Source organism: Rhinolophus sinicus, linkage group LG07 (genome assembly GCF_036562045.2).
Source record: "Rhinolophus sinicus isolate RSC01 linkage group LG07, ASM3656204v1, whole genome shotgun sequence".
NCBI lineage: Eukaryota > Metazoa > Chordata > Mammalia > Chiroptera > Rhinolophidae > Rhinolophus > Rhinolophus sinicus.
Window position 1 is genome coordinate 86,033,944 of NC_133757.1, and position 121,896 is coordinate 86,155,839.

A 121,896-nucleotide genomic window follows, 5' to 3' on the forward strand; every position below is an offset into this window, starting at 1 on the left:
ACACCATTCGTAATCCAGTGATACAGATGAGAAATGAAATCAAGTAACTTGCCCCAAGGTCACACTGCTGGAAAGCAAGGGTGCCAGGATTCAAACCCAGGGCCCGTCACCCTGTGCCAGACACGTTAATCAACATAGGTCAATCATGGGATCTTTCCCAGGCACTGTGGTCCCACAGCATAATAAGGACTGTCTTCATACTCCTTACACGTTGCTATCACTATCTCAATTGTGTTAGAGAGAGTCAGTTCTGTCCACATGGTAACACAATCCTGTGACAGATTGCATTTGAAATCAGATCTGTGTGACCTCCAACTCCATATTCTAATGCCAAAGTTCTCGACCTGGAGACTTTTCTGGAGATGAGAAGTAAAGGGGAATGTGAGACATTTTCAAAACCCTGCTCCAGGTCTTGATTGTTTAGGATCAACAGGGGAGGGAACGTGATCAAGTCACTTGTGAGTTCTGTTTAAAATCCTTGTCAAATTCTGTTTCATTGTGTCCTTATGTTCTAGTGCAACTGCAATTTTAGGAATGCCAAACGGCTTCAAAAACCAGGATCTGGACCAAGCTTATGAGGGATAAGCGGTTACTCAGCGATAAATGCAACCTGTTTGTGTAAGTTAGCAAGCAGTACCTCGCCCGGGTCACACAGCTAGTGGTGGCACAGTGCAGCCTAGGCAGTCTCCTGCCAACTAGAAATCTCTGTTGGGATGGGGCAACTGTGAGGTTCAGATTGAGTAGGTGAAGTGGCTGTGAACGTTTCTTTAGAGAAAAGAAAGTCACAAGGGAGGCCGACAGCTGACAGATAAATTCACTTGTTTTCCTTCCCCTCAGCTCCCCCCAACCCCCATCCCACACTCCCCTCCCTTGCTCCCTTTCTTCTCCCTCCTTCCTCAGCCACCCTGGGGTGGGAGGGGCGAGCCAGCAGGGCGGGTGGTGGGAAATCACTGGATAGGTGGGCTGGCTTCTAGCCTCTGCTCTGACACTCACTGGCTTTGTAACTCTAGACAAGTCACTTAACCTATGTCTTTCGACCTCAATTGCTTCATTTTTTTTCAGCAGATTTGTATTAAATGCCAAATGAAGTGTTCATATTTCATCGGTGACACGAGGAGTTAGGCCAAATGGACTGTACAGTCCTTTCTAGGTTTAAAATGCTGTGTCTCTCTCTCTCTTTTCTCTGATGCTCCCTTCCCCTTCTTTCTCATTTCTTCCTTCCTTCTCTACTTTCTTCCTCTGTAACCTGTGTTCCAGCCCACCTCTAAGTCTCTACATGGAAGCAGAGAAGTAAAGATGGAGAGGAGAGAAATTCATAGGTTTGTGGGATCTTTCTTTCTTAAAGTCAAATCAACCTTCTTTACTTCCTCCCTACTTCCTTCCCTCCCTCCCTTCCTCCCCTCTCCCTTCTTTTTTCTCTTTCCTTTGCTCCCTCCCTCCCTACTTCCCTCCTTCCCTCTCTCCTTTCCTTCCTTCCTTCCTTCCTTCCTTCCTTCCTTCCTTCCTTCCTTCCTTCCTTCCTTTGCCTATGGTAATTTTCTTTGGCTTTTCAAGAGAGATTTTCAGGGACTAAAGAGACCTCTCTTAATTCATCTCATTCAGGCAAACATTTTGATTGTCTGCAAGTACCAACATTTTGTCAGGCATAGTAACTACAGTGGCCACCAGTGGGATCTGGGAGATATTTGCTCACATGGGTTTGCAAATGGTGGTTCCTCTGGGGAACAAAGGAGCTGACGCACACTGTAATCCCTTGCCTCTACAAGAAGTGCCTAAACCAAACACCTGAACTACCTTCAAAGTGAAAGCCTTGGGAGTCCACGGCAATAAAGACTTCCAGACAGACTTGACTCCAATGGCTTTCAAGGACAGTCAGCAAATGCCACCTCTGTGTGTGTTGACTGCATCCAGCCTTTCTGCTTGAGAAGAACTTCAAAGGAAGAACTTGAAGACTAGCTAGACCAGCGTTGCCCAAAAGAACTTTTCTGGTTATGGAAACGTGACTGATACGAAAGCTACAGCTACTGAGCCCTGGAAATGATGCTAGTATAACTGAGGAGTTCTATTTTAAATTCTCTTCTATTTTAATTATTTAAATTTAAATAGCCACATGTGGCTAGTGATTACCACATAAGGCAGTGCAGATACAGAGAACTAGAAACTCACATGAACAAACAGAACTCCTAGATAGGATAGAGCAGATTATGTAAAATGGAAGACAGGGAAGGACCTTACTTCCTCTTAGACAGTTTCAGATGTCCCTGGCACGTAGTGTGGCTCTCTGAAATTTCGTTGAATGGATGAATGGTTGCTACAGGTCTGGCTAGACTTCTTTGGTCATTATGAAGAACAGAGACCACATTAGCTTAAGCAAATGTTGGTAGTAGTCGTAGAAAAGCTGTACTTATTATAGACAGGGGGTAGGATCTTTTGAACGTCCACAATCAGGAGCAAAATAGAGCTAAACTCATGGTGATTAGATGGTTCTGGAATAAATTTCAACAATAATTTTAAAAAAATAACATGATGTCAGACCCCAGTAAAAACTATATAAACACTTTTCTGGGTTTTAGTCCTAAAATGATTTTTTTTTAAGGCTTTTAAAGGGTGTGTCAAAGGCAAGAAGAATAAGGAAGTCTTCATGCTTGGGGGAGACATTGATATTAATTGATCATGGATAGAAATCAAAGTATTTGGCTCCAGTTTATTTTTTTCTTCCTATTTTATCTCAAGGAGAAAAATTTCATACGAGAAGAGAAAAAGCAAACATTGTAAGAGAGAAGCCAAAGCTGGTTATAACACATCTTACTGCTCTCAGTGGGTTCAAGTCTCCAGGTCTACACAAATTATACCACCAACCAGTGTCTTGCAGCAATAATGAAAGTTGAAATGCTATGGATACATTCTGAACAGTCATGGAGAACGAGAGAAGTCTCAGTGGGCTGCAGAGGACTGAACATTTTCCCAATTTTCAAGAGAGGGTAGAGAAAAGAGCCTATAAACTAAAGGCTGATAGGCTTGATGATAATCTCTAGAACAATTAAAGTAAGTTTTAAATAAAGGAAAAAAATTGTGGACATACTGTGAAAGGAAAGCAGTGATCACCGAGAGTCAGGATGGGTTCACTAAAAATAAATCATGCCAGTCTAACCTCTGCTTTTGGTACACAGAATTGCAAGACATACAATAAATTACACTTCAGCAAGGCATCTGACACAGGGTCTCTCATTAGATCCCTATGGACAAAATTTAGAAATCTGAGCAAACTGCGGGTACCATTAGATAGATCAGTAAGCACTTGGATGGCTTTCCTCAAAGAGTTGTGATTAATAGATGGCTGTCAACCTGAGGGGAGGTTTTCATATCAGGCCACAGAACTCTTTGTCCTTGGCCTGCTCTGCTAAACGTTTGCACGACCTCCATGAGGACAGTGATGGTATGTTCATTAAATCAGCAGATGACAGGAAACTAGGAGGGAGACATAACAGATTTCAGGCCCCAGATCTTCTCAGTCTGAGACAATGCGCCAACTTTAATAAATTTTCAGTGCAAGGATCTGCCCTAGTACATAACGATGAACACCCCTTTAGCACCAGATGGGGTGAGGCCAGGAAGACCTGGCCTGCGTGATTAAAACCCAGCTTCTACCATTTTCCGTGATCAGACCAGCAGAAACAACCTGCCTTCCAGTCTCTTGTGCTCTGTGGTCAGTATAACATGCTCAACATCTCTTATTTCACCCCTTGGCCCTTGTCAGGACTGACCCACAGGCTGACACCTCAGCCCCTTGTCTAGGCGCCCTGCTCCCCAGGAAGGAGTTTCCATGTTTCAACCTACAGTTACAGTGCCCGGTGCTTCCTTCCCTTCCTGGGAGGAAGTCGCAAAGCCAATTCTTGCAGTTTGCCTTGGGATGGGGCTGAAGAAGGCTTCTGCCCTCGGTGACCAGGCTGGGCTCATGAAGTTGCACCATCCTCTGTCCAGCAGGCTCTGCTGGTGATCTCTGATGTCATCTAAAAACCTCAGCCAAGTCTGCTTCGCCCCTTAACACTTTGGGAGGAAGGTTTCTGGGACATATGATAGACAACGGTACGTTCAAGAACCAGTAATGCAAGCACTGGGGCAGTGGTAGCTTGTTATCAGGTGATTATAAACCCAAAAGCCAATGTGATCCTGAGCTCTTCTCTCAGAGATAATGAATCCATCATAAGGGAAGTGGTTATCTTGTTCCTCCACATGTTGATTAGACCATGCTGGGTACCACATGGAGCAATGTTAACTAATTGAAACTTCCTTGGAGAAGAATGGCTAGAAAAGTTAAGAGACTTGAAGCCAACTAAATAAAACAAAAGTTGAAAACTTTGGATGTTTCACCCTGAAGAGATCGTAATAGCTGTCCACAGATTTTTATATCTTTCATGTGAAGAAGGATTGGAGTTATGTTACTAGATAAAGCAAGCATCAATAAGTGAAAACTACGGAAAATCAGGTTTCTTACAATAATCTCTAACAAGTAGAACTGTCCAAGACGGGCCCTGGTTCCCTTAGGACCTTCTGAATTTCTGTTGCTAAAAGTGCTCAAAAAGAGATAATGTGTTATCTGTAATGTCACCGTTAGAATGCAGCCGCCAACATGTAGTTAACTGGACCATCTTCAAGGCTCTTTACGCCCCAGGTTTATAATGTTACAACTGTATATCTGATTTAACTTGGGCTAGTTTTTTCCTAATTCTCCTTGCCTACTATTCCAAGAATATATTCTAGAGAAGACACATGGCCTCTTTTTTTAAGTTTGCAAGCGCAGGCAGAGAAAAATTGGGGAGGACCAAGAGTAAGCCTTCTTTGAGGATACAGCTGGTACGTATCTGTTGGGGTCTCCAAAATTCTCCTCATCATGTGTAACAATTCTTGCCCTCACCCTAGCTCCCTCGGGTCCTTTGAAATATGACTTCAGTCCTGTCCTGTTATCAGACTCTGGACAACAGGTCAGTGTCCCTCCCAAGCCTTTCTCTTCACAGACGGGAAGCACTGTGGCCAAGCTGTGTGGAGGGGGCCTCGCTTACAGTCACTGAAACCCAGACCTTAACCTGACTGGCTTCTTCTTATCCCAGGATGAGAAGGGGACTGGAGAAAGGAGGGAATGATGAGGAAGATGCCAACTAGGCTCATCCGCCTTCTTGCATTAGCCTGTGGCCGTTCTATTCTGGGCCCACTTCCATCCCTGGGCCTGTCTCTCTGGCTACACAGCCTCAAGGTGACTCCCTGCCTCTCTCCCATGCCTCTAGGCCACCCTTCCCAGATGAGCATCCTGCTGCATAACTAGCAACCTCTGCCCAAAATCACACATGTTTCACCTGGAAGAGGAAGATCTGGTTCAGACAATTGCCTTCAGAAAGGGAAGGTAGGATTATTTTAATTGTTATTGCCATCATCCCTATTTCCTGAAAATGTACAGTGTCAATGATGGAAGGTACTTCCTTGAACACATAAGAAGCCAAGATAAAGAATAGTGAATAATTGACTAGTCTCAGAGCATGCACTAGAGCAGGAGGAGAAGAAGAAGAAAGTAGAATGGTGGTTGACAGGGGCTGGGGGAAGAGAGTCATAGGAATTTACTGTTTAATGGGGACAGAGTTTCAGATTGAGAAGATGAGACAAGTTCTGAAGATGAATCGTGGTGATGTCTGCACAGCAACGTGAATGCACTTAATGCCACTGAACTGTACACTGAAAAATAGTTAAGACAGTAAATTTTTTGTTATGTGTGTTTTAGCACAATACAAAATTGAACAAAAGAGATCTTTTCAAATCTAGATTTGTACTCTGATTTTCAATGAGAACGTCTAAGAATCAGCACAAAGGTAATGTGGTACAGGCCACAGGCCTCTGAGACATGATGAGAAAGTAGGTGAGGAAGTAAGGAAGAAATGCATCGAAGCTGGAAAGTCATACTTCTCATGGACAAGAGAATTTCCTCACTCAGGAATTACCGACACTCGACAGCCCCCTCACCCAACCCTTGTTTTCTGGGTTCTCAGCCAACAATAACTCAGAGTAGCACATCTGAAGACAGGAGGATACACAGGGAAGAGACGTTAGAGGAAGGCACAGAGTCTAGAAAATATATTGGGTGACGATGAAAAGCATATACAAAACTAATAATAGTCATTAGACTGAGGCCTGTTAGTGCTGGAGCAAACAAGTTCTTCCCAGCCTCATAGGCCCTGATGGTCTAGAAGAACAGATAAATAACAGATAATAAAGACACCCAGGTATCATTTAAAAATTTCAATAACGGTCAGTGTTCTTAGTTAAGGAAAGAAGGACACTACCAAATACTTTTCATAAATAGTCTCATACAACACTTTCATTTTTTCCCAAGTTTTGCACTTAACATGGAAAGCAGTTGTCTGGAAGAGTCACAGATACAAAGCCCTTCATTTTCTCATAATACCTGATACATAAGTGTTCCAGAGAGTTCCAGAATGCTCAGAGTTCTGCCACTTCTACTGCCTCCTTTTCAGGGGAAGGAAGGAAGTTCCGAGGGTGTTTTTCTCCCTACATACTTGGCCTTACCCTTTCATGTGTGTTCTCAGTTAAGTAAACCCACATGTGCTACATGGGACCAGAGACCCATACAAACAACAGGCCACACATCCTCTCAGCTTGAGGATGGCCAACCACCTCTGAGGAATACTGGTAGGTAAACACTGATAACTGGAAGTGCTCTCAGTTGAATGGAAACAACTTGAACCAACCAAAGACTGTCTTTTGGGAAGAATAAAGGCTATGAAATCAATAGAAGGTAGGCTAAGGGAGCTCATGTTGCCATTCCAAATCTGCTGTGTAGAAAGGATATGTCACTTTAGAATGCTTTAAGAAGCCCACCGGCCATTTTAAAAGAGACTTCAGCACTTGTAGTCCTCAAAGGATGGAGGATGTTGTTTGAACAAGGGACAGTCTTTAACTGAACCATAAATGGGAACCTGATCTAAGGCTGGCCAATAGATAGGCTGCTCCCCAATCAGTGAGAGGGTCTAGCATAAAACAACCTACCCAATAGATAATTAGTTAGGCCAACCTTTTTGTCCCATCAGAATTTGAAAAGGAAAATCTGGAGCAATTCAGCCGGTGTATTTGGGATACATAGCAAGTAAGAAATATTAGGTTGGTGCAATAGTAATTGCGGTTTTTGCATTGTTGAAATTTGCCGTTTGACATTGGAATACATTCTTAATAAAGGTGGTTATGTTGTACATCATTTTAATGCGCATTTCTTGCTTTATGGTTTTTTTGCTAATGACTTATTACTTGTTGTTTATTTTATATTTATTTTAGACTATGGAAGTGATGTTAAACAGAAAGCAAATTCGAGCAATTTTCTTATTTGAGTTCAAAATGGGTTGTAAAGCAGCGGAGACAACTCACAACATCAACAACACATTTGGCCCAGGAACTGCTAAAGAATGTACAGCGCAGTGGTGGTTCAAGAAGTTTTGCAAAGGAGACGAGAGGCTTGAAGATGAGGAACATAGTGGCCGGCGATCGGAAGTCGACAATGACCAACTGAGAGCCATCATCGAAGCTGATCCTCTTAAAACTACACAGGAAGTTGCCAAAGAATTCAATGTTGACCCTTCTATGGTCGTTTGGCATTTGAATCAAATAGGAAAGGTGAAAAAGCTCGGTAAGTGGGAGCCTCATGAGCTGACCGAAAATAAAAAAAAATTGTTGTTTTGAAGTGTCGTCTTCTCTTACTCTATGCAACAACGAACCATTTCTCGATCAGATTGTGACGTGTGATGAAAAGTGGATTTCATAAGACAACTGGCGACGACCAGCTCAGTGGCTGGACCAAGAAGAAGCTCCAAAGCACTTCCCCAAACCAAACTTACACCAAAAAGAGGTCATGGTCACTGTGTGGTGGTCTGCTGCCACTACAGCTCATCCACTACAGCTTTCTGAGTCCTGGCGAAACCATTACATCTGAGAAGTGTGCTCAGCAAATCGATGAGAGGCACGGAAAACTGCAATACCTGCAGCCGGCATTGATCAACAGAAAGGGCCCAATTCTTCTCCACGACAACACCCGACTGCACGTCGCACAACCAACGCTTCGAAAGTTGAAGGAATTGGGCTACGAAGTTTTGCCTCATCCGCCGTATTCACCTGACTTATTGCCAATAGACTATCACTTCTTCAAGCATTTAAACAGCTTTTTGCAGGGAAAATACTTCCACAACCAGCAGGATGCAGAAAATGCTTTCCAAGAGTTTGTTGAATCCCAAAGCATGAATTTTTACGCTACAGGAATAAACTTATTTCTCACATGCAAAAATGTGTTGATTGTAGTGGTTCCTATTTTGATTAATAAAGATGTGTTTGAGACTAGTTATAATGTTTTAAAATTCACAGTCCAAAACCGCAATTTACTTTTGCACCAGTGTGTATCGATGAGCCACAAAATTAAAGGGAGAGGTTATGAGGGAAACCTGGGATAGAAAGACCTTCATTATATAATAAGCAGAAACCAAGCATACTGAAAATAACAGAAGAAGGCTACTTACTTACCTGCAGGTTAGGAAGATTCAAGTGTGAGCCTGGATTACCCTACAAACCTCATGGATAGATGGGCAAGTGGGTGGGAAACTCATTTTATTCTGCTTATCCAATACTAGTCGCTAACAATATGTGCTTATTTAAATGTAATTAATTAAAATTAAAATTTAAAATGCAGTCTTCAGTGACACTAGCCACATGACAAGTGCTCAGTGGTTTAAGACAACAGTTTAAGCTCCAAAACTTGAGACCATAGTAAGACAACGTGGCTATAGAAGATTTCCATCATTGCAGGAAGACCTCTTGGACTACACCGCTGTGCATTCTCATACATCCGAAGAGCCCTCCATTACAAAACATACACCAGGTATTAGTAGCACTAATCTATTTTTGGCCATTAATACAGGTAAAATTTTCAGATGACATTAGAACAGCAGGCACCACATGACAACGAATTCTTAATGCCAACACAGATATTTCACTTGGGAAACAAAAATTTGTGATAAATCTCTGTTTTCATAATTGTTATTTCCCCTAAAATAAAATGAAACCAAATATCTGTTTTAGATGTATAGTATCTTCAACTAGAAATAAATATCTCTGCTATCATTTAAATAAAATTAATATTATGGTAACAGACTCAAAAATCAAGAGTAAAAATAGTTTATCTAGGCATATTTATTCAATACTTCTATACATAATAACAAAGAGTAAATAACAGAAAAAGGAAGAGAGATATTGCATTCACATTATCAGCAAAAAAGGCCACATAGAAATAAAAATCCTCAGACACATCACAGCACAGCTTTTGGCAAATGAACTACTGGAATTCACATACTAAAGCAATTGAATCATTGTTTTCCTGGAGCGTTACAGTTCCAAGTCAAAGAGGCTTTATTAATATGGCCCAAGCAAATACGATTTAAGAAAGCTTACTTTAGATGATACAATTATGCTTCACATGACAATATACAAAATAAATTAAATTATTATTCAGAAACCAAATCATCAGGAAGTTCAAATGATCAAATTTCAATGTTACTATGCACAGACCTACAAGTACTACAAATATAGCAGACTGGAATCTACCTGCTACTAGTTCTGAATCTGCTTCTCCCCACTTACACCACCAGGCAGGTCACATTTTTTTTTCTGGGTATAAATTTTCTTATCTATAAATAGTGAAGAAACCAAGCAAAAATTCTGAATAGTTCATATAAATGGCTAATAATTCAATTAAAAAATATTTAACTGCATGTAATAAAAAAGACAGTGCGAAAATAAATTATATACCAGACTCTAACCAAACTACTATGATACTGTGATAATAGATACTCATAACTATGGTATCACAGAAATGCAAGATGCTAAGGATACTTCTGAAATATCCATGAAAGAGCAATATTGTCTGTGTTATAAGAATATTATTATATTCTCATTCTCAAACATCTGTATAACCTACAGTGTTGCTCAGTTAAGCAAAATATTCAAACAAGCAGCAGCACGAAACAAAAATCCACCCTAATAAAAATTAAATTGTAGACACACCCATCAAACACTGGGTGTCTAAGAATTCCAGCACAAAAATTGAAGGAGCTAATGGGTCAAAAATGGCGTTCTCAGAAGATGACATTCATATTTTACAATGGCCTTGACCTCCCTAGCTCTTAAAGGCTTATTATAGGGCAAGGGGAAAAAAATCAGCAACCTGATCATCTTCTGAGGCAAAATTATCTAAAGAACCTTGATTTGGGTTTTCACTCACAAATATAGAAAAAGAGCAGCAGAGGTTGGTGGGGAAGAAATCAAACATTCCGAATGGCAACTAATCCTTTTTGGTGCTAGTTTGGGGAGAATTTTTAAAAGTAAGGAAAGTGGAATGAAAGTATCATCTGACCACTTATCTCATATTACCTAAGAGGACATACATGTGGCAGCCAATTATCTGTGAGATTCATTTTTCAGATATGGTTGACAAGTAAGGTCCAATCCCTGTAGTACTGAGAGCCATAACTGGAAACCTTTTTTTTTTTTTCCCTATAGCTGATAAAACATACATATTAGAAAAAAGAATGGATTAGGGCCATACACTGTGTGTCAACTATAACCACACATAACATTTAGTCTAATTCATCAACTTCTCCAGGAAAAGGACTGTTACAAAGCTCATGGAACTCAGCCATTTCTTTAGCTATCACCAATAAATATCATTTGCCCTCATTAATTACCTCATTGTACATGACACCAAACTTAAATTCAGACTAGTTGATTAAATATTTTCACCTAAAAAATGAAGTATCTTTATCTTTTTTAATAAAAGCAATGTTCTCATGCTGTTTTTCTCTAACAAAGTTCATAAGAACACCTTCAAAAGTTGACTACATAAATATAAAAGTAAAATACAATTATAACGCATCTCAGTAAGGAAAACCTTCAGTGATGAACCCTACCATAATCTTTTATGTTAACCGAGACCATATTTCATGAAATCTAAGACACTGATTTTATATATCACAACGATAAAAGCACTTCCAAATAACTGTAAAATGCCATCAATTATTAGTCCCAACTTTTCAGAAATGTTAAAAGGTGAAAAAAGTGTCCACTTTAGCATTGACCTTAGCTGTATGCACGATAAATGAAAGAACAAACAAACATTCCCTGAGCCCCTACTATATAACCAACACTGGAAATAGCTGTCATGCAACAGACTTGGTCTCTTCATTGGGAAAGTTCATATTCTCTTTACCTGTAACTTTGCACATATATCCTATCCACCTTTTCAATCTAAGTTCAAGCCATAATGCTTTCCTTGACCACTGCAGTGCAAGCTATCTCCCCTTCCGCTCAATCCTATGGCTTCTTTTGTCTGGTAGCATTCATCTGACACTCAAACATTCTCTCTCTGGTGTTACTTTGCTTTCAGCCTCAGTGTGTATACTCTCTCTCTAGTGAAATTCCTCTTTAACAGACATTTCTCTTTATCCTCTAAAGCAATCGGAACTCACTTATTAAAATCTACTGGGGAATAGGGGACTCTAATAAATAGAATGTTTCTGGGTAATGATCACATATATGCATATATGTAGGACATATATGGATATGCCACTCAATAAAACAGTATTTATTTGAAGGCAACAGATCATTCATGCTTGATGTAAGCTTTACTGAAATCAGTTTATACAATGAAGCACAAAATATTAATTTCTTAAAAAATGTTTTTAAAGAATACCAAATATTAATGAAAAGTGATCTTCTTTCAAGTATAGAAGCCATTTCTTAAAACTCAGACTTTTTGAGAAGAATGTTGTAAGTGCCATCAGTATTTTAAGATACAATGTAATAAATCCAAATATATCAAGAGTCATAAAAAGCTAAAGTTGAAAGAGGCCTGCATTTTAGGACAAAACTTATCAACTAAGTTCGGCCTTAAAAACAACATACGCGTATTCAGTCAACAATTCTTAAGCGTAGGCCAAGGTACAATATAATTTCATACCTATATAGTGGGAGATCAAAAGGTATGAAATAATCCACTGTAACTTCTGGCCACTTGAGGTGGCCCAGATATATCCATATCCTCATGTTAGAATATTTTAGGATATGTGTCTAATTTGCCACAATCAGAACGAGAATATAACTAACTACAAAGTACATTTGTTTTACAATGTAATACAAGCAGTCTCCAAATCATGAAGGTAAATTTACCAAGAATCGCCTACAAACATTAAATTTGTTTCTTGGTCATGCTATATTGTATGTATAAATACGCACTATTATCCTTATCGCAGCATTATCCTTTTTCTTTTAATCCCCAAAAGCAAGGTAATCATAATTTTGAAACGTTATGTAAAATGTTTCATGTTTTCAGAAGAGAAAACAATAGGCATTAATTGATAAAATTCATTTCTGATTCAGACTTTGAAATGTCACAATCCCATACATGTTTTGATGATTCTGAAATTTTTAATTACATCTGATTTATCTGAATGAAGAGTTCAGGGCACAAATTGCTGAAAACATTTTTCAAAAAGAATTTAATTTTCCAATTCATTAAAATACCAAATAAACCCTGTGTGGGTTAATGTAGTTCCCAGGCTGTAATATGCATGCTGCTTTATGTTTACTGTGCAGGTCATATATAAATTTTCTCAGCATTAAAGAAGGGTTTATGTTTAAAAGAGTAACTCCACTTGGTTTTATATGACATCATACATCACAGAATTATGACACTATGAAAAGAGCCAATTAAGACTCTCCTTTTCAATGCCTCCATAGCTGACCAATCCTGCTTTTTTTTTTTTTTTTTTTATTCCTCAATCAAGTTATATCCAAATCTTGTTTTGGTGGCAACTCTCTAAGATTTAATTCGAAAAGAACAACCTCAAGGTTACTTCACCCATGTACTCCCATATACTTTCAACGAAAGATCTGCCCTCATGCAACATACAGAGGAGAGGTTTTATAGGCAGGAACATGCTATTCCTGTGACTGCTGAGAAACTGTGTGATACGTACTGAGATAAACGCAGAGAAGCTACCAGGCTGTGTTTGAGTTTGGCAAAGGTGTTCAAGGGGACAATATCTAAGCTGAAACCTATGACTAGGAATTGCATGATGAGAAAAGAGGAGAGAAGGCAGAACACATCATGAAGGTAGGACCAACGTCAAGAAAGAGGGCTGGTGAGTCAAATAATGGAACATTAGAAGAGTGGGGTATCAAACGTGCAGATAAAATTAGGAAAAATGAGGCTAGAGGGATGCGAAAGGGGCTTAACACTGCTAAGCAACCTAGTCGTTATGCTGAGGGGAAAAGGAACCGTGGAAGAAGAGTTTGAAGCAGAGAGGGGGTGCAATTTATTTTTAGAAAGACCATTTAAGTTGCAGAATGGAGAACAGCAAAGAGAGAAACAAACGTGTTCCGGAAGGACAATGTGTATGGCCATATGGAAGAAAGATGGTGGTGACTTGAAGAGATGACAGTGGGCCTAGAAGCATGGAAGGCCAGGTGGCCTGAATTAAGACCTGGATTCAAAAGAACTTAATTATTGACTGGACTTATGAAGCCAGCGAGACATCATCAAGGATCGGATTTCTAGTTTTAACAATTAGGTGGATGGTGCTGCCACGGATGCGATAAAGAAGGGCAGCGTACATGAAAAGGTGCCCCACGTCACTAATCATGGGGAAATGCAAATCATGTATCTCATAAGGGGTTACTATCCAGAATAGATAAAGAATCCATACAACTCAACAGCAAAAACAAACAATCCGATTAAAAAAAAAATGGGCAGAAGATCTGAATGGGCAGGTATTTTTCCAAAGAGACATGGACGGCCAACAGGTACACGAAAAGGCACTCAACAGCACTGATCATCATGGAAATGGAAATCAAACCACAGGGAGTTATCACCTCCCCACCTGTTAGAATGGCTGTTATCAAAAAAACAAGAAATAACAAGTGTTGATGAGGATGGAGACAAAAGGGAACCCTTGTGCCCTGTTGCTGGGAATGTAAACTGGTGCAGCACCATGCAAAATAGTATGGAGACTCCTCCAAAAATTAAAAATAGAACTACCATATATATAATCCAGCAATTCTACTTCTGGGTATTTATCCAAAGAAAGTGAAAACACTAACTCGAAAAGACATATGCACCCCCATGCTCGTGAGCATTATTTGCAATAGGCAAGATATGGAAGCAACCTAAGTATCTATAAATAGATGAATGGACAAAGAAAATGGGAGATATAGATATAGATATAGACATAGACATAGACATAGACATAGACATAGACATAGACATAGATAGATATAGAGATAGAGATAGAGATAAAGATATAGATAGAGATAGAGATAGATATATAGATAGATATATAGATAGATATCTATCTATATAAAATTCAGCCACAAAGAAGAAGGAAGTTCTACCATTTGTGACAACATGGATGGACCTTGAGGGTATTATGCTAGGTGAAATAAGTCAGAGAAAGACAAATACCATATGATCTCACTTATACGGTTGGAATCTTAAACAAATAAAGCAAAACAAAAAGCTGAACTCATAGATACAGAGAAGAGATTGGTGGTTGCAAGAGGCAATGGGGTGGTGGGGTGGCGATTTGGTAAAATGGGTGAAGGTAGTCAAAAGGTACAAACTTCCAGACATAAGATAAAAAGTCATAGGATTTAGTGTATAGTATGGTGACTATAGTTAACCATACTGTGCTGTATAGTTGAAAGCTGCTAAGTACGTAAATCTTAAAAGTTCTCATCACAACAAAAAAACAGTTTGTAACTATGTGTGGTAATGGATGTTAACTAGTCTTAACTGTGGTGAACATTCTCAATATATACATATATGGGATTATTATGTGTACAGCTGAAACTAACATATTATATGTCAATTATATCTCAATTAAAAAAAATTAGAACACTCTCCTGCTTAAAACCTTTCTATGACTCCCTCATGCAACTAGAAAAACTAGTCACACTTCTTCCTAAAGGGCCCAAGATCTGGTCCTTGCCTGTCTCTGAGCTTATCTCGCACATCTTTTCCTACACTTCCATCCTGGTCTCCTGTCAGTTCCTCTAGTATAACTTCTGTCTTCAGGGCCATTACAGGGTGTTCCCTCTGTCCAGACGCTCTTCCAAATAATAACTATGTGGCTGGCTTCTTGTATTCAAGTTTCAGTGCCAGTGCTATACAAAACCATACAGGAACCTGGAGGAAGAGGAAAAATATGCTCCCCTATATATGTTTTCATGTGGTTTTTAAATGGTTAATATTTTTTCCAGAATATGGAAAAAGTGAGAACTCTCTGTGTACCTTGCGCTTCATGTTGCGGTGAACCTAAAACTGCTTTAAAAAGGTAAAGCCTATTGAAAAGAACCAGCTAACTGGTAAAATACAGAGAAGCAGAAAGAAAGTCAGAAAAGCCATTCTTGCAAAAAGCTAAAGAGGAGACTATTTCAAGAGGGAGGGTGTGGCGATCATTGCCTAATGCTGCCAAGAGCTCATCTAAGATAAGGACTAAAGAGTGTCTCATGAATTTAGCACCAGATGTCAGCCTCGACTTTTAGCATGAGCAGACTCAGTGAAGAATTGTGGGTGGAAGCCAGATGGCAGGGGATTGAGGAATGAATGGGTAATATGGAGGCAGAGATAACAATAACGGCAACTCAAGATGTTTGGCAGTGAAGAAGAAGCAATATAAGTGTCTAGAGAGGGAAAAGATTCAGGAGAATATTGTTTTTCAGATTGGGAGAGACAGGAACGTGCTTAAATACCGATGGGGAGAAGCCAAGAAAAAGATAACGAATGATAGTGTGAAAAGGGGGATAATTTATGTTTGATATTTCTGAATAGGTGGGAATGGGTGAAAACCAGAACCCTGGTGGAGGGAATTACCTTGAATAGGCAGAGAAAATCCTATCTATTGTAAATGGTAGGAAGGGGAAAAGACAGTAAATATGAGTATCTGTGATGGCAGAAAATTGATGGTGCCCTCTCTGATGGTTTTTATTTTCTTCTGTGAAATTGGAGGTGAGGTCATCTGTGGAAGATGAGCAGTGAAGTTATCGGGTAGAACATTTTATTTATTCATTCAATAAATGTTTATTGGGCACCTACTATGTGCCAGGCTCTGTCTTGGGTGCTAGAAATGCATTAACAAACAAAACAAAGATCCCTGCCGTTGTGGAGCTTATACTCCAGTGTGGGGAGACAGATGATAAACAGTGAACATAATAAGTAAGTTATACAGTGTACTAGAAGGTTGTAAGTACTATGAGAAAACAGAATAGGGTAAGGGAGATGGAGAGCGCTGAGTAGGGGAGGTAGAGAGCAGTGTGCAATGTCAGATAGAGAGGTAGACGTAGGTTTCACTGAGAATAGAACATGTGAGCAAATATTTGAATTCGATGAGGGAGTCAGTCAGATGGATATCTGGGCAAACAGTATTTGAGGAGGAAGGAACAGCCCGTGCAAAATTATAAGGCGGGAGCATGCTGAACCCTGTATACGTTTCCTACTCTTGTTATAACAAATAACCATAAACTTTGTGACTTAAAACAACACAAATTTATTCTCTTAAATTCTGGAAGCAAAAGTTCAACATCAGTTTCACAGGGTCAAGGTGTCAACAGGGCTGATTTCCACCCGAGGATGTAGGGGGAATGTATTTTCTTGCCTTTTCTAACTCCTAGCGGCCTTGTGCATTTCTTTACTTATGACCTCCTTCCTGCCGTCTCTCCAATCTCATTTACTCACCTCTCCTACTTCCCCTTCCATAGTCAAATCTCCCTCCGCATCCCTCTTAGAAGGAATCTTGTAATTACATTTGGTGCCCATCAGGATAGTCCAGAATAATCTCCGTACCTTAAGATCAAGATTTGATCAAATGACAGATGCAAATCCCTTTTGCCACGTATGGGGATATTCAAATGTTGCCAGGACTAGGACCTGGACATACTTGAGGTCCATTCCTCAGCCCCCCTCTGGCCCCCAAAGATTCACATCCATCCAATATGCAAAATACATCTACCCCCATCCCAACATACCTAAAAGTCTTAATCCATTACAGCATCATATGAAAGCCACCCGAGTATCTAGGATCATCTCCCTTAGGCTTTCAGCACGTCTACAAAAGACTTCACCGCAACACCTAGGTTAGAGTTTGATTGACTTAGCTTTGTCACATTGACACATAAACTGACCATCATAGAGATGTTAGAGATTCAGCAAGGAGGCCACGTGGCTGGACAGATGTAAGCAGGAAAGTAGTAGGAGGTGAAGTCAGAGCAATCCTGGATGGCCTGAAATGCAGGGTATTATAGGCCACGGAGAAGAATAGAATGGTTTTGAAATCATTACTTCAAAGAATCCGAGGACCCAATTAAGGCTGAAAACACAGAATGCACCAATCTCTATGATGATGCTATTTTCTCTAGCAACACAGCTGTCCAGGTTTAGGCAAGGTGAAGTCAGACCCTTGAACTGATCCAGGGGTTTTTTTAGAGTAGACACAATAGAAAAAAAGAAATGGGGCTGAGGAAGTTCATTGACAAGAAAAATGTGGAAACAGTAAACCGTGGAGTCTAAGCTGGGTAGGAGAGAAAGTGAACGCTGGATAGGAAAAGAGCTGGGTTTCAAGACATTAAGGAGGAACCAGAATAACAACAGATCAAGGAACATGTGAAATAGAAGTAACTGCCGAGAGAGTTTAAACTTGAGAGGTGCTGGCTGGCAGTGTCCACACTTACCCTTTCAGGGATGCAACAGTTATGGGTTATGATAGGGTGTTGTGTTTGTGAAAAGGGTGGCTGATGAGGAATAGAATAAAGGTCCTGAAGATGAGCAGGCCCCAGACTACAAATCTGGAGCATGAACCCCATGGAAGTGTCTTCACTGAATAAAGGGTATTTGTCAAGAGCACAGATAGTGAATGACACAACCTATGGCAAAAGCTGGAAGAAAGCAGGGCTTTTCTTCCACCTTGAGGCATGTGTGGAATCAGAAAATGAGAATTATCCACTGGAGCTAGCTATCAAGGGAAGCCGTATCCTTAGGAGACAGCCTGGTTTCACTTCAGGCATAGAAATAGAGGGAATCTTTAGTAAAAAGTTTGAGGATGCAGAGAATTTGCTTACTATGGGACCGTGGAAGGCTGGAAAGGAGAGCAGTGGGAAGGTGGACAGGGAGAGGGAGCAGAGAACTATAAAATGAGAGTCAGAGGATCCTGAATGGTGACCAAGAATAATAGGGGGCATGATAGATTTCCTGGTGGTGAGTTTTCTAAAAGAGTAAGTCACAGCGGTCTCCTGGCAGGTGAGGACAGTGACACTCAGGCCCTGAGTCGTCTAAGTCCTGGATGGATTCCACTCGCAAGGGAGGCCTAGTCTGCTGGATGAGTAGAGTCTGGCCTCACAAAAGTCAAGACTGACCACATAGGCTCTTGGTGGGTAGCATTCTACTGTGCTGCAGTGGTGGAATTTAAGGAGATGGGGAACCCTATATATGACCTCATGTGGCTGACTACAAATGATGCTGTGAGTCCTTTATAGGTTAAGTTCAATGGAAAGAAAAGTCCAACAGTTAAATAATGGGGCAAAGAACCATAGTTAGAGATACACACATACATATTTATATTTCTCTTTGAGTGCTGTCAATATTGGCATGTAAATGCAAGTTGAAGCTATGGATACAGAGGAGGAAAAGTGCCATCCAGGGATATCATTAATAATGATGAGCGGCTGGTGGGCCCAGTGGTTAAGAGCGCAGTGCTCATAACAATAAGGTTGCGGATTCGATTCCCACATGGGCCAGTGAGCTGTGCCCTCCACAACTAGATTGAAAATAATGACTTGACATGGAGCTGATGGGCCCTGGAAAAACACACTGTTCCCCAATATTCCCCAATAATAAATAAATAAATAAATACACAAGGTAATACATAGTCTTAAAAAAAATAATAATGAGGGTGGTAGCACCTGACATGTATTAACTCAATCAATCATCTAAACAACACTCTGAGTGGGTATTAATATTTTTTCCCATTCTATAGATGATGTCGCAAAACTTATGATGATGGCACCAGGATTCAAACCCAGAGCTCACACTTTTAACCCCAATTTTGTACTATCAAAAGGAAAGAAAAGAGAACTGAAGACATAACCCAGGAAAACATCAATAATTAAAAATGCACTGCAGAGAAAATATAGAAAGTATACATGGTTGAGCTACATATGTAACGGATCCTAAATATGGTATTGAAAGGTGATTTTAGGATAAGTTCCTGACGGCATCTTGTTGTGCTTTTTTTCTTTTTTTTTTTTTGCCTTTGACTTTTTTTCTTGAAAGTGGTATGTAGAAAGGAGAAAAAATGCATTTAATTTAGTTGGGTTTCAATTAATGGAAGTTTTGTGGTATCTGCTTAGTGGTTTAATAAAAGCAACTTTCGTACTGGGAAAATTTCTTCTGGTCTTCCTGCATTCCCACAAGAAATTTTTACTTAAAAAATAATAATCACCATAATAATAATAATAATTTTTCTTGTTTTCTTCTTAAGTGAACGCCTTGGACTCCACTGGCTAGAGCAGTTACTGAGGAAGGATCGGGGTTAATTTTAGTTCTCCTGGGTTATGAACATTGACATGGGACTTAAGAAAAACCTTCATCCAATTTTTTTCCAAATTAAATCAAGAGCATTGATAATTAGTTTCTATCAAAGACATCTAGGGGGAAATGAAAGAAGGGAAAAAGCCATAAGTTGCCTTTACTTCTTCATTAATATTTGCTCCCAAATGCAGGTCAAATAAACCACACTTGCAGTTTTAAATGAGTTGCTTTAAAGTTGATGAATTATTTTTCTCTTTGGATTTATACCACCCATTGCGGCTAATTATTCCCACTACATTCCCTTCTGTTACGTGAGGTTTTAGTCGAACAAAGAAAACAAAGTGAGGCTCCTTACAAAAGGAACTCCGTTTTGCTTTAAAAATGTCTTTCACGGCACATGCGATCCCACTTCGAATACTGAGGGAATGGTGCTCACAGAACTCCTGGCTCTCAGTGACCGTTCGTGAGATCAGCTGATTTTTACGGCTTTGAGGGTCCCAAGAACAGAAACATGATGTAGGAGAGGAAGCCTATAGGAGCTGCAAGTGCAAAGCCCACCATGACCACCACGCTGCTCCTTTTCCCTGGCTCAAGCTTTCTTTCACTCTCCTGTGCCTCAGTTTGCTCATCTGTACGGTAAGGACAAGAACCGCGTGGCAGAGAAAGCTAGCTGGCCACCAACACTTGCACTTCCGCTCTCCCAGGGCGAGTCCTTGCTGGCAAGTAGTCATTCAGCCGGAATCCACATTTCCCCACCCCCAATGCAGCCACGTGGAGCCACATGACTAGCTGTCACCAGTGGGAAGTCAATGGAGTTGCGTGGGCACACGCGCTCGGCTTCTGGCTGAGCGAGAGTAACGGACTGCGTTTATCCTCACGCCTGAAATCACTAAAACACCAGACGATATATGTGAAGCAATGGTTTTCAAGACATAGGACATCAGTAAACAAAGGGCAGTGTCCTTGAGTGATGGGGACACCTGATGTGGGCCTAAATGATGACCCAAACGCATTGCCTGAAGAAAGTTTCCCGCCCTCAGCCCCGGGGTGGGGGGGGTTGGGGGGGGTTGGGGGGCTGGGGGGTGATGGGGGGGTGTGGAGCAGCACAGCGCCCTGCAGTGTCCCTGAATTGGGGACATGGAACTGGAAGTCTGGGGAAGTGGAGGCAGCTAGAGCTCACAGGCCAGGGTACTGGAGAGGGGAGAGAGAGAGAGAGAGAGAGAGAGAGAGCTGCACACAGAGAGAAAGAACTCTGGAGCTCTGAGTATTTAGTTGCATCTTACTCAGCGCATGCGTGTGAGTAAACTACCTGAGGTCAGGAAAAGAACCACATGAAAGAATGAGAAAGAGCCATGTCCAGAGCACTCTGGGCCAGGAAAAGTGCTTGCTCCAAATAGCCAGAGTGGGAAATCTCACCGTGTGAGAGGCATCAGAATACTATACGGATCGTGCCTCCCTACTGGAGAACGACTAATCTTAAACAGTGCTCTTGTCTCCAAAAGGTTGAAGAGCAAGATCCTAAAGGATCAAACCCTTGTAAAGCAACTTAACTACATCCCGGAACAAAGCTCCTGGTCATTTGTTGGAATACAAACATATCTAGCACCAAATAATGTAAAATTCACAATGGCTGGCATCCAACAAAAATTGCCAGGCATACAAAGAAGACATATATAGCCCATCATGAGAAAAAAATATCAATTGAAACTGACCCAGAAATGACACAAATGTTAACATCAGTAGAATACGACATTAAAAGTTTTTATAACTATTCCACAAATTCAAGATGCTAGAGGAAAGACAGCACAAGCTGAATACAGACATAAAAGATACTTGAAAAGAACCAAAGTGAGAAAGTTACTAGAACAAATACAAAACTAGAATTAGTAAGTGATTTTTGGCAAGGTTTCAGGATAAAATATTAATATACAAAAATGAATTATACGTCTATATAGTAACATGGAACAATCGGAAAATGAGATTTAAAATACCGTTTATAATAGCAATAGAAATATGAAATACTGAGGGATAAATCTAACAAAAAGATATGCAAGACTTCTACAATGAAAATAACTCTCAGACCATACCCTGTGATCAACAGAAAGCATCTCCTCTAGACAAACGCTCTCTCTCTTTCAACTACCCTATTGCCTCCTACGGGTACCATTCCCCATCCCCCTACCGGAGAGCAGAGCGTTCCTATGAAATCTTCAGCACTGCTGAAATGGGGTAAAGGGAAAAACAATTACCATTAATTTATATGAAAAAATTTTTGAGCGTTCCCAGACCCCAAATTCAACACACACACACAAAATGTCTTTATTTCGTTCACCACCATCGAAATGCTTAATTATGTCCAGTTTGATACGAATTGTAACACCCTTTCCAGCTCTCTTAGGCTTTCCTGAGATGTTAGGACGCATCTTGCTCATGGGGATGAGCAAAATCAATCTAGATAAAGCACCGATGCTCACAGACACAGTTCAGAGAGCTGGGGCTTGACGCCGAGACGCTGAGTGTGGTTCCTGGGGAAGGAGCCGGGAGGAGCCCCTCTTGTTGCTCAGGGTGTGTGCTGCCTCTGTAATGGCTCACTGCAAAGCAATCACTGAACGCTATTTTCCCCTTTTTGCCTTTTCCCCCCTGGAAAAGTGAAAATTCTTTTTGGATTTCTTTCCATTAGTGAAAACAGGTTCTAACGTAGGTCTTTCATAAAAGCGAAGTGGTGTAATGTGAATTTTCTAAAAGCAGGGAATACCTGTAATCTAATTAGGTCTTTGCTGTCTCCCACCCCCACCTCCTGTCCCCCAGCCTGAAGCCTGCCCCAAGGTGCCACCTCCGTTTGAGTCCTCTCCCACCACTGGAGCTAGAGGGGCCGCCAGCATCCCTCCTTTCCATGAAAACTTATGTCTTCAATACTCCTTCTCCTGTGAACCCCAACACCACCCCATCTTCCTTTTCCAGCCCTGGAACTGTCCTGTCCCCTTGCTGGGTGACTGATGACAGGGGTTTTCACTCTTAGAGAAAACTTAGCCTCCTGGCTACCCCAATCTCTCCAGTACACGGGTGCCTACTAATCCACCATCCACACGCTGCGTGGGGCTGGCTAACAGCTTGGAAGGACATTCTCATGGGCCTTCACATGTGGAGTTTTAAGCACCCAGTCTGGCCTCATCTCGGGGTCCCTCCATTAGTGTTATCTGGGGCTTGTCCCTGATTTTCTGTCTGAGGAGCGGCTTTATCAAGAACTAACAACCATTTTAGCACGAGGGCTATCTAAATCCATACACAGGGGACAAAACTTCCCTAAAAAAAAAAAAAAATTTGTGGAGACACAACTTTGCCCACAAAGACAGCCTTTTACACTATTCTGCAGAACAGCTTTTTCTTCTTAGAGACTCTAATTTATCTGAAAACTATGCTTTCCCAGAAGGAAAGGATCTTCAAATTTGCAAAACCAAGGTCCCACTGAGCTGGTCTTCCCGCAACCAAGAAATATCTTTCCTAACGTTCTTCGAGAACCCCGTCTTTTCCATGTATTTTATTCCCAAGTTTCCACATTCCCAGGACTAATTCTTTGGCAGGGCCCAAGGTCACAGTATCGGTCCTTGTCCTGTCCCAACTGACACCCCAGCAGTTCGTGTAAGAAGGGAAGATCTCTAAACCAGCAGTCGAAGGTTGGAGGCTGGCCACGCACAGCAAACTCCAGGGATCTCAGCCTGTGTCTTCTTCTAGGACACAATAACATGACACGATATACATATAGTATTACAGATAATATATAACATCCCCTACGTGTTGTGTTCACTGACCTAACAGCCCCTGCGTGTGAATGGTGCAGCCTCAAGTCTTACTTTGGGAGCCTTTGTTCCTGACAGTGAGACCAGGGTCCCTCTACCAGCGGATACAATTGCCATGTAACAGAGAAAGAGAAGAGTGAACCTATACCATTTGAATGAAAGCATCTATACATCTATACACGAATAGCATCTACACATGAACATGAAAGGAAGGCAGTGATTATCTGTATCCCACATTGCAAAATAGTTTCTGGAGGAAAATTCACTTTGTGTTCCAAACAAGTAGCTTTGAACACAACGCTTTGTTCCTCTATACATGCTTATAATATACTATACCCTGTAACAACCTCCAAAACGTGTTTTCTCTATTTTCCTGCGAGATAAACAGCAGGCAAATTGCCAGCTCCATTTTTATCGGTGAAAAACAATTGGAGGCTACAGAGCAGGTAAGACAAATTCACCTGAAGTCCAGAGTAGATTTTCCTTCTAAGCAAGAGTGCTTGCCAGCCCAAACCAAGCTCCCAGATATACAAGTGAAGAACGAGAAAAAGAGAGAAAGAAGAAGGGTGAACCTTGCCTAAAAGAGAGCGTTTTATCATCATAGTTCTGTGCTGCAGGCGTAGGAGTCTAAATGTTTAGAAGTCTTCTGCTTTGGCCAGTTGCAAACATAAAGTCATTGCATTATGGCAGAGGAATAAAAGAAATGCAGAACTCAGAGGGATGTTTTGATGGTGCTGCTCTTCTATCCATCAAGCAAGAACTTCCTAGGTGGAAATGACGCATCCACAACCCTACATTTTCCTGCCTGGTTCCCAACCCTGCCAGCTCCAGTGAGAGGCCACCATGTTCTCCTGATGTGTACCCTCAAATGCTCTCTCACTGGCCAACGCACAGTTAGAAGTTCAAAAGAAACTGTTATTTCCACTCTGTTCCAGGCCATTCTTTCATGATAATGCAACCCAGGCGTTGCGTTTTGGGCTAGTATTTTACGTGGCTATGCGGGCTATTTCCAGGCCCAGCTATTACCAGTGAATGCGGTGACATTAATATGAGTAAATGCAGGAAAAGGGATGAAATAAAACATATCCTATTGAAGGAAATGAGAGCTCCTTAAGAAAGGAAAACACACATAGGAAAAGACGTGGGCATATCAGGATACAAATAGGGCACTTGGGAACAGTGGATTCCACAGGCATGATGTTATTGAAGTATTTGATACTAGAGTAAGCACCTGCACATATGAATTACATCCTTGTTCAGACCACTAACATTAGAGTACTGACATCTCAGGAAGCGCTTATGTTTCAAATCCCCCTGCCCACTGCACAAATATCCAATAAATCAATCAATGATAAAGGACACTAGCTAAAAGGCTTAAAATGCTGAACAAGCCACCTCTCCCTCCTCAGAGAGGCTGCCACCCTTAATTTATTGGGGGCTTCCCTAGTCACTCACACCTCGGCCTTGGGACACAGGGAGGGTGAGATGTGCGATTAACACCTTCAGTGCTGGACTGAGGGGAAAGCAATAGGCTGGACATCTGGGGACGTTTCCCCAAGGTGGGTATCCACTTGGAGAGGGCAGATGGAATTCCCTGGTGTCTCTCAGGAATTGCTAACTCTGCCCCCTACCCCACCCCCTTAACTTAGTTGTCACTTTTCTCGTTGGGGTGAGACATGGGGTTGTGGGCCATGCTCATTTTATTTAGTTGTAATAACTGCCATATATATATATATATATATATATATATATATATATATATATATATTCGAGGCAGGTTTTCTAATAATAATTGTTTTATAAATGCAAAATCATAGCATAATGGAAGTTTTAGATACTTTCCTAAGTAAGCAGAGACAACATAAAATCTCTAGTCAAAGAGAACAAGTGATTAAAAAATTGACTTGTGATACATTGAACAAAAAGATTGAAAAGAAACTTGTCAAAACTTTCATTATGGTTATCTTTGGGTGGCAGAATTTGGGGAGGTTTTTTTTTTTCTCCTTCTTTCCTGTATTTCCCAACTATTCTATAATACTAGTGTGATGGCTAATTGTATGTATCAATGTGACTGGGCCACAGGGTAGCCAGATATTTGGTCAAATATTATTCTGGGTGTGTCTGTGAGGGTGTTTGTGGACGGGACTGATATTTGAATCAGGAGACTGAGTAGAGCAGACTGCCCTCCCTAATGTGGTGGGCCTTGTCCAATCAGTTGAAGACCTGAACAGCATAACAAGGCTGGGTAAGAGACAACCTCTCTGGATAACTGTCTCCAAGATGGGACATCAGTTTTCTCCTGCCTTCAGACACAGACTTGGATTGAACTACACCATCGGCTCTCCTGGGTCTCCAGCTTGCCAATACCACATCTTGGGACTTCTCAGACTCCAGAATTGCTTGAGCCAATTCCTTAATATATCCAATTAGTTCTGTTTCTCTGGAGAACTCTAACTAATACAACTAGTCTTGCATTCATACTTTTACTGTCTTCTACAGTATTATTTCTAATTAGAAAGTGATTTTTAAATTTTATCTATGCAAATTTAAGAAGGACTATGTACTTATGCAAAGACAGCCTAACAGAACTAACCCCACTGAGAGCATTAGCATTTCATTTCAGGTTTAATTCTGATATTTATTCTTACCACATAAATCTTAAAGCACCTAGAAAGTATTAACATCAATATTATTTACGTAACTTTCTCAAAGCCTTTACTGGTTTTGAAAGCATAGTGTTTTTTGGTTTAAAATTTTGCATTGGAAATGGCATCAGTGTTAATTATATACCAGCAGCACTCTTCTTCAGTGATTTTTTAAAAAATTAATAATAGCAAAAGTCTTGTTATCTTTGTTCTTAAAACAGAAGGCATTCAACAAAAGTTTATTTAACCCTACCCACTCATAGACTCTGTGGGCAATACAATTAGCAATAATAAAAATCTTTAAAAAATTTACCAAGTGCTGTAGTAATTGTTACCTTATTTAGTCCTCTCAATAACCCTGTGTTTTAGGTACATCAGCCCCATTTTATCGCGGAGGAAAGCATAGGTGGAGTTCAGGGACTACCAAAGGTCACATGGGCTAGCAGGTCGCAGCGCTGGGGCTTGAATCCAGGGCCTCTACTTCTAAAGAGTATGTTCTTTCCTATGAAGTGTGACACTGTCCTCTGCTTGAAGAGCTGGCTGTCAAGATGAGATGGATACACAGGAAATGACATAAGAAAATACGATTAAGCATTAAATCTGAGTGGTATTTTCATCGACTTTCATCAATTATAGCAGGTCTCGCCTGACTTGTTCCATTTTCAAAACTGAAGTTCAAAGTTGGAAAAGAATTTACTCCCATAGTTAGTGGCAGCTCCAGAAAGAGAAGCCTGGAATGATGGCCTGTGTTCCAAATGAGGCATAAACAGAGACCTAGCTATAGCCCAAGAAGCAGTGTTTGGAGGAGGCCCGAGTGAAGGAGTCTTCCCCTCTGCCCAGATGTTCAGAAACAACAGCGTGTAATGATTCAGAGGGGAAAAAGCTTTTGATTGTTGACTTTTTATTAAGTCTTTACAGAATCAGTGATTCTCTTCAGGGTCCTCAAAATCATTGATTTCTTCTACACAGAATGCCAAGAGCCGGATGTTCTTGAATAATGAATGTCTTCCTTCAGATCATCCAGAATAAAGCTGGCGGGGAGGATAAGGAGGGTGTGGGAAGAATAAGGAAAAAACAGGAAGGGAGAAAGAAGGAGCAGAGACGAAAAAGGAAAGTATTACAGAAAAAAATTAGATTTTGCCCCACTCGTTTATTGTTATTATAAGTAGCCCCTGTATTTGAGAATTTTCTAAGGGCCATGGTCTATAGAAGGTGTTTTGCTTACATTATGCCTCACGAAAACACTTGAAAGGTACACACTGCCATCCTTTTAGACAATGAATTTGAGATTAACCTGCTCAGGGTCACACAGCTAAACAGAGGAGTTGGGATCCGAATCCAGGTCAATCTGACTCTGGCGTCTGAGTTGTCAACCTCCAGAGAGAACTGTTTCCCCATTTCCAAGCTCTATAGGCAGGGCCCCCAAGTATTCCCAGATGTTTTCTCTCTCAATTTGGCCAGACAATGGCTAACCATTGTTCCCAAGCTACTTGGAGTTCTTTATTTATGAAAGTGCCTGGTCTGTGAATTAAGATTTTTCCTATTGAATTTTTAATGCAACTGAGGGCCAGGACTACTGATCAAAACATGGTATTTTATTTGAAGTAGACTTAATGCTGGTACCAAAAGCGTCCCACCAGAATTCCTCAGGGATTGTCACCCCAACGAATGTTGATTTTCTCCATGTTTAGGCACAAAAAGACTGAGCCAGACCAAGCAGCTACCTTTAGCTGGGAAATGACAGAACAAATGGACAGCTTGTGACTGCTCCTGGAATCTCTGACCAGTGCCTAAGGCATGCCGGTAGATGACATCTCCAGTTTCTCAAGTTCTAACCACTCAAAATGTTCACAATATCATCAGCACTCCTGGGAAAATAAACCTTCATTTCAAAAATAAACCTGACTAAAGGTATTCTGAACATAAAAGAGTTGGTTTCCAGCCAGCAACCAAACTGTGCAAGAGGGTTAGCATTATTTTGCAATGAAGTTCTGGAGAGTTCATCAGAATTAGAAATAACTGTGAAAACAAAACCCCTATAGCTCAGGCCACAGAAGTATGTGACAGTTTAGAGGAGATTCGCACACACGGACCAAGGGGGTCCCAATGGAGTTCCTTCTTATTTTTATAATATAATGTGATCAGCAATCAAGAATAAAGAATTTTTAAGTGTTGTGTAAGAAGGAACACAGGGCTTAAGAGTCCTAAGAACTGGATTCCAACACCAGTTCTACCACTGACTAAGATCCTGTGGACAATTTGTTAACCATCATGAGTCTTAGTTACTAACTGGGCAATTTGTTAACTCCTTGAGTCTCCTTCGTTGCTATGATCTACAAAATGTCGTTAAGGATATCTGCTTCATGATGCTGTTGAGAGAATTCAATGGAATCTTTTCAAAGCATCCAGCACTATGTCTGGCACATAATATGTGCTCAATAAAAGTTGGTTGGATCATGATGTGAATGTGAGTCAGAGACACTGTGGAACTGCATCTTGTCTGAACCTTGCCATGGGAAGATGTGTGACCTCGGGCAAGTTACTCCAACTCCCTGGCTGTCAGTTGACTCATCTGTAATGTGAGAAAGTAGGAAAAAACTGTCCCTGAATTTTTCATCTCTGTCATCTGTGATTTTTAGAAAATTTTTTTATACAATTGTGTTATATATCACCAGTCTTCCAAACTACAAGTACAAAGTAATACATCCTGAAGTTTTATAATTGACATTTGCGGGTGTCAATGTCCACAGCACAGGAACATGTTGCATGTAAAATGGAGTCATCATGAAGTATAAGGTAAATTTTTTAAAAGATGGATTTCCAACGCCCTTGGCAGAAGCTATTAGGGAAGGTGGGTTAGCTGTCCCCAAATTATGTTAGAAGGGTGCTTCTATTCTCACCCGTAAATTTCTGGGTACCAGTCTGAGCTTGAGCAAGGAGCTGGAGGAACCCTTCTCAATTTAAAGCTATCATGACAACTAAATTTATGCTCAACTCATTCTCTGGTAATTAATTATCATTTAGTACACATTTCTTTTGGCACTTGCTACCCCAAGCCTTCAATACAGGACCCATGCCAGTTCTACCTCCTGGACCTCCAGAAAGAAATGGCAACAGCTGCCCACCGCTCAGGCAGATTTCTTCCTGGAGTTGAGGTGCCCAGCAGGATGGAGGGGTGTCTGTGTAACTTGAATTACCCCAGGACTAATTTAGGATGGGTGAGACCCCCTGATGGAAACTCTGTTCTTTTGTCAGACTGTAGTGAAAACGTGTGGCGAACTTCTTCGGTCCTTGACTAAAATGCACACTGGATCCCATGCTGTGAAACCAGAAGTGGTTATGTGTTGGGTGGTGAAAATATTCATGTATTTGATTTCCAAGGCTAGGAAAACACTAGGGTAAGGCTAAGAGTTTTGAATAAGAGGATATAAAATTTTAGCAAATGCTAGTGCGTTCAGTAAAGGATTACACAACCAACCAACCACCTTGCTGGTTCCACATAAACACCTCCCCCCCACCACACACACACACAATTTGATGCAGAAACATCTAAACTAGGAGTGAAATTTATGTACTACTGGGACTGATTTCCTTTCGAAGCTCTGGGCCAAGGACATGAGAGCAAGACTGGAAGTTGAAGACGCTCCTTAAATGGAGCAAAGGGGCCATTATGTCTGAAATCAGGAGGTAGAGGGCAGCAGTTTTCCATCAAAGGCATTTCTGATAACAGAGTGAGTCTAGCATAGAGGAAATTCTCATCTTCTCTGCATAACTGTTCTCTTTCACAACTCCCAAATCTTTGCCGCTCCAATTACAGCATTTTCATCAGAAAATGGACTTGAAATTAAAACACACTCCTGAATTCCCATCAAGATGGCATGGTAGGTAAACGCTGTGCTTACCTTCTCTCAAGACCACATCAAGATTACAACTAAACTACAAAACAACCGTCATTGAGAATCACCGGAGATCCTGCCGAATCGAAGCCTTACAATTAAGGACATACAGACGAAGCCACCTCAAGACTGGTAGGAGGGGCAGAGACGAGGAACAGGCTGGTCGCACACCTGTGTGACCATTAAAAATCGGGAGGGATGTCTCGGCTACAGAGGTCCCCCCCAAAGGAGCTAGGGGTCCCAGCGTGATACCAGGCTCCCCAACCCAGGACTCCAACGCCAGGCAGAGAAGTCCCCATAATTTCTGGTTGTGAAAACCAGTGGAGACTGTGGCAGAGTAAGACGCAGGGCGGCTATACTCCCAGGCGCGCCTCTTAAAGGGACCGTGCAACGACTTACCACTGGAGTCACTGGCTCTGAGCACCAGCACTGGGGCACCAGCTGGAGAGGCAACAGAGACATATGGGGGGGAACTGGCTTCGGGACGAGGGATGGAGGAGCTGGTGGAAGCCATTGCTTCTTTGTTGAGCTCTGCCCCTTCCCAGTGCGCAGACGCAGGTGGGAGCTACATCTGAGTCTCCATTAAGTGGGCTGACACCATTCATTCGCCACGCCCTAGTGATTCTGAGACCCCACCCTACCCAACTTTCAGGCACACCCAAACCGCTTCCAGGGGCTTTTTCCTACAAACTGTCTGCTTTGGCTCATACTACAGACTTTCCTAGGGTCTGTCAAAGGTTCGCAGAACCCAGACAAGCAGTATCTGGCTTCTGCGTGTCCTATACCTCTGGCTGACCAACAGTAGCACTTTGTTTCCCCGAAAATAAAACCTCGCCGGATAATCAGCTCTAATGTGTCTTTTGGAGCAAAAATTAATATAAGACCAGGTATTATATTATTATTATATTATACCGGGTCTTATAGTAAAATAAGACTGGGCCTTACATTAATTTTGCCCCCAAAGATGCATTAGAGCTGATTGTATGGCTACGTCGTTTTCAGGGAAATAGGGTAGCAGCTGGCCTTGTTCCGGGGCGTGGCATCGCGAGGCCCTTCTAAGCATGGCGCGGGAGCGGCTATCTGAGGATTGCTTTGTGGCTCCTGCTGGGTGTTCCCGGGTAGGACACGGGCTGTGACTGAACTTGACCTGCAGCAGGTCCCTTCCCAGGTGGCCCTGGGGCTGGTGCACTGTGGGGACAGAGTCCCAGAGAGCAGTTTCCAGGCTCTCAACCTCACGTGGAAAGGTGCTGGCTCGGGTAGTAGAGGGTCATCAGCTGTGACTAGTTGGCCATCAGCTGCAACCAGTTAGCCATTAGCCATTAATACAACTGCCGTGGCTAAGCTAGCTCTGCGGATGCAGCTAGCAAGTGTGGTCAGTTGGTGGAGAGCCGGACGGTGGATTGTGGATCATGTGGCTCCTGCTTCCTGTGTCTCCAACCCAACCGCCACCGAGACTATAGTGGTATGACTCCCCTATCCATGGCTCCGTGGGTGGTGTTCCTTTTTGGCCTCACCATGTCCTGCATTCTTATGTGGGGAGCGGGACCAGAGACCCCGCATGACATGCACCCAGTGGCCAGCTTCGAAACGAGCTGGAGCATCAGCCAGCTGCCTCCAATAACGACACACCCAAAGGGCCGGCACCAGAGCCCTGCTGAGGCAGATCCTGGTCTGTAGGGTCAGCTCCTGCACCACAATTCCTCTACTCTAGTCATGGCCAGTCCTCACAATAAATGAATCTAAATGGATGAATGGATAAAGAAGAGGTGGTACGCATGCACAATGGAATATTACTCAGCTATAAGAAAGAATGAAATCTTGCCATCTTCATCAACATGGGTGGAAATAGAGGGTATTGTGCTGAGTGTAGTTGTCAGACAGATATCATATGATTTCATTTATAAGTAGAATCTAAAGAACAAAATAAATGAAACAGAAACAAACTCAGATACAGAGAACATTTTAATGGTTGCCACATGGGAGGGGGTTAGGGGTGGGTGAAAAAGGGGAAGGTATTAAGAAGTACAAATTGGTTGCTACAAATTAGTCATGGGAATGTGGGGTATAGCATAAGGAATATAGTCAATATTATAATAACTATGTATGGTGTCAGATGGGTACTAGATCTATCGGGGTGATAGATGAGGGCGGGGCTTGGGGGCAGGGCGAAAAAGGTAGAGAGATTAAGAAGTACAAATTGGTAGTTATAAACATGGGGATGTAAAGCATAGGGAATATAATCAATAGTAAGGTAATAACTACATATAGTGCCAGGTGGGTACTAGTTGGGGGATCACTTTGTAAAACTATATATAAATGTCTAACCACTGTGCTGTACACCTGAAATTAATATAAAATATTGAATGTCAACTGTAATTCAAAAATGTAAACAGAGGGGAATGATAAAGGAGAATAAGATGTTCAAAGTTCCAGGCATAAAACAAATCTCTTGGGGACGTAGTGTACAGCATGACACATACAGTCAATAACTATGTATAGTGCCAGGTGGGTACTGTTGAAGAGCTATGCTGTACACCTGAAACTAATATAATGTTGTATGTTAGCTATACTTGAACAAAAATCTTTAAAAATAAAATAAAACACAGTCCTAATTCCGGCTCAGTCACTTGCTCTGTGATCTTGACCAAGTCACATTAACCTATTAAAGTCTCAGCTCGTTATCTGTACTATGGGCATAAGAATGAGATCACGTAAAATGAGGGCACATGGGAAAACATCTACAGTGAGTCCACGGTAGATACACACTTTAACACATGGGAGTGCTTTCCTTCCCTTCGTTACCCTTTGTCCAAGGAAATGGGCTTCTGTAACAGGAAACTGTAGAAGGTGCTGGGCTGATGAAAGCAAGAGGCAACACATCTATATCATCTGATTTTCACAGCAGCCACATAAAGTGGGTATCACTAATATTCCCATTTTACAGACCAGTTAACTGAGACTAACCGACTTTTGTTGTTTCTTAAGCACTTTACTTTTTAAAATTTTATTTTGAATTAATTATGGAATCATAGGAAGTTGCAAAAATAGTAGAGAGGTCCCGGGGACCCTTCTCCCAACTTTCGCCATGCCTGTATCTTACCTAACCAAGGACCCACCCAGGCTGTTGACATTTCCTCAGGTGCACACCTCAGAAGTGGAGCTGAACCCCCTAAGCTGAGAGTTGGGGGGCATGGCTGGGACCACTGCAGGGCTTTTGTTGGGATAACAAAATAAAGGAATCGATTTCAGCCCTCTGGGGGAGCCTGTTCTCATGTTCTGATTGGAGACTTAGGAGACGAGACAGTAACAGATTCACTGACAAGGTTAGAATGCTTCTGCCTCAGGAAAGGGATCTGGTCCCACACCCACTTGTCAATGATCCCGCCAACTAATTCCGGTTCCTCTAATGTGTTAACTGGGCTCTGGACACTGCCCGGCTTCCAGGCATCGGCTGGGCATTTGGTGATGAAAGGCTGTTTTATTACCAGTCCCTCCGGTTCCTCAGTTCTTCCCTCTCTCGTGCTTCCCATTCCCAGTTAGCCCGCCCCATCTGAAGCCCGTGGATGTACACGGCCAATTCGACCCGCCCCTTCCCTACTCCAACTTGTGAACTTGGAGAAGAAAATCGCTCCCACATTTCTTACCGCACTCGTTATTGGGTGGGAGTTATTCCATCAATCATTAACATCCTTCTCAGAGACCAGGTTCCCAGGAAAGAGGAAACCCGATCTTTTCCTTCAGCCCGGATATTGCTCGCAGGGCCACACTATCCTCACGTCCGTGGTGATGCCTCCCACATGCTCGACAAGTGTGGCCTTCTTTTCTGTTGGCCGTGACGCTCCAGAGGCCAGAAAAACCCTTCAGGGAAATGAAATGCATCGAGCAGCTCCCCCATCCCAGCTGTCCCCCTTCTTCTCACCGTCCACAGGGAGACAACGGTTATATAATGCATTGAAACGACACCCTTTTGTGGCTGCGGCCGCCGAACCTGGTCCAGGGTCTGGTGGCACACTGTGCCTCATGAAATGGAGTTACGTTTGGGTAATGGCAAAAACAAAGAATACTTAAATATCTTTAAAAAAATAGAGGAGAAATGTTCTCTCTGACCCCCACTAAAACAAAAACCTTTCTAGAAAAAAAGCACCCTGCTCAGCTGCAATAAGGTGAAAGGTTAAATGTGGACAGAGTAGTAATATATAAGCAGTTTCTCAGTTTTCTGGTGGGAATAGTTAACAACTTAAGTATGTTTCCCCAGGAGGTAATCTATTATATTTTGTCCAATTTCTTCCTCCAAGAGCTGAATCAATTTATGATGTAATGCCCAGGGGAGAACAATCTTCTGGAAACAGAGTATCTTTCTGGGGACAAGGTTGAGGAAAACATCTTAATATTGTTACAGCTTTGGCCTGGTGGTAACAGCTCTTTGCTTGTGGAGATGGCCGAGCATGAGCTGGGAAGGCAGCGAGATGTCAAAAGGACACATTGCCTCTGAAGTGCTCTGGATATGCCCGGAACGGTTTTCCTCTCTTGGAGAAATAGAGGACATAAATCCATTCGGACGTTTACAGGACAGCGGCAGGACACTGGGCACGTCCTTTAGGGACTGAGTTGACACTGCTGCTTGTCCAGTGCCGGCATCTAAGTGCTGATGCAGTCCCGGTTTCTAGTGTCTACAGTATTTCTTCTGGCTTCTTGCCTGCTCCCAATCCCCTTTCCTTCCAAAAAATATGAGAGAAGAAAAGGTAAATCAATACTCAACATTCACTTAGTTTTAAGAAAATAGAGGCAACTTCTGATTGGTTCAAGATTCGGGATGGCTTCAAAACGCCATTGTACCGATTGATTTCAAGGGCTCCTCCTACTAATCTAACAACAGCCAGCAAGTGCCCAGACGGCCTGAGCTCCTTCAGCACCTGGTGAGGGAGAATGCAGGCGCTGCGGAAGCAAGGGGCATAAACTGCAGGCAGACTAGGAGAAGGCCAACAGTCTCTCCCCAGGCTTCCTCATTGCTTGTTACCCTACAGAGAAAATCACTCCCCTCTTGCCCATCTTGTTCACACAACGGGAACAACGGTACGTCTTACTATGTATGTCCAGAGATAGGAGGATACATGACAATACCTTAGAAGGGTGTTTTGTAGGTTTTTACCATACAAAACATGTATGTGTGGGTTGCAAAAAAAAAAAAAAGATGGAGGGTCAAAGCCTAGGTTAAGGCTCGTGAGATAAGTAGGAGGCCCAGGTTACCTATTTAAATGAAAGCTGTGTTGTTTCTCTGAGGGTAATGGAAACCATGGTGGGAATTGTTTAAGAGGCTCAAATTTGATTGGGAAAGGTACATTAGTTTTAAATCTAAAAATATACGTTTATTTAGGCAAGAAAGGAATGCTTCAGCTGTCACAGGGTTAAAAAAAAAAGGTAGAACTTAGAGTATCCAATTATTCCAACTGCTAGATAACAAAAGAACCCCATGCACCTACCACATTTAAATTTGAAGTGGGAACTTAAAGCAACATTCAAAATAGAAAAATAAGAGCCAGTTTTTTACCTAGAAGTTGCTATTCTGCCCCCTGCCTTCCCCTCTTGCATCTCACTTACACTCACATTTAACTCTGGACAATGAGAGCCATGGACCTCAGCAAGACCCCTTACCTACACAGGGAGGTCTAGTTGCCGCCATTCAGACATGATGCAAAGAACTAAACACCCTCTCCTAAAAATGACTTACGTACAGAATATGCCACTCAGGCCGGTGGATAGGAATACAGTTGAACTTGGCAGTGCTAAATTAGGAAGTAAAAATCTTTGGTCAGTGTGCAATGCTTCCAACTGAAAAGCAAGATGCAGGCAGAGCTCAATCTGCAGTGTTTATTATATGGAAAGCTAACAGCCAATGAAATTATCCAATGGCTTATTTCCATTCACACAACAAACCATTCGATGAAAGTTAGTATTTTTTTTATTTCAAAGGGAGGACCTAAAAGGTGGATGGAAGTCTGTGCTACCATTTTGAGGCAGACTGCCTGTCTTAAATGTGTATGTTTCTAGTATTTCTTGCTGAAGGCACAAACCAAGAGCCTGTTGGTCGTAGGTGACCATAAATTTCAAGTTATGATTGTGACCAATAAAAATATATATTTTGCAAGGGTCACGAAGCACAAAGGCATGCTACTAAATGAATTATCTTGATTGTGCAGAGCACCCCCACGGCGCCAAAGGGTGGGGAACACTTAACAACCTAAGTGGGGGTGCTTGGAGTCGGTAAGTAACACTGGCGTCATCATCATAAAGGACTCATTGATACTCACTGGAGTGGATTCTTTGGGGGCCACAGAAGGCTGCCATCAAGGGGGTTTTAATGCATATCTGCGGGGTCTGATATTCCTAGAATTCTCAGAGTCTTAGTGGTCTTTCTAAATGTTTAAATACTTAAATTCAAGCATTTATCACTCTTCTGGGACCTCTCTAGAATTTATTTACATTTGGAGCTACTATTACGGGACAGAAGTTCATTTTAAAAATATCAGCAAAAGAAAAAAAGAAAAGTAGTCTATTTAAAAGTATTACCACAAATTCAATTCCTGAAGACAAATATCTAATGTTTTGTTTGTTTTTTAAATGCCACCTGCAAGCTGTAAATATGTGTATTAATTTTTCCCCACAGTATTTGCTTTGGCTGTGACCTGTCCTAATATTCAGTTGAACAAGGGCTAAAAATTGTCAAACCAAATTCTTGTTTGAGAGCTGAGCCCTAACTACTGCCAGTTTGAGAGAAACACACATCCAGGTTTAGGGAATATGTTTTGTTTGTTTTGGCTATGACATAGGGCAGAACAGTTTCCATCCCATTCGAATGCATTCAAGAGAGTTTGAAATATTGCACAATAAAAGTCATTCATTATATCTGTCTTCTTTCCCTTCCAAAAACAAAAATGGCTGCCTAGTTCCAAATCTACACAGGGGGCAGGAAGAAGGGAGTCACGGGGTCACTGGAAATCACCCAAGACTAACACCAGGTTTTTCAGGTTTGAGTTAGAGAATACTTCTGAAATCTTCATTCCCAACGTATACTGAAAACAAGAAAAGACTGGTCGAGTTGGATTATTGCTCTGTTATGAACAATTAGAAAATGAACCCACTGTACGTGTTCATGTTAGGCACAAAAATCACACACTTTACACTCCAGTGCCTGGCATCTGAACTGAAGTTACTTGAACCGAAAAATCCTTTTACTAACTTCCTCTGTGAAGTTTCAACTGGTTGACATCAATTTTAGACTGAAAAATAATTATTTTGCTGTTTAGAACATACATTTGGAAGAACCTATTTTTGCAGGCGCCTGGTGCTATTTAGCAGTTAGTTGATGGGCCTTCATGGAGGAAAAAAATGGAGTTTACCTTGTATTTACCCATAGTACCCAGAATATCAGAAGACTGGCAAAGCAGGTTGTGTTTCAATAGTAAAAATATAAATGCCACTAACAAATCACAACATTTAACATTATAAAACACTGCCAAAGTAGAAGAAATTTTTTTTAAAAAGCAAATGTTAAATGGGTGAATAAATCCATGAGAATTTAAAAAAAACCCATTATTAGATATAGTAAATAGATACAATAGCTTTACATTGCGGAGCTTTAACATTCACACACAAATACACTTAAGAATTTGGAACTTTAAAAAAATTATTTAATTTGAATTTTCTTGTATTATATCTAAATCCAAAAAAGCCAGCTGTTGCACCCCTGCAGGACACGTTTATCATAGAGAATAGAAATTAAACCATTTAAACAGCCAGCGTGTGTGCTGTGGACAAATGAGAAAAAGGAAGATTTAAGTAAGCTGCTCTTCACTGGTCATTAGAAATTCTGGAAATCCCAATTTACCCCTAAGAAAATGCAGGCTTGTATTTTTCTTTAATGTGCATGCTCATTTTCCCTTTTCATGTAAGTGATATAGAAGCAGTTCCAGAAAATCTTGCTTCCTAAAATTCTCTAAAATCTTTCTAATAAATCTTAAAATTAACGTCACATCAGACTAAGCATTATGTTGGTTGAAGATGTGGGACAAAAGTATGTATCAGGAGAATGGCAGTAATCATTCACCTTCTCACTAAAGCTGTATTACTTGTAGTCTGTGTCACGATCTCACAAAAAGCAGAAAGGCATCAAAGAATGTACAAAAATGAACACAGCAGTACAATATTAGACAAACTTGAAATTGTTAGGCCCCGGTACATTAGTAATTAGTCCATTCTGGAGCCAAGTCAAGACTACAAAACAATCCTCAAATAAAGAACCCCACCCCCCTTTTTTGTACGTGCAATTATTTATTGTAATTGAATTTCATCCTAGTTCTGCTCCCTTGACCTAGGATTCTAAGCCCAGAGTATAAAAAATATAAATTCATCAGCATTCAAAAGGAGAGATTTCTTTAAAACTTTGTTATGTATAATTCACAATCTCTACTCTCGTTTTGAATCCATGCTTCATCCAGATGCATTCATACGTTAGGATATAATGGGAAGTTGGGGGAAATACTTAAAACAAAAACGTGCATGAGATGAAGCCAACTTATGTTTCTTAGTCTCACTAACTAAGAATGAAAGGCTGTTTGGAACAGAATGTGCCTTTTGGATCCCCATTCCTCTAGAACTCCTATTAGTGAATTTTGTTCAAGCATCACTCCTTCCAGAAAACAAAACAAAACAAACTTACCTGATCTGCAGTTGGCGTCACCCTGAGGGTTGAGAGGTCCAGGGCGTTCCTTTACAATCATACCCTGAGTGGCAATTCTGCCCCCTTTCAGAGAACTGAGCATCGTGAAGGCAGTAATCACATTCAGAAACTAATGCGTGGCACACATATTAATGAACCTACCACCTGCCTACCTGGGATGACCTGGTACAGGGAAATTTCCCCATGTTAAGAAATAATTCTCAAATGCTGAGGCTACTTTGTGACAATTTGTGAGTGACAACTTTTCTACTAAGCCAAGCTATAATAAAAACCTCAATTTATGAGAATGATTTATTAATTTAATTTTTAAACAAACAATTTTGAATCTTATTTTAATTCAACTCGCTTCATTTTCTTATTGATAAATATTGTACAGTGTTCAAAAAGAGAATTATTTCTCAATGACTAAATCTTACAAGTGACTCAGGGTGATAATTTAAAACCATGAACTGTAGCAAACCAGTTTATAAGATTGGGCTGAATGTATCGGTACCCTAACGAAGTTGGTTTTCTTACCATGTTTCTGATAGCTTATTATTACAGACTTTTTGCCCTAAATGGTAATGCAGGTCTGGGTATAATTGTAGGCTCCAGAAAGAACTGGTTAGTCAATCTTTTGCTTCTACTGGCCTCTTCTCACACACAAAAAAAGAACTTTAAACATAAATTCAACATTTAAATGTAAACATAAAGATTCAAAGCAAATTTTTAAAAAATTTCTTATAGTAATCAAGATGGTTTCCAGACATATAGATCAATGAACTAGAATAAAGTCCAGAAATGTAACTACACATATAAGTTCAACTGATTTCAACAAAGGTGCCTTGTAATTCAATGAGAAATGCATAATCTTTTCAACAAATGATGATTTCCATTAAAAGAAAAAAAACGCTCGCCTTACACAATATACAAAAATTAGCTCAAAGTAGATCTGACACCTGAGAGCTAAAACTATACAACCTGTAGAAGAAAACGCAGGAGAAAATCTTTGTGCCCTTGAGTTACGTAAAGACTTCTTGGATAGGACACAAAAGCATGAACCATTAAAGAATAAAACTGATACATTAGATTACATCAAAATTCAAATCTGCTCTTCAAAGACACTGCTAAGAAAATAAAGACAAGTCATAAACTGGGAAAAAATATTTGCAAGACACACACATCCAATAAAGGTCTTGCATCCAAATACACCCAGAACTTTTTCAACTCAATAATGAGACAACAGTAATAACAAAAGAAAACATAGGCAAGGAAGTTGAATAGATACTTCAATGAAGAGGATATGAGCGGCACATACAGTGATTCCAAATAAACACAGGAAAAGATGCTCATTTGGGAAATATGTATCAAAACCACAATGAGATACTACTGCACCACACACCTACTAGAATGCCTAAAATGAAAAACTGACAATACCAGGTGCTGGTGAAAATGTGGAGACACTGAAACAATTGTGCCGCAGATGAGAACGCAAGATGGTGTAGCCCCTTGGAAAAGCTTGGCAGTTTCCTAAACATAGTGCAACGGTATGTCCCAGGAATCCCACTCTTAGGTATTTACCCAAGATAAATGAAAATATGTGTCTATAAAAAAGATCCATGTGACTGTTTATAGCAGGTTTATTTTGTAACAGCCAAAAAATAGACACAATCTAAATATCCATCAATTGGTGAATGGATAAACAAACTATACATCTGTAAAATGGAATATACTACTTAGCAATAAACAGGAATCAACTATTTATATAACATGAGACATGGATGAATCTCAAAAACATTATGCTGAATTTAAAAAGGTAGCTACAAAAGGATATATACTATACAATCCCATTTAAATGACATTCTGGAAAAGGCAAAACTATAAGGATAAGAATCAGGTGAGGGTTTGTGAGAGGCCGGGCTTGGGGGAGAGAAGATTGACTGCAAAGAGATCAGAGAAAATTTCTTTTGGGGTGATGAAAATGTTCTGTTTTTTACTTGACTGTGGTAGCGGTTACATGAATTTGCCAAAATTCAAACTGTGCGTTCAAAAAGGGTGAACTGTACTGTAGGTTAATTATACCTCAACAAACCTCCCATTAAAAGAAAAAGCTCTTTCAATCTAAAGCATAATCAGGCATTATTAATCATTTTTTCTTGTTATGCAAGATCTAAAGCTGACCCTTAATTCTACAGCTTAAGTGCCAGTGGGGCAGTAGGAGAAAATGGAAGCCAAGTGGCATTAAGTGGCAGAAGAAGGAGAGACAGAAAGACATGCGGCATGGATGCCAACATCTTTATAAAAAGACTTTGCCAGGTAAGATCTATAGAAGACAACTTAATAACCATGTTAATGTCAAGGAATTTATCTTATATTTTCACACAAGCGGAGTGTGGCATAATTTTCAATTAACAAAAAACTGGAGACAACTAGCATGCATTAGCAAGGAGACGCCTAAATTATACTTGTAGATATCAAAATCATGTAATTCTACGCAAGGGTTGAAGACCGAGGAACACTACGCTCTCCATATTACGGCGGAAGGACATGCATGATAACTTGTTGAATTAAAAAATCAACTTGCAGAACGGCACATATAGTGATTCCAACAGCAAACAACGAAATCCATACCCGTGTTCATCCAGGCAAAGGTCTGGAAGACGTACACCACTGTTAAGTGTGTACATTTAAGAAAGCTGAGGAGAGGAAGAAGGCGTGGCTGTAGGATGCTTGCACGGGGTGGGAGAAGGCAGTTTTTAATTTTGTACAGTTCTCTACCTTTTTCAATAGCCACACATGACTTTTATAATAAAAATGAGTAAAAATAAAAGTTAAGGGGAAGGACCCACAGCAACAAGAGCTGCCCTGACATGAAGGTAATGTGTGTAGAACGAACTTCAGATGTCATGCTGCCATCTTCTGGAGCAGGCAAGAATCTACAGGAGCAGCAGGAACAGATGAGAAGACTTTCTAACACGATATTATCAAGGGTTACTTACAGCAGTAAAAAAGATGAGGCTGGAAAAAACTATTTTGAAGCCAAGTTTTTGATTTAACCACTAGTGAAAAGAAATCGTAAAAACAAGCAAGCAGGTCAAATACAGAAATCATTAACTTTCCTTAAATTTTATGATGCAAATGAGACTTAAAGAATATAACTATGCCAAAGTTGCTTTGATTTCTCAGATTTGATATTGTTTAAGGAAAAAACATGCCCATTTGTTATTTACAAATAACAACAACATATTCATATTGAAACATTTTGAAACCAACACGACTTGTAAAGGGTGTTTATATTTTTAACTGTAGATACTAGAAAATGAGAACAATTTTACATTTGAAAAAATCAAGCCAAAAAAAAAAAAAAAAAATCAGAACAAAATGTCGCCCTCACCCTCACTGGCACTTTTTGAGAAATAAAACAAAGCCAAGTGAAATTTAAAAAATTCAAATACAATTAAGATTATAGATCATACAATTAAAAGGGGAGAACATAAGTGTTTTAAGCCTTCATGTTAAACAAAGGAAAAATACAAAAATTTAACAAAAAAACAAAAACCCTTTAACATTTTCCATTTATGAAAATTTTTTTTTCCTTTTTAAATTACTAAGAACAAAAGATTCATAAGAAGTTCGCTCATTAGTTATTTTTTCTTTTGGTTTGTTTTCAGTGGTATAGATTTGCCAACCACACTAAAACTAGAAAGGGGGGGAGCCCATAAATAATTTACGTGTAAAGATAAAAGAATTTTTAAACAATCCACCCTTTAGCAGAAGAAATTGGGGATCACTTTGAGTGTTAATGTAAAATACATTAGTCTTTAGCAGCAGGAGTTCCAGACCTATTGGTGCCAAGAAGGTAACAAATAGTCTCTATCTGAGGAGGGGAAATGGGCGCTCAGCAGGAGCTTTCTTCCCTGTTGTGTTATTTATAGAGAGCTCTATTTGTTAACATGTTCCTGCTATCATGCAGAGGCAGAGTTTAATGATTTAAAAGATTCCAAAGACAATTGTTTAATGATACAATGATTTATACACATTTCAGATATATAACAATTTAGATTTTCAAACTGCTATCACCAAAATGGCAATAGGATCTATCACAATATCGCTGAGGTTTACTAGAAAATCTGAGACAAGTGATAGTACTTGATACAGTGAAATAAACGTTAAAACGGCTGGAAAAGTCATGTGAAAGAAATCAGCAGCCTTACCACTATGTATGATTCATGTTAGCAAACTCATTCTCTAGGGCCGTTTCTGGATTAAAAAATTTTTTTATGAAGAACATGAATTTAAATCCATAATTACCTGTGACTAATTTGAATAATCTGGGAAATTAATCTTCAACTAAACTGCTATATTTTCACTAAAAACGAATCCCCCACCTCCCCTATCACAAAGCATGCAAGAATCTTGTTTGAAGAACAAAATGTTTTCACATTAGTTATTTATAAATTACATTTTCATTTTATAATGATAGACTTATCACATTCTGGTTTACTGAAAGACTTCTCTAAAATTACATGTTTAAGATCTGATTTTAATCTAAGTATGAAAATAAAAAGTTTCATTTGAGACAGATAAAGCAAGTCATTTAAGCTTCTCGTAACTTTAACCCCCCCAAAAGAACAAGTTTTATAATTTCCATCTTTCCTAATTGTTAAAACTTTCAACCAGTTTTTTTGCAGTATTTTAAAAAACACATCTCACCCCACTTTTTTTAAAACAGCTTTCAACCTTATATTAACCTTCAATTTTGATAGTTAAATTAATTCTATCAATTTTTTTTTTAAACCTCTCCTCATCCAGATATGACAAGTCAATTCTAAAAGATGCTTTTTTACAACAGAGACTCTAAATCTTTGGCAGTGAATATGTACTAATGTGAAATAAAACTTAACATATTGTTGGGGCTAAAAACAATCCTTTTTAGCACCAAATACTACTAAAGCATTTAACATTTGGAGGAGGACATATTTAATGATAAAGAAATTCACTTATTTCTACTTAAAAGTAGGTTCAACTCAAATGATTTTATTTGAAACTTTTAAAACACTGAAATTGAACAAAGAATGGGAACTAGAATGAAAGAATCTTTTAAGCATGGATGGTTACCTTCTCTCTTGCCAAATGTTCTGCAGGAAATGTCAGTTATTGCTGTAGTTCCCGAAATGTTTAATTCTCTTGACAGTCATTTTTGAGAGCTTTCTCCCTTCTGATTGAGAAGGTTCTTCTTTTGTAGCATTTTGACTTAGCATTTTCAGTGTTTGCAAGTGCAGATGTACAAAAGCTCTTCCTTCTCTTTTCAGGTAAACTGGAAGAAATGGCTGCAAAGCCCTCACTGTTCTCTTGACCTGATGTGGAGGGCGGTATACAAGGTTTTTGGCTGGAGGACACAACTTTTTTTCTGGGGGACATACTTTCAAATTCTCTGCTGTCAAATGTATATATTGTTCTCCTTTTGGTTCTTTGGGAAGTGAAGGAAGTGGAAGGAACTGGAAGTGAAATCCAGACAAGCCCTTCATTTTCCAAATCATTTTGTAGCCTCATGCTACGTCTGACTTTCGTTTCACTATTTGTTCTCTGAAAGGTTTGCTCTATGGAGTCAGATAAATCTTTATATAGTTCAGATTTTTCTAAACTAATTGCTTCAAAGCTGCCCACACTATAGGAAGGTTTGTGATTTCTATTTTTTTCCAAATGTAAACTTTGACCATCAGAATAACACATAGAGCGTCTTCTGTGTTTCCTTTTACAACTCACACCACTACTACTTTCTGCCACGTTTTTCTCCAAATCCTCACTTTGACTTTTATTTTCTTTCATACTGTCAATTAAGACATCTTCTGAAGAATCACATTTTTTTTGTGAGTCAGACATTAAAGGCTTGGTTAGCAGTCTCCCTTCAGAAGCTAGTAAGAGGTCATCCTGTTTTTCACGCTTTATATCTTCTGAAATTTTAAAGCTTTGAAAAAAGTTTTCCGCATTTTGACCAGCAGCAGAAAATGCTTGGGACTGCTGAATAAAATCAGATTTTGGATGATCTGATACAATGGGTTTTTTGGTCACAGAAGCACAAGAAATATGACTGTTTTCATTCTCGGTCTCAGTTTTTAGTTCATTTTCACTTTCCAACTTAATTTCTGCTTTTGGATTATTTTTACTTTCATGAATTTCTATAGTACTTATATTTGAATCTTGATCAAAATTAGCGTTAATAAGCGACAAGGAGCTTTTTATGTAAGAGCTGCAGAATTCAGACACATCGGATTTAGTCAAGTCTTGCTTCATCTGAAAATCCGAGTTCTGAGGCAAAAGATTCTTTCTTTCTGGAAGCATCACTTCTTCAAGTTCACCATCTGAGTTGGAACCATCTATGGGCATGTAAATAAGTTTGAATCTAATTAAAAAGTCACAGTGAAAATAAACTTTAACAAATCATACAGGTGCCACATGGTAGTCTGTGTTTCAAGCTTCCAAAAATCACAAGACCTACAAAATGTCACTCTGTACATGCCCCTATCCGTCACCTTCCTTTCCCTTTTAGTTCTTCCCCAACCCCACAGCTTAAGAAAATATGTATTTAATGCATGAAATAGCAAAGCACATAGTCTCAGACCAGAAAAATGAGAACTATATCTTAATTTGCCTCCCCTATTCTAATGTACTTCCCACACTACAAGGTCAATTAGCATGAGGCAGCCACATTTTCCATTTCCCTAAAAAATGAATTACTGAAAACAGGCAACATATGCTTCTGAAACTTTTCTATCAATGTTTCTTCTGAAATAGAGGGGGAAAAAGTTGGAATTCGGGGGGGCTTGAGAACTTCACTAAAAGGTTACTCCCTGAACACTCAGGTCTCACGCCCTGTGTTACAAAATTAATATAAACTGCAACTGTACTCTCAAATAGAGCCACGTTTGTTTCAATATTCTAAAAATCTCCCCACTTCTGCCCTAATCTATGACTGAAAATTCATCCTTCAGGAACTTCTTGCCATGTGGCGCCTGTCATGTGTTTTTGACACACTGTGTCACATCACAGGTAAAGAAAACATCAAGGTTTTCAAGTTACATAACGCAGCCTAAATGAATCAGGCATCATGGGTCCTAACTCTTGGTGCTATTAGATGCCATCTCTTTTGTTATCTCAGGTAATACAGTTTTTACTTAGCCAAATAGTGTAAGAAATGTCCTAAATAAAATCAAGACTGGAAGATACATAAAACATAAGCTGAAACAAAAAATCTGAAAAACGATGTTTCAATTTGAAAGGTATATATCCATGATTGGGATACTTAAAATCACGACATGTAAAGCTAGAGATTAACATAGGGTAGGATCCACTCAGGGCCAACCAACTAATGTGTCAGATGGGATCTTTATACAACTTTATACAAAAGTGGATATTTTTGTACTGCTCATGAAATTCACATACTAGAGAAGGAAGGTAGGGGAGAGGGATAGAGGCAGGAAAAGAGGAAGAGAGCAGAAGACGAAAAGAGGGAAGGAACAAAGGAAGGGAGGGAAGAAGGGAATTGCTTTAAACCCTTGTAAGCAGATGATATATACCATTGCTTATAGATAAAATATGCTTCAGGTATTTTAACAAAGAAATTCTCTAATAAGACACAAGGTGGAAAACATATCCTAACAGTCATTGCTTAAACATTTTGGGGAAAACTCCTCTTAGTTTTTATACTGGGGATATAATGAAACTAAGACTCCAAAGGGACGCAATTTACACGGAATGGAGGTGTACAGATGACTATAAACCAGGTGGTAAAGGTATGAAGCCAACACAGAAATTTCCGGAAAAGGCAGCCAGCATTGCTACATCTTAAAGGGTAAGCAGCATCAGGCCAGAATAAAAGAGGTGGGGTGGCCAACTCCTGTCCCAAAGGTACCAAATGGAAAGGCTGGGGTAGGACATTACTGCCCCTGCTGGTTCCAGGGGCTGCCGGGGCCTGTGTATGACTCTGGGGTGGCTGTGTGCTTAATGTTTAAACTTTCGTGCTTTCCTGAAATGAACAAGTAGGCAGAAGCCAAGAGTTTTCAGTGGCATGTGCCATATCCATCCTCGAATCTGTTATAAATCCTCTCTGGAATGTTGCAAATGGAATGTAGGCTATCAATGTTTGATTGACAAAGGCAGCTCTGTTTTAAAAGTGATTCTACAGAAAATTAACACACTAAATGAACACATACTCTACTTATCTGCAGCATGATTTAGTCAATTTAAAAATCAGATGCAACTCCAAACCAACTTTCATCTAACCAGCGTATCAACCAACTTAATCTTTGCTTTTAAATAACAACGTTCAAGGTCATCAAGTTCAATTGACCAATGTCACTTCTAGAAGATGCTTGGTAGTGCCAACTGTACTGAAACACAGGGCAAGCATTTGTGTGTTTTTTTGTGTGTTTTTAAATTTTTGTCCTTAATTGATATATCTATTATTGGGCCATCGTCTCCTTCACTTTTAATGATGGACTACACCACCAAAGAGAATTCATTTTACTTTAACAAAATGCTTTAAGAGGCAAAACAAATAGGATGAAAGAAAATTATTTCCCCTGAAATTACATGCAGTATCTTGTGTCTGAGTTTCTCTGGGGAGAGGACCCAGAGCTTCCATCAGATGTGAAAACGGTCCAGGTGACACTGCTGCTTCCCTAATAGCCTCACGGTCATATGAAAAGCTGATATTTTTTATTTAGGTACTCTTTACACATTGAAGGGGGGAAAGAGGAGGAAAAAGAGTGAAACAGCAACAAAGTGGTGAAAAGATAAACAACAGGAACAGGCCAAAATACCTGAATACAGCCTTTGGACTCTAGGCAGAGCAGGCGACACTGAGACCTCAGGCAGCTCTGGAATAGGACTTAGGAGCGGCTTCTTAGAAGCGATGTCTCTTTCCCCATATAAAGACTTCTCAACACCTTTCTTTCTCTTTGCTTTCTTCTTTCTGCCACTTCTTAAAACCTGAGAAAATGTATTAAAACACTGTAATTGAGAAAAGATGTAGCACCATATACAATTTTGACCCTTTAAACTTATAACCAGCTCTTCCATTTAAAATTTTAGAAATTTGAGTCAGGAATTGGGGGCTAAGTACCTTACACAAAGTCAAAAAATACAGTATATAAATAAAGCAGAACTCAATTGACAAATTATAGAGTATCGTTCTCTGTTTCCACAAAGCATTTGCCAAGATAAGCTCTGGATAAGTCAGAAATGGATTAGAAATGCTGTAGAGTAGGGCAGACTTAAGACGTGAGATATTTGTAAAGTAGGATGCAGTTAGAATGACTCAGGATTGACCTAGAAAGAGTCATCTTCTGGAAGCTGTGGGAGGCCGTTTTCTGTCCATAGATCTGGATGAAGAAACAATAGGTGTGTACATAAAATCTGGAGGACACAAAGCTAGCTGAGCCGATTCAAACAACAGAAGATTTAATCAAGATTAAAATGAATGGGTCAAAATAAGATGGATTTTAACAAATAGAAGATGAAGGACAAAGGTCTGGTAATAACTGATGGAAAACATGTGGGTTTCTGTAAAAACTAAAAACTACTTTAATAATAGCTAGACTGCAGTATTAAATTTAATTCTGACTGCCATATCGGTAACTGAGAACTAATGTTTAAAAAAAGTTTCATAAGGAAAAGACTTAAGAGAAACTCAAATACTGTATTAAAATCATAGATTGTTACCAAAAAGAAAAAATACATTCAGTGGGATGATATTGGAGAGAACCAGACTCTAGGTCAACATAAAGAACACATTTTTAACAATTAATGCTTCGAGAAAATGGAATTCAAACATTTGTGGACAAAGTGCTCTGTGCAGGTAATAACTTGCTAGGTATGAGACATAAAAGCGTACCAGGTGTGGTCTTCAGGGAGCTCACGGTCTAATGGCAAGTAATTATAATACGTAACAGACCATGACAGAGCCTATGTGGACAGAGGAGATGGGTACCTGGCCTACGGGAGGTCAGGACAGGCTCCGCAGGAAATGGAATGTCTAAATGAAATCTTAAACAAGCGAGAAGTGTATGGGCCGATTATTGGAGTGGTGCCGAAAGGCTTTTCAAAGAGCAGAGAAGGGCACACACAGAGCTCTAGACGGGGCCCGGCCCAGCTAGGGGAAGAGCTGCAAGCAGCAGTGAGTGGTCACTGGGCTCACACAGAGGTGGCAGAAGCAGCTGACAAAGCAAGCAGGGCCCTTGTGCACACTGTGTAGCAGCCTGAGAGCAGTGAGGGTTCGCCACGCGGTGGTTCAGGGAGAAACAACCTTTGATGTCACATTGAGGAAAGACCATTTGGGGATAGCATCGAAATGAATGGTGTGAAAAAGTAGATGATATGTAAGACTATGGAAGTGGCACAGAACTGAAGGTTTGTTCCTTGAGACACCTATAGATATCCTATAAAAACGAAACAAAACATTCCATGGAAAAATAATTGTAGAACGGTACAAAATACATGTTCCTCTTGGTAATGCACAATATATATTTAACATCAGATTCCCTGAGAAGTCCTCAGTATAAACCATCTCTATGTACATTAGGAAAATGCGGGGTTAAATATTTTTCCATTAAAGATTTTTTCATGGAACTTCTGTTGCCCTCCATGGACAGTCGGGGAAATGATAGATTGGTTGATGGTTGTGGAAGCCAAGAGAAAAATCGCAACTCGAGCCCCAGAGATAAGTTGCAAAAAAAACATTTGGCCATTGGTGCCAGAAGCCTTCAGTTCAAATCCTGACTGCCATTTAACTGTTTTACAGCCGTTAGCAAGTTACCTCAACCTCTGTACCTCCTTCTCATCTGCAAAATGGGAATCCCAAGAGCTGTGGTGGTAAATAACCTCCGAGGAACAGTTCACATAGGGCTTGACTCACAGGAACAGCTTTGTGTTAGCTAGTCTGATTCTTTTAAATTCCTTCCTACTACTTTGCGTATTGATGTGGGAGAAAGTTATGCTGGTGGTATTACTGTGTGACGTAGGCCCTACATACACGGTCAGCTAACATGCTATGGTCAATGTCATCAGGTTGTAACTTCCGGAATCATTTCTGGTTCGCAGGTAGGGAAAATCCCCTTGTAGCAGGATTCTGAAAATCTTTGTTTATATAAAGTTTCTTCAGCACCTGCCAATAGTGCCTGGTGCATAGTAGCTTCTCAACAAACATGAATGAATGTATGAATGAATGTAAAAGAAAAAGTACAGTTAATTAAACTTCAGAAAATTGGCTAAACATGACAAAGGAATAATACGTTTTTTTCATGGTCATGGGCCAATAGAAGTATACCACCCAAAAAAAAAGATTAAAGATTAAAGCACCTGAGAGGTCTGCCATGGAAATACATCTAGCAGTGATTATATTAGGTTGGTGCAAAAGTAATTGCGGTTTTGTAATTATTTTTAACCTCTCAAACCATAATTACTTTTGCACCAAACTGATATTATCCATAAGCTTTCATCTGCAAAGGCTAGAAACTTAATAAAATTGAAGTCAAAACAAAAGCCTTGCTTATAACTGTAGTAAACAAAAGAAGCCATATGTGACTGGATTCTTAGAAAAGCCATGTGACCTAGAAACGGTTAGGTTGGTTTATGACTTGGAGCGGACAAAGGACAACTAAAGGTATTGCTCTGAAAGTGATTCCATTTACTCCAGAATCACCAATATTTCGTCTCATACAGTGAAGGAGTTCATGCAACAGAAGTGAATGCTTATCTTTTGTTTTATCTGCAATTAAGACTTAAATTCTTTCTGAGTAGCTTTAAAATGATTTAAAAATAATTCATGTACATGGGAACACATCAAATTGCATAGGAAAGCTTAGATGAAATGCATACACTTCCTTACCCTGCTGTTTACTTATTGATTGGTTCCAGTATTAGATATGTAGGTAGCTCCATCTCTACAGGAGGGTAAGGGTAATATTGCTAAATTTTTAACTTTTTATGAAAGAAAATGTCAAACACACCCAAAGTAGAGAGAACAGAATATTGAACCCCATGTACCTATCAACTAGCTTCAACAATTACCAACATATAGAAATCAAGATTCATGTATAACCAACCCCCCAGATTATTTTAAAGCAAACCCCAGATATTACATCATTTCATCTGCAAATCCTATAGTATCTCTAAGACAGAAGGGTTCGTTTTTTCCACAACAAAATGAAATATGTTATTACCTGACATTGTATTTTATTGTTGATTTCTTTTACAATGGAGTTTTATTTTTTCCAACTTTATTGAGATATGACATAACATTATGTAAGTTTAAGGCATACAATGTAATTATTGGATATATGTATATACTGCAAAATGATTACTTCTTTTTCTTTTATAACAACCAATACTACTCAGAAATAAAAGGAACTATTGATAAACACAAAAACCTGACCAAAGCGCCAATGAATTATGATGAGTGAAAAATGCCAGTCTCAACAGGTTACATACCATTCTTAAAAATGAGAAAATTAAAGAAGCGGATAACAGATTAGTGATTGCTGGGTTAAGCCGGGGGTAGGCATGGGAAATGAACGCAGCCACAAAAGGGCAACAGGAGAGATCTCTGTGTTGACAAAATGTCCTGTATCATGACAGCATTTTGATATTGTACTATTATGATATTATATAATAGTTTTGCAAGATGTCACCACTGGAAAAAGTTAGGTACAAGGTACTTGGGATCTCTCTATTTCTTCTTACAATAGCATGTATTTCTAAAATTATCCCAAAATAAAACATTTAAATACAAAATACCATAATGACAACAATATTCCCTAATACCTCCTCAGAGTTCAAATTTCTCCAATTGGTCCATAAATGGCTTTTTACAACTTTTCAAATAAGGATTCCAATAAGTTCTCCACACATTCCATTTGGTTCAGAGATCTCTTATAAAAATCTATGGTTCCTTTATTATTTTCCTCTTGCCATTTATTTGCTGAATAAACTGAGTCATCTATCCTGTAGAATTAGCCAAACTGAGTTTGGCTCACTGCAACCATGATGTGTCTTTATGTTTCTCCATCCTTGTATTTATAACTGGTCATTAAATCTAGGTTTGATCAGAATCAGCTTTGAGCATTTCACGGATGGTTGTATACTTTATACTTCTTTACAGCATCAGGAGACCCACCCTCCTTCTGTGGCATTATGAATGCAGTGGGCTCAGGCATTCAGTCTGATTAATCCATTATGCTCCCCCATCAGACTTCTATCTATTAGGTTGGTGCAAAAGTAATTGCCGTTTAAAAGGTTAAAAATAATTGCAAGAACCACAATTACTTTTGCACCACTCTAATACTGTAACACTCAACAGCTTTCACGAACACGTCTTTTTTACTTACTAGTGGAAATTCCTCATCAATTATTTACTTGAAATAAGAGTTCAAACTTTATTTTCTGGTTTTTGGAGTTGATGTACTAGACAGCTTCAAGGTGGTCTTTAAGATTTGTTATTAATCATTCTGAACTGATGTGTTTTTTTCATATTTGATATTTATTTCAATCTGTTGCAATCATTATTTCTGATGGTCACACTGTCCCACTTTGGGTCAGTGGTAGCCCCTTCTAGATAGTTCCGTGTCTTCTAACAGGACCCCAGCAGTGTTTTACACTTCCTTGCTTGCACAGCGGACCTTGGCTCATTTTCTACATTTGCTGTTGTAAATCTGAAAGCAGCCATTTCACTAAGGAACCCTGATCCCTTTTAGTAGGAAATGGTATTTAGAGAGGGCAATCTACGTACTGGAGATGCTCACTGCTTCTAAACCTTATTGACAGAGCTAGAAAATTAAAGGAAAAAACATAATTTCATACTGATATTTCCCATTCAAATTTTGTCTAGCAAGGCTTTGAATTTGATTTTAAATGGTTTTTCATCTCATAAAAAAAGTCTTGATTCCTAATGACAGTTTAAAAAAACTGCTTATTTTCTTTATTCTAGATTGAATTTATCAATGTGAGTGCTTCACACTGTTTAAGCTTCTTTTGCAGTTATTTTTGTCCTTAGCATATAGCCCACTGGGATTTTTCAAATTTTTAAGTATGAAAAAATTATTTGTCAGGTTAACCCACCAACTTGATAGTTAGATAATTTGTTTCATTTCGTTTTCAATTTTCAGGGATTGCTCTTTTTCCTAAATTTGATTTAATTTTTATAGTCATGTAAAAAGCATTTACATGGTTCAATATCAAAAGGAAGACATTCGTCTAGCTTTCATTCCTTCCTATTCCCTCCTATCGCCTCTCCCTATTATGTAACCAGTTTTTATTTGTCTTTGCTTTATTCTCCCACTCTTTTTAATGGAGAGATGTTATGTGCGTGTATATACACATACATTTATTGTTATTTTTAAATGTTCCCTACTTTCTTAGATTAAAAGGTAGTTCTCCATATTAGCTGCCATAACAAAATACCACAGACCAACTGGCTTAAACAATATTATGTCCTCACAATTCTAGAGGCTGGAAGTCCAAGATCAAGGTGGGGTTGGTTTCCTGAGGCCTCTCCTTGGTGTACAGATGGCTGCCCTCCTACCGCCTCTTCACATGGTCTTCTTCCAGTGTGGGTGCACCTGGTGTCTGCTTTGGTGTCCAAATTTCTTCTTAAAAGGACACCTGTCAGATTGGATTAGGGACCCTTCTAAGGGACTCATTTGAACGTAACCACCATTCAAGAATGGCCCCATCTCCAAATACAGTCACATTCTGAGGTACCAGGGGTTAGGGCTTCAACATACAAATTCTGGGGAAACATAGTTCACCTCATAACAGGTAGCTTACTATACACATCATTTTCCAGTGTTGTTTTTTTTTCCCCCCACTTAATAGTAAATGCATCCTGGCATCATTCCATAGCAGTACTTGGAATTTTTCTTCTGTTACAAAAGTTTCTACAGCTACAATATTCACTTTGTGAACACATCATTGTTTATTCAACCAGTGTCATATTGATGGACATTTGGTTTGCTTTTAGTCTTTGGCATTACAAAGAGTGCTACAATAAATTTGTACATATGCCTTTCTGAATTTTTGTCATTAGATCTTTGCGATGGATTCCTAGAAATGGGACTGCTAGGTCAAAAGATAAATGAATATTTAATTTGACTTAATATTGCCCAACTGCCCTCCACGGGGATTTGCACTAACAGAAAACTATGAACATGCCTGTTTACCCCCAGCCTCACCGAGAGTATATTGTCAAACTTAGAATTTTCCTAATCTAAAATGGTAAGAAATGGCATCTCAATGCATGCGACAGTTATAGTTCTCTTATTATGACGGGCAAGTCTAAACATTTTTTTTATGTTTAAGGGCCATTTTCATTTTAATTTTGTGACTTTTTAAAAACATCTCTTGGAGATTTTTCTCTAGTTGGTCACTTTTACTGTTTAGAAGCTCTTTAAATATCAGTGATAGCAATCCTTTGAGTTTGATATGAATTGCAAATATCTTTTCCCAAGTTTGTCCTTTGTCTTTGTTTTTTTCCCCATGCGCACTCCATGTTGTTTGGGTCACATGGAAGTGAAATTTACTGATCTTTGACCTCATTGATTCTGGGTTTTGAGCCAAATTTTGGAAACTTTCTCCATTTCTAGGTGATAAAGGAATTTACTCTTATGAATTCTAAAGCTACTCCCAAGTGAGCAATTTTATTTATTTTCAAAATATTTCCAGTTCTGCTGAGGTATGATAGAGAAATAAATATTGTATATATTTAGGTTGTACGTGATTTTTTTTTAATGGTGTAAAACATGATGGTTTAACATACATTATAAAATGATTATCACAATGAAGTCAGTGAACCCATCCGTCACCCCAGTTACCGTGTGTGTGTGCGCGCGCACGCGCAGGGAGAACACCTCAGATGTGCTCTCTTAGAACGTTTCAAGCACACAGTACAGTGCAGATCTCCACTGATTCCTGCCACAAAAGATGAGGCTGCTCCTCGCTTAAACTAAACCTGCCTCTTCCCTGTGTTAGTTTTGGTTTTTCCACTGGTTACCTGTGAATTTATACTTCTATTTCTTTGCACCAACTTAAAAAATATATTTTGAACCTCTAATTTGTAAGATGATAATTGTAATTAACAGCCATAGTGTTTGTTATGGCCAGGCGTTGCTAATACACTTAGTATTCACAATAAGCTTATAAAATAAGTAACATTACTACCTCCACTTTAAAACCAATAGAGAAATCAAGACTCTTGCCTACCATGCCCGTGCTGGGAAGGGGGTCGGCCAGGATTTAGAACCCAGGTTATCCGGCTCTAGAGCCTGTACTCTTAACCACTATACCTTTAGTGTTAACACCCTCGCCTCCATCTTTTCTACCCACTTTTCACCTTCTGCCATTAGCTACATTTAGATCATCTTACACAACAACCAAGTTGTTAAAGCTTTGCCCTTAGTTGAAAATAGCATTTACATCATCATGACTGTGTAAGCATTTTTCATTGTCAATGAGACCTCACACTGCTTTCCTTTCCTCTGGCGCCCCCTTGTGGATGATTCCTAGCACTATAAAAGACACTTTTCCTTAGACTCCATTATTGCTTGAAATCACACTCAGGTTTGGTCCAAAACCTTTGTATATAGACTTTTATTTGAAATGATATATAATGACCTTTCTTTTTCTTCTTATATGGCACACCTTCCATTTTCCTAATCATCGATCTTTCTGTTTTTCCCACCAGAAAGGAACACCCTTCCCTTTTGCTCACATTTGGACTGGTTGATCTTCCAGGCTGGCTGAACAGCTATAATCAGAGATTTCCCTTTGAGTCCTGAATTCTCAAGCTTCCTTCCTCATTTTGAGTATCTCCTCCAGTAATAACCAAAGAAAAACTTCTCAGAGTCCTTGAAATGTCTGAATATCCTTATTTTCTTCTTTCACACTTAATTAAATTTGACTGGATGTAGAATATTGGGCTGAAATAGTTTCTTTCAAAGCATTAAATGTCCTGTTGAATTACCTTTCGGCATTCAGACTGCTGTTAAACTTGATGCCACTGGTAATTGTTTCCTGGTCGTTGAAGTCCACTCTGCTCCTTATCCGTAGTGTTCCATTTCACACGGACATGTCCAAGTCCTGACCTTTTTTCATTGCACTAGGCATTCAGTAGACTCTTTTAACTTGAAGCCTCCTTTCTTCAGTTCTAAGAAATCCTCTTATTTTTACAATTTCTTCCATTCTGTTTTCTTGTTCTGAGGTTCCTATGAAATCTCCTAGATTGGTCTTCCAAGTCTCTTGTAACTAGTCTGTCGCTGTTTTGCTCTACTCTCCAGAAGACTTTCCTTAATTTCATTTTCTAGTCCAACTACTAAATTTTGTATTTTTGCAAATATTTTTATCTCTGCTTCTTTTTAATAGCATCCCTTTCTTAGTTTTATGCATACTTTCTTAAATCTGACTATATCAGAATATTTTTTTATAAAGTTTCCTTCTATTCCCTGAATAACATTTCCCTCTGGGATCAGTTTTTCAACCTTTTAATATTGGTCTTTTATGCTCTTGGTTCTACTCAGTTGTCTGATTCTTACTTAAGATTGGAAATTGGTATGAGTGTCCTCTGCTTTCCAGCTCAGTCTCTTTCCTGTGTGACAATTCCACTAGGAACTCTGTGTGGGACAGGGAGAATGGGGAGCATCAATTGTAGGCTCTGCTTCAGGGCAAGAGCTGGCAGTTAAGATTGTGGGACTTTCCAAACACCAGAATGAAGGCTTTAACCTAGATGATAACATCTATTCTGGGCATTAGGGTGGGAGAGGGGGCTGGGGTGCCAACAGGTGCCAACTGTTCCATATACAGGACTTCCATTAATCCGTTTCCCATTACCACTTCTCACTCTCAACATCCATGTACTTATCGGTCCTGGGCCCAGTCTCTGGGAGGCCCCATCAGCAGGCTGGCTCCCAGAGCCTCTCGCTCCCTCCTGGCACATTCTGAGCTGCAAATCTTTCCATCTCTTTTATCTGTCAACACGCACCCATCTACTTTGTCTTCCAGAAATTCACTGAAGGCTGTCATCTGTTGCTTCATACTCTTCATTCCCTTCTTCACACTGCTGTTCTAAGCTTCCTATTACATCAATTATTTTGATTTAGTGGGGTCCTGGGACTGATTGGAGAAAGACATAATGCTCAACCCATCTTGAACTTTCTGACTATTGATTTTATGTGAAGAAGTAGGTATAGGTATGAGGGTAACCAATTTCTAATGCAATTAAATAAATGTATGCATATTTTTGAACTTACATGTATTTTTTTTAAGCAAAGGAGTACATGATCTAAAAAGAGGGACTGAACCAGAAAACATCCAGTTTCTTCTGGCTTTGCTGACTTAGGGGTGGTTTGTGCCATGTTTAAAACAGTTTTTGTTTTAAGAAGCAGAAAAGTTTACTGACTGTTCTGGGTGGGTGTGTGTTGGGGTGAGATTGAAGAATTCCATTTTGGAAATGGTGACTTTTTTACTAGGTGTTTGTAGGATGGTTTAAGAAGAGCTCTCTAGAAGGCAGCTGTACACAGGTTTATAGATCAGAAGGATTTGGGAGTCATCAAGCATGCTGCATATGAAACCACCCAGAAAATATACCATTTGGAAGGGCAAAGAGAACTCTGGGTAATACAAGCATGTAAGGATGGGTCGAAGAAAATAAACCTTTGACAGAGACGACAAAGAAGTGTTGCCAGTGATGTCAAGTGTTGCTGAGATGGTAAGAACAAGACCTCATAGGATGCACTGGATTTTGGTCACTAAGTTACTAAATACCTTGGAAGAATAAGGTAAAGTGGCAAAGTGGTGGAGAATGAGACCATATGTCAGATAATATGTGGAACAATGGACCTGTAGAAGCACCTGTTTGAGTCTCTCCAATAATGATGTTAGATGGGAGAGGGGATCATGGTTAGGTAAGTCCAGTGTTGGAGTGGAATAAAAGGGATGAAGAACTGAGATTACGGACAAGAGTGGCTGAAAACAGCTCACGCGACTTACTAGGATGAACGAGGAAACACAGGAAGTTAGGGATATCTGAAAGCTTGAAGGTAAGCAGAGGGCCAGAAGATTATTAGTACAGCAGAGACACCTGGGTGAGGGAGTGAAAGTACTGGATGGATAGGAGGCTGGGTCACAGAATGGGACATATAAATGTGTTATTAAAAGTGGGATGGGCTTAGGTAGTACCAACAAGCTGTGGGTATGGCAGAGGAAGGTCCAGATAATTGAAGGGAAATGGACCAGTAAGTGGGTCACGGTGCTAGATCGGCTATTCATTAAGAGACCTGTGAAATCATCTGAGCCGGGATAGGCCTTAGTGCACTGAGGAAGACTGAGAGCTAGTTTCTAAATTCTTCTGTAAATATGGGGAAGTGATCCAGCAACTGGCAGAAGCAAGGTCACACAAGTGGAAGATGGTGCCCTCATCCCTAGGAAATTAGAGGAGTCCCCACACAGGGTGACGTTAGATTAGATTAAAGGATAAGAATCAGTTTAATATTTGAGTGCAGATTTATTGTGCTGGATCTACTGAACACAATAAAGGAAATGCAAAAATGGCCCTCGGGTAATTAAGAGAGTGGAATATATAGCCTCTTATGGCTCTTTCTATTGCATGATAAGAAGACTTTAATATTCTTGGTCCAATGTTAACTGGAAAAAACTTTGTTTCCACGTTTTCCTAACCACACAACAAATTCACCACTTCTACTCTTTATCTTTACACACACACTTACCTGATTCTTTTTAGCAAGTACTTTGTCTGTGTGCTTGCTTTCTTGAGATTTCCTCCTAATTTTCTTTTCTTTACAAGGCTGAGCTTCTGTATTATGTAAGCTGCAAACACTCTCTTCTGCAAAACCGATCGATTGCTATATAGAAAATTTTAAATGGGAATACCATAAAACAGTTACATTTTAATGTGTGTTTTCTCACATTTATTCCTTCCCATGCTGCTTCTACCATTCTTATATCCCATTTCCTCTTAAGTCACAAATACCATTAGGAGTATTTTACCCAACTTAACCTCAAACGGAGGAAACAGTAACAACTAATTTTGGATTTATCAAACGTAGACCCAAAAGCATATGCATTGTGCCCAATTATTTTAAGGAAGAATTAAAAAACCTTAAGAATAGCTGATTTATTCATCAAAACATTTAATGAGCATCTACAAGTTAGCACCTAACTGCTGTTGAGCTATGGAGAAAAAAAAATAATGAAAGATTACCTAAGTTTAAATTCTGGGTTTATCATACAACATCAGCTAAAAATCCTATAACAGTATAGTACATGTTTCTACACTATGATGCCATAGGCAAAACTCCTATTTTATCTAATTTAATAAAATAGCAAAAGACATGCATTCAATGAAAATTATGCTTACACCAAAAACAGTAGAAACATTGTTAAAGTATAATTTTTAAAAAGATTATCTTTATGCCATTTTCTAGCTCTGCTAATTACATACTACTCTTTTCCCCTTTGTATCTCAATAAAAAAACATAAAACCAAACAGATCTCAAGAAGCTTTTTAAACAAATTACTTTCCACACGGACACAAACTCTGAAAGCATTTTTGTTTTACTGACTTTTTCTTCTAAAAGAATTAGTTAAAACCAAATCAGGAAGACATCATGACCCTGAGTTACATACATAAGTGATGGGATAAGGTATTAGCTCTTAATGACATTGATCAAGCCACGATTTTACCCATAGTCATTTGGTCATGAAAAAAGAAAAAAAAATCGATTGCAAGATTTAAAAATACATTGTGCCAAGTACAAACACTTACACGTCTTCTGCTGGAGGTCCGTGTTATTCGACCACCTTTACAGGTTATTTTCTCATGGCTGTTTGAAGAGCTACAGGTATCTGTGCCTGATAAGCAAGACACAAGCAAAATTAGGGTAGCTAAAAAAAGTTGTAAGATCCACCATATCTTTCAGATACACTGCATACTCTTTTGGACACCCACTTTTGCTTTCAGTATCATATCTAAACATAATTAATTACCAAGAGAAATACAATTTAAAATTCACATTAATTTTTTAAAAACTTTAAGTTTACTGAATACCCTGCAACTTTCACCACTGTCCATGGAGACTGTAGAACATACTACCTTACTAAGATAACACAGATTAAATCATATTACAATAAATACCTGTATTTTCACTCATTTATTCCAGGCTACATTTTATACCATGAAATTGCAGTAAAAGGCATTAAGATGATTATGAAAAACTATTTTACAGAGCCCAGGAAATTTTTAATCTGATCACTTTCAATGGTATAAATGAAAGGCAGTATAATGCGTTAAAGAGTATAGGCTTTGGAACCTGTTCGACTATCCTTCAAATTTTAGATCTAACTTAACATTGCACATCTTCGATGCTGTGCTGATGAGTTTGGTTTGTGTTCCACAGCCAACGAGAAGCCAGAGAAGCCATTAAAGGATTTCGACCAGGGAAGAGACATGAATAATGGTTCCCACCCTAAGTGTTTTTCCCATGACATTTGCTAGCCAAGTACTAGTCTGTCAGGAAAGTGCAGAGATCTTTGCTGCTTTGTCATGATGACAAAAAAGCCAGACACCTTGGAAAGTACATGTGCCCAAGATGCCATTGTGATGTAAATGAACAACGTTGGATATTTAAGAATGACCCTTATGATCCTTAACATTTCAACTGTGCAAACTGGTAAAAGGAGCTTCCACGTAAGGAAGCTAAATGTGGGTAATCGATTATGAAGTGTGGGACTTGGAATGGAAATGGATAAGAGACTTCTTCTAAGGTTTCCAATACTACTGTGTTTCCCCGAAAACAAGACCTGGTCGGACCATCGGCTCTAATGCGTCTTTTGGAGCAAAATTTAATATAAGACCCGGTCTTATTTTAATGTAAGACCCGGTCTTATCTAACATAATATAAGACTGGGTCCTATATTAATTTTTGCTCCAAAAGACACATTAGAGCTGATGGTCTGGCTAGGTCTTATTTTCGGGGAAACACGGTATTTGGTATTTTTAAACCAAGTATGCATTGCCAAAAAAATAAAATTTTAAAAAGAAAATAGAGCTTAGTTACATATACATATTGATAATGACATTTATGATTGTAAGAGAAACAAAAATTACTACCTGAAAGAGTCTCAGAGATTGTAGACTTATTAAGAGGACTCAGAACAGCAAATGATACCTGAAGAGGTTCTATATTTTCCTAAACAGAGAGAGAAAAAAAAGGTAGCAATTAGACATCTTTAAATTCAGTGGACATATGAATAATGTGCACAAAAGAAAATAATAAGGACTTATATTTGTGGGTGGAATTGTAAAGAGCATAAGGATGGGAAACAATAAGTGATTAAAAAAGAAAAGGTCAAGGTAAAATCAAAATATCAGATATAAAAATATTTTTAAAAAATATTTATCAATCACCTTTAATGAAACCATGTTTACTATTAAGTTGATGCAAAAGTAACTGCGGTTTAAAAGGTTAAAAATAATTGCAAAAACTGCAATTACTTTTGCACCAACCTAATAACTACAAAGTAGCCATAATGATTCACTAATAAGTTACTTTTTGGTTTATTTAAAATCCCATGCCCTGATTCCTATAAAAGTAAATAAGATAATCCATTAATAAACACAACCTAACATTGTAATATTTATTCAGGGAAACTTCAGCGTAAAATGGAAATATAAATGCAGATGTCAAATCTTTTCTTTCCCATGTAGTTGCCATGATGGTAGCTGTTGGTTTTTCATAAATAAAATTTTTCAGGTTAAAGAAAATCTTTTTGTCACCAGTTTGCTCAGAGTTTTATCACAAATGAATCCTAGCTATTGTCAAACGCCTTTTCTGCATCTACTGAGATAATCATACGGTTTTTCTTAAGTCTGGTAATATGGTGAATTAAGAGATTTTTCAAATATTAAACCTCCTTTGCATCTCTAAGCTAAACTTCACTTGGGCATGACATTCTTTTTATAGAGCCTTATGCTCATGAGGATATTTTTCTTTTCTTATGTCTGATTATGTTATCAGGTTAATGGTGACATTAATGAACTGGGAAGTATTCCTACCTCCTCAATTTGTTTGGGAAAGTGTATGTAGAATTATTAGTATTAGATCTTCCTTAAATGTTTCGTAGAATTCATTAGTAAAGTAATCTGGATATGCAGTTTTCCTGTGGGAAGGTTTAACTATAACTTAAATTTCTTTAGTTGATATAGGGCTATCGGCGTAATCTATTTCTTCTTGAGTGAGATTTGGAAGTTCATGTCTTTCAAGGAATGCGTCTAGTTCATCAAAGTTGTTGAATTTACTGGCATAAAGTTTTTCATAATCTATTATTCTTTTAGTATGTTAGAATATAGTTACATCACCTCTCACATTCCTTATATTGGTAACTCGAGTAGTCTCCTTTTTTCATGAATAGTCTGATTACAAGTTTATTAACATTATTTTTTTAAATTACAATGTTTCGATTTCAGTGATTTTTCTCTGTGGTTTTTGTTTTCTATTCCATTGATTTCTGCATTTATCTTTTTTATTTCCCTTCTTTGCTTACTTTGTTTTAACTTGCTTTTCTTTCTTTAGTTTCTTAAATTGGAAGTTGAGATTAATTTGAGACATCTCTAATTTTTTATTATTTATTTAAAACAATTTTTTTTTATTGGGGACTATTGGGGAACAGTGTGTTTTTCCAGGATCCATCAGCTCCAAGTCAAGGCATTGTTTTCAATCTAGTTGTGGAGGGTGCAGTTCACTGGCTCATGTGAGAATCAAACTGGCGACGTTGGTGTTATGAGCACTGGGCTCTAACCAACTGAGCTAACCAGCCGCCCCAAGGCATTTATTTTTAAATACAGGCTTTAACGTTGAAAAATTTCCCTCTAAGCACTGCTTTAGCTGCATCCCACACGTTTTTGTTGTTTTAAGGTGGTTTATGGCTTGTGGTATACATCTTTAACTTACACCACTTTGTTTATAGCCTAAGAAACCCTCCCAGCCTTTATACCATGGTATTTTTGTTGTATATTCTATTTACCCAGGTTGCAAACCAAACAAGACGTTGTTACTCCTGCTTTGAAAAATTATTTTTTATGGAGATTCTTAACAAGAAAAAGACTCTTGTTATATTTGCCCAAATATGTAGCATTTTCAGTGCTTTTCATTCCTTTGTTAGATGCAGATTTCCATCTGGAACCATTTTCCTTTTGACTAAAGGATTTCCTTTAACATTTCCTCTAATGCTAATCTTGCATAGCAATAAAATTTTCCAGCTTTCGTATGTACTTAGCACACACACAAAACATCTTAAATACGTCTTTAAAAGACGTTGCTGCACTGCGTTCTATTTGTTCTTCATTATGTCATGTCTGTTTTCTCCAGCTCCTTTTAGGCCATTTGCCACTGATTTTTAAGCAATGTGTTTTGGTATACTTTTCTTTATGTCTGTTGTGCTGGAAATTTGTTCAACATTAGAATTTATAGATTTATAATTTTATCAAATTGGGGACTTTTTCAGCCATTATTTTTCAAATGTTTTTTTCTGTTCCTTTTGTCTCTCCTCTCCTTCAGGGACTCCAATTACATATACATTATGCCACCTAAAGTTGTCCCAGTTTACAGACTGTCTGCTCATTCTTGTTCAGTCTTTTGTTATCTGTGTTTCATTGACAATAATTTCTATTGCTACATCTTCAATTTCCCTCATCTTTTCTCCTCGTTATGGAGCATCCTTTCCGACACATCTATTGATGTTTTTAAATTGAATGTCAGACATTTTGAATAATTTAATATAGTTTGGTACTGGTTTTGTTATTCTTGAGCTTTGTTATGCAATGTAGTTAAGTACCTGGATACAAGTTGGATTCTTTCAAGGCTTGCTTTTAAGCGGTGTTAGGCTTTTTAGTCTAATTCTGCGCCACTAAGGAGGCAACAGTCTCCTAAGTACCCAGTGCCTCCTTGAATTACAAGGATTTTCTACCCATGTTGGTGGGAAGACTATTCCGGTTGGTCCCTGTGAGCTCTAGGGATTGCTCCCTCTGCTCCATTTGGGTAGTTCTTTCCCTGGCCTTGGACAGTTTACTCACAAGCATCTGTTAACCATAGTTGAGCTGCAGACCCAAGCAGGACCTTCCATAGAGCTCCAGAGCACACCTTGCAGCTCTCTCCTCTCTGGTACTTAGCCCTGTGAACCGCCGCCTTCTTCGCTTTTCCAGACCCCAACTCCACCTTCTCAACTCCTGAAGACTGCCAAGCTCCCCTGAGGTAGCCCCTCTGGTGCTGCAGCCTGGAAATTCAGCCCAGGCAGTGAGTGGGGGCTCTCGTAGGCTCACGTCATTTGTTACTCCTCTCTCAGCGATTACTGTCCTGTGCTGCCCGATGTTCAGCGTCTTAGAACCACTGTGCCGGCTATTTTCTCTAGTTTATCAGTTGTTTCTCATGGGAGTATAAATTAGGTCCCTATTAATCCATCCCGGCTGAAAGTGAAATACTCTTATTTCAAAGTATAGCAAGAGAGGGAATGAATCACGGTCCCAGTATAAAAAAACACATACGGAAGATTAATAGGCAGTTCTCAAGAGAAGAAATTCAAATGACCTATGAACGTGAAAAATATACAAACCTGACTAATAAACTAAAAATGCTCAAGTCACCCTTTTCTTCTACTAAGCTGTTTTAAATGAGTATGGTGAATACCTGGGATTTACAAAGGTATGGCAAAATAAAACCATTTATAGTGCAGTGAGTCCAAACTGGTACGTACTTTGCTATGTAAGCTCCATGAACGATGCTATGTACAAGGAGTCATGGAAATATTGCTTTTAATAAGAAAATAAAACAAAGCAAAACGGCAATAACCTACCTAGAAAATGCATTATTTTACAACAAGACAAATCATTTGGTCCATTTCATGATTTCAAAGTACAATTATTGCTCACACTAAATAGGTGAGATCTGATTAAAATATAAACAAGTTTGTTCCACATTTTTCACACTTACAAGATTCTCCCCCTTGTCATCAAAATTTGGTTGAGGTAATGGCTCAGGAACTGGTGACTGTTCAAGTATCAGAGGATCGATACTACTCAAATCCTTTTTGCGAACAGGTGTTTCTCCTTTACGCAATGGAGTATTTGCTGGCAAAGATTCGTCAAATACTTCAGGGCTTAGGTCCTCTCCAAAAGTAACTCTTTTCCTCTTCCTCGTATTTAGAGAGGCCGGCACTTTATAATTTTCTTGACCTTCTGGATGTAATAAATAGAAATAGCTGTAAAAATTGAGCTCAATTTCTCATCCAAAGGTACACCCTACAATCTTTTAACATTAGATTTGCATAAAGTTTGTAGAAAAAAAATTCAAAATGAAAAAAGATAAGCAGTTTTTCTCATCAAAATATGGTAACAGATTTTAATGTAAATTTTGCATGAGCATCTTAGAAGTTTGCAAAATTGGATTATCAATTTCCTTTACAAGTTTCACCATTAAGAAAAAATGGATAGACCAATTTTGAAACCCTCCCAAGAGACTCCATCCCTCCCAACTGTTCTTTATTCCCATGTAATTTCACAAGCATCAAGGCATTTAATAGATCATTGAAAATACCATATACTGTATGAGGTTTTTTTACAATAAGACAGTGATATCCTCAGGCCTCAAAATACAGATGAATTTCTAACCTGCTTTTTGTTCTATGCAACAGTTTGCAAGATTTGAGATTAAGCTTGGATGAGTCCCATTATCACGGAGGTTGTCACAGTGTTCCTAAACAAAATAAACATCAGTGAATTTTACATATACATAAACACACACACAGAATCATGAAGAATGACAAATTTGAATGTTTTGCTGCCAAGGGTAGAGACTACAATATTGCAGATTACCTTCACTTTCATAATTGTTCTAGCTAAAACACCATGGTATTAGCCACAAAGGAAAAAAAAAACTGGGTTTCCTAGATATTACTTTAGTAAATAGTATTTTAGGCCAAAATTAAAGAACAGGAATCCATAATGTAGGCTAAATTTATTCCTTCATTTTGATCTAGCAAATGAAGTTACGGAAGCTGTGAGTGGCCAGAATGATGTCTAGATGGTGTCAGGTGAGGTAGACTACATAAATGATCTAAGGTATAAGAAATACACCAAAACAAGAAAAAAACAAATAGGTAAATGGTATCACAGGGTGTTTTGTCTTTTAACCCTCAGAACCACACCTTTTGTAAGTGTATAAGTCTCTGGTCTACATTACTATACTCTTGGGTTAGAAGCAAGGAAAAAAGGTAGTACTTGTTCCTTGGTGCTTCTCCAAAAGAAGATTGTAGAGTAGGCAAGTTGGTGAAGACTGGACAATGTAAACTCTGAACAAGACGGGGCGGACCTAACGCAGGGCCACGGGAGCAGAGCAGAACCAGGGATGGGTGCTGGATGACCACCACCTCCAAAGCATCATCTGCTTGTCCAGCCTCACCCTAACCCCTGACCTGTCTGTCCTTGATCTCTAGACTTACTCTTTTTCTCCAGGGCACCCATTCCAAGAGCGGCGTCATCACTAACAAATGGTCCTGCCCCAAACAAACCTCCTTAATCAACTATCTCTCGAGTCAGCTTCATTTTCCTGACCAGGAAAATGCCTGTATCAATATTTGTGAAATCAGTGAACTTATAAAACAAAGTTCATGTTAACGTTTAGATTTATTTTTTATTTAAAAAGCCATGAAAATTAGCAACCAACTCCAACTGTAGACACCTCCAAACTTTGGGCAGCTTAGTAAAAAAAAGATCATCAGCTGTCAAAGTCTTCATACGATCTTAGTGGTAGGACTTGATATTTGTTATGTAATACTGTTAACACGTTGCGTACGGATCACGAGAAGCTTCGTTTTTTTCTGAGCCATGTGTTAAGGACGGATAACGAGAATTCTCGTTTTTACTGTTGACTCTTTTTACTTTGCATATTTTATTGAATTATTTGTGTTTCGTTAATATCTAACGGGCAAATGTCGTTAATGAATAAAGTCTGCATCATATGTACACTTTTTAGAATTCATATTATTTTTTTTTCTAAAAAATAGTGATTTTGAATCGGATACATTTTTTCACCCATGAGTCATTTCACATGTTACATTCACAACAGTGAATATACGAATAAAAAGAGTTTTCCAGAACTGTAGTGATTTGTTTATAACATTTGGAACCTTAGTATCCCTTAGGCGATTTTGAATTATGTTATTTTTGGGAAAACACCGAATTATTTTATTTAACTCTTCGGTGATACCTCATGAAATACATATTGTAACCTCGTCAATGCAAAGTTATAGGAAGTTGAAAGGAATTATTTTCATATTATTGGCCATAGTTACGCAACAATGCTACCATGCATTGCTATGTTCAACATATCATGCATTGCTATGCAACAATGCTACCATTCGCGTTAGAATGGATTGTTTTCAAAGCCGCATTGTTCTCCATTGCACGATTCGAAATTTCAAAAGATTGGGCAGAGAGCAGTGAGAGGCCAAGACAGGGAGGTGAGACGAGTGGCGATAGGGAACCAGCTGTGAAAGTGCCTACGCAGCAGGCCCCCAAGGAAGACAATCCGGCCAGGCTCTCGGGAGATTTGGCCACGCATCATCTGGAGCCCATAGTGGGAAGAGGAAAGAAAAAATGTCACACATGGGTGTGTAAAGTGTGCGTATCAAAAAAAGTGAGAAGTGAAACTCGGTACATATGCAATTTTTGCTGTGTCCCACTGCACAAAGGAAGCTGCTTTCTGCAGTATCACACCAGGAGGGATTACTAACATCATAGGTGAGTAAATCCTAAAAAATTCCATAGAAAAATAATAAATGACATAAAAGCATTTACGCTTTAAAGAGAAGAGTGCATTTTAAAGTAGTTTCTTTTAAAAACCTGCCGGAACAGAGGGGTATGAGGGATTTAAACCCCGCCGTACGCAACCAGTGAAAATTATGACTCATTAAGATGCTAAGTCTCCTTGAGGAGAAGATAAACAGAAGACGTGAATGAGCTGTGCTGTATAAAGACCCAGATCAGCTCTTTGACCAGAAAAATTGTTAAAATATTTTAAATAACAATTGAACACATATCCATGTAGTAGAAGGTAGTCTAGTTCATTTTAGCTTTAGAAACAGATTTGTAGGTATAGCTGTATGTGAAAATACCTAAGGATTTTAAAAAAAATGTACTTTTCATTTGCCAGGCACTAGTGCTAATTTCACATCACCATCACACTTAATGCTCAAATTACCCTGTAAAGTAGCTACTAATATTGTCCGTTTACAGATAAGAAACCCAGGATTAAAAACCGTTAACTGATTTGAAACCTCAGTTAACCTCAGCTCTTAAACCTCAGTCAGGATTTGAAACCTGGAACTTTGACTCCGGAGCCTATCATCTCAACACTTCACAGCATTTACAGACTTTCTGGGATTTTAACATCCAATTTATCTCGGTTCATTTAACTTCAAGCCTCAATTTATATAAAATGGGGCTAAGACCTGTCTCAGACTATTACTGCTGCTCGTACATGATACATGTCAGAAGTCCACAGAAAGTACTCAATAAATGCCAGCTACTTCCTACTCTTTTCTTTTGTTAGCTATGAACTTAGGGAAAGATGCATGCCTGCAAAAGAGGCATCTCTGAGACCAAAGATTTTGGGTGGAAATAACTAACAGACTCACACATTAAAAACTATGACACTCTTACAATTATAGTCTATCTATATTAAATTCTACATGCTGTATTATATCCTGAGTTAAAGAGTTAAAAAAAAAAGAAAAAAGAAAGGAAGAAAGAAACTGCACAATGCTATCAGTAAAAATAGGAGGGGAAAAATGAGTAAGACATTTAACATTTCAGAGGAAATGCTCTGAACTAAAATGAATTTGTATTCGGTTTGCTTTAGGAAATGTAGCTTTACACTTACCTGCAGGCTTTCTAGGCACAGCTTAGCAGACGGTTTCTTCAGCACAGAACGAAGTACGGATGTCTCAGAGGACGGAATGTCCCTCTTGCACAGTGGAGTGCTCAGGGACCTGACTGCAGGAGCTGTGCCTGTGCTCGCTTCTGGAAATTTGTCCAGTGAAACAGCATCAGCTGGGCCTTTGCCCTCTACACAGTCAGCACCCTCCATTCCTTCAAGGCAAACGTGTAAACATGAGAGATGAAGAACTGAGTCTGTTCTACCCCCCAAATATTGCATATTTACAAAGGGAAGAACACACGATGAAGAAAGTCAACCCTAATATATCCTGCTTACGGAGTAACATCTGGGATTTCATATGGAAACATAAAAAGAAGACAAATGGCACTGGTCCCAGTTTTTAATTCAAATCTAACTACTCAGGGTAAAGGCAATAAGGAGTTTGGGCTCCCATGGAAATCCAAGCAGGTATCCCTACATCAGCTATTAATTGTTAGTTTGCCTTTTCTCATGACACCTATAACTCGCACCAGAAAACTAACTTGAGACAAACAATGAGTAATGACCAATCTTACTACTAGAGTCAGATGCATTTCAGTATGTAAGGGTGATGAGAGGGAGAGGACGAAATATTGAGGAGAGAGATTATCAAATCAAAAAATTAACAAAACCGTATGTGTCCCCAAAACAAGGCAAGGCTCCCCCTTCAAATTCTTTCTGAGAAGAGAGCACAGCCTCATTACTGGCATTCAACAAATATCTATATATTGGGTTCTTATGATGTGAAAGGCCCTCTCGTAGAGATACAATGATGAACAAAACATGCAAAGCCCCCATACTTTCAGAGGACAAATGGACAGTATAAAATATAGTAAGTGGGAGGGGTGGCCGGAGGGAGGTAGCTGTGCCTGTAAAAGTGTAGCATGAGGGATCGCTGTGATGGGAATTGTTCTATAGCTTGACTGCAGTGTGGTCACAATTCTACACATGTGATAAAACTACATGAAACTGAATACACACAGAAGTGAGTGCATGCAAAACTGGTGAACTCTGAAAAAAAAATAAGTCAGTAGATTGTATCAGTGTCAACTTCCTGGTTGTGACACAGTTATAACTAAGCAAGATGTTGCTGCTGGGGGAGCCTGGAGGAAGGGTATACAGGATCTCTTCAGACGATTTCTTACAAATGTATATGAATCTACAGTCATCTCAAAATAAAAAGTTAAAACAATGTATATGGAACAACAAGTAGTAATACATGCCATGAAGGAAAATAATGCAGGGATACAGGGACAGGGTACAACAAGGTGAGAGGGGAGTGTTGCTGGTTTGGGGTGTTCAGGGACAGCTTCCTGAGCAGGCACTGAGTAAAGCGAGGAAGTGAGCCGTGCACATATCTAGGGGTGAACATTACACGCACAAAACCAAGTGCAAAGACCTGAGATAGGAATGCACCTGGCCTATTACCAGTAGGGTGAGGCCAGTGTGTGACTAGGACAGAGTGAATAAGAGCTAAGATGTGAGCTCAGAGAGCAGGCTAAGGACTCGGTCAGGTGAGGCCTAGTAGGAGGGGTACTGGATACTCTTCTAAGTACATTGGGAAGACAAGGAAAAATTTTAAGAAGAGGAATGACAGTGTGACTTGCATTTTAAAAGATGCACCCTGCCCACATTATAGAAGACTCGAAGGAAAGGGTGGGACGAGGGTCGAAAGAAGGAACTCACTTAGAAAACAATCCAGGCAAGAGGAGATGGTAGCCTGGACCATGGTGATGGCAGTGAGGCGGTGAGAAGCGGTTAGACATTTGGGATATGTTGAAGGCTGAGAAAATTTAACAATGTGTGTTGCAATTCCTGGAATATTTATTTAAAGATAAAAAGATGTAATGACATATAGTTTAAAAGGTAATGGAAAAATGGATTTCTTAAAAGAGAAATTTCAATTAAACCCAAAAAAGACAAGAAGAGGGAAACATGGGGGGAGAAAACAAACAAACAAAAAAACAACCCAACCAAAGAGAACAGAAAATGTATGATAAAATGGTAGATTTAAATCAAATCATATCAATAATGACTTGAAAGACTGATGAGCCAAATACTTCAATTAAAAGACAGAGAATATTAGATGGATTAAAAAAACAAAACAAAAAAAGACCCAACTCTAAGTCTACAAGAGTTTTTCTTGAACGATAGACACAGGTAGGTTGAAAGTAAATCCTATACCTCACTTGCAACTTTCATTCAATACAAGCCTACTGATTTGGGGAAAGGTTAAATAAGTTTTGAATGTTTGTCCCTTTTCACACACTTAAAAACCAAAAAAATCAAACGTAGTGTTTTCTCTAGCTAAATACACTTGTTAATATGTTCAGAGGTCCTATTCTTTATAATACATTCTATCAACTTGGAAATATTTCACTAATTCTTATTGGTAGCAGTTCAAAGACTATAATGTCATCTCCCATATAACAAGAATTCTAGGGGTGGCCTGTTAGCTCAGTTGGTTAGAGCGTGGTGCTAATAACACCAAGGTTGCCGGTTTGTTCCCGACATGGGCCACTGTGAGCTGCGCCCTCCTTAAAAAAAAGAATTCTGAAACATTTCTAGTAGACCATGAGCTCCTAAAATGTAGGGAACTGTTTCATTTTTCCCTTATTTCAGCATATAGGTACACCAACCATAAATGCCTACTAAACAAAAGTTTCAATGGATGAACTGCCACATGTATTAGAAAAAATTGAACACTTACCACTTGAAGCCTCTGTGAGGTCTGAAAGTGGAATAGATTTTTCAACTATACATCCAGACTGCGTTAAACCAGACTCAGAAGATTTCTTGGGGAAAAAAATAATTTAGAGTAAAGAAGTATTACACATTATTACTTACATCTTTATAAAGATCTGAGTAAGCTTTACAGATTACCTGGAAATCTGATCCATCATCAATCAATTGAGCAATCACATTCATTATCGAGTCGTTACAGAAGTATAGGGGAATCTAACTAAAAGCAGAATATCATTCTAGCTGCAACCTAAATATCCTACCAATTTTCAGTTCCCTAGGGAAAGTTTATAGGATACATCTTTGTTGCCTTATTGTTTGATGGCTAGAAACTACGTTAACTGCATTCATTAAAAGAGGAAATTGTCAAAATAACAAAATAAATAATTACTAATTAAACAACAAAGATATTAATAGCTAGGATAGGAAAACCATTGATGGTTAAAATAGAAAACATACTCTTATTAATGTGGAAACCATTTCTAAATCATGGTATATGTCGAAGCCAAGTTCTGATAAGAAACAATTATTATTGGCTCTGTCAGATGATGATTTCATATCAACTAAAATAAAGGGAACAGAGATTTTAAGTGACTCTGAGATACAAATGAAACCTACTGGTTCCTGGGAATCTTTAATAACTATCAAACATTTATACCAGTCCAAATAAGATCATTAGGACACATACTGAATCAATACGACAGAAGGTGCAGAAAAAAGTTTCAACTTTAATGGCAATGGGTGTCTCCGCTCACTAAAGAAATGGGAACCTGCTGTATCAAACCAAAGCCAATGGTATGAAGCAAGAAGAGCCAGTCACGAGAGAACCACCTCCCTGTTTACCTTTGAGTGAACGTGAAAGATCTTCAATAGTATCATGTAATTCATTTTGATCTTTTAATAATTTTGACAGGCTTTAGAGTTATCAGCAACAAAAATCTCTACAGTTACTTGAAAGAAGTGAGCAGAGCAAAGGAGCATCGTTAACTAGTACCCGCTTCCTAGGCAGTATTAAACCAATGAGGGGAAGCAAGGCGGAAATGCGAGAGCCCCAGACCTGAGTAAAGCCCATACAGAATCTTCATCTAATTCACCAGTTATGTGTAAATAATATGCTCGTATGTCTGCCTCCTTTGGCAGACAACGAGCTGCTCCAGGACCGGATTGTGACTTTCTGTGGTACCATTAGCACCTAGAACAATACCTTGCAAGCAGAAGACCACAGCGCTTAATCTTTTCATGAAACATTTTTCAAAATCAAAAGCAACTTATTAAGCCAACCACCAATGACAAAAATTAACAAGTAGGAAATACACACACGCGCGTGAGCACGCACAATTTAAAACCCAGCTACAATATAGCAGCACAAGGTACTATAACTGAAAATAAGAGCTTGACAGTCTTAAAACTGCCTCGCCAGGAAACCAAAGCTGCCTTTTCCTTTGTTTCTAGTAAGTGAATTACCTCAGGAAGATCTGCAAGAGAAGTTTCAAGAGCACATGTTCTGTCTGTATTGGGAGGAGTAGCAACAGTGCGTATCTGGAGATCAATTGCACCAGCTGGATTTTTGTCAGAGTTGGCCCGAGAAGATATTCTCTGACGTTTGGATAACTGTTCAGGAAACTCAGACTGTTGACATTCACTACGACATTCCTTTTTGGCTATAGACACAAAACAAAGTAAAAACAACACAGGCATAAATATTTTCCTTCACAATACCATTTTACAATTTTGTACATCATCACAATTTTACTAAAACTTAATGTTTGAGTCTAAATACATTAGCAATGAAAAGGAAAATCTAGTCCAATTTTTAATTCAAAAGAGAAAATCTAATGAGAAGCCAAAAGAATGTACCTACTAAAAAGACAATAAAAATTTAATTAGAATTAAAAATTTTCAGACTTTAAAATGTATAAAAATATGCTAAAATACATTTGCATTGGTGATGCAGTATCTCATTCTATTTTTAAATTCACATTGAAACATTCTTTTGAACATTTTAAAGGATGTGGTTATGTTCTAATATTGGTTCTACTTTGATCGTGTATGACTTTATGAAAAATACAGCCACACTGTGCCCTAGTTCTTCTTAGCTACGAAAAAGAACTTTATTGTCTGCAGAATTATAATAATTGTTATTAAAATATTACAAAACCCAGGTAAAAGTTGAAAAACAGATAAGTTACCAACTACAAATACAAATGAGTAAGTACATCAGAGTGGGTCATGCCCTCACAGAAGCAGATGAATTAGACTTGTCTTGAGTAGCAGCGCAGGCATGCAAGGTGCTGAAATGTACTTGAAGATCACATGCAATATCACGTGCTAGCTTACACGGGGTGCAGAGCGCCAGAGATATGATTACGATGACTGGGGTCAGGCAAAGATGTGTCTAATTCGGGTGTTTGAAATGGTTTGTGATTGGAAAACTCAAAGGTGACAGAAATAACCGAATGAAAATTATAGTCTAAAAGTTATGGTAAAGAATATAGCAGGCTGTTACAATGTCAGATAAGCTATATCTGTTTATATTGTGGTTAGGTGTTTGGTATTCACAAAATCCTTGCCAAATTTAATACTAATCATGTAAAAATCGAGGTTTGTACACTCAAAAATTTGCCACATGCCTTATTATAAAGATGAAATGACCTAATCAGACCTGACAGTTTTACAGTTAAAAATTGCTCAGGAATGCTTGCTCTCAGGTTTTTTCAAGGGAAACCAGAAATCTAGGTTTTTGTGTGAAATGTCCCAAATTTTAAATGTTAGGCTCCATTTAAAACTACAACTCTGCTCAGAAAGACTGCTTTTGCCCCGTGGAACTAAATGTTTCTTATATCTCAGGAGGTTGTCTGAGTTAAAATACAGAAGTCCAAATTGACTGAATTCTTTCTACTCACTCAAGCCTGTTGTCTGCAACTCTCGCCCTGCCTCTGCGAATTCAGGGCAGTCAGTCATTTTCTCCGTTTCATTTATGGACTGAAAAACCGACTGGAAGGCGGATATTCGTTCTCTCAAAGAATTAACATTTCGATACAGTACAGGGCTGCCCTGTTAGAATACAGAGACATAGAGGGTATGAGAAATCAAACCAAACGTAGTTTCCAGATTTTCGGTCTATAACTACTGAATCCACAAATAACTACACAAAGGCTCTTGGCAGACCACAGGTGGTAAGGGTAGCAGAGCTTCTTCTCCCATAAATCACGCATTTTCAGTTTGAATATTCGCGGGGCTGCCATCATCCTAGTTTCTCCCTCTGCCCCGCCCCTAATTTTCAACAAAACCTGAGCAAAGAGGAGCAGCTCTGTGCTGTGTATACACATGCAGCTCTGGGCTGGTCCACACTGATACTCAATCCATGGCCCAGACAAGAGAAATTTGGAGTAGGTGGAAAGCACTTTACAAAGGCACCCAGAGAAAACACATCCCCAATTATTTGGGGGCTGAACAACTCTTAATTCTTTCTGAGGGGTATAAGGACTGTCTTTTGTAATGCAAGAGTTCATAACCTTGGGGCGGTTAGCTCAGTTGGTTAGAGCACGGTGCTTTTAACACCAAGGTTGCCGGTTCAAACCCCCAATGGGCCACTGTGAGCTGTGCCCTCCGTAACTGGATTGAAACAACTACTTGACTTGAAGCGGATGGATCGTGGAAAAACACACTTAAAATAAATGTTAAAAAAAAAAAAGTTTATAACCTGAGACAGCCTCAGTGAGTCAAATGTGAAAGGGACAGAAGTTTAACACAAACATGTTTGAGAGAGGCCAGCCGAAGAGATGATACGGGGACCACAAGAAAGTACTGAATGCTGGAGATGGGGCAAGGAGGAATGGACAGGAAGAACCTGCCTGCTTGGGAATTTTGCCAAAGGTTTGCTAAAAATATCCACTGTCAATCATCTGCATGATGCCTTTGCCACATGTAAGTCTCGGGTACCTAGTTCAAACCAGGCTGGTCTCATTCCTCATCTCCATCCCATACATCCTCGCTCCCCAGGAAGCCAGGACAAGTCACAGAGGCTCCTTAGTAGCTCAGATACCCTCTCACATTGATCCTCTTCTCCTTTGGCTCTCCCCAGCTAAATTTTCCTCACTTTGTGGGCTCTTACCTGCTTAGAGCTGAGAGCCAGCCATTCACTTACAATACAAGGCTAAATGTAGATGGTCTAATAAGCACAGGCGCTCTCTGTAAACCCTGTTCACAGGGTTTCAGCCAAAGGTCACAAATCGAGTGATGTAACCAGGGATAGAGATGCCAGATAAGTTCAGATAACGTACAATTTAAGAGTTCTGTTTACGCATACAACGAATTAGTGATTAAGTGCTCTATCCAGGATCTCCCCGCCCCCTTTATTATTTAGACTACTAACATAATTCCAGTGATTTGGAACTTGAAATTAACAAAATGACACCCACAGGCAAAAGTTAAGGTAAAAAATTACCTCCCTTTAAGATGTTGTATGGAGGAAAATCAGTTAAAATCTTGAAGCCATATTAGATGGTGAATCTGCTCACACACCTGATTCCATTCCCAGTTAAAACCAAGCATAAAGCAAACTGTTACATAATAACAGAACATTTTACATTCAAACATGGTTGGTGATGTAAACCTTTATGACATAAATAGCACATAATATTCATTAAAAGCTGGTTACCAACTCTTATCTATATGAGATAAAAAGAAAGAAAAGGGTTACCCCAAAGTCATAAAATTTACTCAAATATGCTTTTTTGTACTCATATTTGAACATGGTAGCAGTAGTTTCAGTGTCCTAGGAATTTGGAGCACTCTGACATGCCGCTTAAAACAAATTATAGGTTACCCTAGTCAAAACTGTTTTTTCCTGATGGAGAATAACAATATACAAAGTAAGTGAAACATTCTAAAGGTACCGTTTTGATGCTTTTCTCTTATGAATTGTGTCAGTCAGTCAATGACATTCTCTCATGTACCAGAACTGTTCTAGGGGCTCCGGATACAGGGATATCTGTTCTAGAGAGAAATTCTGTTCTAGAGTGAAATTCTGAAAACACATTTAGTTTTAGGTACAACAGGTGCTCTTGAGAAGATAAAAAAGGAACGAAAAGGGTGGTGATTCAGTAACTGAAAGTGCTTCCTTTAGCCTACATCAGAACAGCACTCGATCTGAAGAAATATCTAAGTTGAAATCAAAACAATGAGAAAGTGGTAGTTAAGAGAAGCTATCAAGGGACGGAGGTATGTTGCAAGAACAAGGTAGAAAAATAAACAAAGGCCCCGAGGTGGAAATAGGATGCAGCAGAAAGAAGGCCAGAGTGCCCAGGAAATGAAAGGAGAGAGGGAGATGAGGCTGGTGGTGGGAAAGGCTCAGATGTGGGAGAGTGATGAAGGCTTTCAAGCAGCAGAGTGAATGATCTGATCTATACTTCAAATGTATCTCTGCTCTCTGAAATGGTGGATGAATTAAGGAAAGAGGGCAGTAAGGAGACCAGTTAGGAAGAAGCAGTTGGCAGGAATCACATTAGGGTTGTAGCAGTAGAACTGTGGGGACATGAGGAATTAGGTTTTGTTTTTGTTTGAATTAAAAGTTTATTGGGGTAACAATGGTTAGTAAAGTTACATAGGTTTCTATGCTGCCATAAGATGAAATAGTGCCATTTGTGACAACTATGCTAAGTGAAATAAGTCAGACGGGAAAGTCGAGAACCATATGATTTCACTGATATGTGGGATGCAAAACTGAAAGCAACAAAAGAACAAGACAAACAAACAAACAAACAAACACTGATAGGCAGAGACAATAGTTTAGTAGTTACCAGAGGGTAAGGGGTGGTAGATGAGGGTAAACGGGCTCAAATATATGGTGATGGAAGGAGAACTGACTCTGGGTGGTGAACACACAATGGGATTTATAGATGATGTATTACAGAATTGTACACAGATAGGTTTTTGATATGTAATGATGGGTTGAATATGGAAGATGAGAAGAAAGGAACCGAGGAAGGTTGATAGGCAGTTGGACTGAGCAACTGGACAATGACAGCATATACTGAGATGGGGAAATGGACAACAGGATCTGATAAGGAATGGAAATCTAGTTTGATTGTGGCCATGCAATGCTTGAAATGCTGACTTAAAACACCCACGTGATGTTGAATAGGCAACTAGTTTGGAGCTCTAGGGAGCTTTGGGCCAGCGTTAGACGTTTTGGAGTCATGAGTCTACAGACGATGTTCAAAGTCATGGGAAAAGATTAGACTGCCTAAGGAAAGCAAAGACAGCGGGGCAGAGGAAAGCTTTGGGATAATCAAGTAGTTTTGAGGGAAAAAAACTAAAGAAAAGGGGTGGAATTAGAAAGAATGACCAGTGACACAGGAAGAAAATCAGGGCAGTATGGTAGTCCAGAAATCAAGGGAAGAAAGAGTTTAAAATGAGTGGCTGAACATATTAAAAACTGAGGAAAGGTTGAGTAAAATGAAAACTTAGATTTTTATCTTTGTCTTGGCCATTTGTGATGAATGGTGATGAGAGTATGCTCAATGGAGTGGGAGAAACAAAAAAAGTCCAATCGGAGTGGCTAGCAGTAGCAGAAAAGATGGGAGGGGAGGGAGTGGAGCGAGACAAAGAAGACAAACTGTTTAAGGAGTTTTGCTGGGATGAACAGGCACAGAAATGGGAAGCCATGGATGTCTAAGAGTTAGAGATATTAAGATGTGTTTGTATGAATAGAAAATGACCCAAAAAGGAGCATAAGGTAACTGCAGAAGAAAAATCAGCTCAGAATAACATGGTCATAAGAATGCAAACATTTGAATATTGATGTAATCGATCTGTTGGGAAGTTGCAGAGGATGGGAAGTACTTCTTTGTATGTATGAGAAAAGTATGAGGAAGGAAGAGAGCTAGGTTTCTACCATCCACAGTGGGAAGTCAATAGCTAATGCCTCAACACTGAAAGATTAAGGAGTAGCAATTAGGCAAGAAAAAAAATAAAAGGCACCCACATTGGAAAGAAGTAAAACTCTCAGTATTTGCAGATGGCATGTTATATACAGAAAACCCTAAAAAGCCCTGCAAAAGACTCATAAAAGAATTCAGTCAAGTTGCAGGATACAAAATTTACCTACAAAAAATCTGTTGCATTTCCATGCATTAATGACGAACTATCATAAAAAGAAATTAATAATTGCATTTACAATCACATCAAGAATAAAATACCTAGGAACAAATTTAACCAAGGAAATGGAAGACCTGAACACTGAAAATTTTAAGAAATTGATGAAGACACAAATAAATGGAAAGTTATTCTGTGCCCATAGATTAGAAGAATTAATGTTGCATAAATGTCCATACTGCCCAAAGCAATCTACAGAGTCAGTGCAATCGCTATTAAAATTCCAATGGCATTGACTACAGAAATAGAACAATCCTAAAAGTAGCATGCAATTACAAAAGACCCCAAATAGCCAAAGTAATCTTGACAAAGAACAAAGCTGGAGGCACCACACTCCCGGATTTCAAACTATATTACAAAGCTAGAGTAATCAGAATGGTATGGTACTGGCATAAAAACAGACACAAAGAACAGTAAAACAAGCACAGAGCCCAGACATAAACTCACACATATGTGGTCAATTAATTTATGACAACAGGGCCATGAACATAAAAAGGAGAAAGGGCAGTCTCTTCAACAAATGGTGTTGGGAAAAAGGGACAGCCTCACGCAAAAGAATGAAACTGGACCACTATCTTCCACATATACAAAAATTAACTCAAAATGGATAAAGACTTGAACCTAAAACATGAAAGCATAAAACTCCTAGAAGAAAGTAGGCAGCGAGCTCTTTGACATCAGGCTTGGCAGACTTTATCTGACATCAAAGCAAAGACAACAAAAGCAAAAATAAACAAGTGAGACTACAACAAACAAAAAAGCTTCCACACAGCAAAGAATACCATCAACAAAATGAAAAGGAAACCTACCAAGAGGGAGACAATATGTGCAAATTCTGTGTCTGGTAAGGGGCTAATACCAAAATATATAAAGAACTCACACAACTCAACTGCAAAAAACCAAACAATACAATTACAAAATGGGCAGAAGATCTCAATAGACATTTTTCCAAAGAAGATAAACAGATAGCCAACAAATACGTGAAAAGGTGTTTAACATCACGAATCAGGGAAATGCAAATCAAAACCACAGTGCGCTATCACTCACACCTGTCAGACTGTCTATTGTCAAAAAGATAAACAAGTTTTGGCGAGGATGTGGAGAAAAAGGAACCATCGTGCACTGTTGGTGGGATGGCAAATTGCTACAGCCACTACGTAAACACTATGGAAGTTCCTCAAAATATTAAAAATAGAGCTACCATACGACCCAGCAATTCCACTTTTGGGTATCTATATAAAGAAAACAAAACTACTAATTGAAAAAGATATACATCCTTATGTTAATTGCATCATTATTTATAACAGCCAAGATATGAAAGCAATCTATACACACAGACACACACACTTTCTCTCTCACAGTGGAATATTACTCAGCTATAAAAAAGAATGAAACTTTGTCATTTGGGACAACATGGATAGACCTAGAGAGTATTATGTTAAGTGAAATAAGATCGAGAAAATCAAACACCATATGATTTCACTTATATGTAGAATCTAAAAAACAAAGCAAACGAACAAACAAAACAGAAACAGACTCAAAGAGGTCAAACTGTTAGTTGCCAGAGGGGAAAGGCAGAAAAAGGTGAAGGAGAGGTAAGAGGTCCAAATTTAAGTAAGTCACAGGGATGTAATGTACAGACTAGGAGATATAGCCAACAATGTCAAAATAACTTTGTATGGTGTCAGATGGTTACTAGTCTTATCGTGGTGATCACTTCTTTAGGTAAGTAAAAGCTGAATAACCAGCCTGTAAATCTGAAACATAATATTGTATTTTAACTATATTTAAATTTTTTTAAAAAGCAGGCCATATAAGGGGTAGGGAATCAAAATATGTACTAACTGAATAAATGAACAGGATTCTTCAGTTCTGTAAGCTAAAATACAATGAAGCAATGTTTTCATCCAACATCGATTTTGATACTAAGACAATCCACAATTCAAATGTGCTGGTAGAATAACCTTCATCCGATATGCAGAGGGTCCAGATAAATCATGTAATAAACCAGGAAGAGAGAAAGATGTGAGATCAAAGGAATCCAAATCAGAGGGAAAAAGGGAATTACCAAGGATGGTGAGAAGAAGTCACAAAATGACAGCTATCCAGCAAGTCTAGCGGCAACCAAGCCAACAGGAGGAAGACAAAGGACACTGAGAAAAAAGAAAAGAATTGATAGACTCTTAAGGTTTACAACTCTGTTAAAAGTTTGTGGATGAGATTACATGATAAATTAAAAGACCAAACCAAAAAAAAAAAAGTACTTCTTAACTACAAGAAAAACAACTTGTACAAGAAAGGAAATATGAGCATAATATACTACAGCATTTTGTAATAAATATCTGCATGGTGAAATATACACGCTAAATTGTAATTTAAACAAAACATTTTAACACTGTATTGGAAAGAATGGGAAAGAGGAAAGTGCTGGGACAGGTGTGGCTAGGAGACGTAAGAGAGCAAAATCTTCATTTTTCACAGAAATAACAATGATAGTAAATTTAAAGCATACCATATTCCAGGCTCAACTGTAAGTACTTCATGTCTACTAATTGCTTCATCCACATAAAACCCTTGCTATCATTATCACCCTCACTTTATACATGAGGAAACTCAGATTAACTTGCCAAAAGCCACTGTTAATTCACAATAAAGCCAAGAACCAAATCCCAGCAATATAGCTCCATAGTCCACTCGTGTATCTACTCTAACAGCAGTTATTGTACAAATTGAGAACATCAAAGACTTAGTTCATGCTGATTGTATCTAGTAAGAGTATTTTAATAGCCTTTTCAGAATTGGGGATGTCCTTCTTTAATGCAACACAAAACTCAACAAAGGTTTCTTAAAGGTTACTTGCAAACATGTCAAATATGGGATCGTATCAATGAAGTTTTCATATTCTCTTGCGTTAAAATTCATGGTTCTATCTTGCAATTTGAGGGTCTATTTTGCATGCACTGGTCGTTTGGAAAATATGGGTTCACTCAGTTATGCATATTTCCCAAATGTTGACATGTTTTATTAGGCAAGATCTAAATATCACATTCATTCATATCCCCACCGATCTATCAGGAACATCCAGCTATGAGAAGTTATAGAGTTAATGGTGACAAATACAAGTTTTCCAAAATTCTGATTTTCTCTTGAAAACTAAAATTTCTTCATTGGTAAGAAATATTTCAGTTTTTCCCCTGTAGTGGCAGGTTCATTTTTGAGCAAATGTTGGCCACATTCCTGCGTCTGACTAACCATGATGACTGTCAGTCATTCTTCCAAGTAAAAATGATGTTCCATGAAAAAACATGGCTAGTTTAGCTCACAGCTCCATCACACACATGATTTTTCTCGAAATATCCACCACTTCTGTATGTACTTTAGAAGTGTTTGATGCATACTTCCCATTTCATCACACGTAATTACTTGGGTTGAAAATTAATACAATCTATAATTTTTATTGCTTCATCAAGAATGACAAGGGAAACTGGCATTTTTATTTCCTGTGAATGCTTAGCAATGATGAATAAAATGACAGCTTGGTGATATCAGCTTTACCCACCATTACTTACGCACCATGAGCACAAATATCAACACAGTGAAAAAAAGGCAAATGACACCTTAGTGCTATTACAAAAATAGTTTTGACCTCATGGACCTCTTCAGTGGAACTCAGGGATCCCCAGTGATGTGCAGATAACTTTTGAGCACCATGCTCTGCACTACACAGCCTCATGCATACATAGTGTCTAAAACTGAAAAATGAAGAAGTGGCAATATAGGTACATTTTAAAATAGTAAGGCCAACACCACAACAGTCAAAAGCAGATGTACTTCAACAAGGATAAGCTGGGGACTCTGTCTTTCATAGCAAGCCTTGTACTACTATTTGACTCTTTAGGAGCATGTATTATTCTAATAAAAATCTGCAAAAATGTCTAAGTACTTCCCCATCGTCAGACAAATAATTTGGTCTGACATTTTGTCCTAGGGCTATCCCAAATACATTTTGTCCTGGGGAAACTCTTGCCCCCTATATGCCAACCAACTGTAGTCACAGAAAATTAGACACTTAAAGACATTAAAAGAAAAAGGTTGGAAAACACTGCCTCATCTCATCATAGAAAAACAAATGTTAATTAGACAAATTTTCAAAATAAAATAGAACGCTCCCCTAGAAAGCCATTTCTCTCCAGGAGCTCACCACTCTTAATACCGGGGGTGCCAAAAAATGTCTACAAGTGGACACTTTGATCAACGTTGCTCAAGCAGTATTTCGCTGTAATCAGAAATGTCTGGACACTGACGGTAACCACTTTGAGCACCTCTTGTAATTCCAGAAATCAAACATGACTTGTATTCATCTTTTGTTATGGGTATACATTGAGTATTACAATTTTAATAGTTCTCCTTTCTTATAATGTGTAAGCATTTTTTTTTTTGGTGTATATTTCATGCTTATCACCATTTAAAGGCACACTCCGTAAAGCACAGACAAAATACCATCTCTGCAGATCCAAACCACATGAGCTGCACTGTAAGGTAGAAACTCTTTACAAAAGCTCTGTAACACAGCAAAATATTCTTCCTAGAAGAATGCATGACAGAATTTAGAAGAAAATCATACCAGAAAAGGGGAATTCTGTGTCAAAGGAGACTTCTCTGCATTCTTTAAATTCCGCTGCTGAGCAATGAAACGAATAAGATGGTTTGTTTCAGGAGAGCCCCGAATACCAACTGTAGAGCGTCGTCTGGATTTTTTAAGGTGGGATGATGACTTTCCTGTAATGAAAACTCTCTTTTAAATTGGAATAAAACAAGGCAATCATCAGTAATCGTGTCCTGAAGATCAGTGATGTACCAGCTGGAGAGAAAACATGATAAACACATGGTACATAAATCTAACTGAAGAATTATAGTGGGCAAAATTGTTCATACACGATCAGTTGCACAGGAATCTTTGTTTTGCCTATTGATTTATTCTATGTTCCTTGAACAATACCTAGTACATAGATGTTATTTATTAAACATAGTTGAGTGGAGTGAACCCATGAACACATTTATAATTAGCTCTCATTTCTCTTGCATTATTTTCTGCACAAAGAGGTGGGTAATGTCTTGCTTTGGACTGAGAACTTCTCTTTTTCTGAATCAGGCAGTCTTATTTCCAGGGACTGACAGGAAAGATCTCCACCTAGGCACATGTACTCTCGTGCTCAATTCTTCAAGGTAAGTTGTTTTTCTTAGATACCTATCTAAGTACCACCTTTGGCACACTACCCGGAATTCTGAATATATACCCAAGCACACAAAATAAATCTAGCTTTTGAAAGGTCTGAGTGTGATGTTCTTGAGAGGGGAACACAGAATGGTGTGCCACTTTACAGCCTTTTCTCAACCATGCATTACTTAGTCTAGGGCCCTTTGACTTTTAGGTCCCCCATGACCCTCCATTTCTAAATGCCATTCTCGAATCTAATTCCACTCCCATATTTCTTTCTTCTCCAAGTTAGTCTCACAGGTGAATTTCATTTCTACCCCTTGAAGATTAGCAGGAGCCAATTTTCTGTTTGTGATTCTGGAGAGGCATACCCCAACTTCATGCAATACTTTCTCAACTGCTCAACTTTCTCTTATTTTTGCCATATGTGACCACAAACATGTCTTACTATTTATAGCACACTCCTGTATCCCTATGTGTCAGGTCCAAAAGTGATTTACACACAGGGTCTTTTCCAGTCTGGACACAGAGCACAAGTCGGACTCAGGAACACGGTGCTAGGTGCCCTGGGACACCGGCATGGTCTCCTGCTATGCTGGATGAATTGTGCATGTTCACATAAGTCTCCCTGATCAAGCAAGTTTGCAGTCAATTAATTTAAATACATAAGGTAACAAGACAGACAGACAGGGTAAATGAACAAAATTGAGTTAGTTATTTTTAAGCATTGCAATAGAAAGACAACGTCTCTTACCTGAAGAGTTCTTTACAAAGCTTTCAGGTGTAATTCCCAACTGCTCTACAGTTACTGTGGAAAAGTCCAAAGGTGATTTAAAAGTATCTAGTGTGCAAACATTAGGAGTCGCCTCAGCTGCATGCTTCTGAGGAGTGGCAAGCTTTTTGTTTCCAAAAATGAAATCGGTGTTTTCTGAAACAGACATGTTGTAGGGGGCTAAGCATCATTATCAAGATCACGACCTAAACTTTAAATCTCAAAAGGAGGCAACAGATCACTACATACCAATATTATTACTAGCAGACTCCTTGGTTTCAGGGAGCTCGCTGACTTTTGAATCGGTATCCATCTGAAAAACACAGAGGAGAGAAAAAAGAAAAATAACCCCACCCCCAAGATTAACGTGGTTCCATCAAGATCCCCATTCAAGACTCGATTCTAATACAATCTCTACTGGCATGAAAATAGACGTCGAGAGTACTTTTGGAGCTCACATTAGAGATAAACTGCTGTTCGGGATGAAACAATGCAGACCCCATACTATAAACCACGGCTTTTCAACCTTAGCGAACGTCTGAATCATCTGGGTACCCAGTTAAAGACGCAGCTTTGTGGATTCCCAGATATTCTAATTCAGGACGTGTGGCTGGGCCCCAGGAGTCTGCACTTTAGAAAGCACACGGGTGGTCCAGCTCAGGTCGCAGGAAAACCACTTATTTCCGTGGGGCAGGACAAATAGAACACACTTCTGAGAAACACGCCGATGAAATCCAAACCAGGGCACTTGCCTTACCTCTCACTCCCGCAGTTCGGCTCTCCTCCCACTTGGGTTTGTTCTGAACGCTCCGCCGCACTTGACTATTGAGGTTGCTCTGCCTTCTAGAGCTCGGCTCTTTGGTCCTGAAGCGTTAGCTCGAGAAAGTAACTGCTGGCCGGCAAGCCAGCCACCGGGGCTGCCTCTTACCGTTCACCGACACCCCGAACCCGCAGTACGCGGTACCGACACTTCAGCTCAGCACTCCTGCCACCCGCCGCGGGATTCAAATAGCCGGCCCCGCCTCCTCGGCGTCTCGACGTTACTCCACCGATGTGTACGCCGCCGCCACCCGCACGTGTCTGAGAGCACCCAGGACCCTCCCAGGCCTCTACCTCGCCGTCCCAGGAACAGGAGCGGCTTCGAGGACTCTGGGAGAAGCCATTGCTAGTAGTGGGTGCGCACTGACCAGAGCGATCAGCTGCGAGCCTGTGTCCACAGGGACTATTTTCCGTGAGAGTTCCGCGTAGGAACCCTTCGGTTGGCACTTTGAAACCGCCTCCCGTCTTTCGATTGGATGCTGCGAACTTCGAAAAGAATCATTTGACCAATCCTGACAGAAGGACGGGATGGCTCTAACCCAATCAGCCATCCATACGGCAGCCGTTCCCTCTGTGGGTTGAGCGATTGGATGGGTTGCAGCCGGGAGTTGCCAACTGGTGTGGGTCACTTCTGTCGCTCCACCTCCTTCCCTCAAACCCTGCCTCCGCCTGCAGAGGAGCGCTACCTGGTATTGGGTTTGCGCCTGCTCAGTAACGCTTTGAGCCTGCCGTTGGGCTCCAGGTTCTGCTCTGATTGGCTGATAAGCCTTCTCGTCTGCCAGACTGCAGCCTCTCTTCCCTCCCTCCACCTGGGTGGGTTAGTATGAGCCCACCCAATGCAGGGTGCTGATTGGTTGAATTCTCGCCGATGCTGCCGGTTGATTGGTGGAGCTTAGAGTCACTCTGGGAGAGGTGGGGGAAGGGCTCCAGGATGACTGAGGAGCCCAGGGGCGGGGTGGACAGGAGGACCGGCCAACCCTGGGGTGTGGGACGGAAAGTGCGTGCGTGTGTGTGTCTGTAAGAGAAGGAAGGTGGCGAAGGGAGGAGATTTCGAGTGGGAGGAGGGAGGGGAAGGGCGGGAGAAGAGAAAGGGGGGAGGAAAGCCAGGTGGGAGGGTGGCGACTCACTCAGGACCCAGTGGGGGCATCGCGATGAGGCGGGTGACCCTGTTTCTTAATGGCAGCCCCAAGAATGGAAAGGTAAGGGGGTCCGGAGGAGGCGAAGAGGGCCTCGCTGCTGGGGGCGTGGGCAGCGGAGTGCGGAGCGGGCTCGCAGGGCAGAGGGCTGAAGTTGGGGAGAGGGGCCGGGAGGTGGACGTGCGCCGGTGTGGGGTGCGTTTAGAAGGTGAACATCGGGTCCCTGCGGCTTCCTCCCAACCCCGGGATTTGTAGCTGGAGCCTCTTCTTTGACTCCCAGTCACCCCAGGAACTAGCGCAGGTCAGCTTGTGCTTGATCTTTACAAGTCCAGGTATGGGGCGGGAAGAACAGGTTACGGAGGGCCGCTGTCACCTGATCGCTTGGTACTGAGCGCTCTTCCCACCTCCTCCCGGAAGACCCCACTGCCCCCCTCCGCTGACTACCGAGGCCGCTTATTTCCACCTTCGTGCTGACTAATGCTCTGCTCCAGAAAAGTGGTGGAAACAACTAAGGCATGTAAGGTTGACCGCGTAAAAATTAAACTCTTTATCAGTGGATAAATGAAATATTCTTCTGGGTCGCATAGAGGATTGAAAATTAGGGACATGAGGTCCCCGCCTCTTAGGTGCCCCAAGCCCCGCCGCCACGAAACTTCTGTACTCTGTTATTTCGCCTTATTTTAGCTCCTTAGAGGACTGTGACCATAGGCCAAAATGGATTGATTTGACATTACTCCGTGTTGTGTGAGGCCTTTGTTCAGGGTGTGGTATTAAATATTTTTCCAACGCCAGAACAAGCCAAAATGAATCCTGCTGCTTCTCAGCTTCTTGCCCCACCCATGAAAGTTGTTGGGCTTCTTTGGAAAATTTGACTGTTCAAGGCAGACATTTATGGTGTGGCTAAATGACATCTACAAGTAACTAAGCATTAGAGTCTAAGGTAAAGGTCAGTTGGCCTCACTGTATTATTTGCTAGAATGCTTTGTCTTCTGCATATTTTGAAAATATTGTAAATTTCTAAATAGTGTAATTGTGCCACGGTATAAAACATGGTTTCCCAACTATTCTGCAATTTTGAGTAAACATGTTCTAAAAATCTGAACCACAGTGTAGTTTGTTGACTACAATTTTGTGTTCTTCTGCTTTTAGATATTTAAGACCAATATAAAACAGAACTGGCATAAATTCAAGTTTTGGGGTTTTTTATAAATGCTGCCTAAAAATATGCTTAGCAAGATTTACATGACTTCTGATCATATTAACTTTTTCTTTCTCTACCTGTTTTGTCTGTTAACTACTACTCACAACCTAAAAGTTACAGTTACTGAAAGATTTAGTATATCCAAAGTTATAATTGTAATATGTTCTCAAACCAGACCTCTGATTGACCTTTTCCCAACATCTCTGCTATGTTATTCCATGAAAGACAAAATGTTTAGACCCAGTCATAAATATTTAACTGTGCTATAAATCTCTTCTGAAACCGCTGAATTTTGTTCTTGCCAAAGATTGTCTCTTTAGTCTTGCCATAGTATCTTTAATAAAAATTTTAAAGCTAGTTTTGATGAGGTTAGATTTTTAGAGAATCTCAGAAGATTGGAAAAAACACATCTCAAATAAAGATAAGTATGTTTATGTTACAAAGATCCATAAAGCCCAAACTGGAGAATACTAGTATGATTCAATATTAAAAATAAGGCATGCCAGAATCCTTACTACTCAACTGGAAAACATATTCTATGCCAAAGTTGTCAGTGTTTTCTCTCCCTTCAGCTGATTAAAATATATATTTAAAATATATATATATATATATATATATATATATATATATATATATATATATATATATTAGAATTACTTATTTGAAAAAAAAGCAGAATAATAACAGCCTACATTTTAATATAAATAAAGTGATTCTAGTTATCCAGAATGGCATAATCATGACATTGATGTTCATGAAGAACATGATGGAACAAAGCACACCTGTGAAATAGAGTTTTATTTCCCATCCGTCAGTTGGAATATCTGTGTCACTTCCATTATCTCTTTATTTACCTAGCTTCAATTTTTGTTTCCTGGTCATAAGAATAATGTCTGGTTTTTCAAATTTCCCTCCTGTAAAGCTTAACCAGTGGTTGCCAGACTGGGCCATGAAGCCTTGGGTCCGAGAGGCAGAGTCACTGCAGGAGACATCTGCTCACTGTGACGTTTCTGTGTAACTAATGAATAAACAATCAAGTGTAATTAGTGAATGATTTGAGGTAGGAGAGAGGGCTGTGCATTCTTTAAAACAGTGAGATGGTACACCACAAAGGCTTGACAAGGGGATCCAGAGGAGTTTCAGAAGAAATATTACACCTTTGATATACTCGTGTATCTTTTCACTTAAAATTATAAAATATTGAAACTTGATTGTTTTCCAACCTGGAAAGACAGAGGTGCTTTCAATCACTGAAAGTATCAGCTGGTCCCAAGTCTTCTCAGAGAATGGGCGGATTCTTCGCTGGTTGGTTCACTTTGGCATGTTGTGAGGTGTTGAAGCTTATAAGTGCCAGATTAAGATTAGTATTATCCAGTTTTAACTAAATTAACCCTTACCAAAATGTCAAGTAGCTTTAAAAGATTCCTTCAAAGAATCTGCGGATTGAAGACAATATTAATTAAACAAAGTAAGCAATGAGAAAAATGGCTGAGCTGTCACTTCCCCAATATAAACTATGAGATTTTTGAAAAATTGTTGGATCTCTTTGAATCTGAGAAGTCAAAAAGTACCATATTTTAAAGACCGTTTGAAGTCCTGTTTAATAAATGCTACCGTGTTTCCCCGAAAATAAGACCTTCCCTGAAAATAAGGCCTACCCCGAAAATAAGCCCCAGTCAACGTCAGCCAGACAGATGCATTTAGTATGTTACGACAATGTTCCAGAAGAAGATGACATGACTGTATTTGAATAAATTTAGATTGTTGTACATGAAAAAAAAGACATCCCTGAAAATACACCCTAATGAGCCTTTTGGAGCAAAAATTAATATAAGACCTGGTCTTATTTTCAGGGAAATACGGTATAAGACCCAGTCTTATTTTCAGGAAAACATGGTATTAACAATAAACTGCTCCCTAAGTTTATACTATTTTTCTTTGAAATAATAGTCAGTGATAGGTCATCACTGGCTGCTATTTGATAGCCACGTCATCCCAATTAGCAAGACATTTAGAAATAGTATCCAATACATGAAAATAAACAGTGTCAGAATTTTTTTCCCTTTTTAAAAAAAAAAAGTTTAAAGTCAATTTTGTATTTGGCAGAATTGCACTGGATTTAATGAGAAATATTTAGGGACTTTTTACTGGGTCACTCAAATATAAGTCAATAAAAGTCCTCATATCATTTAGGAAATCATATTCTCTTAGTTTTAATTTGAATTTTTAAAAATTGCTCCAGAAGAGTCACTTATGCTTGAACCTTTGTCCTTTCTCAGAATTCCCATTGTTCTCTTTTTACTATTTCCTGTAATCGGTGGTATTAAGGAATTTGAAATGAGGACTCAGACATCTGAATGTAGTGAGTGGGCTCTAAGCAACCTGATGTCTTTTCAATGTTTTTGTACATCTTGAACATAAGTTGTTTTTTTTTTTACTTCAGAATATTCAATAATGAGCGGTGCAAAGCATAGGCCTTTTATGTACCTTATTCATTCATTCAGCCAACACTTAGGGATTACCATCGTTGTATGAGGAAGCATGCCAGGCACTGCAGACTTAGTGGATATGCAATAGATCTTAATTCTGTATTGATGTTTATAGTCGTGGTCCAAGAAATAACTGTTTTCTCCTGGCTTTGATATTAGCTCAGACATGTGCTGTCGATATTAAATATCGAGATTCGAACCAACTATAGTGTTAGATTTGAAGAAAGGTGAAAATCTATGTGAACCCTTGCCAATTGAAATCTAAACATTAATAAGAACCTTGTGAGGGCTTGCTCTTCAAGTTAAATGGTTTTAAAATATATTTGATGAATTAATAATTAATAATATTCCTTATTATTAAGGAATATTAATATGCATAAAAATTAAAAGGAAAATAATATAACAAATGTCAGTAAGACTGCCACACAACCCAAGAAATAGCCTATTACCAATAATTTAATGTGCTTATCCACTTTCCTCTCCCCCCGCCTCTCCCACTTTCATGAATTTTGTATTTTTCTTTGCCATGTTTTTTTTTTTTCCTTAATAGTAGTGTTGTTACTTATGTATGTATAACTAAACTATATTTTTTGTTTTGTCAGTTTGGGAACATATATTCTAAATTAGTATCATCAAGTAGTTTTTTTGGACTTGCTTTTTTCATTCAAAATAATATTTCTAAGATTCCATCCATTATGATAGTTTATTCATTTTCACTGCTTTATAACACTCCATTATATAAACATACTATCACAATTTATCCATTATCCTGTCACTGGACATCTGGGTTATTTTCTTTATAGTGCGCTATTAAATTAACAATGCTCTGTGAATATTCATACATATATATGTATGTATCCTGGTACAAACGTGCGAACATTTTTCTAGGGCCGTGGTTCACAAACTTTAGCATGCATTGGAATTACCAGGAAGAACTGAGAAAACACATTGCTGGACCCCAGCCCCAGAGCTTCAGTCAGTAGGGCTGGGGTGGGACTAGGAATTTGAATTTCTAACATATTTCCAGGTTAATATTTCCATAGTTCCAGGCTGCCTGTCTGGGCACCACACTTTTGAGAACCACTGCTTCTATATATGCAAGTTATAATTATTGGTGGTTAGAGTATGTGAGTGTTTAATATTACAAAACAGTGCCAAATTAGTTTTCAAAGTCATTGCATTAATTTATATCCCACCAGCATTGCATAAACCTTCCACATCTCTTTCAACACTTGGTATTGATCCACATTCTCTTCTGCACTTGGTATTTTCATACTTTTTAATTTTTAATATTTCAATATTTGCCTTCTTGATCTAGAGTTAGTTATGTCACCTTTTTTAGGAATGAAATAATTTTAATTTTTTAAATGTATTAAGCTGAAAGCATAAGTAGAGTAAATTGAGTTCTACATTGAGTAGAATTCCTATTGTGCTTTGATCGCCCTGAGAATTGCAAAAAATAGGTTTTTTTCCTATCTTATAATGAAATTTGACTTCAGTGGGGAAGAAAGATGGTAACTACTCAGCCCTCCATATAAAAACAGACAGGTTTTGAGTTGGACCCTTATCACTTGCTGTGTGTTGCTATGGCATGCTCAAGCCTAACAGAATTAAAATAGATATTTCTTTGTTCTTCATTTTACTCTGCTCTTTGGAAAAGCGCTGTCCAGCAGAACTTTCTGTGTTGGTGGAAATATTCCATATCTGCGCTGTTCAACATGGTAACCACTAGCTAATGTGGCTTTTGAGCACTGAAATATGGCTACTATAACTGATGTAACTTTTAATGAATTTTAATAGGTTAAAATTTAAATAGCCTCTTCTAGCTAGTGGCTTCCAAATTGGACAGGGTATTTTTAAAACAGGTGGGTGGCCTTTATTTTCATTAGGAAACAACTGACCCACACACAAAAAATCAAGGCAATTATATAGAAGTAGAAAACCGATTATAATTTGGTGTATTTTTGAAAAATAAGTCATAAAATGTTATGTTTTAATACTTAATTAAATGCAAGTGCATAATATAGATAGATACATTAAATTTGCATCCATATGACATGGCCAACTGACTGAGAGAAGTGAAAAGAGTGCTGGGAAGACAGTCGATGTTAGGCTAAATAAAGCCATGTAGAGATGGACAAGATGCAGAGATACCTAAGAGGAGAAAGATCTAGAACATTCTTAGTGTAATAACTATGACAAGAATGTTGACGTTGGAAAGGAGGATTTTCTTACCTTCCACCCATAGCACTTTTCAGGCTGGGAAACTTGTTTTGCATTTGCTTGAGTCAATCTCTTGCTCCTTTTCATTTTTGACTCTTCTGTTTTCTCTCTTCAGACCCTCGGCCTTAGCCCAACCAGGTTTGCTATACCTAATGCCTCATGTACTTTATTTCTCTTCTTTTTCTCCCAGAAGCGTGTATCTGCAATAAAGCGTTAGAATTCCAGGCTCTGTTACAGAAGTGAAGAATGATAGGAAATACGGGGGATACATTTTATTCATACTTTTATCATTAATGTGTCTGCTGTGTGTAAGACACTGTGCCAAGTGCTTTGCCTTTTTTTTGTGTGTGTGGAAAAATACATAACATAAAAGTTAACATTTTAGCCATTTTTAAGTGTACAATTCATTAGTGTTAAGTACATTCACAATGTGTGTAACCTCAGCACTATTTATTTCCAAAACATTTTCATCATCCCAAGCAGAAATTCTACCCATTAAGCAATGACTCTCCATTTCCCGCTCTATCCTGGTAACCTGTATTCTACTTTGTCTCTACGAATTGACTGTTCTAATTACCTCAGATAAGTGGAATCATACAATGTTTGTCCTTTTACGTGTCTGGTTTATTTTGCTTAGCATAATATTTTCAGGACTTATCGATATTGTAACGTGTATCAGAAAGCCACTGCTTTTTATAGCTGAATAATATTCCATTGTAGATACATACCACATTTTATTTATGCATTACGGACACTGGGTTGTGCATTATTTTAACAATCATCCTAATTTCTTTTAAATCATGCTTGCTTACAATCCTTCCCCAAATGCCCAAGCCTGCAACACTTCTCTGGCTTTTTATTATCCTTATGATCCAAGAGAACACAGTTGGAATCTGAGAACTTGGCTATTGGAAGATTGCATGCTTCTTTACTAGCGCATAACTCCCTCCCTACCCCTTTATTCACTTCATTTATTTAACTAAAAATTCCGTGTTTACTATATTCCAGTAACTGGCGAACAAAGGACCAGCCCTGGTTCTCATTTCATGTGGTACATTTATCCAGTATCCTGTGGGAAGTGAATTGGCTGTAAATGCTTCATGTTCATTCAGCTCTTCACCTACTTTTTATTCATAACTTTCAGAAATCCTAACTGATAATGGTCCAACTGTACAACTCAGCCACTGGGAACCCATAGTTACAGTTAGGGCTGGAGCAAGGAATTCATAACGTACAAATTCTCAACCCCCTACCTAAGCATTACATACACCTTGCACATGTCAGACTGCCTGATTGAAAGCAGGACAGATCAAACCCAGCTGTTTGCCATATTTAGAATATTAGCTAAAATCTGGCTTTTATAAAGTAAGTAGTTACTGAAGAATTAAATGAGGTGGGAAGTAGTTACCTTTCATATGGTAGTTTATGTAATAAATGTTATAATAAACAGCAGTAAGGCATTCCTATTTTAAAAATAAATCATTCCTATAACAAAAGAAGAATGTAAAAACTTCATAAAGACTTAGTAGGTCTTGGGCACTTCGTAGAGCTCTCACCGTGCATTAACTCATTCCATCCTCATGACAGCCTTCAGATGGAAGTGTGACTGTTTTCTTCATTTCTAGGTAAAGCAACAGAAGCATAAAGAGGTTAAATAATTTGTCTCGAGTCGACAGCCAGCTAGAAATGTTAGAATCTAAATTCAAATGTGGGTCTGCCTGCCTTCAGAGCTGGAACACTATTTAACATGCCTTAAGATGTAGATTGTTTTTAGTCAGAGATGATTTCTGATTCTCTAAATCTAGATTTCAGCAGTATTAGGCACTAAGTAAATATTTGAGTCATAGAAGAAAAAGGAACATTGTTAAGAATCTCTCAGAATCTCCTTTTACATGATAATGGCTGGAGCATGATTGTTTGGTCCTGTTTTTAGTATGGTGGTTTATAATTTGTGAGTGATGAAATTCATTATATAAATGTTCATATTAATCTGGTGTGTTTACAGGTGGTTGCTGTATATGGAACTTTATCTGATTTGCTTTCTGTGGCCAGCAGTAAACTTGGCATAAAAGCCACTAGTGTGTATAATGGGAAAGGCGGACTGATTGATGATATTGCTTTGATCAGGTAAACTTTATTTTTTATAAGCTATCTACAGAGTGCTCTTTGCTGCTGGGTGCTATGCTGTTTCCCTGAAGCAGTAGTTTAATCACTGTTAAGAGTTCAGGATTTTGGCAAGTGATTGCCTAAAATTTGCTCTTTGGAATTTAAATCATTTGGACTGAGGATATATTGATCAGATAGAAAACCTTCAGTACATTCCAATATATCAGTAGTCTCTCTGCATAATTCATATATCGCTATGAGAAATTTCTTCTTTATGTTACTAGAGATGGATCTAATAGATGCATTTTTTAATGTCAGAAATCTAATTGATCTCTTATTTTTATATGCTATTGCTTATTGTCCAACTGATTTCCTAAGAATGCTCTGAATTTTATAAACATTACAGAGACCTACTTTGGTGAAAATTTGCTAAATGTTATAGAGTTTTAAGTAGAGTTAACTCCTCAGTGATCCATAATAGTGGTTTTCGGTTTGTTTGTGTTTGGGTTTTGATTTTTAAATCTCCAAGGCAGATTTATCTCTTTAAAACCAGTGTCTAGTTCACCTGATTCCATCCTCATAGGATCACAGAATTTTGGAGCAGGAAGAGGCTTAACAAAGAAGATGGGAAGGGAACACAAATTAAGTTTTGACTCTGTGCCAGTTATGTTGTATCTGCTTTGCCCACATTACCTCATTTACCTGGCAAGACATGGGGTTTTTTAAATTGATGAAGTAAAGATGTGGATGCTCTAAATTACAACAATATACAAAGTTTAATTTTCATTTAAATCCAGGTCAGAATGACCTTTTAAATAATATACTGCCTTTGAAGTTAATCACTTTAGTCCCTTCATTTTATAAATGAGGAAACAAACTATCATAAACATCTAAGAAGTTAAATGACTTGTCCAGGTCATACAGTTTAGTAGTTGATTTTGATTTTTGTTAATGAGAACAAAAGAAATTTTCCTACTAGTCTTAAAAAGTTAACTGTCATGGTAGGCAAATAGTAAAAACTATAAAAGATACAGATTTAAAAATCTAAATAAATTAGGAGAATTTCTTAGTTTTCCATTATCTATCTTCCAGCCTCTTTCAGTTTTTATGGATAATTGAGTCACATTGTTGAATGATTTACATCAAACTAAATTTCTCCTTAACACACACAGACTCTACTGAGAAAAATTCAGTGTGTTCCTGGGATGTCTTACAGGAAAGAAAAATTTCTGCCACATAGAAGGTCATAACTGAAGCCTTCCAAACTTATGTACCTGTTTAATAATTTGTGGTTCACCAAACAATCTTTGATAGTTTATTTATACTAATGGTGGGATGGGTTGGGTCCGGGGAGGAGGATATACACTGACAATCCAGAATTTCAGATTATGGGCAATCATTTACATTTGGGGGTGTGGAGGATGTATAATGGATGAGTGTTTACAACAGTTACTTGCAATTTTATTCTTCCTAGATTAAATATGAAATTTTGCTCATTTCCAAAGCACAAAGCAGCTCATGATTTGAGAGAAAACCTTAATTATTTAGGGTTACAGGATTAAAGTAAAAACTGAGGAGTTTGTTACGGCTTTAATCATCTCATCTCCTTTGAGCACAACAAAAACAGTACATTTTTCAATTGATTAAAAAAGCTGAATTCCCATAATTTGTATAGTGGGTTTTATTTTGTTTCTTTTCCATTTCAAAAGAACTTTCATGTGCAGGATCATATTTGAATTTAAATCCAAAGACAGTGGCAGCAGAGGTTGTTAAGCAAAGAAAGCACTGGAAACTTAGTCAACTTTGCAATACAGGTAGATAGCAAAACCTATCTTTTACATAATTCTAAGAAATAGTTCCTTTAGTCAACAGATAATGTGATTTCTGGATTTTGATGGTAGCTTTTTAAATTTTGATTTCCCTAGGGATGATGATGTTTTGTTTGTGTGTGAAGGAGAACCATTCATTGGTAAGTCATTTCCTTAAAATCCAATTTTATCTGCCAAAATAAGAAAGATCAAATGACAAGTATTTTAAATGGCCTAACATTAAAAAGCATCTTGTTGTAGTATTCAGATCTTCATACCTTTTTTGATTCTACAAGGGGTGTGTGTGTTAAATTTTAAATATGAATTATCTGATATTTTATATGGATACCTCATTTTTTACATGCCTTTAAAATGCTCTGGATCTCTACATATTCAATAGATATGACATGACAGAGTAGTTTTCATTTTAGAGACTACAGTCGATTTGCTTTGGAATTTTTTCTTTAATAGTAGTTGTCTCAATTTCTCTAAGCATTATGTTACGATTTTTAAGCTTGTATTACTGCATAAGTAATGTTTGGCAGACATTCACAATGGTCAAATCAAATCATTCAAAAATTACTTGGTATCAAACCCCACATACACACACTGCCCTTTGATTCGGAAGAAACCTTCTACAATTGTATAAGGCTAATTAAAGATAGTAAATATTCTTTAATGAATATTTGATACATTTAGTTCCGCAGACTTACACCCTGACTATTGAAATATTTTTTTAAGCCAGGACAGTAATTGTATTTGGTGAGGGGAAGTAGTTCTCAGGATCATCACACTGGCAGTTGCCAGCTCTGGAGTGAGTGCCTTCTCGTCTCTGTCTTTACTTGTGAGCAAAAACATTTTTCTGATCTTTTATCTATCAGCCTAACGGAGTAGTTGGTGGGCAGTGGTCACTTAGTTGATTCATTGCATACATACAAAACAGCATTAATTAACATTTATTTTTGTTTTATCCTTATGAACTCCTAGAGTGTAAAATATTTGGTATATTATCATCCTCTGCGTTAATCAATTCCTAGATTACCCTACTTTTGGCCAGTGGAAACCTCTTCGTGGTGTAACCTCTTCGTGGTGTCCTTTTAATACAACCTCATTCGTTTTTTTATAGCTTCCTTACTACCTGGAATAACAAGGTGTTCATCTTATACTTCTCCTGTCCTAGACCCTGATGAATGTTTTTTCAAAGAAGCCTTGATTTCTTATTGTGGGAAATGTCATTTCAAGACACAGTCTGGGTGCTAGGGAGGCTCAGTTATTGGGTTCATCGTTGTTATTAGGCTTTTTGGTACACAGAGTTGGAAAACCAGAGATAAAATTTATGTATAATATACAGTATATTTTATGATGTAAAGCTTTATATAACATAATATATACATAGCCTATCTCCTGGGTTCATACTAATACTTCAGGTTTATAATCACAATTATAAGATTTTTACTTAACTTCTATCTTACATCTCCTTTCTTCCATATCAGTTATCCTGATTTTGAGGAGCAAAGGGAAGTATAGAATTATAATATTACATAATTGCTCATTTACTTCGTCCCACACAAAACAAACATAAAAGTGTCAGAGTAACAATCCAATGCTTTTAATACCAATGATTACTAAAGACGGGTAAACATTTTTTGTGTATGTTCATTGCTTTCTTCCCTTACTTACAAAATAATTGTATTGTTTCTACATTGTCAGAATATATGCCACTATATGCTATATGCTCCCCCTTTAAACTATTTTTAGTTTTACTCCTTCAGGTGTATTTAATGTTTACCTCCAATCTTTATGTTGATGCCTCCAAGTGATTGTCTGAAACTTGTTCTCTAGGAGATTCCAAACAAAGAACTTGTGAGAACAGTGCTCTCTGACACCTGGCGTGTTAATAACAGTTTGTGGCTTCTATACTCAAAAGTCAGTTTGGCTGGATATAAAATCATGTCAAAACTTAAATTGTAAACTTTAATGTTTATTGTATATCAATTATTCTTTAATGAAGCAGTTAAAAAACACTTGGTCCACATTTTCTTTCTTTAAATGTCTTAAATATGTTACTCTGTTTTATTCTGTCATAAAATGTTGGTATTGAAAAAATCTGATCTTTCATAAGTTATTATTTTTCCTAAGTCACCCAAAGGCTTAGTCTCTTCCCTTAAAAAACTGTGATTTTTAGTAGACTCTGGGTGTTCTGGGTTGATTCTTTCAAATATATGATGGACCTTTTCAGTATGTAGTTTCAAATTTTTTTTTTTTTTAAATTTCAGAAAAGTTTTCTTGAAGCTTCACTTATGTATTTATTTAGTTCCCTTGCTTTGATATTCTTCTTCCAGGACTCTTATTGTATGTATGTTGGATCTTCTACACTTATATAATATATTTGAAATTGTCTGTTAAATCCTTTTAATTTCTTTTTGATTTTTAAAGCTTTCCTCTTTTGCATCTTTTATTTCTTAAAGCATTATCTGTTGTGTTTATTTACTCCAATGTCTTCTAGTTTAATCTTCATTTCCAAAATTGTTTTTATTTCCAATTGTCTCTGGAGTTCTCTCACCTTATATTTGAATTTTGTAATTCTGGTTTATGTTATTATTTTATACCTTGAATTATTTACTTGGAATATTAGATTATAGTTTTAAATCTATTTTGTGGGCATTTCTTTCTGGCACATTTTCATTGTCTATAGGGATGTTCTTTTTCTTATGTATTTTTTTCTTATATTAAAAAGTTTATATGGGATTTGACCTCAGACTTTTCCTGTTGCTCATTTTTATGTGGAATTAGTTTTCCTTAACTTGAGAAGGGAAGGCTGACTTAAGAAATTTTTTCTAATTTCATGGCCCTAGAGTTCCCTTTTCTGTAGTTTTTGTAACATGTTAAAAACTATGGAACTCACCTTCTGACATATTCTGGTTCTCTCAGATTATTTTGACTTTTGTCTGTAGTGCTTTTTCTTTTGTCTCTGTTGTCTTTGTTCTGTTCAACTTGGATTCTTTTCCCAATATTTTAGCCCCACTATGTGGCTTTGTCCTGGAAGAGAGTTTTGGCTGGTGGATTTTGAGCATTCATTTCCAGCCTCGTCAGATCTTACTGCAAACTACTTGCATCACTGATAGCTAGGGTGGGCATACCCCTCCCACTATCGGTCAGCATTTCTCAAATGGACTTCCCCAGCTTTGAAGTGCGTATTAATGGATTCCTTTGGAATGCTTAGATTCATCACATATTCTGTTGTTTCTCTCAGCTTCTTCCTTCAAAGATGCTAATACCATGCTGCTCTTCTAGCTGTGCTGGTGGGAATACCTTATCACCTAGTTTTGTTTTAGATGCTGTCTATGGGTATGGGTTTTACTGTCCGAGCAGCTCTGGTATGCTTTTATGTGTGTTTTTAGTTTTAAAAATTATGCTATCCCCAAAGCCCCAATCTAAATGTATTTATTATTTCCTACATGTCTTTCTAGATCCTCAGACAGATTCTAAACAACCTGAAGGATTGTCAGGATCTCACACAGACTGGCTAACCTTAAATGTTGGAGGGCGGTACTTTACAACTACACGGTAGGTGTGTGTGCATGTATGTGCACATGTGTTGGGGGGCACTATGCACCGTTTGTTCTTTCCTTCAATTTGATGATTTCCTGAGGAGATATTGAAATGTTGCTTAAATATACTGTGTGATATGAAACCATTTTTTAGAAATCATTTTTTCAAGAGTAGAAAAATGGTTTACAAGTCATTCCAGAGAAAGCATGAAAAGCGTGAATTCAGTGATTTAGAACATGCTTTTCAGATATGGAGTCGTACATGTAACACAAGTAAAAAATGAACAATATTGAAATCCATAGGGACTACAACTGCTTATATTAAAGGGATAAGAATGTATGTTTAGATCAACAATATTGTGATATAATAGCTTGCTAGTGGATAGATTTGTTTTTAAATTAAAGAAAACCAAAACAATATGTAATCAAAGGAAGTGCCAGATTAGAAGGGATTTTGATAAATGGCAACTTATTGCACGTTTTTGTTTCCCAGCATCACTCCTACCAGGTTATAGCATGCATCTTTTTGAGAGAGCAGCTGGGATCAAGTATACTCTTGACTTAAATATGTTTGTTTATAAAGACAAATGGAGAAATCATTTTTTTCCCTGAATTCTTAGGAGCACTTTAGTGAATAAAGAACCTGACAGTATGCTGGCCCACATGTTTAAGGACAAAGGTGAGTGTAACACATTGTTTTCACATTTTGTGTGATCTATTTGTACCTGTATTGACTTTATAATTCCTGTCCTTCTGTACTTTTTAATATCAATATTTTTTACAAAAGTAAAAACTTATTGGTCTGTTATACAATATTTCTTACATAAATTTCTAACATTGTCTTTTGATTGGGGGACTTTCTTCATTTTAATGGTAACAGGTGTCTGGGGAAATAAGCAAGATCATAGAGGAGCTTTCTTAATTGACCGTAGTCCTGAGTACTTTGAACCCATTTTGAACTATTTGCGGCATGGACAGCTCATTGTAAATGATGGGATTAATTTATTGGGTGAGTTTTCAATATAATTCCTCGCATTTTTGTAAGCTTATAGTTTATATTACGTTTTCACTTGCTTAGTAACTTAGCATATTTTCATAAAGTGAAAGTATATCTAAATGTTTTTATATGTATAGTTGACCCTTGAACAACATGGGTTTGAACTTCATGGGTCCAGTTCAAACTGGACTGTAAATATACAGTCAGCCCTCCGTATCAGTGGGTTTCTCATTCTTGGACTCAACCAAACGCAAATCTAAAACAGCATTTTCAATCTGCAGTTTGAAATCCCTTGATGCAGAGGGCCATCTGTATGCATTGTTCTATGCCATTTTATATAAGGGACTTGAATATCCATGTATTTTTGTATCCGTGCGGGTCCTGGAACCAATCTCCCGCAGATTGTCGCACCCTGGTGATTCCCTGAGAACCCACTCCACCCAACCCACGCACCAGCCCAAACTTCTTTCAGCAGCTATTCCTCTCAAGCTGCCAGCCTCAGTTCACTATGCAGACTCTCCTAAAATATCTTAAAGGTCCCCAAGCCTCAAACAAGCAGCCTCTTACCTCAGCATGCCCTGTACCTCTTGCTAAGAGGCCTCTAGCACTAGTGGCAGCTGACCTCGGTGCGCAGCATAGCCTCTCCGAACTGCCTCCAAGTCCAACACAGGCAGCTACCAACCGCAGATCACTTTGCAGTTTCTGCCAGATGGCCCCAGACCAGGCACAGGCAGCAACTGATCTGGGCCTGCACGAATGACCCTCCCAAGTGGCCCCAGAACCAACACACACAGTGACCCGATTCAGATCATACCAGAGCAACACCCACCCACCTCCACAAACGACACACACAAAGGATGGACTCAGCAGGCACCAGAGCCCCACTAAAGTAAATCCCACTCTTGGGGTCAGCCCCCACACGTCAGCTCATCAGCTGTAATCACGGCCTGTCCTCACAACCAAACAGCCTGAGGGTCAATCCCACCCATTGACATGCCTATAGCAATCAAAGCTCCACTACAACAGGAAAGCACACACAACCTACACAAGGGACATTCCTGAGCACCCAGCTCAAGTGACCAGGGAGACCGCACCAATGGGCTACACAGGACACCTACTACATAAGGCCACCCAGCCAAGACTGGGAGACATAGCAGATCTACCTAATACATAGAAATAAACACAGGCAGCCAAAGTGAAGGAACAGTGCAAAACTCCAGAAAAAGAACTAAACAAAATGGAGGCAAGCAATCTACATGCAGAGTTCAAAACACTATAAGGATGCTCGGTGCACTCGGGGAATATATAATACCAGTGAGCACTTTTAACAAAAAGATAGGAAACATAAAAAAGGAAATAGAAAACATAAAAAAGAACCAGTCAGAAATGAAGAATACATTAGATGGAATTAATAGCAGATGAAACAGAGAATCATATCAGCGATTTGGGAGACAATGTAGCAGAAAACACCTAATCAGAACAGCAAGAAGAAAAAAGAATCCAAAAAAAAGAAAAAAATGAGGATAGTTTAAGGGACCTCTGGGATAACCTCAAGTGTAACAATGTTTCCATCACAAGGGTACCCTAAGGAGAAGAGAGAGAGCAAAGGATTGAAAAACCTATTTGAAGATATAATGACTGAAAACTTTCCTTAACTGGAGAAGGAAATAGACATATGAGCCCAGGAAGTGCAGAGTCCCGAACAAAATGAGCCCAAAGAGGCCTACCTCAAAACACATCATAATTAAAATGCCAAATGTTAAAGACAGAGAATCTTAAAAGTAGCAAGAGAAAAGCAGTTTTACACACACACACACACACACACACACAGGAGCTCTGATAAGACTCTCAGCTGATTTCTCAACAGAACCTTTGTGGGACAGAAGGGATTGGCACAAACTGTTCAATGTGATGAAAAGCAAGGACCTACACCCAAGATTACCCAGCAAGGCTATCATTTAGAATCGAAGGACAGATAAAGAACTTCCCAGACAAGAAAAAGCTAAAGGAGTTCACCACCACCAAACCAGTTTTATAGAACTGGTAAACGGACTTCTTTAAGAAGAAGAAAAAAGTGTGCTGGTCATCAGTTGGCCTTTGTTTTGCAGTTGGAATATTGGAGGTGGAGTTGGGTTTTCCCGGAAAAGATCATAATCTTTTCCCCAAATAACTGCTGTGGTTTTCTATATTTACATTTGATCACCCTTAGTAGATTGGAACCATATTAAGGGCGGGATTGTCTCTTATTTTCTTTGTAATTCCTGAGTCCTGTTTTAAAAAGTAGACTCAGCCAGTAACAGTCTTTATTTTAAGGAAAATGGATCCCAAATTTATTCCCATGTACACTGATGAAAATATTTATTAACAGATATGAGATGGTATGGGTATTAAATCACTTAGAGAAGGTACAGATTTTTTTTTTTACCAAATTAATAAAAGTAAATGATAGATATAATCCCTCTTATCATTTAGAAATCTTTGTTTAATTGATTCTCCTATAAGAAAGTTTTCTGATTTACCCTTTTGACTTTTTGAAGTTACTTTTATTCATTTCTGTAATTTCCTGATTCAGTAAGTAAAAGATATTTGTGGCAAACCTATTCAGATCTGCTCCACTAAAAAAAGTCAATGAAATGTTAAGATTAGGTAAACTAATTATTTTTTATTGGATTCACAATCAAATCACTATTTAAATTATTTGAGGAATGTGTAATACTAGGATTTTATGCTTGTGGCCTATTTAAAAGTAATTTTCAAAAACGATTTTGAAATATGGAAGCCTTCTGAATGAATTCTAATTCATTACTTTCCCCTTTTTTTCTTTTGCTGAACATAAACTATTTGTTTTACAAATATCTTAAAAATATCATGTTATGTTCTAAAGATGAATTATTTTTCTTCTAGATTAATAGCCTGCTTGTTAAATTTCACTTTTATTATGAAAATTTAACATAAAGAATTCTATAAATATTAAAATGAATAGCTTTCTGTAAAGTCAAATCATCTTTATCATGATAGGTGTGTTAGAAGAAGCCAGATTTTTTGGTATTGACTCATTGATTGAACACCTGGAAGTGGCAATAAAGGTAAGGCCCTTTTGACATTAGCCAGTATTACATCTATTGTAGCTATCTCCCAAAATGCTTCACTGATTTCTGAATATCTTTTTCAAGAATTCTCAACCACCGGAGGATCATTCACCAATATCTCGAAAGGAATTTGTCCGATTTCTGCTAGCCACTCCAACCAAATCGGAATTGCGTTGCCAGGTAATTGAAGCCAACTTTTACATGACTTCTTGTGTCAGCAAATCTGTGAGTAAAGATTTACGTTCTCCTGGGACTTTTTTCTTTTTGGCCTCATTTCCCTTTTTCATGCAAGATACAGTTTAATTATGGGCCATAGCATTGATTTAATTCCGAAATGCTTAGCAAAAAGAGATGTAATAGCCTTCATTATTGTCTGATTATGCCTCATGTAGTAGCAGTTCTTGAGTAATGCATAGAAATTTTAGCAATTAAAATAAAAAGTCAATTGTTTATACAGTTATTTATGGCTAGTCAGTGGCAGATAATTTTACGTTTATGTTTTAAAGCATTAAAGGTTTTAAAAACCACAAAATTCACTTTTAAAAATAAAACTGTCTTGAATTACTGAATTAAAATAAATATAATCAGGTTTAACAAAAAATAGTACTCATCAACACATAGGAGCCCAACAGAGATCCCTCTTTAGAAGCTTCTGCATATAAATGAGATACAGCCAAGCTGCATTCTAATGTTAAGTGTAAATACTTTCTTTATTAGAACCGATTAAAGAAACTGATTTTATATCTAAGTTCCATTTGATAAAGCTTTGTAATAAACTACAAACGACTGAACTGCCAATTGCTTCTAAAAAACTTGGTGGTTAGCTATAGTAATTAAATTTAATACAACAGATGGTTTAAATATTGTGACAATTTGTGTTTTTTAATTTCAGGGTTTAAACTTCAGTGGTGCTGATCTTTCCCGTTTGGACCTTCGATACATTAACTTCAAAATGGCCAATTTAAGCCGCTGCAATCTTGCACATGCTAATCTCTGCTGTGCAAATCTTGAGCGAGCTGATCTCTCTGGATCAGTGCTTGACGTAAGAAAAATTTCTGGCTACATGAGAAAAAATAAATTTTTAGTCTATTGAACAGTCTCAAAGAGCAGAAATTATCTCTGTCTCTTGCTGGAGCTTTTACTTGAAAACTGGTAATTTTGTAAGTTGATAAAACTGTAGGTTCTGAAACTAAAATGGGTTGGTTTTATAACTTTGGCTCTCACTCTCTCTCTACATAGATATGTATATGTGTTTATGTGTGTGTGTAACAATCACCTCTGTTAATTTAGGGTTAGAGGATATATGCAGAACCAACAGTAAAATTTACTAACTTCTAACAAGTTTACGTTCCTAAAACCAAGGCCCATCTCTATATATGTCTATGTCTTGTGAATTAACAATACCTAATATAATACTTCCTTTTAGTAATCATTGAATACATGTGTATTGAATTTTATAATTTTGCAACCTATTTTTCCATGAAGTTTATAACAGATCTAGTAACAAAATCTGCCAACATACATTTCTGTTATTTTTATTCTCCTCGTTCTGTCTTATGATGAAGGATCGAGTTGGTAGCAAAACAAGCAAAAGATGAACAGCACAAAGAAAAGATTTAAAGGACCTGTCCTTTAAATATGAAATGTGAAGAGGCAGCTTGGTTGGTTTTTAAGGACAAAAACAAAAAAACAAAAAAGAGAGAGAGAAGACAGTCTGGATCATTCAATACAACTTGAGTTCTGTTTAATTACTAACTGTAAAGCTGAACCATATTTTCTTATCTATAAATACTTGTTCTACCCATATGGGATAACTGATGTGAAGGCCAAAATATATATATACATATACATATACATATACATATACATATACATATACATATACATATATATTTGATAAACTGAAGTGCTAGAAAATTGTAAATTTAACTATTTATGGTAACAATGGTTTCCGTGGAAGTCACTGCCCAGAGTGACAGTCACAACTAATTGCTAATTGTGCTCGGCATTTGAAGATGACTGCTGATGAAAAGCCCTGTGTATTGTAGTGTCCACAAAATACAATGTGTGCTAATCACTTTGCCCCCTGAGATGCACCTAATGGTCTGACCACTCTAGTTGAACTTCTCACCCAGTGTATCCCTCATGGGCTGATGGTTCCTTTTCATAGGACCCATCCAGCTGTGCTGTCAGCCAAGGTGGTCTCAGCTGCCATCACTGTAAGCTGTCCAGGTCTGTGCCATAGTACCTCTTCTGTCCCCGTGTGTTAGAGTGTTTCTTCTGTCTGCTCTGCCTGCCATTATTGGCCTTAGCCTGCTACATAGAAGCTAGTGTCATGATTCAGCTCTTAGGTATCCACTGTATATTCCTAGTCCAAGACTTACAGAATGGTAAGAGCTAGGAGGGCCGTTGATGACCCATCACTGTGTACGACCCTGCTGTTTTACTAAGAAACAAACCTAGAGACTCGCCCACGCCCAAAAGGCTAGTTGATGAGCAGAGCTGGAACTACACTCAAAAGCATCCGTTTTCTTTTCCTTAATGACTTTTTCACTTGGAAAATGTCAAACATATAAAAAATAGAATAGTAGAATGACTTCGCCTATACCTCAGTTACTCAGCTTCAACAAATATTAGCACATAAGTGAATTTTATGTTGTCTGTACCAGATTATTTTGAAGCAATTCATTATTTCACCTATCAATACTTGTTTTTCTCTTAAAGCTAAAAGGACCATTTTAAAAACATAATCTTAATGCCATTAGCGTACTTAAAAAGTAACAGTAATAACCCAACTACTTTCATCAAAACCCATGCCCAACTCAGGCAGTAAGAGAGCACAGCTCTTACAGCGGCCGTGCTGTGAGTACTTGTACTAAGTAGCTGAGTTCTGAACTCTCTGTTGCTGACCTGCTTTACCATCGGGTGAATAGAGGGTGAAGCTGTCTGGCTGAACACAGAAAACTGCACTGAATTTCTCACGTATTGGTTTCTTTGTGAGATTCCACAGTACAGCCTTGAGTATAGAGCAATACTTAGTTACTTACATAATTACCTTGGGGACTTTTGATAAGACACTTTGTTTTACCTGGGAGCATTACATAGAGAACCAGAGACATATATTTTCACCTATCATCCCCCTGGCTTGTTATATTTTCAAGTACATAAAATCTAGGTATCTTTTAATTATTTTGGTCCTTCCAGGTGCTCATTATCCTGCCTGTCAGTCTGAGCTTCTGTATTACCTTGTATTGATGTGCAGGCATAGATGGGAATGTGTGTGCATTTGTCGGTTATCTGGGATTTGAAGTGATCTGTAGCTTATCTCCCTTTCACTAGAACTAACTGTAGGGTGAATGAAATTGCACTTGTGAAAGAGGGAATTTTCTTGATAGGTATAGCCATACCATACATAACTTGATCAGCCTTAGGATTTTCGATTTCTTCACTGTTCTACTTATAACAACAACTGCAGTGATCATTGATATAGTGCCAACAGACTGTAACACACTTTAACATTCATCATCTACTTTGATGGTCCCAATTTGTGAAGGTCTAATGTGAATGTCACCCTTATAAACAGCTCCCTGCCTCATCTAGCAATTGTCAGAGTTCAGATCTGATGGCTCTGAACCCTCTGAGATAAACTGACATAATTTAAAATTCCAATATACATTTTCTAGCTTTTTACTCTTTGTATTTTGCATGGGTTTGGGTAGTTAAGGATGACAGTGTTCTCTAGCTATGGTTGATACAAAAAGACCTGATTAACAACTTGTTACTGTTTTGTAGCTAGCTGCTACCTTTCACAGCTGGCCTCGGTATTTTCACCTTGAAATGCTTGAACATCGAGAATTTCATTGATTGATTTTTACGGTAATAAGAAAGAGAAAATCCATTACCCAAACAAGTTTATGCCTTCCTTATCCATACATTTCAACTGTCAGCTGTCATGCCCAAGGCTGTTTATTTAAACAGAAACAAGGATGTCAGAGTTCTGTCTCCCCAATTTCATCCAAACTCTTATGTTTCATGGGAAATGGATATGCTGTTTCTAACTTTTGTTTCTTTTTAAACAGTTCTTTAAAGGAACTATTTCTTTAATTCCTATTGAGTTCAATTGGAAAAGTATTGTGAACAAAAAATAATTGATCATGAGTATACCGAATTGAGTTTTTCTTCCCTGTTTTCATTTTTTCTTTTATTCTGAGATGTTCTGAATTATAATTACAGCGGCTACAGAGTAAGAGAAAGAGACAGAACAGTTAGCCTGTTAATAGCTCCGACAAAAGATTCCTGTACATCTCATTCCTGTAAATCTGTTGGAATTCGGATTCATTTTCAGGTTTCTGACATTATCCTAAAGAGAGACTAGCCAGGATCCATAGAACACCAGGAGCCTCTGTTCCTTATTTACATGTGAACTTTCCAATCTGCTGCCCATGATGAATCCACAGGCGTGGACACTTCTTTCTTGTGTACTCTGCTGCACCTACCCCAGAGCCAGTCGCCCTCACCTTCTCCCACCTCCGTTGTCTACAGTGAATGTAAATCCTTTCAGAACAGCTTGCATCTCTCTCCCCCTTACTTGCTGTATAAAAACGCTTGCAAAGTTGCTGACGATGGACATGCTGTCTTTCCTACCTGGCCGTGCCGCTGCTGGTTTAGACGCCATGCCCCAAGACTGGTCGTCTTTTGCTAGTACTGGCCTCGTAAACCCTTCTTTTAAAAAGACTTTCAGCCATGGAAGTTAAAATGTTTAATAACTGTTTGAGCCAATTTTTTTTTTCCAAACAAAAATCTGAACCTTAAAACGTGGACTTTTCTCTTCTTTGCCAGTGTGCAAATCTCCAGGGAGTCAAGATGCTCTGTTCTAATGCCGAAGGGGCATCCCTGAAACAGTGTAATTTTGAAGATCCTTCTGGTCTTAAAGCCAATTTAGAAGGTGAGATTCTACCTATAATTACCTTTTCTAAGGTGAAAACATACCGTTAAGTAAAAAGCCCAGCAAAATAATTGTTACAGGTGAACCGTGATAACTCTAGGGGTATAGGTTTTTTCTGTGGTCATTGGAGGATTGCACAGAGGTCAGTCACACTTTAGTCTCGGTCACTCTAATATTTAACGAGGCTTTAGTTGGAGAATTAAATATCAACATTTTAAACTTTCCACAGAACAGCATCTTTTTATACTGACCCAAAGTAAGAATTTCAGTTTGCACAAAGCAGGCAGTTGTTGTCATTTTTAGGCTTAGTGTTTTGTTTATGAATTCCTTATTGCTTTGTTGGGTCTGTGAAACTGGTCCCTTTGTTTACTTGTATTATTTAGAAGAGCTAGTACTTATCTTCCTTGTCATAAACTTATGGAGGTAGCTTATAAAAGTGCTAATTACCATAAGACCGAATTGAATTCCTCCCTCAAAAATAGAGACTAAAACATTCTTAATCCACAGTATAAGCAAACACATCATTAAACAGTCAATTCTTTATATATGTAAGTTGGTTGAGAGACAGATTTATACTTCAAAGTCATTTCCCAAAGGTAAAGGAGCCTGTCATTGTTCTCCATTAAGGCTTTCTGCGGTTTTTTTGAAGGTTGATGACTAAATACTTTTAAGTTCAACTAATCCCCAAGTCTGTTCTAGGTGCTAATCTGAAAGGTGTGGATATGGAAGGAAGTCAGATGACAGGAATTAACCTAAGAGTCGCTACCTTAAAAAATGCCAAGTTGAAGAACTGTAACCTGAGGGGAGCAACTCTGGCAGGCACTGATTTAGAGGTGAGTCACCAATTTGTGAAGAGTTTTTGTGCATCTAGAATCACTGAGTATCTCATGCAAAATTTACTGAAATCATAAACAAAGTAGCTGGCTGGTAAAAACTGCTGGGGGACACGTTGACATAGCTGGAGGGATATTTTATGTTCAGTTGCTTATTTAAACAAATTTGAATTCCAGAGCAGGATTCAGTTATCTGAGTCAGAGAGGCCAGTTTCAGATTGGAAGATTCATCCGACAGTCCATCCAAGTAGATTTCATTTCTCTCTTTTCCTTGGGTCTCTTAAGTAGACTATGTTCAGAACTCACACGCCCCGGGAATCATTCGGGGAAGGAACAGATCAAGCTTTAAATCTCTATATTAGTTCCATGAATATTGCTTTCGTCTTACAGAACTGCGACCTGTCTGGGTGTGACCTGCAAGAAGCCAATCTGAGAGGCTCCAACGTGAAGGGAGCCATATTTGAAGAGATGCTGACACCACTACACATGTCACAGAGCGTCAGATGAGGATGTTAGGGCTGGTGGAAGGGGCCCAAGATGGAAAATGGTTTCCTTATCACTTGTATTTCTCCACCCAGTCAGTTGTCTAGCAGAAATAACACTGGAGGGAAATTATTTTTAAAAAACAAAACATTTAGAGGATTATGCTTGTTCTCAGTGGTGCATACGGGAAAAAAAGGACTTTTTTTCCCCACATTCTGATTTTACCAGAGAAGCACATAGTCCGTAGATGTAGGGAAGCTGGATTACATAGCTGCCTTTTGAATGGAGTAGGGGGGTTTGTCTGGCTTTATGACCAGGGATAGTATCTATTATATTTGCTTTTAAATAGGCATGACATGGAAATACCATCTTGGTCTGAAATGCATTTGAGGATTTTAATTTATGATAAGCACAGCATATGCAATTATATTTATTGAATCTCTAGATGCATACGGATATTTAAATTGTTAAACTTTATGAAAATTTTGCAGAGGTTGTTCAGGTTTATAAATAGCTTTAGTGATGCCTCCCCTACTTTACCTATCACACCGTGTGAATAAGGTGAGCTCAGGCTCTCCAAGGCTCTTTTCAGGTGATAGTGTTTATTTTTTAGAACAAAACATTAGCTAAATTAAAGAAATCCGCCATTCTTGCTGATTGAGGCATAATGGAAGGAAAAACATCATTGTATATCTTTGTTGGCTGAAGTGACAGTGGAACTGTCCAGATAGAGGAAGAATTCACCTATAGCAACAACTTTGAAATGAGCATTCCTTAGAATTTCATTCTAAGCAAGTTCCACTCAATGCCAGACCAGGCAATTTTATTTATTTACACTACTAGCCTAGTTTCCTCCTATACAGTCAAAGCTAGCATAGGAAGATACTTCAAAACCAAAAAACCAGGGTGTGTTACTAATATTCATTTAATTCAATGTCCAAATAGTTTAAACAGGGCCAGCTTAGAAATAGATATTAGTCCCAATCCACTGCAGTCAAAGCTGTGAATGTGAATAGATAAGGCAAAATCATCTTTTAGAAGTCAACATAATTGCAGCTAAAACCCTACTGTGGTGAGTGAGGGGTTTTAAACCCATTTGATTATAGCCACAAAAAACCTTAAACAAAAGGAAAGGCATTTGGCTGATCCAAGATGTAATAGCAGTCAGTCAGCACCTGTGGTTCTTTTACTTATATGTTCTCGTTTGGTTTTGTTTTAATAAACTTTAGCCTGATTTTCTTGAGTCATCACCTCTCGGCAGCAGCAGACATAGGGCCTGTACTTCCTTGCCAGTAACCGGGGTCCTTAATGTCTATCCAAGAGCAGGGATATAAGCTATGTCCAGATGGGTTCTGAATTCTCCAGACTCATCAATTTGAGGCAATGAATCATTAAAAACCACTTGTCTCCCCCGGAGGGTGACATGTCTTCAGTATTCACCTAGTTTATTCTTCTATGTACACATATGCAAAGTTTTCCTTACTGTAAAGGGCACAGATGCATCGTGGGAGGAGATCAGACCTTTACAGGTGAAGGAAAGCAACTTCAAAAATGAATTATTTTCTTTGCTTTATTATTTTTACCAAGACAGAGAAGTATTGTATTGAGAGATATCTATTTTCATAATCAATATGTGCCTAAATTATATTTAAATCATTTCACTCTACTATATTTTCAATAATTATAGAATGTGTTGTTCATCCACTTAAGGGTATCTCTGTAGACATAAACTAAAAATGCAAAAGAATCTGAAAGACCTAAACAGGGTATGCTTAGAAACTGCAGAGTTTGGATCTCATGTATACTGCATTAATAAACGATGTGAAATGTTGAAAAGGAGTTTCTTGTCTTGCTTTTGAAAAGCAGCCCTTTCCGTATTTTGCTTACATCTCTTCAATATGTGTTGATGACTAACCCTGAGGGTCTGGGTAGAAAAAGAAATAATAGCATAACTCTATGGATTAGTCCTTTGAAAGTGCCATTAAAGTAAATTTATTTCTTTAAGCATGATTATTTTATGATCCTCTTCTTAAAATCCAGCAAGCTAACAACACGATGAAATTTCATTAATTCACAAAAAGAAAAGACTGCCTTCCTAGAGTCATTTAATTTGTTTTTAGCGGATGAACATTACCAGTTGGCTTTATTAGGTGGGTTTAATGCATTGCCCCCAAAGCATTCTTGCCTGACAACTACGAGGATAGAGAATTTTAAGGAAGGAAGAAAGTTTCAAAATAGTAAAACTTCCATTAGCCCTATTGATGAAATGTGTCTGTACACAGAGGTAAAAATACAGTTGTTGGGGGGAGGGCTAGAAAAAGGTTTTAAACCTAAGTTAGCCAGATCACCTACATTGGTAAAATGTTATACTCTTCTGTGTGATTGGTTAGAGCAATATTTTATGCTGTAATATGGCCTAGTTCTTTCAACTACAGTTTTAAGGATATTTCAGTAGGAAATATTATAAATTCATTTTCTTATGAAGGTTACCATCGTTAAGTCAAGACTTGGAGTATTTTCTCCATTTTATGAATTGGCTGTTCATACTGTAAATCTACCCACAAGTCAACTTGAAATCATCTTCAATAATCTGCAAAGCCCTAGAATTTTATTAAATCTCCAAGGAAGTGTTATTTTTAAGGTTAAAAGGCACACCTCTAAGAAGAAAGGCAGTTATTTTCCTTACAAAGCAGCTTATCCAAGGATTAATTTTCTGAAACCCTTTCACAACCTTAAATATGTCAGCAGGACTTCGCAAGTTCTTCCTGCTGAGATTGCACATTAGGGCAGAAAAAAGAGGTTTATGTCTGTCATTCAGCAAGATCACTAAATCATTACTGTTGCATTTAAAAATTTTTAAGGTGTTTCTTCTCATGCTGAAAATGAAGGCATTTCCATTTCCCCTCTAAAGCCATACTTTACAATTTAGGAAACTTAAATTTAGAAAAAATTGGATAACTAAAACCTAATTACTTAAACAATTTACTAAATTCAGCTTCGTGGTAAATTGATCTATCCTTGGAACTATGGAAAGATTCAGAGTTTGTCACCAAACATCAAAATTTTGTCCACTGTATGTCTGATATCCCATTTGGTGCTGTAGAAAATGAAACAAATGTGGCCCTTGCCCTTGGAATCTATGTGACCTACAACACTAATGCAGACTTAGAGGGCTTAGAGCACACCGAATGAATTCATAGGTCATATGGCTGTATTCATCTAAAAATTTGAAAGCACTCAAAAATTTAACACCAACTGAGAAATAACTCACAAGAAATCTAGTGATGCTTAACCAGAGATAAGTGATTGTTAACCTGACAATAAGGGTCCCAAGTCTTAACTCTGAGTTCATTAGCCCTCACCAAAGACCACATCTACTTCAGCAACAGTGTTAGAAGCGTATCTCTTTCATCAAACAGGAAATCCATTGGCCAATTTAAATGGACACTATTAAAATATGAATTTTTGCTTAAAAACTGCCTCTCACTACCTTTCTATTATAGCAAGATGAAATTCCACTTCTTCATATCAAAATGGCACTTAAATTATTCGAAGTGTGTAAATGAAATAATTTAAATAATTTAAAATAATTTAAACATAAACTAAGGTTTTATGTTTCCATTCCCCTCTAGTTGCAATTATACTTTAAAGTTTACCCCTTTCTCTATCCTGTCACAAAGATCTGACAGCCTCCAGAGAAATGGCTGGGAAAAGCAAGGGAGTTTATTTGGGCAAGACACCATTGCTCTTTACTCTGAAATTCTTGCAAATGTCACCTCCAGAGGACACTGGGCAATGACTGATTGGTTTAGCATCCCACCTCAGGAGAAACTGCCATCCAGCTCTAAAATAACCAAACATCCGATTGTTTTTACTATTTTAGTACTTATCTAACATAATACAGACAATTGTACATGAAATTTTAATTCTATTTCAGATTAAACATATCTTTGATGCAGAAATAGAGGAAGTATTAGGCTTAATCTGGTTAAAATATCCTTTCCATTCATTCATTCATTCATTCATTCATTCATTCATTCATTCATAGCTATACTTACGGAATGCTGACTAAATGCTACAAATTTATTAACGTGTTTAAATAAGATGGAATCCTTGACTTAATCATGAGATACAGCCCAGTGATAAATTAGGGAAAGACAATTAGGTATTCAAATAAATGTAATAAAGATGAATGGTTCCCTCTTTTTTAAATACTGTGTTTCCCCGAAAATAAGACCTAGCCAGACCATGAGCTGTAATGTGTCTTTTGGAGCAAAAATTGATGTAAGACCCGGTCTTATTTTACTATAAGACTGGGTATAATATAATATAATATAATATATAGTATATAATATATAATAATATAATACTGGGTCATATAATATAATATAACATAATATAATAATACCGGGTCTTATATTAATTTTTGCTCCAAAAGACATTAGAGCTGATGGTCCGGCTGGGTCTTATTTTCAGGGAAACAGGGTAATTGTACTGTATAAGCAACATATCCAAGCGCTCGCTGCTGGGTTGGAACATGTCTGCAAAATTAGGATAATGATACCCACTTTGCAGAACTGTTCATAATGAGTGAGGTTGGTCTTATTTACATACCAGATAACTATTATTTGTCTTTGGGCCCCCACTGCCTTTAGTACAATGATTTGCATATTTTAACTCAATAAGCATCAACTGAAATGAGTCAACTGTTGCCCTAAGTCAGCTCTAGATGGTCTTGTGTTTAGTGTATGCTAACTATAATGTTTCTCCTTACCGTTTCAAAGCTATAGAAGACTTTTTCAAGATAAGTCAAGGACAGAGCCTGGTGGGTTTGAGATGGGAATTTTCAAACTCACATGATAATCTTAGGATCCTCTATTGTCTTGGTTTAGTGTCAATAATCCCTAGTTATTATTTACATATTAGCACCTTCTACAAATGAGGAGTCTAAGAGCTGAGACCAGCTCCCAGGCATCCTGACTCTATAATTACTACATGGCCTCCTTTGTGAAAGTTTTCATGTGTGCTTTTAACATCACTTAATCGAAGACAGCTATTTTCCTTGAACTCTTGATTGGCCTGCCAGTTTCCTCAAGGGAAGCCAATCCAGCTAGATTTTAATCTCTCTACATTGTGGCCTTAGCTATAAAAGTCTTAGCAGAGGTTTTAATGGCCAAGATTTAAGTAAATTTAACAGATAGGCCAGTGGGTGTTCTAATTACATACACCATTAAAGGGCTTTATGTGAGGATTTTGAACATTACTATGAAAAGAATAGTCCACGTGCAGCACAATTTACCAGCGGGAAAGATTTCAGTGTCCTAGAAAAGTTTCATATAAAAAGGAAGCAAGGAAAATGAAAAGGCACAGCGTTCAACAGACTCGAAAGGAAGCGTGGTATTCTCTTGGCTCTTTGCTCTCCAACAGGTAAAATACTTTGTATTTCTAGTACTTGTTTTCTAGACTGTATACTATCGTCTGTCTGTAGGGCATTTGACACCCTCAGGGCTAAGTCCAGGTGTGAGGGTGTCTAAAGAGATCTTGATCTTCACTGTCCTTGATAGCCCTGGCTACAGAGATCCAGCCTTTGGGAAACTGCAACAACTCATTGACCAGTATTTGATTTTGTCTTTAGCCTCTTCCCATCAAATGCAAATTAATTTGTAGGCTCTCTGTGAGAATTCCACATGCCATTAGATAATTGGAGGCTGCCTTGGCTAGAGAGGCATCTGGTCTGGGCCCAAGTGATTTGAAAAGCGTTGAGTTCTCTCTCATTCTTACAGATGGTCCAGCCAGCACTAATGAGTGGAAGATGAGAGGACAGATACTCAGCAAAATGTCCCACATCAGTACCACAGTGTAGCCATTTAATGTCAAGCAACTTTCTCTCAGCCAGAAATTCTTAGCAGGAGCTACTTAGCAGAAGAGTGGCCCAATTCCCTTTATCTCAGGAATGGTACAATTGAAAACCAATCACAGAGGGGACAGTGTTAAGACAAAGGTGAACTTGATACGGGAGCAATCATGGGGTTTTGATCACGAAATAATGAAAAATAGAATACTTTTAGTTCCAAAAGTACTAAACATGTGAGTTTTAAAATACTGTTTTTGTCCCCAATGGCTATGAAATTCAAAGCAAGCAAGTGGGTGGTGTGTTTCTATTCTGTGTGTGAAAACTGTAGGTGACACCTACCTCCATCTTCTATAGCATTCGTGACACAAATGTCAGGCCTTTCATCAGAGGTCTTTACCTTTTGCATAACCCCGTCTGAGTCTATGTTGATTGTTCATTGATATTCCTTAGAATGCAGCCAATTTCAAAACTTCTAGCTGGACTTATTCTGCTGACGTTATGTGTGGTGGGCTGCTCCAGCCAGCACTGGTCCTATGGATTGCGCCCTGGAGGAAAGAGAAATGCAGAAAATTTGATTGACTCTTTCAAAGAGGTAAGTCTCTCTCAGCTTCAAAGTAAGACGTGGCTTATTTGGTTCAATGTATCTATCCTAATAGTCTGTGTACATCCCTATAGTGGTACTGTGGGCCTCACCCTAGGGATTCCAGGGGTGTTAAGACACTTAGGAAGTAAATTCCTGCTTTCAGTTCAGACAGGGATTAATGAGACACAGAAGAGGAACAATTCCAAGAGAATTCAGCAACAAGTGTAAAACAGTGAATTGTACTCTGAGCATATAGAATTGCCAAAGGAATTAGAAGCCATGGGTTGGAGCCAGGGTCTCTAGAGCAAGACGACTCTAGGATTTGGATGGAAAACCTGAGACTGTCTGCTTTTTTTTTTTTTCTTTTATCTTTTAAAAATATCTATGATATGAGGTCAGCGGTAAATTTTATAACTTAAAAGTGTCCTTATCAAGGGTGCATGCTCTCTAATTTCTTTTATATGTAGCAAAGAAGTTGGAGGCCACTAGAGTAGAGGCAAGCCCAAGGAGACAAAATAAATACTGGAAAAATATGCTGGATTTGACTTCATATAAATTAGATTTCAGTACTAGTACCAGCACTAACAGAGGGTACTTGGTTTTTTTATCTAGAAAATGCGACTTTTTGGGATGATATAAGGATTACATGAGAGATGCCATATATGTTAGCTGGTCAATCCAAAAAAATGTTAGTGGATTAATAAAAGCCTGTTTCTGTTATTGTTTTTTTAAGTTGATGGGAAACAAACTAGGCCCGAAAGAATGAGTGAATCTGGGCTGGAACACTTAATATAGGCCCAAGAATGGGAAACTTAGCTAGAGAAACCTAAAACCATTTAGTTTTCATTGGAATGAAATCTCTCCTTTTGGAGAAATAATAAAAATTATTTAGTATGAAATAAGAAGCCCCAGAATTTGAAGTCTCCTTTCCACAGATATCCACAGATTATATGTGAAGCAACTCTCATTTAACTATGACATACTTATTGTGTTTCCCCGAAAATAACACCTAGCCAGACAATCAGCTCTAATGGGTCTTTTGGAGCAAAAATTAATATAAGACTCGGTATTATATTATATTATATTATATTATATTATATTATATTATATTATATTATCATATAAGACTTGGTCTTATATTATAGTAAAATAAGACCAGGTCTTATATTAATTTTTGCTCCAAAAGACACATTAGAGCTGATTGTCCAGCTAGGTCTTATTTTCAGGGAAACACGGTAGTAAAAACTAGAAAATAAAAATCAACACTATTCATAATTATAAGCTCTTGTATTTTTTGCATACTGTCCCCTCATGAGGTTAGAAGTACTTCATTCTCATCATCACTAGAGAGAAAATATCATCTGTCCTTACTATCACCATTACCTCCAGAACCCTATACCAATCAGCAAACATGGCTGACGGTGGATTTATGTTCTTAAAATCTCCATCCCAGTCCTGCAGCTTTCTTAGTCCCACATCCACCTTGACTTCATGTTCCACAGATGATTTTTAATGGAAATGAAAAATCCCATTTTATTTCATCTCCCTCTCCAAGAATCACATTGTTTTTCTTCAGATAGCCCAAGAGGTTGATCAACTAGAAGAACCTCAGCGCTTCGAATGTACCATTCACCAGCCACGCTCTGCCCTCAGGGACCTGAAAGGAGCTCTGGTGAGTTACAGTGATAACATGGAACTTTGGAGATGGAGTGGCCCTTGGTACCTCGTCTTAGGGTGTCAGGTGTCTACTTAGGGCAACCACCTCTCAGCCACCGGAAGCTTCCCTTCCTGACCGCCTGATTCTTCCTGTGGTGAATCCCTCACTATCTCATGACACCCCCTACTGGTTAGACAGCACTAACGAATTGAAATCTCCCCGTAACCTTTATCTGCTAATATTGGTTCTCCCCTTTGGGATGACAGACAAAACTCTTCTTCCCACTGCTCCTGTCAGTTCTTCGAGAAGGTTCATCAGCGCCCCATTTCTTCTCTAGGTAATCCACACCTCTCCACCGATTCTTCAGTTGTTCTTAATATGACATGGTTTTCCCTGGGAAATGTAGAAATCAAAAATGGTGCTCTAGTTTATTTTTATTTTCCCTTTGGAATAAAACATTCCAAACTAGTAAATATGTAATTCAGAGTCACATATTTGATTTCCAGTTTTCAGATTGGACTATAACAATCTCCAAATTTCCACCAAAACTGGAAATCTACTAACCCAATGTAAACTTCTGATGTTTTAAAAAAGTATAAAGAGAACTGAGTATGTTAATTGAAACTTGAGTTCAATGTTGGCGTTCTCTGAGCTCCACGGTCCACTTATTTGTGGCAGTTAGAAAGCATTGCAGTTAATTCTGGCATGTCCAGGAGCAGGGAAAGCCTGAGTAAATCATATCTGAAGATCAACTATAATTCTCATTTTCTCCAGTGACTGGAAGGTTGCTACCCATAGGACAAAGAAAAAAAAGCAGACATCTTTATTTCCTTTCTTTTTTCAAATCCTACTTACTGCATGACAAAAGTAATAGCAAGCAGTAGAAATTTCCCAAACATAACTTCAGAAAGAAGGAATCGAGGCAAAACCTAGGTTAATAGCAAACTGAGAGATCAGACCTTTCTTTCACCTCCTTCCTCGTATCCTATACTTAAATTATTAATGTAGATTTTATGTTTGTTATAAACAACTTTAAAAGACATGATCTTTAGTACTGTCTAGTGCACAAAAGCAAATGGATCTATTCTTTCTAGACTGATTATTTTAGAAATTAACATACCAAAAACATCAGGAAATTCAGTTAGTAAAATCAACCTTGATATATTTGTTGCTCACATATTTTTCAGGAAAATCTGATTGAAGAAGAAACTGGACAGAAGAAGATTTAAATCCACTGGGCCAGAAGGATTGACAATACTTAAGAAGTAGAATTCTGACTCTGTGACCCATTTAATATCTGTCTGTAAATGGTGTGAATCTCTTCCACCAAGTTGCACATAATTCGTAAAAAAGTAGCATTGTGAATAAAGTGGCATAAATGTTGTCTTTCTCTCAGATCTCTGGTGGGGGAGAGACACTGTAAGCCCAGCAAGGGGAGTCCTCCAAGTGTGTGTACAGGAGTGGACGGGAAGAGAGAGAACACAGTCACCACTATTGCTGCCTACAGGCATCTAGCTCGTGGCTACACCCACAAGGACAACAGTCCCAAAAAAGCTGATTCAGCTCTAGTTTTCTATGGGATTGTAGCTTTCTTTTTGACCATAGTTTACAGGAGTTAGATGGGGCCCTGGCCAAGGCTTCCTCCCCAGATTGTCACCCATCCCTTTGAAAGTCAACCGGAACCTGAGAGAGATGGAGGGTCAAGGCCTCACTGGGTTCCTAGTCCGAAGTTTCTTCTGGGTCCACATGGTCCTTCAAAGTTCACCAGAGCGAGTGGTGCACACTGAGTTTGGGGACCAAGGCCTAAACATAACAGTGTTCACCTGCCTGATCTTTTTGGTATTTCTCTTGAGAAATGCTACGGAGTGTACAGTCAGTGGAAGACAGGACTCAGGTGTTGTTATGCCCCCTGATCAGATAACATGGTGACCATTCTCCACAAAGAAGAGTGTCAGATTTGTGCGAGACATATGCATAAATATTTTCATTAACCCTCCTAAAGACCTAAGAAAGTAGGTGTTACTGTTTTCCCTTTGAAATGAGGAAACTGGGAGTTTGAGAGAGTTTCAGAGACCTATCCAGGTGTGTCAGGTATGGTCAGTGCTCCTACCGTGTTTCCCCGAAAATAAGACCTACCCCCAAAATAAGCCCCAGTTAAGATCGTCAGCCAGACGGAAGCATTTCATACATTATGACGATGTTCCAGAAGAAGATGACATGACTGTATTTGAGTAAGTGTAGATTGTTGTACATGAAAAAATAAGACATCCCCTGCAAATACGCCCTAATGTGTCTTTTGGAGCAAAAATTAATGTAAGACCTGGTCTTATTTTCAGGGAAATAGGTATAAGACCCTGTCTTATTTTCGGAGAAACATGGTATATGATGAGCAGCCAATGGAATTGGACTTGGAAGCTCGGTTATTTAATTAGAGACAGGATACTGGGGTTCCTGTGTCAATTAATGTAGAGGTTCCAGACACCATGACTCTAACATTCTCATTTATCCTTATAACTTTCTAGTGACTATGAGACCATTTGGAAAACTATGAAACCATTTGGAAAACTCAAATTTCAGATAACTTGTCTCATGTCACAGCAACAAATTGTGCCTGTATTCACACGGCAAAGATCTAGACCTTTTTTTCCTCTTTTAACCAAAGGGGTGGAACCTTCTTCCTCTGCTCCCCAGCACCATATCTCTAAAAAGGGCAAGACCTATACTAAGGAATTTGAACAGGGGTCAGAAACATTCCAAGGAGAGAAAACCCTCCCTTTTAAATACAAATATTTGCTACCGTACAATGCTAGATTTCCCAAATGTCTCCACTTGAGGAATCTCTACAACGGAATCCAAGAACTTCTTCACTCCAACTTCATAAGATTAGGCAGTCATCAGGACCACACTCTGCTTTATGGAACAAAAGGCAAATTGCATGATTTCATTGATTGATACATATCAGGCAGGATGAGAGGCTTCCAGTTGTCAATCACTAATATGTGTGTGTGTATATATATATTTGTTTGTTTTACAAAACCAGTATCATTTACAATCTCTACATTAATTAAAATATTATACAAAGATGGCAATATACTCACTTATTTTATACATCCTGTTTGGGGTCTCAGGTTTCCTTTGCCAAACCTTGTCTTTGGAAAATTTCTTTCAAGCCAGCTGTGGGCCTCCCTGAATGGGATGCAAAGATGCCCATCCTGACGTTGATATTAGAGGCTTGGGATGGCATCCAGTAGTTTGCAATTTATATGAACATGTTAGATATTTGATTCTCAAATACCCAAGTCACTAAGGGGAAGGAGAGTGAAAATGACTTCATTATTAAAATTATAAGCATTTTCCTGAATCTGAAGAACTAACTCATCAATGTGGCTTAAAAAAAAAAGAAAGAAAAGAAAGAAAAAGGCTGTAGCCTTTCGAAATAAAGGGTGGGAAGACATACATGATCCACTTAAG

The 121,896-nt window shown here is 38.5% G+C and overlaps 3 protein-coding genes across 3 annotated transcripts; 2 read left to right on the plus strand and 1 right to left on the minus strand.

Moving 5' to 3' along the window:
• Nucleotides 1–43,745: 43,745 nt before the first annotated feature.
• Nucleotides 43,746–85,548, minus strand: CDCA2 (cell division cycle associated 2). Its single transcript, XM_019714196.2, is given in 16 exon segments — nucleotides 43,746–43,957; nucleotides 43,959–45,106; nucleotides 47,552–47,720; nucleotides 58,502–58,636; nucleotides 59,560–59,645; nucleotides 60,904–60,982; nucleotides 64,778–65,022; nucleotides 65,455–65,539; nucleotides 68,726–68,934; nucleotides 71,472–71,556; nucleotides 72,968–73,164; nucleotides 74,407–74,557; nucleotides 83,286–83,440; nucleotides 84,634–84,807; nucleotides 84,901–84,964; nucleotides 85,409–85,548. Coding segments are annotated over 15 exon segments (3,060 nt in total). The 5' UTR covers nucleotides 85,409–85,548; the 3' UTR covers nucleotides 43,746–43,879.
• An 874-nt stretch (nucleotides 85,549–86,422) lies between these two features.
• On the plus strand, nucleotides 86,423–112,167 carry KCTD9 (potassium channel tetramerization domain containing 9). The gene is made up of 12 exons (XM_019714875.2): nucleotides 86,423–86,669; nucleotides 94,525–94,646; nucleotides 96,551–96,594; nucleotides 99,904–100,000; nucleotides 100,605–100,663; nucleotides 100,865–100,993; nucleotides 104,000–104,067; nucleotides 104,155–104,250; nucleotides 104,963–105,112; nucleotides 108,910–109,015; nucleotides 109,715–109,848; nucleotides 110,239–112,167. Exons 1-12 carry the CDS (start codon nucleotides 86,622–86,624, stop codon nucleotides 110,353–110,355), a joined length of 1,170 nt encoding a protein of 389 aa, XP_019570434.1. The 5' UTR covers nucleotides 86,423–86,621; the 3' UTR covers nucleotides 110,356–112,167.
• A 3,534-nt stretch (nucleotides 112,168–115,701) lies between these two features.
• Nucleotides 115,702–119,808, plus strand: GNRH1 (gonadotropin releasing hormone 1). Its single transcript, XM_019714185.2, has 4 exons — nucleotides 115,702–115,758; nucleotides 116,636–116,777; nucleotides 118,345–118,440; nucleotides 119,613–119,808. The coding sequence occupies exons 2-4, from the start codon at nucleotides 116,637–116,639 to the stop codon at nucleotides 119,652–119,654; spliced, it is 279 nt and encodes a 92-aa protein (XP_019569744.2). The 5' UTR covers nucleotides 115,702–115,758; nucleotide 116,636; the 3' UTR covers nucleotides 119,655–119,808.
• The last annotated feature ends 2,088 nt before the right edge of the window (nucleotides 119,809–121,896 follow it).

What these genes read in the sequence shown, in the direction of transcription:
- KCTD9 (XM_019714875.2), top strand. Translation starts at nt 86,622, where the DNA reads ATGAGGCGGGTGACCCTGTTTCTTAATGGCAGCCCCAAGAATGGAAAG. An exon ending in GATGATATTGCTTTGATCAG is followed by an intron (nt 94,647 to 96,550) that starts GTAAACTTTATT and finishes TGATTTCCCTAG; the next exon opens with GGATGATGATGTTTTGTTTG. An exon ending in TCTTAAAGCCAATTTAGAAG is followed by an intron (nt 109,016 to 109,714) that starts GTGAGATTCTAC and finishes AGTCTGTTCTAG; the next exon opens with GTGCTAATCTGAAAGGTGTG.
- GNRH1 (XM_019714185.2), top strand. Translation starts at nt 116,637, where the DNA reads ATGCAGCCAATTTCAAAACTTCTAGCTGGACTTATTCTGCTGACGTTA. An exon ending in TGATTGACTCTTTCAAAGAG is followed by an intron (nt 116,778 to 118,344) that starts GTAAGTCTCTCT and finishes GTTTTTCTTCAG; the next exon opens with ATAGCCCAAGAGGTTGATCA. An exon ending in GGGACCTGAAAGGAGCTCTG is followed by an intron (nt 118,441 to 119,612) that starts GTGAGTTACAGT and finishes CATATTTTTCAG; the next exon opens with GAAAATCTGATTGAAGAAGA.